Raw genomic sequence first — 144179 nt, forward strand, 5'->3', positions numbered from 1 at the left:
GTGATAGAGAGGAAGAGAAGCAGAGAGACAACTGCAGCCCTGCTTCACTACTCACAAAACCTTTCCCCTGCAGGTGGGGACTGAGGGCTCAAACCAGGGTCCTTACACATTGTAGAGTATTTGCACTCAATAAAATTTATTTTTGCTTAATTTTTTTAGCATAGAGAGAAATTATAAGGGGGGATAAAGAAAGAAAGAGACACTCATAGCACTGCTTTACTGTTTGTGAAGTTTGATCCCTGCAGGTGGGGACTGGGGGCTTGAATATGGGTCTTTGCACATGGTAATGTGTGTGCTCAATTGAATTTGACACCACCCACACCCTTGGGGGAGAATTTTAAAAGAAATATTACTATGAAAGGTTTCTAATATATATATAAAAGAAAGAATAAGAAAGGGGCCAGGCAGTGGCGCATGAGGTTAAATGCACATAGGACAAAGTGCAAGGACCAGCATAAGGATCCCGGTTTGAGCCCCCGGCTCCCCACTTATAGGGGAATTGCTTCACAAGTGGTGAAACAGGTCTGCAGGTGTCTTTCTTGATCCCTTTCTATCTTCTCCTCCTTTCTCAATTTCTCTCTGTGCAATAAAAAAAAAAAATTGAAAAAATGACCTCTAGGAGCAGTGACTTTGTAGTACAGGCACCTAGCCCTGATGATAACCCTGAAGGTAAGAAAAAAATAAAGAAGGTGGCATGAAGCACAACGACTGGCACAAGGATCCCAGTTCAAGCCAAAGGCTCCCCACCTGCAGGGAGTTGCTTCACAAGTGGTGAAGCAAGTCTGCAGGTGTGTATCATTCTCTCCCCTCTCTGATTCCTCTCCTCTCTCCATTTCTCTCTGTCCTATCCAACAACAATGACATCAATAACAACAACAATAATAACTACAAAAATAAAAAAACAAGGGCAACAAAAGAGAATAAATATTTTTTAAAAATCTAAAAAAGAAAAGAAAGAAGGAAGGAAGGAAGGAAAGAAGAGAAATAATAAAGGAACTTCCATGAACCTACCAAGCATGGCCTTATTTTAATAGTTATCAAGCAGATTTTTTCCAAATTTGACATATTACTTTTTACTATTTATTTTCCAAATTTGACATATTACTTTATGTCGGTTTCAGGTGTGTACCATATAGATTCCATAAATGAATATATTGAGAAACATTTGTTACAATAATCCTTGATAGAATACTATTTTTTTTATTATTTAAAATATAAGCAAGAGGGCATACAAGCATAGTGGTTATACAAAAAGACACCAAAACTGCCAGAGTCCACTATAGTCTAGAGCTGAGCAGTACTTTTATAAGAATAAAATTACAAGATTATTTTACACATACATAATTGTCCCAAGAAAGAAGGAGAGAGAAAAAGGAAGAAGGAAGGAAGGAAGGAAATAAGTGAGTTAAGGGGGCTGGGCCCTGGTGCACCCTGTTAAGCACACATAAAATCAAGTGCAAGGATCTGGTTTCAAGCCCTGCCTTCCCACCTGCAGCAAGGACCTTTCACAAGACCTGTGAAATAGGTCTGTAGGTGTCTTTCTTTCTCTCCTCCTCTCTATCTCCCTTTTCCCTCTCAATTTTTCTCATCCTATTCAATGAAATGGGAAGAATGAACCCTGAAGGCAAAAAAAGAGAAAGAAAGAAAGAAAGAAAGAAAGAAAGAAAGAAAGGGGAAAAGAAAGTTAGGATGGGGGCCAGGTGGTAGCACACCTGGTTAAGCACACACACCACAGTGCACAAGGATGAAAGTTCAAGCCCCCGGGCCTCCACCTGCAGGAAGAAAGGTTCCTGAGTGGTGAAGCAGTGCTCTGGTATCTCTCCTCTCTCCTTGTGTCTCTTCCTCTCTGTGTCTGAGTAAAGAAAAGTATTGTTGAAAAATTCTAGTTATAATCCAGTATTAAGATAGAAATTTTGTGCAGCTATTAAAAACAATGAATCCACCTTCTCTGACCCATTTTGGATGGAGGTAGAAGGAATTATGTTAAGTGAGCTAAGTAAGAAAGATAAAGATGAATATGGGATGATCCCACTCACAAACAGAAGTTGAGAAAGAAGATCAGAAAGGGAAACTAAAAGCAGGATTTCACTGAATTTGGAGTAGGGCACTAAAGTAAAATCTCTGGGGTGAGGGTGGATTTTCAGCTTCCTGGGGCAAGGGGGGAGAGGGGTGGTGGATGGGATGGGACACAGTCTATTGGTGGTGGGAATGGTGTTTATATATATTTCTATTAATTTGTAGTCATGTAAGTCACTATTTAATTTATATGAGAGGGGAAAAGTTGATTGTATGTCTCAAACTTTTTAAAGCACAGACTGAGTCTTTTTAAAACATAGGCTGAGTCTTTGATATGTTGACTCTCTCAAAAGCCTTGACCAGGGAGAACAGAAGCAATAGGTGGCACAGCTATATACAAATAATGTCAAAGGACATAAATTATGATGATGTTGTGTATGATAGAGCAAATCCTAACAAAGGGATTTTTCAAAGTTAACCCAATGGCTAAATAATGCGATTATAGCAAAAACTATCTATTGTCTTCTTAACCCTAAGACAGCAGGAACCTCCCACTTCTTTTTTTTTTTTTAAATGAGTGCTTTCTAACTTTTATTTTATTTAATTAATTTTTTAATATTTATTTAATTTATTTATTCCCTTTTGTTGCCCTTGTTGTTTTATTGTTATAGTTATTATTGTTGTTGTTGTTGGATAGGACAGAGAGAAATGGAGAGAGGAGGGGAAGACAGAGAGGAGGAGAGAAAAATAGACACCTGCACACCTGCTTCACCGCCTGTGAAGCGACTCCTCTGCAGGTGGGGAGCTGGGGTTTGAACCAGGATCCTTATGCCGGTCCTTGTGCTTTGCGCCACCTGCGCTTAACCCACTGCACTACAGCCCAACTCCCCCTCCCACTTCTTCTATAGAGCTTATATTTCCCCCAGTCCTGGAACCTCTAGAGTGGGCCTCACTTTCCTGCATGCTTCTCTCAATTCATACCAAATGATACTGCATCCACTGATCCCAACCTAATCAACGCAACAAGTATCACTTCAGCATGCTTCACTTCAGACTGTGTCCAGAGACATCAGGCATGGAATGTCAACCCTTCAGTCTCATTACTCGGGTGAGACCTTTCCTTTCATAGTATTCTCTGACTCCATTCCAGGTGGTTCACTTCCTAACAAAGTCCCAAAACTGAGATATAGACCAGGTCCCATGAGATAAAGCATATGTTCACACGTATCCACAAATTAGGGCAAAATATATACCTGAAAGCAAAATACACAATAGTCTGCAGTGAGTCAGTATAAGGTTCCTAATGAGATAGTATCTAATCACACTTAGATATCCTCCTCACCTACTTCCTATTACAGTTCTCTCACTCAGTCCAAAGCTAACCTTATCAAAGCAAGGACTGCAACAGCTGAATAAGGGCAAGAGACTGGCATACTTTAACGATGACTCTTCAGTCACTATCAGGCCACCCCATCAGCTGGGGCCCTATTCAGAGAATCCTGAGATTCCCAACAGACATGATGGGCCTAGACCTCAAATAAATCCCTCTCGCCTTGTTACCGGTCATCTCTATCAGGAACAACAAAATAGACCCCTTTGTGGGGCCCCCATAGGACCTTGCCCTCAACTTGGATCAACAATGGTAGAGAATGTTCCATCCTCTGAAGGGAGGCTGAACAACATACTCTATGCTACACCTGAGGAAGATGGGTCCTGACATTGGGGCAGCTTGGAATGTTCTTACTCATGACCACAGAATGTGAGCTCAGATCTACAGGGATACAGAGGCTGCATAGGCTCCTAAGCTGAATATGGGCCCCAGATCAGATCAAATCAATGGGGTTTACAGTCAACAATATTTATACACCTTTCCCATATTAGGGAGATACTTTCTTCCCTGATCCAGCTTTCTGTTCCTTTTCCAGCCACGACATCATCTCCCCAGACAATAACTTGGATCCACCTGTATATCAGATTTCAGGCTCAGGGGGAAAAAAAAAAACTGGTATAGCCACAGGCCCTTTGGAATATAACTAAAATATGCCAACTAGCTATCTATAAAATGGAGTACCCTCCAACTCTTCATCTGCACTATTCCAGCTTTTAAGTTCATGATTGATCAACAATTTGCTTGGCTTTGTATGTTAACTCTTTTTTCAGCCACCAGATTCCAGATGCTAGCAGAATGCCGACCAGACTTCCTTGGACAGACAACCCCACCAGTGTGTCTTGGAGCTCCAATTCCCCCAAATTCCACCCTAATAGGGAAAGAGAGAGGCAGGCTGGGAGTATGGATTGACCTGTCAACCCCAATGTTCAGTGGGGAGGCAATTACAGAAATCAGACCTTCCACCTTCTGCATCCCACAATAACCTTGGGTCCATACTCCCAGAGAGTTAAAGAATAGGAAAGTTATCAGGGGAAGGGATGGGATATGGAGTTCTGGTGGTAGGGATTGTGTGGAGTTGTACCTTTCTTATCCTATGGTTTTGTCAATGTTTCCTTTTTATGAATAAAGAAAGAAAGAAACTTTGGTGTGCATCTACTGTTGTCTATTATTGTTAAGAAAGGGTTTTTAGGGAGTTCAGTGATAGTGTAGCAGGTTAAGCACACATGGCACAAAGCACAAGGACCGTGTAAGGATGTATAAGGACCCCAGTTTGAGGCCCTGACTCCCCACCTGTAGGGTTGTTGCTTCACAAGCAGTGAAGCAGGTCTGCAGGTGTCTCTATCTTTCTCTCTCTCTGTCTCCCCTCACCTCTCCATTTCTCTCTATCCTACCCAACAACAACATCAATGGCAACAATAGCAATAATAATGACAAACAACAAGGCAACAAAATGGGAAAAAATGGCCTCCAGGAGCAGTGGATTTGTAGTGTAGACACTGAGCCTCAGCAATAACCCTGGAGACAAACAAAAAGGGGGGGATTTTAATTTGCCCCTTTTAGTATTAAGAGAGAAATAATAGTTTGACCTCTAACCACTTGTCTTTAAAAAAAGAACTTTTGGGGGCCAGATCATGGCACATCTGCTTAAGTGCACACATTACAGTTTGCAAGGACCCAGGTTCAAGCCCCCATCCCCCACCTGTAGAGGGAAAGCTAAATGAGTGGTGAAGCAGGGCTGCAGGTATCTCTCTGTCTCTCTCCCTCTCAATCTCCCCTTCCCTATAAATTTCTCTTTGTCTCTAATAAGTAAATTATATATATATATATACACACACACACACACACACACATATATATAAAGAAAGGGGGGGTGAGTGGTAGTGCAGTGGGTTAAGAACATATGGCATAAAGTGCAAGGATCCTGGTTCCTGCCCCCAGCTCCCCACCTACAGGGAGGTTGCTTCACAAGCAGTGGAACAGGTCTGCAGGTACCCATCTTTCTCTCCCCCTCCTCTCCTCCTCTCTCGATTTCTCTCTGTCCTACCCAACAACAACAACAGCAATGGCAACAGTAACAACAGCAACAGCAACAACAAGGGCAACAAAACGGGAAAAATGGCCTCCAGGAGCAGTGGATTCGTGTTGCATGCACAGAGCCCCAGTGATAACCCTAGAGGAAAAAAAGTGGGGGGGGGGGTAGAAAAAGAAAAGAACTTTAGTTAGCATCTGTTAATATTTTTTAACATTCTGCACTAGAAAGGTCTACCCAACTTTACAAAAAGGGTTTTTCAGCATATGAAGACAAGGTGGCTGGTACTTATGCAAAAGAGACAAGACTATTATTGTTGACTAGAAAGACAGGCCACAAATGGAGGGGAGGAAAGATCTGGAAATGTTTTTATATCTCTTTTCTCCCATTTGCCAATGGTTCTTTTTAAACAGTATTTCACTCTTGTCTCTCCTACAGTGGTTGTGTGCTAATGATACGTGTATATACATATATATTTAAATATTACTCTCATTTTCATTTCCTCTCCCTTTCTTCCCCAGCCCCCAACCCAAAAGAATAGAAATTAGGCTATTGGGCTGGGGAAATAGCATACTGGTTATGCAGGAAACATTTCTCTCTCTCTTTTTAAAAAAAATCATTTTGAGGGCCCAACATTTCATCCACTGTATCACCTCCCGGATTATATGCAGAAAGTCTTTCATGCCTGAGACAACAAAGTTTCCACGTTTGATCCCCAACACCACCATAAGCCAAAGTTGAATAATCCTCTGGTAACAAAGAAGAAACAGGAGGAAGAGGGGAGGGGGGTGGAGGAGGAGAAAAAAAAGGGATAACAATAAAATCAAACAAAACACTGTAGCAATGTTAAGAATTAGGCTGACAGGGGTGGGGGGGGGGTTGGCGGTAGGAACACCAGGTTAAGCGCATGCACATAGTACGCAGCACAATGATCCCAGCTGGAGCCCCTGGCTCCCCACATGCGGGGTGGAGGTGGGGTGGAGGGGGTCGAAAGTGATGAAGCAGGTCTTCAGGTGTCTATCTTTCTCTCCCCCTCTGTCTTCCCCTCCTCTCTCAATCTCTCTTTGTCCTATCCAATAATAGCAACAATGGAAAAATGGACACTAGGAGCAGTGGATTTTTGGTGCTGGCACCAAGCCCCAGCGATAACCCTGGAGGCAAAAAAAAGTGGGGGGGGAAGAAGAATTAGGCTGGGCAAGTTGCTCAGTGGTATTGCATGTGGACAAGACTGGATCTTTTCACCAATGTCACAAGACAGAGGCAAATTCTTCACTACTGGAACATGAAACTTTTTATTATTTTAGAACATGAAACTTTATTCTATAAGCTAAGAGCTTAGAACTCCTGCCAGTGCAACTGCTTTTAATCTTCTTATGAAAAATTCCAAATATTCAGAAAAGTGGAGAGAGGCTCTATTACAATGAATTCTCACAGTCTCAACAAGCAGATTTTAAAAAGATCAAGATTTTTCTGTGCTGACTTTCTCTTTCTTCTCCCTCCTTTTCTTTCTTTTTGTTGCAATCCAAGACTTCAGGGGGACTGCATGCCACCTACTTAAAACTCTACTGATTTCTAATTGAATTATTAAGTAGTTAAAAGAAAACAGGATATTATGGGAAGTATCTAGTGAGGTGCAAAGTGCAGCAATTAATCTTTTCTCATTTAATCAAAGGGAGCAGCAGGGCTCCAGTAATATCAATTATGTGTAGAAATGAATTTTTTTAAAAAAAATCAAAAGCAAGGAAGTCATTTTCTGTTTTCCTTCCTCTTGGCACATTCCCTATTAGTAACTGGTGACTTTTTGACACTCTGGCCCTTCCGGGTTTCCAGGATATGTATAAATCATACTCTGCTGGGGGAAAGCAAGAACCTAAGACAATAGACATTTTCATTTCTCAGCAAAATCCAGCCCCCTGTGTCTGGGAAAACTGTCTAGTCCTTGACATTTTATCACTTCCATTTATATTGCTATCCTTGTAACTGCATATTTAAAATCATGTCTACAAAGAACCAAAGCGGGGGGTGGGGGGGGAGATGGTGGGTCATCATAAAATCTGTAACATTTCTTTTTCTTTCTTTTTTGTGACAGCAGTTATCTCTGGGACTCAGTGCCTACATAATTCCACCATTCTTTTTCTCTTTGTTTTCTTTCTTTCTTTCTTTCTTTCTTTCTTTCTTTCTTTCTTTCTTTCTTTTTTCTTTCAGGGTAATTGGTGCTTGGTGTCAGCACTACAAATCCACTGCTCCTGGAGGCCATTTTTTTCCACTTTATAGGATAGGACAGAGAGAAATTTAGAGAAGAGGAGATAGGGAGAGACAAAGAGAGACACCTGTAGACCTGCTTCACTGCTTGTGAAGTGTCCCTCCTGCAGGTTCGAGCCAGGAGCTCGAACCCAGATCTTTACTGAAGTCCTTTTGCTTCATACTATGTGTGCTTAATCAGTGCACCACCAGCAGCCCCCCCCCCCCAAACTCCACTATTCTCAGTGGTGTGTGTGTGTGTGTGTGTGTGTGTGCCCTATTCTCTCTCCCTGTCCCTCTCCCTGTCCCTGTCCCTCTCCCCCTCCCTCTCCCTCTCTTACTCCCTCTTCTCCATATATAGCCTTTGGATAGAGAGATGCTGCAACACTGTTCTACCACTCCTAAAGTCTTGCCCCTGCATGTTGTCTCATGTGGTGGCCAGGGGCTGAACATGAGTTCTTGAGAACATGGTAGCATGCACACTCTAGGGAGGGAGTTACCTGCATGTCCCCAATATTTTGTGAGAAAAAAGAGGCAAAAAGTAAAATTCTGGTATAGGTATATGCAACAGATTTCTGGTAGAAGAGTGTGTGAGTATACTTAATCAAAAGCAGTTTAATAATTGTTTCTGAGTAACATGTTTCAATATTTGGGACTTGATAACAAGTTTCAATATTTGGAAACTTGATATCAAGTTTCAATATTTGGGATCTTACATTGGGTTAGCCTGTTCTGAATTACACAGGATAAAACCAATTCTTAATGTGGAAATGACTCTTCCCCTGCCAACAGAGAGAATGCTGATTTTGGGTTTTTCCATTCCAGCCTTCCTTCCTTATTTTCCAGATAAAACTCACTCTTCCAGATGGGGTTCATGGATTTTTTATGTAGAACTCAGATTGGGAAAGAGTGGGGAGAAGAAGACTGATAATTGATCCAGGGTAACTAAGGAAATGCTGACAAAGGAGATGGAGAGAAAAGGAAAACCACTGAAAAGGTGGGGAAGTGGAGAGATGTTTAAAGTATTTAATGATGCACTGCTTTGAGAGTGCTTCCATCTGTCTACAAGTATTAATCTATATGGGCACCTATTATTTGAAAGCATATTTTTCGTGACAGTGTAATAAGACTCTTTCCATTGTATGTACTATAGCAAATGCATTTCTATAGTTGAGTTTTAACAGTATTTCTAGTTTTCTCTTTTTAAAAATACTATTATTTACTTATTATTGGATATAGACAGAGAGAAATTGAGGGGGGCTGGGGAAATAGCATAATGGTTATGCAAAAAGCTTTTCATGCCTAAGGCACCAAAGGTCCCAGGTTCAATCCTCAGTACCACCACAAACCAGAGCTGAACAGTGCTCTGGTAAAATATATAATATATATAATATGTATATACATATATACATATGTGGAGGTTAGAGAAAAGCCCCGAATATTGAGAACAGCCATTAACCTGAAACCAACTGTTCCTTGTTCCGTGTAATTATTTCCACCTGTACCCACCCTGTGATAACTATAAAAGGGTGGGATGAAAAATGATTGGGGTCGCAGACTCTCCCCTTGCGTAGAGGGGTGTTGGCGGCCCAAGCTTGCTAATAAAGGCTCTTGCTATTGCATGTGATTCTGGTCTTCTTTGCATAAGATCAGGTCTCGAACTTCTGGGCATAACACATATAAATATATATGTGGGGGAGATAGGGAGGGGAAGGTGCAGAGAGCCACCTGCAAACCTACTTCACCATTTGTGAAGCTTTCCCCCTGCATATGGGGACCAGGAGCTTGAACCCGGGTCCTTATACATTGTAATATGTGTGCTTAACCAGGTGTGCCACTGTGTAGCCTCCCAGATCTATTAAGAACTCACTATGATGAATATATTTATACTGCTTCTTATATAATATGATTTCCCTGAGGTTAATGCATAGAATTGTAATATTATTCAACCCCCCCCCCCCAACTACCATAAGCTGGGCTCTGGTAAAAAAAAAAAAAGTTATATGTGTCATATATTTTACAAATTAGCTATTTTTTTCAAAATGTACTGTGATTTTAAAAAATACGTATGTATATATATATGTACAAAAGTGTGTGTTTTATTTACTTCACAGAAGATAAAGAATCTCACCTAAGAGAGAGAGAATAAAATCCAGAACATTACTCTGCCACATAGAGTACTAGGGGTTAAGCCAGGAGCCCCAGGCTCACAACCCCTGTGTCCTGCCAGCCAGCTGAACTATTTCCTGGTCACTGCTTTTCTAAGTTATGTTACACTGGCCGAATCATAGATATGATAAACCTTTTTCATAAGGAACAAAAGAAATTATCATTTTAAGTTGTGCTCCATTTTCTCTTAATCTTTGCTGCTTTTTTTTTTTATAATAGAGAAAATTTTATTTCATGATGGAAAGAGAGGCCAAGAAAAATGAGGTCATATGTAGTGCAGGGGATGAAAGTCAGGATCTTGTGCCCACGCCTGTGCCCTGCCCCCTGAACCACCTCCCTGCTGTTTATAGGACTCTTGGCTCAACCTGCATGTGGCTCCCCAGCTCTGTCCCATTCCTCATTCCCTTCTTCTCTCTTTGCCTTCCTTTCTCCTTTGCTTACTTCCAGCCCTTTTCTTTCTTTTTATTTTGATTTATTCATTATGGAACAGAGAAAGAGAGAAATTGAGAGGATAGGGAGAAAGAGACAGAGACACTTGCAACCCTGCTTTACCACTTGTGAAGCTTTCCTCCTACAGGTGGGGACCAGGGACTTGAACCTGAGTTCTTGCACACTGTAATGTGTGCCCTTACCCAGGTGCACCACTGTCTGTTTTTTTTTTTTTTTTTTGGTCTGGCCCCTTTCCACCCCCCCTTTTCCCCTTCTGCCTCCTTTCCCTCTTTTCTTTCTTTCCTTTCTTTTTTTTCCCTCCCTCCAGGGATATTGCTGGGGCTTGGTGCCAGCACTATGAATCCACTACTCCTGGTGGCCATTTTTTCCATTTCGTTGGATAGGACAGAGAGAAATTGAGAGAAGAGGGGGAGATAGAGACTGCAGATCTGTTTCACCACTTGTGAAGCATCCCCCTGCACTTGGGGAGTAGGAGCTCGAACCCAGACCCCTACATGAGTCCTTGTACTTTGTACTATGTGTGCTTAACCAAGTGTGCCACCATCAGGCCTTTCCCCCCACTCCTTTTCTATCTTTTTTCCTTCCTTCTCCCCTCCTTCCTTCCTTTCATTATTTTTTTCCCAAATAAAACTGATTTATATTTATTTGGGAATCTCTCAAAGACAAAAAATTAAAACAAAAAACCCTCTCTAATAAGATTGAGTACTGTTCACCATGCACAGAAGGCTCATTCACCAATCTTCTTGGGACATTTAATTTATCTACTTGTCCCTCAAAGCAATACAGAACAGGCTCAATCTGTTCTGGGACAGGGCACCCTTCAACTGCAGACAGCTCAGTACCCCTTCTATCTGCTGCAGAACCACAGTGACTATAGTAACCTCTCTCCGTGGACAGGTTGGAAACATTTACCTAATTTGCTCATCCTTCTCTGGACAAGTTCTTCTTCCTTTTTCCATTGAGCCAAAATCAGAGTTTCAAATGAGACAAAAGATGTCATCCCTAAAATCTACAATAGATGGATGGTAATGGTATGCTGTGGGTAGACTCATTTGCTAAGATGGGTCACTACAGTTTAGTAAAAAGATCTTTTTTTTCTCCTTGAATTGAGCTTACGAACTTCATCACAGTTCTTTTTCATAGAGCATTTATGAAGATGAATGTCAGTCATTAGGAAAACAAAACAGAGTACTTACTGCTCACTAAATGTTAGCTGTATATTTATAAGCAACATGTGACTTTAGTTCCCAGAAGTCATGGGTAAAATCAGCCTAGCTTATCAGGTTATTTTTATCCACATCCTCATTAAAAGAGTATTATTTTCTCTTTATTTTTAATGACATTATGCTTTAGTAACAAGTCTGTAAAGGTCTGATTGAAACTCAGTTCAGAGAAGCTATTAATTTTCCTTGATTGACATCTTCATCTCTGAGGGCAGGGATAGATAGCATAATGGTTATGCAAAGAGACTCTCATGCCTAAAGCTCCGAAGTCCCAGGTTCAACCCCCACCCCCATCCCCACCCCCACCATAAACCAAAGCTGACCAGTGCCCTGATAAGATGAAAAAAAAGGGGGGGTTCATTTCTGTGTGGAAAACATTATTTCCATACAAAAACATAGTTATGTATCAAAAAGAAAGAAGATTCTGGGGATCAGGCACCTGGTTAAGTGCACATATTATAGTGCACAAGGACCCAGGTTCAAGCCCCTCGTCCCCACCTGTAGAGGGAAAGCTTCACAAGTGGTGAAGCAGGGCTGCAGATGTCTCTCTCCTTCTCTGTCTCCCCACTCCTCTCAATTTGTCTCTATCCAATAATAAACAAACAAATAAATAAACATAAGATTCTTTCATTATAGTTCAGCTTATTTCCTCAAGTATCAAATAATTAGCTTAAATTTTTTTTAACCAGGAAACAAAATGTGAACAGTGTCAGAGGTGTCTGCATGATTGCTAGGCTATGTTTACGTGTAGCCTTGCTTTTAAAAACATTCCATTTTATTTTGAGGAAATGTTACGTCTACATTCGACATTTTAGTCATATCAACTGATAGGAAGAGACCAGCTAATGCCAGTGTTACTTGGAATCTAGAGGATAGGCAGTAGGGGAGTCTTAGAATTCACCATCTGAAATATGTCTTTTCTCTTAGGTGGACTTTTTTGAGTTCTGAAGGCAGCCGAAGCCTGACAGATTCAGGATAAGGTTGTTTTAAGAGTTCAGCTTTTTCAATGCAGTTCTGGGGACTGAACTCAGGACCCTCACTGTTACCCCGACCCAGTATTGTCCCTCTATTTATTAGAGAGAGAAAAGAGGAGGGTAGTAGGGAAGAGTAAATAAATGGGTCCAGAGAGAGGAGAGACACCACAGCACTTATAGCACTGCTTAGTCGTTCTTGGTGCGCATGTGACAGAACTTGAACCCAGGGCTAAGTCCAAGATTCTAGCTTTTGATTGAATGTCACAAAGATCAAAGCTCATGACATCACCAGATTCTTCAAAATTATCTTTTTATCTGGCTTTTTTCCCCCTTTCTACCAGAGCACTAAGCATCTCTGGCTTATGGTGATGTGGGGTGTGTGGGGGGGGGATTGAACTTGGGACTTTGCAGCATCAAGCATGAGAGTCTCTTTGTGTAACCATTATGCTACCTACCTCTGTCCTAACTTCTTTTTCTTCTCCTTTCTTTCTTTCTTCCTTTCTTTTTTTCTTCCTCTTTTATTTTTCCTTTCCTTTTCTTCCTTTTCCTTTTTAAAAAGACTTTTTATGAGAGAAATAAAATGAGAAAGGACCAAAACACTATTCAGCTCTGACCTAAGAAGTCAGGGACTGAACTCACGACCTCTGGGGCCTGCCAGTGGTGCAAGTAGCTGCTCCGATAGGCTGGCTTCTTCAGTGACCCTGATGCTTCTTTCTTAGCTTCCATTGCCTTCTCCTTAGCAGGTAGCTGGTGGATAAAGTGGGTCTCCTGCTGATGCAGCCCCTCTGGCTGGCTGGTTGGGAAGATAGGCAGCCCCTTGTCGCAGGTGAGATATAGGACTTTGGCTTAGAAAAGGTCTTGTTGACAATGGCTGCTGTAGTGAGCAAAGACCTTGTCTTCTGTGACCTGCATCTCATCCCTGTGCAGGAGTGGGGTCCAAGAGCTATAGGCCCACCTTCAGACTGAGACTCTGGCATGAGGAGGGGCAGGCAGACTGGGCTCTGCAGGGTGACAAGAGCACCTTCTCCCTAGTGGCTTAACCTTCTCAGAAGGACCTAGCATCCTTAGTGACTCTGAAGAAAAAGAGCCAGAAGAGATAGTTTAAACTCTTGCAGTTGTCTAAAAGAATGTTAAAGAGCAGTTAAGCACACACACACTACAGTGTGCAAGGACCAGGGTTCAAACTGCTGGTCCCCATCTGGAGAAGAAAAGCTTCACAAGTGGGGAACTACAGCTGCAGGCCTCTATCTATCTATCTATCTATCTATCTATCTATCTATCTATCTATACACTTATTATTAGATAGAGAGAAATTGAGACTAGAGGGGGAGATAGAGAGGAGGAGAGACAGAGAGAGACACTTGTAGCCAGCCCTGCTTTACCACTTGAGAAGCCTCCCCCTGTAGGTGGGGACCAGGGGCTTGAACCCAGACCCTTACACACTGTAATGCATACACTTAACTAGGTGTGCCACTGCCTGACTCCTCTATCTTTCCCTCCTCTCTCAATTTCTCTGTCTGTACCCAATAATAAATAAATAAATAAATTTTAATAAAAGAAAGAATGCCTTGTGTTTAGGGCTGGTGGTGGCACACCTGGTTGAATGAACATGTTACAATGCACAAGGGATGCATTGGATCGACCTTCCCGTGGTGCATCTCGTGAGTACCCATTCATTGGGGAAACTGACGATCCTTCCTAGCCGACTGAATCCACATGGATCCCAGTCACTTTCAAAGCCAGCAACAAGCAGCTCCTGACAGCTTTCAAGCTGTTGGTCCTGCTCTTCGAGTACTCCAACTTAATGTTGAGGGGCTGTCCTTTGCCAAACGCGTTCTTATTGGTCAATTGGCGATACAGCATCAGGCAGATGTTATCTGCCTACAAGAAACACATATAGCAGTCGATGAAGCTGCTTGATTCACCATCAGTGGATTCGATTTAATATGATATAATCTCCATCCTAAACATGGCCGAGCCATCTACGCCAAATCGTGTCTTGTGGACGTTTACCATACGGCCTCTTCGAACTTCTACGACTCCATTACTATTGGAACTATTCAGCTGATCAACGTATATAAGCCTCCCAGTGCCTCATGGAATAATGAGGTCCTGCCTATCCCGAATCACCCAGCCGTTTACGTTGGAGACTTTAATAGTCATCACCAAGACTGGGGATATTCCTCCACTCATGCTGACAGCTCTATCTTAGCCGACTGGGCTTCAGCGAATGACCGCTCCCTATTATACGATCCCAAACAGCCAGGCTCTTTTCACAGTGCTAAATGGAATAAAGACTCGTCACCCAACCTGTGCTGGATTAGCACAGTCAACGGCCAAGCCTTTCCCGCTACGAGACAAGTTCTCAAGATCTTCCCGCACAGTCATCACCGCCCAGCTATCATCCACATTGGTCTCCAGCTCCCACTGATTCTGTGCTCAGAGAAACTAAGATGGAACTTTCGGAAAGCAAACTGGCGTCTGTTCAGTGATCTTACCAACCAATCTATTCCTGCAATTCCAATGAACTCTATCCCCTCTGAAGATTCCTACAGGCGCTTCCGCCAAGCCATCTTCAAAGCAGCTTCCCAAGCCATTCCTTGTGGGAGACGTGCCAACTATACGCCTTGTCTTGATGCTGAATGCGAGCAACTACTAAAGCAGTATGATGAGTCGGGCGACCCAGATGTGGCTGACCATCTCATTGACTCCCTGGATGCAGCACGCCAAGCCCGCTGGCAACAACTCACGGAAGTCTGAACTTCACCCACTCAAGTAGGAAGGCCTGGAAGCTTCTTCACAGACTGGGTGCCGGTAGCCAACCCCCTCCCGTCTCCCATCCTCCCGTATCTCCAAACTCAGTGGCCAGTCACCTAACTCAAGTTGGACGTGCTAAGATCGACCCAGTCTGGAAAAGAGAAATTTCCCATGAGTGGTCATCCCACTTCCAGTTATCTTGTCCATCTCCAAAACTCTCTCCCTTTACACTGTCTGAACTGGAAGACGCTTTGAAGAGGGTTAAACAGGGAACAGCTGCTGGCTATGATAACATCACCCCAGAACTCATTCTTAACTTGGGCCCCGCGGCAAAGAAGTGGCTCTCTTCATTCCTGTCCCACATCTTGGAATCTGAGTCTATGCCCAAAGTTTGGCGTTGTGCGAAGATTATAGCGGTTTTGAAACCAAAGAAAGACCCAACACTGGCCACCAGCTATAGACCAATTTCTCTCCTCTCCGTGTGTTACAAACTCCTTGAGAGGCTGCTTCTGTCACGGATTTCTCATCTTACAGAGAAATTCCTATCACCCGCCCAAGCTGGTTTCTGCCCAGGAAGATCTACCTGTGAAGAAGCCCTGGCCCTCTCAACTTACATTGAAAATGGATTCCAGAAGAATTTAAAGACGGGTGCTGTCTTTGTTGATCTCACAGCAGCCTATGACATGGTTTGGCACCGTGGTCTCCTAGTCAAGATCTCAAGATGCCTGCCTCCATGGGTGGCCAACACTATATCATTTCTTCTCCAAAACAGAAGATTCCGGGTGCATCTGGGTGACAAGTCTAGCAGATGGAGACTTGTCTCAAGTGGCCTCCCCCAGGGCTCTGTTCTGGCTCTTACGCTATTTAATATTTACATCAATGACCTCCCAGAAACTTCTTCAAGGAAGTTCATCTATGCCGATGACATCTGCTGTGCAACTCAGGCATCCAAGTTCGACATCCTCGAGGAAACACTCACGAAAGACATGTCTCTGATATCTGATTACTGTAAAAAATGGCGACTAATCCCTAGCACTGCAAAAACGGTATTATCTGTTTTCCATCTACACCATGCCTCGGCCTCGCATGAGCTTAATGTGCAGCTTGGCGATACGAGAATCCGGCATGAAGCCCAGCCAGTCTGTCTTGGCGTTACTCTCGATCGCACTCTTGTCATTTCACGAACATCTCATAAAAACTGCAGCAAATGTGGGCGTGAGGAATAACATCATTGCAAGACTGGCCAGCTCCTCATGGGGCGCGAGCGCTTCCACACTACGATCATCATCTCTGGCATTATGCTATTCCACTGCAGAATACTGTGCCCCAGTATGGTTCCGTAGCCCCCATGTCCACTTGGTCGATTCCAAATTATATTCCTCCATGAGAATAACTTCTGGAACCATCCATTCCACCCCGGTTCCATGGCTGCCAGTTCTTAGCAACATCGCCCCGCCAGATATTCGTCGGGATGTGGCATCATCTAAGTTCATTTCCCACGTCTACACTCGACCGGACCTGCCAATATACGCGGATATCTTCGCCCACTCTGTCCAATTGCTTGACGTCTTGTTACCCAATCTGGTCCCCTATGCCTACACTGAACTTCTCTGTTCCAGTCTCTTGCAAACAGAGTTGGCAGTCAGCTGAGGTAAAGAACAAACACCTCATCACAGACCCCTGCAAGCATCAACCCGGCTTTGACCTAGCACGTTATGATTGGGCCCTCCTCAATCGCTATCGAACAGGCCATGGCCGGTGTGCCGCTATGTTCCATCGCTGGGGAGCCAGAGACGACCCGAACTGCCCCTGTGGCTACAGACAGACTATGACCCACATAGTCAACGACTGCCACCTCTCCAGATTCAAAGGAGGTCTCGAAACTTTACATCAGGCTCAACCTGACGCTGTTGACTGGCTACGGAAGAAGGGCAAACGCTAGAAGAAGAATGCACAATGACCTGGGTTCAAGCCCCGCTTCCCCATCTGCAGGAAGAAAACTTCAGAAGTGGTGAAGAGAGTCTCTTTGCACAACCATTATGCTATCTACCCCCACCCCCTTCCGGTATCTCTCTATCTCTCTCCATCTCTATCTCTCCTTTCCTCTTAATTTCTGGCTGTCTGTATCCAATAAATAAAAAAAGGTAATTAAAATAGTAAAGAAGAAGGAGGAGGAGGATAAGGACATAAGAGACGAGGAGTCTGTGCCAAGAAGAAAGCTACAACTAGAATAACTTGATATGAGAAGAATTTTCCTGCTTGGCAGGAAAAACACCCCCACCCCAAATGTCTCCTCTGCTCTGCTCTGCTTTGCCTGATATTTATTTATCTTCTCACCTTTGGGACTTGGGCCCTTCTCCACTTCTCCTGCGCTCAAGAAGGTAGGTAAGCCTCAATTATCTACCACCAAGGAGACTCTCGTACCTCATGGACCTCCCAAAGGTAGAAAATTTAATTTGCTTTTCTCCAGTTAATCTCTTTGTGTTGATTTAATTATTAGACCAGCCAAAGATCCCAGGGAAAAAAAAAAAGGTTCCACCCATACATTAGCATCACATATGAGAATCCAAATAAAACGATAATTAAGTTCGCTGGTTTCTTTTTCTTTTTCTTTTCCCTTAACAGAATGCTTTTCAAGTCCTCCCAGTATCATTATGTTTACTCCTTTGAAGAATATTTCCGTGCACATACTTGAGCCCATGCCAAGTTGAAAGGTCCATTGTTTACTGGAATCACAAAGCCACGTTCAAGTGCAGGCTCTCTTAACCGCCCTGCTCCACATTCACAAGCAAAGAATCAGCCACATATGAAGGATGTTCTCATTGGAGAGCATGTATCCACAAATGTAAGAAGACCCACACATAGCTCCTTCGACAGCACGAAGGATGGAGGGTTTTCCCACTTCCCAAAGCTTTTATGAGCCTACTTGGTGACTTGGGAACCATCACATGAGCTTTGTGTTTGCCATACAAACAGTTAATGAGTTACCAGAAGAAGTTGAACACAAGTGTAGAATTGCAAGCCTCAGGTCATATTCCACCAGCCAGTTAGCTCACTATCACCTTACCGGGAAATGCAACTCTCTTAGCACTGTCCCTTGATTTCACAGGAACACAGGCCTAGCACTGCCTAGAGTAAACAGAAGGATCTTTTCAGAAGTCAACACACTGCTGAGTTGTTTTTTCATGTTGATTTTTTTAAAATATATTTTTTAATATTCTTAAAGGATTTATTTATTCATGAGAAAGATAGGAGGAGAGAAAGAACCAGTCATCACTCTGGTACATGTGCTGCCAGGGATCAAACTCAGGACCTCATGTTTGAGAGTCTATGCCTTAGCCACTGCACCACCTCCCGGACCACTTTCATGTTGATTTTAACAGCTCTGTTAGTGTCTGTAACAGTCTGGTGAGTGGTTGTCAACTCTGATAGCTAAATCTCCTGCAAACTTAAGAGGAGAAAAGCTCTCTAGAACCTAGTGTGTTCGGTACCTCTGTTTCACAGATGTGTTAGTGGCCCAAATCTGAACTTCTACTTTTTGTGATGACAAATGTGAGCAATATGTTTAAGTCATTAATTAAACCAGTCACCTAGTAAATCTTGCTACATGTCAGCCATTGTGCTGTGCCCTGGATATAAAAGCATTTAAGGTTTGGTTCATATCCTTAAAGGACAAGCATTCAGCTTGGGGAAAAACAAGTAAATCAGGATACTATATATAGCCTGGGTGGTGGTGCACTGAGTTGAGTGCACACAAGGACCTGGGTTCAAGCCCTTGGTCCCCACCTATAGGAGGAGTTATCATAGTGAAGCAGGGCTGCAGGTCTCTCTCTTCTTTAATTTATTATTATTTTTAATTTGTTGTTGTTGCCTCCAGGGTTATTACTGGAGCTTGGTGCTGGCACTACAAATCCACTGCCCCTGGGATCATCTTTCTTTCTTTTCTTTTTTCATTTTTATTGAATAGAGCAGAGAGGATGCTTCAGGCATGAAAGTTCAGAGCTCTACCAGTTAAACTATTTCCAGGCTGCTGCCTTTGTCTCTCTGGCTTGTTTTATTTAGTGTAGTGCCCTGAAGGTTCATTCATGCCATTACAAATGCCAGAATGCTCTTCCTTTTTATTGGCAATATCCCACAATCTCATCATTCATTCACCCTGGTGGACAAGTAGGTTTCCATGCACTGACTGCTGTCAGTACTGATACAATGAACACAAGGTATGGTGATCTCTTTGAGATAGTGGTTCTTTTTTTTAGCTCGATACCTGGAAGTGGGATTGCTGAATCACATGGTAATTCAACTTTTAATTTTTTGAAAAGCCTCCACACTGTCTGCCATAGTAGCTACATTAGTTTATAGTTCCATTAGCTGTATGCAAAGGTTCCTTCCATGTCTTCACCAGCACTTGCTATCTCATGTTTTTGCCAATAATCAACCTACTAGATGTGACATATCATTGTGGTTTTATTTACATTTTTTCTGATGATCAATGGTGTGAAGAGTCTTTTATTAGGGGGTAGGTGTTGGTGCACCTGGATGAGCACATGTTATAATGCACAAGGACCTGTGTTCAAGCCCCTAGTCTCCACCAGCAATGGAAAAACTTTGTGAGTGGTGAAGCAGTGTTGCAGGTATCTCGCAGGTATCTCTCTCTCTCTCTCTCTCTCTCTCCCTCTCTTTTACACCCTTCCCTCTTGATTTCTGGCTGTCTCTATCCAATAAATAAAGATATTACCAAAAAACTTTAACTTTCTATTATTATTATTAATTTATTATTATCTGATTTTTCTTTACCAAAGAATTACTCAACTCTGGTGTATGGTGGTGCTGGGGATTGAACCTAGGACTTTGGAGCCTCAGGCATGAGAGTCTCTTTGCATAACCATTATGCCATCTACCACCCTTGAGAGCCTTTTCAAGTTAACTCTTTTTGTTGACCATTTATATGTCTTCTTTAGGAAAATGTCTATTCAAGTTCTTTGTTCATTTCATTATTTATTGTTGCTACCAGGGTTACTGCTGGAGCTCAGTGCTTGCAACACTATACCATACCTGGCAGTTATCTTTTTCTTTTCTTCTAGACAGAGGGAGGGGGAGACATGAGAGAGAGAGAGAGAGAGAGAGAGAGGGAGAGAGGTGAGCAACACTGCAGCACTGCTCTTCCACTCATGATTCTTCCCCCTACTCCTTGCCATTCCCGTGTTCCATAGTTGGAACCCAGGTCTTCATACATAGGCATGTGTGCGTTCTACTAGGTGAGCCACCTGCTAACCCCCTGCACCCATTTTGAAACCATATTCTTCCTTTTTGTTACTGAACTGTAGGAGTTTCTTACGTTTTGTATGTAAGTGCCTTATAAGACACACAGTTTGCAAATATCTTTTCTGATTCCATTCTAACCTTTCCCAGAATTTGGCTTTTCAGTTTATTAAACTGTACTGCTATTAAAATATGATTAGGTAGAGGTTTACTTATTTTTATATTATTATTATTACCAGAGCACTGATCAGCTTTAGCTGATGGTGGTGCATGGGATTGAAGCTGGGACTTTGCAGCGTCAGGCACGAGTCTCTTTGAATAATCATTTTGCTATCTATCCTCACCCTATTTTATTGTATTTGTCTTTTCTTTATCACAGCACTGCTCAAGTCTGGCCTATGACGGTGTGTGGGGTTGAATTTCTGACTTTAGGGTCTCAGTCATTAAAGTTACTTGCATGTACCTATCCTGCCCATGAGTAGAAGTTTTTTTAGGTATAAACTTTGAAGGAGGGACTGTCTTCAGGTGACTGCCTGTTTTTTTTTTTTCCCTCCAGAGTTATCGCTGGGGCTTGGTGCCTGCACTATGAATCCACTGCTCCTGGAGGCCATTTTTCCCATTTTGTTGCACTTATTGTTATTGTTTTTACTGCTATTATTGTTGTTGGATAGGACCAAGAGAAATGGAAATAGGAGGGGAAGACAGAGGGGGAGAGAAAGATAGACCCCTGCAGACCCTCCTGCTGGTGGGGAGCTGGGGGCTCAAACCGGGATACTTGTGCGGATCCTTGCACTTTGCACTATGTATGCTTAACCCAGTGTGCCACCACCCAACCCCCATGATCTCCTGTTTTTATCATACATCACTAATCACAATTCACAAGTGATGTTTCTCCTATGGTAAAAATCAGTGAAACAAATGGTAGCAGCTCTAACATATTATTTCTCATAAATGTTGATATCAGGTGATTCATATAGTTCATAAACTATTTTCTCCTGATGTATCTTACAGGTTCTTAAAATTCTTTAAGGGTTCCACATAAGCCGAAGTTGAACAATCCTCTGGTAAAAATAAATAAATAAATAAATACCTTTAAAGGCTCTAGAAGGTTATCATGGATCTTTTGTCATAAAAATGCACATGATGACTTTAATAAGCAGACCCCTTTCACATGGAGGAAGCAGACAGCTTGTACCTCCAACTCTTCCATCAAACTCTCCAGCTCGTCTCTTATTGACCTCTCATCTCAGAACCAGTCATATGCAGTTATCTCGTTTTCAGTCTGTCATCCTAGTCTCCCTTTCCCCTTGTTAGTCAATCTGTGACCTGAGGAACTTGACACGGGAAGGACAGCTGTGCCCTTTGACTTTTGTCAGATAAAATATAACAAGGCTTTTTTTCTTCTCTTTTCTGTAGAGGCTAATGCTTCATTGGCCTGGGTCAATGTTTCAGATAGAAAGAGACAGAAAGAGAGAGGGGGCCAGGCAGTGGTGCACCAGGTTAAGCACACACATTCACTACAGTGTGCAAGGACCTGGGTTCAAGTTCCTGATCCTTGCCTGCAGGGAGAAAGCTTCATGAGTGGCAAAGCTGAGCTTCAGGTGTCCCCTCTCAGTTTCTCTCTGTTTGTATCCAACAATAAATAAATAAAAGAAAACATTACAAAAAGAGATAAGGAAAGACAACATAGCACTGAAGGTTCCCCCAATGTGGTGGAGACTGAGTTCAAGCCTGGTCACACTCACAGCTATTTTATCAGTCCCAGAATCTTCTGTAACACAAATCAAATGACATATAGACTGTGGACTCTATTGTTTGCTTACATGGAGTCAAGGAACCTATTAATATTTTTATTATCCATCATTTTCTACCCAGGCTTTCAGTAATAGGCATCACATGTGGACTCAGAACCAACATTTTACAATTTAAAGTATACCCATGGCCTCTTTATGATTTTATGACACTGTTGATTCCAAGAAATATTTATGGATGACCTATTCTGTGATGAGTACTGTGTTGTGTATGTTAAACCACAGCAAACGAGAAAAAAAGGACTCATTTAGATTTATTTTTTAATATTATTATTATTTTGCCTCCAGGGTTATCCTGGGGCTCAGTGCCTACACTATGAATCCATCCACTGCTCCTAGAGGACATTTTTGTTGTTGTTGTTGCCCTTCTTGTTGTTACTGTTGTTGGATAGGACAGAAAGAAATTGAGAGAGGAGGGGAAGACAGGGCATGGGAGAGAAGGACAGACACCTGCATGCCTGCTTCATCATTTGTGAGGTGACTCCCCCCTGCAGGTAGGGAGTTGGGTGCTCAAACTAGGATCCTTATGCCAGTCCTTCCGCTTCACACTCCATGCGTTTAACTTGCTGCGCTATTGCCCGGCCCCCTAGATTTATATTTTTAGACCTGGTCTTAGTCCAGGAAGATTTTGTTTTCTTTTCCTTTTTTTTTTTTTTGGTGGGAGTTTAATTTAAAATTTAATGAGAGAGAGATGGACCATAGCTCTGCTTAGCTCTGGATTATGACGATATTGGGTATTGAACAGGGAACCTCAATGACTCAGGCCTGAAAGTCTCATTCCCACCTCTATGCTATAACCCCAGCCCAAGATCTTGTCTTTATATTATGCAAAATCTAAGTTGTTTCCAAGTATTTTAAATCACTCATTATGATAGACAGTTAAAGAGGACTTAAACTGGCCAACATGACTGACAGTACCACACATACACTGAGCAGTTACTGTGTTAAGTGATTACATGTTGTATTTAATCTAGCTAGACCACAACCACTTATCAGAAGTCCACAGGACTTGATGCGCTTGGGAATTCACAATTTTTCAGATTCTAGAAAGGTGAAACAGAACATACACCATTCTTTATACATTTTCCAGTAGAATTTCTGATACTTCCCTCTAAGCTATGATTATATCTTACTTAAACTCATGAATTTGCACTATAGCTAAGGTAGCCTTGGCAGGCAATGGTCCCTGGGAAATTTTAAAATAAAAAACAGCGTATTTTTCCCTTTATTATCCTTTAGTACAGTACTAAGATATTTATTGGTTTATTTTAATAAGAGAGAGGGAGAGGGAAAGAGAGAGAGGGAGACAGAGAGAGGGAGAGGGGGAGAGGGAGAGTGAGAAAGAGAGGGAGAGAGAGACATCAGAGCCCTGCTCAGCTCTGGCTTATGACAGTGCTGCGGATAGAACCTGGCACCTTGAAGTTCTTTAACAAGTTATTTTCCTAGGCCCCTCCTTTCTTATTTTATGTATTAAAAGTTTTTTAAAAGTGTTTGATTTGAGATAGAGCATTTCATATGAAACCAAGATAAAGAAGCTAGAGAACTATTGTGGTACATTTGGCACCATGGATCAAACCTGGAGCCTCAGGCATGCAAGCTCTATCTTCTACCAGGGGATTAAGCTATATATATTTTTTTTGGGGGGGCACCTATTTTTAATATATCAATATGACTTTATATTCACAAAAGTGAGAGATACACCAGAGCACTCCCCCTCTGTGATTTGCAGTACTGGAGATAGAACCCAAGGCCTCAAGATATAGATGTATATTTTAGGGGGATGGGCAGTGGTGCACCTGATTGAGTGCATGTTACCAAGTGCATGGACCTAAGTTGGAGCACTAGTTCACTGAAGCAGTGAAGCAGTGATGCAAGTCTGCAGGTCTCTCTCTATTTCTCTCTCCCTTTCTCTCTCTCCATCTTCCCTTCTCTCAGTATCTTTCTGTCCTATCTAATAATAAATTCAAGAAAAATCAAAAAAGAGGGGGACAGGTAGTAGCACAGCATGTTAAGCACACATGGCGCAAAGTGCAAGGACCAGTGTAAGGATCCTGGTTTGAACCCCCGGCTCCCCACTTGTAGGGGGGGTGGGGCGGAGGGGGGGGCGCCTCACAAGTGGTGAAACCGGTCTGCAGGTGTCTATCTTTCTCTTCTCCCCCTCTGTCTGTTCTATCCAATAACAACAACCGAATGGAAAAAAATGGCCTGCAGTGGATTCGTAGTGCAGGCACCGAGCCCCAGTGATAACCCTGGAAGCTAAATAAATAGAAAAAAGAAAAAATAAGATGTTTATTTTTTCATTGAGTCACTTCCCTGATCTATGTTGGTGAAAAAAAGAAAGAAAAGAAAAGAAAAAGAAAAAACCAGGGTGTGGGTAGATAGCATAATAGTCATGCAAAGAGATTCTCATGCCTGAGTACCCAAAGCCCTAGGTTCAATCCCCCACACCATCATCAGCTAGAGCTAAACAGTGCTCTTGTAAAAAACAAAACAAAACAAAACAAAACAACCTAAAAGTCATATGCTCACCTGCAAAAGCAAATTCTGATTTAGCAGCAGCTCACTTAGTATGCATTGTTTCCATATAAAATTTTTTTCCAAATATTGCTAAGGCCCTTCAAATTTGTGGTTTGCATTCAGTTTTTATTCAGAAGAAGATTCACTTGCTTCTAAATGTAGGGCCCCTTTTTCTCAACTTTAGGCCAATCACTTGATTATGTATGATTTTGCTGGTGTCCTGTTTTAATGTCTATCATTTTGTAATCAGATCATGGTACAATTAACAGTAGAAGAATGAACCTACAGCTACATAAATGCATGCTTTAGGTGCAGTTTATAGGTACTAGGATGATTTACATAATATGGATATGGATTTTTTAACTACTCTGCCTCTTCATTATCATATAGAAATATAATAAAATTCTCATCTTAAGTAACCCTATTTGCTATATTTTAGCTGCACTGATTCTGTTAACCATTTGGATAAGTTACTTCCCTATAATACTGGATTTTAGACCATCTGGTTCAAAAGTATTAACAAGAAGAAAAAAATCTCATCTTACCAAAGTCCAAATGTTTCCTCATTATTGCTAATAGGCTGGCACCATCATAAAAGTTAATTAATCAGTGCAGTGGGCTTTGCTCTTTTTAAGCCCTCAGGATTTCATTTTACTGTCCTTTAAGCTCTATCGGGTGGTTATTACTGGACAGCTTGATAATCTGTTATCTCGTGGTTACCTAAGCATCCTGGTTTATCCCTACAGCTTACAATAGGGGTTACATCCTGCCCTTCTTCATTAAAAAAAAGAAAAACTAATGTTTTGTTGATGAACTCCTTAACAATCTTCAGAATTTTCATACTCCTAAAAATCCTCCAAAATAAGAGTCTGTCTCCCTGCACCTGCTCTGGTTTTAGGTGACTTGCTGACATGGTCACTGAGCCACTAGACATGATGTCCCTCTTTCCTGGCTATTGTACTCTCTTCCCAGGTCATGTTACTCAGGACAGCTTCAATATATACAATGGGAAGAAAAGGAGAGTAATATGAGCAGAGCTAGTGGATTACAAAGGGCCAGAGAAAGTAGGTCCTGTACTGGCAAGATAACTCACTTGGAAAGGCTGCTGCTTGCCATGTGTTTTCCCTGGTCTTGTGGCACTGGAGAAGCTTTAGTGCTGTGGTCTGTCTCTCTCTGTCTTTATCTCTGTGAAAAAAAATCAGTCTGCTTTGAAGCTCTGGCATCAACAACAGCAGAAAAGGAAAGTCTAGGCCTTAATAGTGTTCTGGCTCTTTCCCTAGAATATTTTCATTCTCCTTTAGCCTCAGATAAATCTGATCCCAAGGAAGGAAGAGAGATGTATCCTTAAGCTAGGCACAACCCAAAGTCATCTCAGTTTTGGATGCTGAAGTCTCTTTTCTTAACTGAATTAAGAAAAACTCTTATGTTTTACTACCTAACAATAAGAGCACCACTCATTTAATCCAGCTAAAAATGTAATGATAAAGACTTAAATATAATAATAAAAAAAACACTTGAAGGGGATGGATGGTGGCTCACCTGGTTGAACACACATATTACATGTTACAATGCACAGGACCTGGGTTTGAGCCCCCAGCCCCCACCTTCAGGGGAAAAAATTTTCGAGTGGTAAAGCAGTACTGCAGGTGTTTCTCTTTCTTTCTCCCCATCCTCCCTCTCCCTCTCTATTTTATTTATTTATTAATTAATGAGAAAGATAGGAGAAGGGAGAGAAAGAACCAGAGTACATATGCTGCTGGGGTTTGAACTCAGGACCTCCTGCTTGAGAGTCTAGCACTTTATCTACTGCACTATCTCCAGACCACTACCCTCACCCTCTTGATTTCTGATTGTCTCTATCCAAGAGAGAACTTTTAAATATTAAAAAAAAAACTTGAACACTTAAGTCAGTTTCTTTCTTGAAATTTGACACACACATATAAAAGTTATTTTAATTTATTTACTTGCTGCCACAGTCTAGCTTGGGCTTTGTGCCTGCATGATTCTACTGCTCCCAGTCAGTGCTTTCTTTCTCTTTGCTTTCTCATTCTTTTTCAGGTAGTGGGCGAGAGACAGAGAAAGAGGAGAGATACCACAACACTGCCCTACTTCACGTGAAGGTGAAGCCTCTTCTTTGCGTGGTGCTCATATGTGGTAACCAGGGGCTTGAACCAGATTCTTGAGTATGATAAAGTGTGTACTCTTTGGGAAAGATATTTCCTGTCTCAATCTGTGTCTTTAGATGTATTCTTGTCTTGTCACTATTTCACTGTTTTGCAGGTGATGGGGACAAAGATTGAAAGCGATTAAATAAATTGCTCACATGCTGGCAGGACTACCCAATGATGAAGCTCAAATTATTATTTTTTTCTTTTTTCTTTTTTGCCTCCAGGGTTATCACTGGGGCTTGGTGCCTGCACCACCAATCCACTGTTCCCTGTAGCCATCTTTTCCACTTGTTGTAGTTGGATAGGACAGAGAGAAATGGAGAGAGGACGGGAAGACAGAGAGGGGGAGAGAAAGATAAGACACCTGCAGACCTGCTTCACCGCTTGCAAAGCGACCCCCTTGCTGGTGGGGAGCCATGTGCTTGCTGGTCCTTATGCTTTGCACTATGTGTGCTTAACCTGGTGCACTACTGCCAGATTCCTCAAATCCTTTTAAACTCCATCACTGTATCTCTAGTCTCTGAAAATTCCCTGTCAAGAGAATGAACAAAACTACCTCCTTTAGAACATGGTATAGTAGAAGCTAGCTGATGCTGGGGAGAAAGGGCCTTGATTGGTGTATGTTCTTCATAAATCTAGAGGAATAAAAGTCGTGGGCACTGACCTAGAACATATGCAATTGCTCCAAAATTCTCCCTTCCAGATACCAAAATAGTGCTCCAAATACTTCCTATGGAGAAGCGAATATGCATAAGAATAGAGATGTAAACCGGTTCACTTAGAAATTGGAGTTAAAGCAATTATCTGCTTTTAAGGACAGTTTGAATTACTACCAAAGCCATATAAAATGATTATTCAATTCAGTGCCTCTGGAGCCTGAGAAAAATCTGTTTTTAACTATAACATACTTGTACTTAGTCTGTCACTACTTTGAACATTAAAACAAAATTATTAAATGCCTGCTGAATGTCAAGCATCAGTTAATCACTGAGAAGAGCAGACTTTTGGGGTGGGTGTAGATAGCATAATGGTTATGCAAAGAGATTGTCATACCTGAGGCTCCAGAGTCCTAAATTCTATCCCCTGCACCACCATAAACCAGAGTTGAGCAGTGCTCTGGAAGGAGAAGGAGGAGGAGAAGGAGGAAGTGGAGGAGGGGGAGTAGGAGGGAAGGAGGAAAAGGAGAAGGGCAGACTTTTTTGAAAGAAGCAACAGAGTTTTTAAATTTGTATTTTATTTTGTTATCTAATCAGCTCTGGTTTAGGCTGGTGCTAGGGATTTGAACTTGGGACCTTAGACATGAAAATCTTCCTGCATCACCATTATACTGCAGCAAAGAATTTAAGTAAAATATTTTCCCACCTGTAGTGTGATGCATTTTGCCACTGGTTTGTGTAGAAGATGCCATACTGAATAGTGCTTGACTGTTAACCAATTTTATGAAAAATATTAACTCAGCACTATTTTAATGTTTTGCTTTCCACCAGATTTAAAACATTATCTTTATTGCCTACTTAATGTTATATATATATATATATATATATATATATATATATATATATATATGTATACACACACACACATATATATGAGGTTCTTTTTGTTAATTGACTGTTTCTTCCTGTGCCAGTCCCACTTTATGGCTTTACGGTATGGTTCAACATTTGGTGATGTGTATTACCTTTCCTTGCTCATATAAGTATCTTTACAAAGTTTTTGTTTGTTTTGATTTCCCCTCCCTTCCACATATTAGATGGTTAAAATTTGGTGTTTTTTTTTTTTTGCCTCCAGGGTTATTGCTGGGGCTTGGTGCCAGTACTATGAATCCACTGTTCCCGAAAGCTATTTTTTTCTTAGAAACACCTGTAACACTGCTTCATCATTCCCTCCTTTATTGGGAGATTAATGTTTTATAATCTGCAATAAATACAATAGTTTGTACATACATTTCTCAGTTTTCCATATAATACAACCTCCACTAGTTCCTTTGCCATCCTTTTCCATGACCTGTACTCTCAACCCCCTTACCCCCACCCCAGAGTCTTTTACTTTGGTGCAATACACCAATTCCAGTCCAGGTTCTGCTTAGTGTTTTCTCTTTCAACAACAGATGAGTAGCTGAGCAAGTTGTGTTGTATATATACACAATGGAATACTACTCAGGTATTAAAAATGGTGATTTCACTGTTTTCAGCAAATCTTGGATGGAGCTTGTTAAGTGAATCATGTTAAGTGAAATAAGTCAGAAACAGAAGGATGAATATGGGATGATCTCACTCACAGGCAGAAGTTGAAAAACAAGATCAGAGGAGAAAACACTATTTTTTCCCTTTTGTTGCCCTTGTTGTTTATCATTGTTGTGATTATTATTGTTGCTATTGCTATCGCTGTTGTTGGATAGGACAGAGAGAAGTTGAGAAAGGGAAGACAGAGAGGGGGAGAGAAAGATAGACACCTGCAGACCTGCTTCACAGCTTGTGAAGCGACCCCCCTGCAGGTGGGGAGCTGAGTCCTTGAACTGGGATCTATGCGCTAGTTCTTGTGCTTTGCGCCATGTGTGCTTAACAAAATTTGGCATCATTTTATGTTATATTCTGTTCAAATAAGTCTATAATTGCAATTTACACTATTCAAGATACTGACTTTAAACCATGGAAAAGATAAAGGAGAAAATGATTAAGCCAAGGAGTTAATCTGTTGTATGAACTATAGTTATGATTATTGTGTGTATTTTTTCCTTATTTGATAGGTTAAAGGAGAGAGGAAGAGAGAGAGAGGTCGAGAGAGAGAGAGAGAGAGGAAGAGAGAGAGGAAGAGAGAAAGAGAGAGAGAGACCTGCAGCATTGTTTCACTACTCTGTTTGCTCCTTGCAGGTGGGGACCAGGGACTTTGAACCCTAGGTGCTGGCCCATGGTAACTTGTGCACTCAACTGGCTTGTGCCATCACCTGCACCGTTTTCTTCTATGGACTCATGTAGGGTAGTTTACCACAAGCACCAAGAGACTAATTTTATAGTTGCTTATTCTTACAGTTAAGGATGCAGACAGCATTGTTGTCTGCTGCTGAATGCTGCCATGTCATTGCAGTAATTTTCATACATGGTCAGATTTCTTAGGCTATTAAAGTGGTGAAGTGTATACGACCATGGCCTTGTTTTTTTGATTTTTTTTTTCTCTTTCTTTTTCTTTATGTAGTATCTTCTGGAAATGGAAGCAGAGCCTCTTCCCCAGCCCTCACTGATTTTTGGAGTAGGAGGCAGGGGAGGAGAGAATCCAGGTCCCTGCATACATCAGGTATCAGAAATGATTAGGAGTTCTAGATTTAGGTTCACCTCACAGTCACCTTAACAAATGGAATCTCTGTTAGGTGCACAGGAGTGATTTCATTTTAAGTGTGTTCAATTTAGTGGATGATCTAGCTATTAGACATGCCCACATAATCTTGTTTCACACAGAATACCATCTCCTGCAAATACCTTATGATGTTATTCTGATAATTAAAGTCAACTCCATTGTAATTAAAACATTTATGACCAGTGCCTCTGGGCTTTTTATTCAGTGATCCTTTCATTCCTTTACAAAACACTCAATATGCAACACGTTATAAACAGGTTTACAAGTCTTTTGTATGTGGCACACTCTATAACTGAAATCCACTATGTGGGTGGTACAAGGCAGGATTTGTTAGGTGTTCTAACAATGTACAAAAGGGAGAAGAAAATCTCCACTAGGAAAATCCAAATGGTTGCTGGAGAGTTCAGCTCTGAAGAAATGGGTGGGGTGGGGCTGGGGAGTGGAGTCGAGCAGCAGCTCACATAGTATTAAGCACAGGACCTGTGCAAGGACCCAGGCTCAAGTCCACCCCCCACACCACCACATTCCCCAACTGCAGGGGGATCACTTCACAAGCAGTGAAGCAGGTCTGCAGGTGTCTATCTTCTCTCTCCCTCTCAGTATCTCTGTTACTATCTAGTAAAATAGGGAAAATGGCTGCCAGGAATAGTGGATTGATAGTGCAGACACCCAATCCTAGCGATAACCCTGGAGGCAAAAAGAAAAAAAAAAGGAATGAATAAGTGGGGATTTTGAGAGCAGAGCTAGGAGACAAAGAATTCTAGGGTTTTTCTAGAGTTACACCAAGTATAGGAAGGGGACTAAAATGTGTTAGACATTTTTAGAATGTCTTCATAGCTGTTTCATGTCCTCAGAATACATGGAGTAAGGTGCTGGGCAGTTTTACTGTTGTCCTGTAAGCAAACTTCTTTCCAAATTCAGAGATTAAATTAGTTCTGGTCTCATTAGTGACCTGGCAAATGGTCAGGGGGGAGAATTCCTGCTAATCAGAGTGCTCTATGATTATCAGTGAATACAACACCCAACGAGGGCTCTTCTTGTATAAGCAATTGGCTCCAGAAGCCTTATAACTTGGTAGACTGTCTTTACTCCCCAGCAATTTCAATTACAGGTTGACACAGAAATCCCAGTAGATAAGACCAGAATATGTGCATAAGAATGTATACCGCTGTGTTGTTCACAATAGCTACAACCTCAGCCCCTATCTTATCTATTGTCACATTTCCACTGCCTCCAATAGTGCCTAGAAAATAAAAGGTACCCAGTAAATAGTTATGCCCACCTACTAGTCAGTCAATCATTTTCCCACTAAGGGACGACTAGATTGTTGCTAGCTTTAACCTATTTTCAACATCAATGCATTGTGCATTCATATATATATATATATCTTATTTATATATATATTTATATTATATATATATATATATATATATATACTTTTTTTTTTTTTTGCTTGCAGGGTTTTCGCTGGGGCTCGGTGCCTGCACTATGAATCCACTGGTTCTGTAGGCCATTTTTATTTCCATTTTGTTCTCCTTGTTATTGCTGTTATTGTTCTTGTTGGGTAGGACAGTGAGAAATCGAAAGAGGAGGGGAAGACAGAGAAGGGGAGGGAGAGATAGATACCTGCAGATTAGCTTCAGCACATGTGAAGCAACCTCCTGCAGGTGTGGAGCTGGGGGCTTGAACCTAGATCCTTGAGCTTTTAACCCGCTGCCCTACTGCCTGCCTATATATATATTTCTTTTTGCCTCCAGGGATATTGCTGGGACTCAGTGCCTGCACTATCCTCTGCTCCTAGAGGTCATTTCCCCCCCCCATTTTTGTTGCCCTTGTTGTTATGCTATTGTTATTGGATAGGACAGAGAGAAATCAAGGGAGGAGGGGAAAACAGAGAGGGAAAGAGAAAGATAAATACCTCCAGACCTGCTTCACCATATGTGAAGCAACCCCCTGCAGGTGGGGAGCCCAGGACTTGAACCGGAATCCTTACGCTGGTCCTTGTGCTTCGTGCATGTGAGCTTAGCCCACTGCCTACTCGACTACTTTTAATTTACTCATCTATGGAAGGACATACTGGTTGCCTCTAAGAATTGGCAGTTATGAATAAAGATTAGCTGCATGCTAATATTACTTTGTGCATACTTTTATTTGGATGTAAGTTTTCAGCTCATTTGGGTAAATATCAAGGAGCATAAATATTATGCCATATTATAAAATTGTTTAACTCTGTAAAAACCTGCCAGACTGTCTTCCAAAGTGACTATTCCATTTTACATGCTATTGGGAGGATTTCTTCAAATGCTCATCTGCATTTGATGTTGTCAGTACTTTAGATTTTTAGTCTTTTTGAATAGATGGGTAGTTAGGGCTTAGTTTATGATGTTAAACATTATTTTTTTCAGATGTACTTTTTAAAAAAAAATTTATTTCCCCTTTTGTTGCCCTTGTTTTTTATTGTTGTTGTAGTTATAATTGTTGTTATTGATGCCATTGTTAGGACAGAAAGAAAAGGAGAGAGGAGGGGAAGACAGATAGGGGAAGAGAAAGTTAGACACCTGCAGATCTGCTTCACTGCCTGTGAAGTGACTACCCTGCAGGTGGGGAGCTGGGGGCTCAAACTGGGATCCTTACGCTGGTCCTTGCACTTTGCGCCATGTTTGCTTAACCCTCTGCACTACCGCCGGACTCCCTAAACATTATTTTCATATGATTATTACATTTTTGTCCTCTTGAAGTATCTGTCTTGATCCTTTTTTTCATTTTTATATTAGGTTGTATATTTTCTGATTCTTTTTTTTTTCCTAGTACATTTTACTTTATTTTTTATTTTATTTTTTAAAATTTCTTTATTGGGGAACTAATGTTTTACATTCAACAGTAAATACAATAGTTTGTACATGCATAACATTTCCCAGTTTTCCATATAACAATACAACCCCCACTACGTCCTCTGTCATCCTTCTTGGATCTGTTTCTCCCCACCCACCCACCCCAGATTCTTTTACTTCGGTGCAATACGCCAATTCCAGTTCAGGTTCTACTTGTGTTTTCTTTTCTGATCTTGTTTTTCAACTTCTGCCTGAGAGTGAGATCATCTCATATTCATCCTTCTGTTTCTGACTTATTTCAACTAACATGAATTTTCAAGGTCCATCCAAATTGGGAAAACGGTGAAGTCACCATTTTTTACAGCTGAGTAGTATTCCATTGTGTAGATATACCAAAACTTGCTCAGCCACTCATCTGTTGTTGGGACACCTGGGTTGCTTCCAGGTTTTGGCTATTACAAACTGTGCTGCCAAGAACATATGTGTACACAGATCTTTTTGGATGTGTGTGTTGGGTTCCTTAGGATATATCCCAAGGAGAGGAATTGCAGGATCATAGGGTAGGTCCATTTCTAGCCTTGTGAGAGTTCTCCAGACTGTTCTCCACAGAGGTTGGACTAATTTACATTCCCACCAGCAATGTAGGAGGGTTCCTTTGACCCCACAACCTCTCTAGCATTTGCTGCTGTTATCTTTTCTGATGTATGACATTCTCACAGGAGTGAAGTGGTATCTCACTGTTGTCTTTATTTGCATTTCTGACAACCAGAGACTTGGAGCATTTTCTCATGTGTTTCTTGGCCTTTTGGATCTCTTCTGTGGTGAATATTCTGTCCATGACTTCCCCCCATTTTTGTATGGGGTTATTTGTTGTCTTGTTGTTGAGATTTGCACGTTCTTTATATATTCTGGTTATTAGCCTCTTGTCTGATGTATGGCATGTAAAGATCTCCCATTCTGTGAGGGGTCTCTTGGTTTTGGTAGTAGTTTCTTTAGCTGTGCAGAAGCTTTTTAATTTGATGTAGTCCCACAGGTTTATGCTTGCCTTTGTAATTGGATTCGTTTCATTGATGTTTTCTGATTCTTGAGTTGTTTACACATTTTGGATACAAATCTATCAGGTTAGTGTTTTGTAAATATCTTTTTCCACTCAATGACTTGGTTTTTCAATTTTTAAAAAATTTTTATTTATAAAATGGAAATACTGACAAGACTATATGATAAGAGGGGTACATTTTCACACAATCCCCACCCCCTTGAACTCAGTATCCAATCCCCTCGATAGCTTCCCTATTCTTTATTCCTCTGGGAGTATGGACCCAGGATCATTGTGGGGTGCAGAAGGTGGAATGTCTGGCTTCTGTAATTGCTTTCTCACTGAACATGGGAGTTGGCAGGTCAATCCATACTCCCAGCCTGTCTACCACCCCCAGTAAGTTTCTATAAGACACCGAGAGTGAACGTTTCTTTTCATTTTTTTTAATATTTATTCATTCCCTTTTGTTGCCTTTGTTGTCTTATTATTTTTTAAAATATTTTATTTATTTTATTTTTGAGAGAGATGTAGATAGAGACACAGAGATAAACACCAGAGCACTGGTCAGCTCTGGCTTATGGTGGTGTGGGGGATTGAACCTGGGACTTTGGAGCCTCAGGCATGAGAGTCCCCCTATTTTATTGTTGCAGTTAGTTTTGTTGATGTCATCGTTGTTGGATAGGACAGAGAGAAATGGAGAGAGGAGGGGAAGACAGAGAGGGGGAGAGAAAGATAGACACCTGCAGACCTGCTTCACCACCTGTGAAGCGATTCCCCTCTCCCCTGCTGCAGGTGGGGAGCCGGGGTCTCGAACCAGATCCTTATGCTTGTCCTTGAGCATTGCATCACGTGCGTTTAACCCGCTGTGCTACTGACCGACTCCGTTTTTACTTTTATGTGGTGCTGGGAATGACCTAAGGGGCTTGCGCATGAATAATAACATAGACTGGACTTCCCTGGGCCAGTTTTTAAAATTTAAATACAGAGAGGGAGAGACCCAAAGTGAGAAAGACAGACATTCAACCAATGTGCCATCATGGGATGCCCTTGGTGCTGTCCATGGTGCTTCCATTTGGTGCTGGGCATTGGATACTGGGCCTTATGCATCATCAGGTCAGGTGTAAGTCCTACCTGCTGAACCACCCACCAAGAGTTAAAAAATTTTTTTTTTAATTCTATATCTTTATTTATGGTTAGAGAAAGCCAGAAATCAAGAGGGAAGATGGAGAAAGACAGAGACACCTGCAGCACTGCTTCACCACTCACAAAGCTTTTCCCCTGTAGGTGGGGAACGGGGCTCGAACCTGGGTCATTGTGCACTGTAACATGTGTGCTCAACCAGATGCACCACCACCTGACCCGAGTTTAAAACATTTTTTTAAAAAATTTTTATTTGTTTATTTTTCCCTTTTGTTGCCCTTGTTGTTTTTCATTGTTGTTGTAGTTATTATTATTGTTGTTGTTGTTAGATAGGACACAGAGAAATGGAGAGAGGAGGGGAAGACAGAGGGGGAGAGAAAGACAGACACCTACAGACCTGCTTCACAGCCTGTGAAGCGACTCCACTGCAGGTGGGGAGCCGAGGGATCCAAACAGGATCCTTATGCACTTTGCGCCACGTGCTGCGCTTAACCCGCTGTGCTACAAAACTTTTTTTTTTAAGATTTTAAAAAATTATTTATTTTTCCTTTTGTTGCCCTTGTTATTTTATTGTTGTGGTTACTATTGTTGTTGATGTTGTCGTTGGATAGGAGAGAGAGAAATGGAGAGAGGAGGGGAAGACAGAGAGTGGGAGAGAAAGATAGACACCTGCAGACCTGCTCCACCGCCTGTAAAGCGACTCCCCTGCAGGTGGGGAGCCAGGGGCTCGAACCAGGATCCTTATGCTGGTCCTTGCGCTTTGAGTCAAGCGCTTAACCCGGGCACTACAGCTGGACTCCTGAGTTTAAAACTCCCCCCCCCACCCCCCCACCCCCAGTTTAAAACTTTTAAGGCCTACTCAGGAATATCCTGAAAACAAACAGCTATGCCAGAGCTGGCCTTTCCAGAGAACAAACTGTCCCTCTCCCCTCTTGTGATTCTCAAGTTGGGTCAGACATCTGACCTTGAAAAGAACTCTTGAATCGCCGGATGTTATCTTAGTCAGATAACTTCATTGACTTTGTCCCAAATACCAAGATCTCAGTATATTGCATATGGGAATTTAGTTGCCAATCCATCTCCTTGGTCCCAGCTCAGAATGCTCTCCGTGGATTCACTGATCCCAGGCTGCTTGCCCCAGATTCTGGCCAAGTTCAGAGGGCGGATCCAGGGGTCATTCCAGGGCGGACCCCTCCTTCCCTGGAAAAATCCTGACTTAACTTCCATTCCAGACCACCTTCCCCCAAAGACTTTCGGGTCAGGTGAGTTCAAGATGCGGTGCCTTTGTGGCGCTGACAGAGTTCAGACTCACCCTGGAGCCGCTGTCCTGCAGATCCCATGATCCCGGGACCCGGGGTCCCAGAGAGCCGTTTCAGGACAGCGGCAAAAGGGGAAGCGCATCGCTCCAAATCCCCTGCCGGCTCCATTGTGGCCGAGGCCAACAGGGCGGCCGTCCGTGACGTCACGGAGGCACCGCCCCGCGCGTGACGCCAGCGTCAGGCCAGTCCCGGCATGCTGCGCGGCGGCCGGCGGCGGAGCACAGTCGAGCGGCATTCTCGTCGCGAGCAGCCCGCCGCGCTCCGTCCCGCCGCTGTCTAGTCTCCTCGCTCGGCCGCTCCCCCGCCGTCCGCCCTCACCGGCCCGATCGCTCTCCCGTCCGCCTCCAAGCGCCCCCCCAGCCCTCCCGCGAGGGCGCACCGGGACGGAAGGAGCCAGCAGCCTGTCGGCGCCCGCCGTTCTCGTGGTCGCCGTCGCCGTCGTGGTCGTGGTGGTGTCCGCCGTCGCCTGGGCCATGGCCAACTACATCCACGTCCCGCCCGGCTCCCCCGAGGTGCCTAAGCTGGACGTCACGGTGCCGGACCAGGAGGAGCAGCGCTGCCGGGAGGGGGCCCTGAGCCTTCTGCAGCACCTGCGGCCGCACTGGGACCCCCAGGAGGTGACCCTGCAGGTAACGCCCCCCCCCAACTACCGCCTTCCTTCTCCTTTCCGGGGTTCCCGGCCCCCCCCCCCGCCTTCGTGTGTGTGTGTGTGTATGGGGGGGTCGACCCTGTGTCTCCTCCGAAGGTCACTCCCCTTCCCTGCACCCCTCCTCCTCTCTCTTCCTCCCAGGTGTCCCGAGCACTTGGTCCCTGGAAACCCTCCACGGGGGGGGGGGGGGTTGAGAGAAGCGGGGAACCCGATTCTTTTCTTCTTCTCTCTCTCTCTCTTTTCTATAAGCGGTTGCGGGAGTGACGCACCCATTTCCACCCGGGAAGATTCCTGTTGCAAGTGGCCCCTCCTCCCTCCCCACACACTCCCCCCTCACTCTCAGCTCGGCGGAAGGAACCCCTGTCCGCCCCCCTCCTTCCCACCCTCCACCTATGGCTGGCGGGAGTGGCGATGGGGATAGGGATGAGGATGCGGATGCTGGGGGCTTTCCCACCCCTGGTGACCGCCCCTCCCCACCCCAGGCCGCCGTTTCTCCTGCCCGGAAGAATGCAGTCATTAATAATCTTCCCCGATCCTTTTTTTTTCCTCTCTCTATTCCCTTCCTCCACCGCACAACCGGTTACTTTCATTTGCCTTCCCCCTCCCCTGCTGTTTGTTTGTTTATTTATTTATTCATTCCAAGCCACAGGGCTCGATTGCCAAAGGATCGTGGTGTTGTGCATGATTACACTGGGTGTTTTTTGTTTTTTTTTTTAAAGGCAGCAGTTGGACACGCAGGATTTGACTTAATAACCGTCATTCAGGATGAAAATCAAAAAGTCTTAAGGGGGCCGGGTGGTGGCATACCAAGCAGAGAGAGCACACAGTTACCTACCATGTGCAAAGAACCCGGGTTCAAGCCCCCCCCCCCCCTTTTCCCCACCTGCAGGGGGAAAAGCTTCACCAGTGGTCAAGTGGTGAAAGCAGGGATGCAGGTGTCTCTCTTGTCTCTCCCTTGTCTATTCCCCGTTCCTCTCTGTCTATCAAAATAATAATAGTAATAAAAGCATTAGTAAAATGAGCACGGTCTGATGCTGACGTTGAGCTGTGGCTTCTGAATCTTTTTTTTTTTTTTTTTCCTTTCAGCCATGTCTGTGCATAGACAGACATTGGAAGTGATCCTTAAGACTTCAGTAGTTTTCTAACAAACATTCGTGTGAGTTGTGATTTGGCATGTGTGGCATTGATCTGAAATGAATACTCATTTTTGATTTTTTTAGGAACTATGTGCAAAACATGAATCTCCTTTCTCCTGTGCAGGTACAAAACAAAAGTCAGTAATTTTTAAGCCTAGAATATTTGGGATTTGCTTCATATCTGAGCAGTGGATTTGAAGTAAACCAAATTATTTTGCCTTGTTGACTAATTTATCCATCAGTATTTTTAAAACAGAATTCAGCTTTTTTTTTTCCAAGGCAAAATAGTCACTTATAAAAGATGAGTATGACCTGAATTGTCCCTTGGACTCTGAATTGTTTCTGAAACAGATCTTTCTTGAATGTTAGTTTCAGTTCTTGTTGCTTACAAGATATTTAAATATGTTAAAATGCCCCTTGTGTTTTGGAAAAAAAATAGTTTAATTATCCAATACTTTTCAAAACTTAAGGGTATGTTTCTTGACTATATAGTACAAATTCAAAATAGTTTTTATGTATAATTAAAAAAATTGCGTTACATAAAGTATACTAACTGAAACTTATTTTTCATTAGTTTATAGTTTACTATAGAGTATTTTTATATTAAGACAATGCATATTCTGGCAGTTAGTTGAAAATCAGATACTAATTAAAAGGCAGTGCTACTTCCTGGTAAACTGGGTTTCTGGCAAACTATGTTACTTTTTAAGCTGAGACTTGAGACTTTGAAATTAAAGTTTCCGTTGGTGTGTTTGTATGTAGAACAACAATAACACCTACTGTGCCAGGTTGTGGGTTAGGTGATTTCTTTAAAATAATTTAATCCTTCAATCAAAGTACACAGGTAAAAAAGGGACAGAGAGGCCAAGTGGCTGTGCACCTGGTAAAGTGCACACATTATTCTGCACAAGGACCCAGGTTCAAGCCCCCGTCCCCACCTACAGGGGAGAAGCTTCATGAGCTGTAAAACAGTGCTGCATATGGAGTCTCTCTCTCTCCTCCTTCCCTTTTCATTTATGTTTCTATCCTAAGTAAATAAATAATGTATTAGAAAAAGTAAATAGCAACACAAAGGGAAAAAAAGGGACATGTTCTGATAACAGTATGTTTTTGTTTGAGAGCAGAATATGGTAACATCAGTCTGTTTGCTTGAGAGTTCTTAAATACAGAATGCTATCTTCTATCTATGTAGCAACTTGGACTTTTAAAACCTTTGGAGTCATATAGTGATAAATACTTCATATTTGCCATAAAGATTCTTACTAGTCAGCAGTAAGGACCAGCAGATTAGCTCACCTGGTTGCAGCCAGGGATGTGGTGCATTGGACTTTCAAGCATGAGGTCCTGAGTTTGATTCCTCGTATCACATGAGCCAGAGTGATAACTCTGGTTCTCTTTTTCTCTCTCATTAATAAAGCTTGAGAGAGAACGAGAACAACTAAGTTCCTCTTTCTAACCTTTCCCTCTAAGCTCTCTTGGCTAGTGTATTTGTTTTGCCATGCATGTGACCGAGGTTCAAGCCTGGCCCCACTGCACTGGAGGAAGTTTAGGTGCTGTGGCTATCCCTCTCTGTCTGTCTCTGAAAGAAAGTCAACCTGGAGTTAAGCCTGGTGGTGACTGTACAAATTAAAAGTTAAAAATAAATGAATATATAAGTAAAGCTCTTGCTTGATCTAGAAGCTGGACAATTCAATTCAGTTCACCTGAATTGGTGATTATTCAGCTGTCAGTATCTCTGGCTCTCACATATTAAGGTATGACAGTTTTTCTTGTGAGATGTATCAAGACTTCTTCAGTAAATCTGAATTATTTTTTTGAGATTTTCTTTGTCTTTGAAGTATAAAGATAAAAATCTTGCTTCGTATTTCAGAAGTATCAAATAATAGCTCAAAACAAAGAGCTTTTCTAAATTTTTATGTGATTTAAAAGATAGTGGGGTTGGGAGGTAGGTGCACCCAGTTGAATGCATACATTACCAAGCACAAAGACTGGGGTTCAAGCCCCTGTTCCCAATCTGTAGGGAAGATACTTTATGAATGGGGAAATAGGTTTACAGGTGTCTCTCTCTCTCCTCCCCCCTCTCTATCTCCCTCCCCTTTTAATTTCTCTCTGTCCTATCAAAAATAGTAAAAAATAAAAATAAAAAAGGAAAAAATTATTGCTGGGAGTAGTGGAGGCACCAAGTCCCAATGATAACCCTGTTGGCAGTTAAAAAACAAACAAACAAACCAAAGCAGCAACAAAAAATAGAATATATATGTGTAAACACACATGTACACACACACTCTCTTTAACCTGATAATTAATACTGACCCTGAACTATTTAAAAGCAAGCAAAAAAGACTAGGACACAGTAAAAAACAAAAAAAAGCAAGCAAGCAAACAAAAAATGACAGAGTGCCCTGTTTTTGCACAGAATTTAGGGGACACAGGATAATATTTTACTTAGGACATGATTCTAGTAAGTTTAATTATTTGGTGTTTCTATGTGTACAAGATTTAAAAAAAGTATAAAAATGGAAGATAAACTTTTAACTTAATATTTTACTGTTTGTAAACTATTTATTTTTTAAAGTACTGTTTTGATTTTCTTTTTTATTTAATCTTTATTTATTGGATAGAGATAGTCAGAAGTCAAGAGGGAAGGGGGAGATAGAGGAAGAGAGACAGACACCTGCAGCACTGCTTTACCACTCACAAAGCTTTCCCCCTGCAGGTGGGGAACAGGGCCTGCAACCTGGGTCCTCTCTCATTATAACATGTACGCTCAACCAGGTGCACCACCACCTGGCCCCTGCTGACTTTTTTTTAGATAGACAGTGGCAGGAGGTGAGAGGGAAAGACACCACAGCACTGAAGCCACCCCTAGTGTGTCGGGGGCCAACACAGCAGGTTTCCTCTCTTATTTTCTTTTTTATAATAGTGGTATTTATTTATTTATTCCCTTTTGTTGCCCTTGTTTTATTGTTGTAGTTATTATTGTTGTCATCGTTGTTGGATAAACAGAGAGAAATGGAGAGAGGAGAGGAAGACAGGGGGAGAGAAAGATAGACACCTGCAGACCTGCTTCACTGCTTGTGAAGCGACCCAGCCCTGCAGGTGGGGAACTGGGGATCAAACCAGGATCCTTCCGCCAGGTCCTTGTGCTTTGTGCCACATGCACTTAACCTGCTGCGCTATTGCCAGACTCCTCTATTATTTTTTAAATGGTGCCTAGGAATGAAACTAGGGGCCTTGTGCACAAGTACCACCTCCCTGGTCCAATTTTAACCTGTTATTTTTATAGAGGGGTCCTGTATCTTTAGAGAGGGATGGAGAAACAGAAAGGGGGAGACAGACGCCTAAGTACCACTCCACCATCTATAGATGCCCTCTAGTGTTGTCTGTGGTACATCTTCCATGTGTTGCTAGGGATTTTTGAATGGAGGTTGCACATGGTCAGGTATGTGCTTTCACACGTGAGGCCCCTCTCAGGACCATACAATTTATGGAATTGGACTTGCAGTTTCGAAATGGCAGATCTGAGATGAGAATCCATCACTTGTTTGTGTATTCTGCTGAGACAGGGAGCCGCCCTAATTGTGTACAAATTATAGAAGTTTTCCCCTGAAATGGTTTGCTTTTAGTTCCTGTGAACTTAAATTCACATTACATTTTCCACACATGGCCTTTTGGGGAAGAGTCTCTTCATTTCTCTTTAAAGGTTATGTAACAACAACTCCTTCCCTATTTTATTTGATGATATAAATTTTTGACTATTTTTTGTTGGGTAGTTGTCTTAAAAGGAATAAAGAGTGAAATATAATTTAAAAACTCCAAAAGGACACTCAAAAATGTGGTTTTCCTTCTAAAAGAGTTGCTGAAACTAGTGTTTATAGAAGTACAGTATGTTGGGATGGGGTAGATAGCATAATTGTTATGCAAAGAGACTCATGCCTGGGGCTCCAAAGTTCCAGGTTTAGTCCCCTGCACCATAAGCTAGAGCTGAGCAGTGCTCTGTTAAAAAAAAAAAAAAAAAAGCACAGTGTATTGTTTCTAGGTCTGTCTGCAATATCTAACAGTGCATCTCATTAATTTGTCACTAGCTGTGTTTTTCTGCAACTTGGAACCTATGTAGATGATTGCAAATTTTTGATAGGATGGGAAGATCATAACCATTAGTGACATTTTAAAGCTAATATCTATTGTTATAGGTTCTCATGAGATTACTTTTTCTTTCTTTTAAAAATTTTTTAAAATTATTTTTATTTATTGGAGACAGCCAGGAATTGAGAGGGGTGGGGGAGATAGAGAGACACCTGCAATACTGCTTCACCACTCTCAAAGGTTTCCCCCTGCAGGTAGGGACTGGGGGCTTGAACCTGAGTCTTTGTGCATTGTAACATACATGTTCAACCAGGTGCGCCACCACCTGCCCCCTATGAGGCACTAAGGGACTTTATATTAACTAAATTTTTCAGTAGAGAGTATATTACAGGGCGGGGACTAATAGCATAGTTGTTATGCAGAGACTCTCGTGCTTGAGGCTCCAAAGTCCCAGGTTCATTCCTCTGTACCACCATAAGCCACAGCTGAGTGGTGCTCTGGTAAAAAAAAGGGTGGTGTATTGCATCAAAGTAAGTCTCTGGGGTGGGTTGGGGGGAAGTGTACAATCCTGGAAAAGTATGACAGAAGACCTAGTGGGGGTTGTATTGTTATGTGGAAAACTGCAAAATGTTATGCGTGTACAAACTATTGTATTCACTATCAATTGTAAAACATTAATCCCCCAATAAAGGAAAATAACAAAAATAAAAAAAGTATAAATGCCATCTATCATGGTAATTATTACTGCTACCAAGCACCACTCTTGTCCTCAAATAAACAATGCATCTGTCCTTTGAATTCCCTTTTCTGTAGTCCTCAAAATCAATCTTTGTATTAGTTTGTATTGTTACATAGTAGCCTTCATAGACTAACCATCTCATCTTTATCTGATCATGATGTTTTAATATCTATTACAATCTATTACCTGCATTCAGAGGAATAGGTCATCTGGTGGGCTGCTGGAATTACCTGCCTGAGGCTCCTGGTTTAAGCTGAGGCACTGCATGCACAGGAGTAGTGCTCAGGCTCTTTCTCTTAAAGAAAATTTCTCTATTTCATATGAAATAGATCTTTAAAATCTGTAACCCTTTAAATATTGCTATTGGACATTGTTTAAATCAGGTAAATACAGTTCTATTGTACCTTTTGTATTAAACTTTTTTTTTACCCTTTTGCCCTTGTTTATCGTCGTTATTGTTATTGCTGTCACTGTTGTTGGATAGGACAGAGAGAAATCAAAAGAGGAGGGGAAGACACAGAGGGGGAGAGAAAGAGAGACACCTGCAGACCTGCTTCACCTCCTGTGAAGCGAACCCCCTGCGGGTGGGGAGCCAGGGCCTTGAACCGGGATCCTGATGCTGGACTGTTCACTTTCGCCATGAACGCTTAACCCACTGTGCCACTGCCCAGCTCCCTGTACATTTTCTTTTAATCATTTTAAAATTTTAAATATGATTTTGTTTCTTTAAGTGATAGAATTGTGAAGTCCTGGGAGTCCGGTGGTAGCGCAGCAGGTTAAGCGCACTGACGGGCATAAGGATCCCAGTTCCAGCCCTGGGCTCCCTACCTGCAGGGAGAGTCGCTTCAGGCAGTGAAGCAAGTCTGCAGGTGTCTTATCTTTCTCTCCCCATTTCTCTTACCCTCCTCTCTCCATTTCTCTCTGTTCTATCTAACAACAAGGACATCAGTAACAACAACAATAATAATAACCACAACAACAATGAAGAAGGGCAACAAAAGGGAAAAAATATAAAAAAAGTTAAAAGAATTGTGAAGTCTTAGAGGTAAATTTAAGCAAAATATTAAGCATTCCAGAAGGATATGATGTTTATAAGAATCTTGACTCTTATAAAGATTAACATATGAAGGATACTACCATATATATATTAAGAGCACCGGTCAGCTCTGGCTTATGGTGGTTCAAGAGATTGAACCTGGGACTTTGGAGCCTCAGGTAGGAGAGCCTCTTTGCATAACCATCATGCTATGTACCCCTGCCCTGATTTTTTTATATTTTTAAATTAAGACATTCACACAAGAGAGGGAGAGGGAGGAATAGGAATAGAGAGAACCAGAGCATCACTCTGGCATACAAGATATCGGTGACTGAATTTAGAACCTTTATCCACTGCCATACATCCTTACCTCCTGGTCCTTTTATTTGTTATTTATTTATTTATTTATTTATTTATTTATTTATTTTTGTTATTGATGTTGCTGAATAGGACAGAGATAAATGCAAAGAGGAGGGGAAGACAGAGGGGGAGAGAATGATAGACACCTACAGATCTTCACTGCTTGTGAAGTGACTCTCCTGCAGGTGGGGAGCTGGGGGCTTGAACTAGGATCCTTATGCCAGTCCTTGCGCTTTGCGCCACGTGTGGTGTGCTTAACCCACTGTGCTACCGCCTGACTCCCTTAATTTTTTTTTGAACTATTTTAAGGGAGTCATAATTTTTTTTTTTTTAACAACATGACATTCATTATCAGTGGTTAAATCCAGTTTTCTCTCTTTTGCTTCAGTGATTTTGGATAGAGGTGGTAGGACACAATAGTATATTGACTATGACTAAGACATATGTTTGTTTTGTGTCAAAGATGTGTAATGTTTGATAAGTTTCCATGCATTTCATTAAGATGTGACTAGAAAGGAGCCTAATATGATAGTTCACTTTCAGATACTGATAGCTTTGTGCTTTGGATAGCAAACCACTTTACCTCTTGTGGAGCCTCAGCAATAGAGAAAGAAGATGATTTTTGAATCCTGAGTAGTCATTTGTAACCTTCGACAAGTTTTAAAAATCCCTAAAACAGAATTGCTATCTATGTTGGAAATTAATTTTGCATAGCATATTTTAGTGTTACATGCCTCTATTTCCAGTTCCTCTCCTCCAGTGTACCTATTTGAAAACTGAAAAATTGAGCTGGAAAGCATTGTAAACTCTGACACTTGAATAATTCTGACCGGTATTTTTGCACTAGGCACACTGCTGTAGCAGAATGTAGGCATAGGAGGATGTATCTCAGAATGTAGGAGGGTATATCTCAGCTGAGCTTTAAAGGAGGAATGGAGAAGCATTATTTATTAAGGGGCACTTTTTTTTTTCCTTGTCACTGTGGCTTCACTATTCTTAGATGACTCTTTCAGATAGAAGGAGATACGAGACAGACAGACGGACACAGAGAGAGAATGAGCACCAAAGTTTCCTCCAGTGTGTTGGGGGGGGGGTCAGGCGGGATCCTGGGGCTTGCTCATGGCCAAGTAGGCACACTTATCCAGGTGAGCTATTTTGCCAGCTCAGAGGGTCATAGTTTTTACTCAATTTAACTTCGAGAAAAGTAGACTAAATATTTTGGGTAGGGAGTCGGGCAGTAGCGGAGCGGGTTAAGCACACTATGGGTTAAGGTGTCTTATCTTTCTCTCCCCCCCATTCTGTCTTCCCCTCCTCTCTCCATTTCTCTCTGTCCTATTCAACAACTAATGACATCAACAACAAGGGCAACAAAAGAGGAAAAAAAATGGCCTCCAGGAACAGTGGATTCATGGTACAGGCACTGAACCCCAGCTGAAGGCAAAAAAAAAAAAAAAAAAGACTACTCTCCTTCTTTCAACTGCAAGAAGTCATCAAGTACTCCACACACAAGTCTCTATTTCCACCCTCATTTGGCTGCTAGCACATCTAGACTAAGTCCTTCTCACACATTTTTAACTCATCACTCACAAGGTTATCTTACCACATCTTATTTTAATTCATATTTTTTAAGATAGTGGTCATCTTTTAAAAATTATTTATTTATTTATTGGATAGAGACAGCCAGAAATTGAGAGGGAAGGGAGAGAGACAGACCCCTGCAGCACTGCTTCACCACTCGTGAAGCTTTCCTTTGCAGGTGGGAACCGGGGGCTTGAACCCAGGTCTTGCGCAGTGTAACAAGTGCGCTCAACTGTCTTGTTTCTGTAGTGTGGTGGTCATCACGTTTGCTTCACATGTGCGCTCAACCAAGTGCGCCACCATCTGGCCCCTAGTTCATGTTTTGCCACCAGGGTAATAACTGGGGGCTCACTGTTGGCACTAAGAACCCACTGCTCGCAGCAGCTATTTTCTTTTTATCCTTCCTTCCTTCCTTTTTTCCTTCCTTCTATCCATCCTTCCTTCCTTCCTTCCTCCCTCCCTCCCTCCCTCCCTCCCTCCCTCCCTCCCTTCCTTCCTTCCTTCCTTCCTTCCTTCCTTCCTTCCTTCCTTCCTTCCTTCCTTCCTTCCTATTTTATTAGATAGGACATAGAAAAAAATAAGAGGGAAAAAAAAAAAAAAGAGGGAGATAGAGGAGAGAGAAAGAGACCTGCAGGTGAGGATCCTCTCTCCCTCTCTCTCTTCCCATTCCCCTCTCAATTTCTCTTTGTTCTATCAAAAATAAATACTAAAAAAAAGTTTAAAGATAAATATATATATATTTTCCTTTAAGCTAACAAAATAGTATTTTTAGTCTTTTTTTGCAAAGCAAAACAAACCTGAGAAAATATGTTTATGGCATGAGGTACAGCAGACATAAAAAATGCATAAGGCAGAAATTGTTTTAGGTTGAATGTCATAAGCCAGGGGAGAAGAAAATATCTGGGATCCAGAATATTTTCATTTCCTATCTTGGTTCTTACCTCTCTCTCCCTCTAGTGGTAATCACATTAATAGTTTTTCCTTTCCTTTAAACTAAGCTTACAAAATAGAATATTTTGAATTACTCCTTTACTTATTTATTTTTGCAAAGCAGTACAAATCTGAGAAAAAAATAACACCTAGGTTATTTGCCTAAAAATGTAAATAGGGTTGAGGGAGATGAGAAATTGTGCCTTTATGGCAACTGCTGAGCTGTAAACCATTAACCCCCAAGGAAGTAATTAAAAAAAATAGTAAATAATATGCTCTTAATAAAACCATGTGAAAAGGGGCTTCATGAAATTTGTTAGTATCTTCTGCCTTGAGGTAGAATTATGTATTTCTAGTGTGTATATTTAATACAGTAGCACACTATATACATAGCTAGTCTATGTCTAGCATATTTAAGTTGTATATTAGGTTGTTAAGTATGTTGATTATTTGTAGATTTACATATAAGATGGGAACCATCCAAGGGAAAAATTATTTCTACATTTATAATTAATTTTAACTTTGACATGTTTTTGTGTTTGTGAGAAAAGACAGACCAGAGCACTGCTAACTCCTGGCATTTGAAATTCCCAGGGATTGAATGGTAACCTCAGATGCAAATCCTGTACTCTGAAGATGAGCTCTTTCCCCAAACTAGCACACCATTAAAGCCAGTGTACTTGGAGGTTGTAAGATAGCTGACTTGGTATATACCATGTGTAAAGACACAGGGTCCAGCCCCCAGCCACGGCATGGGAGTGCCTGCAGGGGGAAAATTTGATGGGTGGTGGGACAGTGCTGTGGTAGCTCTCTAGGACATGCTGCTTCCCTCGTATCCCCTCTTTCTGCTTCTACTGTTCCTTGCTGTCTAGAAAGAAAGTAAACAGTGGCTACCAGTAGCTGTGAAACTGTGCAGGCACTGAGTCCCTATGATAATTCTGGTGACAAAATAATTAAAATCAATGTTCTCCCTTAAGAGATAGTTAGGAACGGGCCTATAGCTTAACAACTTGAATTTTATTATTCATTGAAGTAAGGGAGAACTTATACCATGGGAAATGGCAGGAGTCTCAGTCAGTTGATGTTAAAAGAATGTAATACTATAGGATTTCATTTAATTGTTGGGGCAGGGTTCAAGGAAGTAAGACTCTCCTGGTGTAGGAGCTATCTTACCTAGAAGATTAGAAGGTGGAGAGAAGCAAGGCTAAAGCTATGACTTGGAAAAGCAGCAACTCACACATTTTAGCCAGGTTGGGGGGTGGGTATTTCATTATTTTTTGTGGTTTGGAAAAATGTTAGAATTCTATGTTCAGACAGTGATTAAAGAGGGTTTTTTTTTTTTCCTCCGGGGTTATTGCTGGGCTCGGTGCCTGCACCATGAATCCACCGCTCCTGGAGGCCATTCCCCCCCTTTTTGCTGCCCTTGTTGTAGCCTCGTTGTGGTTATTATTGCCATTGTTGATGCTGTTCATTGTTGGATAGGACAGAGAGAAATGGAGAGAGGAGGGGAAGAGAGAGAGGGGGAGAGAAAGATAGACACCTGCAGACCTGCTTCACCGCCTGTGAAGCGACTCCCCTGCAGGTGGGGAGCCGGGGCTCGAACAGGGATCCTTACGCCGGTCCCTGCACTTTGCGCCACATGCGCTTAACCCACTGCGCCACCGCCCAACCCCCAAAAGAGGGTTTTTTTAAAAAAAAATTTTTAAAGGGGGTTTTGATTTTACCTCTGCACATTATGGCCACTGAGAGGCCCATCTGGTGGTCTCTGTAATTGTTTGTGGTCAAGAGAACCTCAAGGCTTTGCTGTGTCTGCCAGCATGTTAGTTCCTAGCTACAGGGCTCGTTTTCTCCTTCTCACTAATGTAACTTATATCACCAGTAAACTAGACTCATTGCAGAAAAAGCATACAGAAGCCCAAGCTACTTAGAAGCAGTGAAACAAGAAGTCAGATCTACATCTAAGGTCTTAAGATTGCCCATTTTTTTCTGGCCCCAGGGTTATTGTTGGGGCTCTGTGAATGCACTACGAATCAACTGCTTCTGAAAACGATTTTTCCCATTTTGTTGCCCTTATTGTTCTTACTGTTATTATTGCCATTGCTGCTGCTGCTGTTGGATAGGACAGAGAGAAATCGGGAGAGGAGGGGAAGACAGAGGGGGAAAGAAAGACAGACACTGGCAGACCTGCTTCACTACCTGTGAAACGACTCCCCTACATGTGGGGATCCGGGTGCTCGAACCGGGGTCCTTATGCCGGTCTTTGCACTTGCGCCAACAGCGCTTAACCTGCTGCTCCATCGCCCCGCCCCCTAGAGTGCCCAATTTTTGTTGACTAACTTTACAGACTTTTTAGGGGTAGTGGGTAGCAGTACTAGAGACCAAACCCAAGACTTCTTAAATGCCAAACATGTACTGTGTTGTTGAGCTCCATCCCTGACTTCAGAGACATTTTTATCCTTATTTATGTGTAAAATATTTTTATAAGTATGAGGTTACATTATTCACACATTTACTGTTTTACTGTAGGGACTGTTGTGGCTATCCTTTCATTGCAAAGACATATCTGTTTTACATTAAAGTTAGGGTTAGTTTCATTGAAGCTGTATCCCTTGTCATCTTTATATTGTCTCCTGTAGTATTCAGTAATCTGTATTCAGTAATCTTGAATTATAATCTCTAGCCCTTCCATGTGTGTACATCTTTTTTGTGTTTACTCATACTTGTACAATATAGCATGCACAGTAGAGGAAATGTATTTTAGTAGGAATGAGAGAAAGCATATACTAGATTAAGAAGAAATTAATGTTGGTAACTATATGGATTCTAGTGTCTTGTATTAAGCACTTATTATTTGCTATGATAATATAGAAACAGATTAAGAACCCTGACATTTGAGCAGTGTAGAGTTGTTACTATGGTAAGCATTTTAAGGTTTTTCACAATCTATTACAATAATGGAAAGGATCTATCTCTGCATGACTTAATGTATAAGTTACAGATTAATGTATAAATAAGCACATGCTTTTACAAACTTAGCTATTTACTTATTGGATAGAAACAAAAATTGAGAGGTAAGGGGGAGATAGAGGGAGCAAGAAAGAGAGACATCTGCAGCACTTTCTCTGTTCATAAAGCTTTTCCCAGGAGGAAAGCAATAGTTGTGTCTTTGCATACTTAAAAATAAGTCTCAATTTGTATTTCCCTAGTAATAAGTGATGATATCACTTCATATTTTTTTGAATACAAAATGATAAGAAATAATTGTTGACTAGAATATGTAGGAAAGGGCCCCTCACTATTAGTGGGAATGTACATTGGTACAGCTAGTATGGAAACCAGTGGAGATATTTCTCAAAGTAAACAAATAAATAAAATAAGAATAGAATTACCATATAAGTCACTTCTGTTCCTGGGTATTTATCTGTTTTGATAAATCAAAGGTACTGATTTGAAAAGCTACATGGTGGCCTGGGAGGTGAGGCAACCTGGATAGCTTCAGATTTGGAGCAAGTTTGATCCCTGGCATCACATGTAACAGAGTGATGCTGTTTTGGAAAAACACTCCCCCCACCCCAATTTGTAAAGATATTTGCTGTGTTCACTGCAGTATTGATTACAATAGCCAAGATATGGAAATATCTTGTGCCCTGATAGATGAATGATACACATGAGACATTATACTCATCTATGTTTTTTTTTTAAAAAAGAAATCTCGGGAGTCGGGCTGTAGCGCAGCGGGTTAAGCGCAGGTGGCGCAAAGCACAAGGACGGGCATAAGGATCCCGGTTCGAACCCCGGCTCCCCACCTGCAGGGGAGTCGCTTCACAGGCGGTGAAGCAGGTCTGCAGGTGTCTATCTTTCTCTGCTCCTCTCTGTCTTCCCCTCCTCTCTCCATTTCTCTCTGTCCTATCCAACAACGACAACAACAATGATAACTACAACAATAAAACAACAAGGGCAACAAAAGGGAATAAATAAATATTAAAAAAAAAAAGAAATCTCGCCGCTGGTATGTGGATGATAAGTAAAACCAATGAAAAACCAAGAGCAAACTCTTAGATTATGACAGGAAAATGGTTGTTACCAGAGGGGGAGAGTGAAGAGTGGGTCTGTTAAAGTGGTCAGTTGGAAACTACATGGTGGTGATCATGATGTTGTAATACAGTTGTCAAAAGGAGGGGCTGGGTGTGTTGCACCTGGTTGAGTGCACAAGGATCCAGGTTTGAGCCCCTATAAGGGGAAAGCTTTGCCAGTGGTGAAGCAGTGCTACAGGTGTCTCTGTCTCTCTATTTCCCCCTTCCCTCTCAATTTCTGACTGTCTTTATCCAGTAAATAAATAAAAAAGATAATAATACTAAAAGAACAATTGATGCTACCATGATGCTAACGTGACTTCCCTGAGCAGATGACCTCACCAATGTGTCCTGGACCCCACTGCTCCAGAGCCCTGCCCCACTAGGGAAAGATATGAACAGGCTGGGAGTATGGATCCATCTGCCAACACTCATGTCCAGTGGAGAAGAAATTACAGAAGCCAGACCTCCCACCTTCTGCACCCCATAAAGATCCTGGGTCCATACTCGCAGAGGGATAAAGAATAGGAAAGCTTTCATGGGGGAGGGGATTGGATACAGAGTTCTAGTGGTGGGAATTGTGTGATATTGTACACCTCCTATCCAACAGACTTGTTCAGAATTAAATCAATACAAAATCCCCATAACAAAGCAAATGTCAAAAGTATACTGCTGCACACCTAAAACTTACACAATGTTATAAACTTTAATAACAAAATAAGACAAAGACAAGTCTCTTTACATTAGCTCACAGAATGTGTGTGTAGTAGGTGAATGAGGGTAATAGGCAACCCTTGTATATAATAGAAATAAAATTACATAAAACTTAATTAGGTGCATATCCATCTTCATAAGCACTTAGACTTTTCACCTGCAGATCTAAGGCCTTTGCGTGTGTCCTTTGTCATGCAACTTTCTTATTGAAATAGTAATAGTCACTTTGTGCAGGCATTAGTTAAGTATATATGCATTTAAAACACACCCTGTTTCCTGTTGTCAGTTGTCTTTGAACAAAAAAAAACCAACAAATCTTTAATCCTTGCTGTCACTCTCATCTTCTGTCCTTTTATTTCACCTAACAACTTCTGAAGCTCTGGATTATAATTGGGTAAATTGAAGAGTTAGTTTTAGTGTCAGGTTAGTATAGAGGAAAAGGGAAGTTACCAAATGGAAATGACTTAGGAAATACTACTAGTATCTTTTCCTTTTTAAGAATATCGCTTGAAGTATCTTGGGACCTTGAAAAGTCACAAAAATTCCATTCACAAACATGCTACAGGGTCTCTACTTGTCTCTCATTTATAATTAAAGATTTACTATTTTGTAGCTGTAGCAGTCACCTTTAAATGATTATAACTAGGTTGACAAGATAGCTCACTTTAATAGTGCACTTGTTTTGCCATGTGTATGACCCAGATTCTGGCCTGAAGCTTCATGCTGTGGTGTCGTAGTCTCTGTATCTCTCATTGCTCTCTGCCTTTCTATCTGAAAAAGTTGTCTTATTGTGGTGAAGCCTTGGTGATGGCCATATATATACTTTGAATATGCAAAACACTTTCTATTTCATAATATATTAAGTGACCCTTAGAGCTTATAATTTCAGTGTTTTTAGTTTCAGTCCCACACCTATAGATACCTAATTTTTAAAAAGGGGTCCAAATATTAAATAGAAAAAGAATCTCTTCAAACACTGCTGGAAAATTTGGGTTGAAACATGCAGAAGAATGAAATAGAGCCACCTCATCTCACCACAAAGAAAAGTGAACTCCAAATGGATCAAGGATTTGGATGTTAAACCAGAAACCATCAAATATTTGGAGGAAAGCATTGCAAATATTTGGGGGAAAACATTGGAGAAAACTCTATTCAATCTAAGTTACATAGGCATCTTCAATGACTCCAATTCATTCAGGAAAAACTAAACAAACAAACAAACCAATGGGATTACATCAAATTGAAAAGCTTCTGTACAACGAAAGAACCACCACCCAAATAGACTCCTTATGGAATAGGAGATCTTTTTTTGACACAGATCAGACAAAAGGTTGATAATCAAAATATACAAAGAGCTCACTAAACTCATCAGCAAAACTAACAAACCAGGCAATCCCATCCAAAAGTGGGGAGTAGATATGGACAGAGATTCAAAAGGTAAACAGACATGAAAAAATTGAGCATCAGTGAGATACCACTTCACTCCTGGGAAAAATGCTATACGTCTAAAGGACTAACAAATGTTGGAAAGGTTGCCAGGGGAACCCTCCTGCACTGCTGGTGGGAATGTTGGTCCAACCCCCATGGAGAGCAGTCTGGAGAACTCTTAGAAGACTAGAAATGGACCTACCCTATGACCCTACAATTCTCTTAGGATATATCCTAAGGAACCAAACACACCCATTCAGAAAGATCTGTGTACACTTATGTTCATAGCAGCACAATTTGTAATAGCAAAAATCTGGAAGCAACCCAGGAGTTGCTGAGAAAGTTGTAGTATATACACACAATAGAATATTACTCAGCTATCAAGAATAATGAATTCACCTTTTTCATCTCATCTTGCATGAAGCTTGAAGGAATCATGTGAAGTGAGGTCAGCCAGAAAGAGAAGGGTCAGTTTGGGATGACTGCACTCATGGACAGGACTTAAGAAACAAGAACAGCAAGGGGAAACACAAAGTAAAACTTGGACTGGTGGTGTATTGCATCAAAGCAAAGGACTTTGGGGAAGGAGGGCAGAAAGGGAGCTTGGGGGACAGGAGGCTTTCAGGTCCTGGTAGTCAGTGTTTTGCAGAGACACCTGTCTTGGTGAGATGAGAAATTGTAGCCATTTGCCAACAACTAAATTGAAACCATTAACCTCCCAATAAGAAAACACATTAAAAAAAAAGTTCCAAATATACTATAATATAAATTATGACATTATATTTGTATATTTAACTTATAATTAATATTTTATGTATTTATTAATGGGAAAGATAAGAGGAGAGAAAGAACCAGACATTACTCTGTTACATGTGCTGCCAGGGATTGAACTCAGGACCTCATGCTTGAGAGTACAATGCTTTATCCACTCAGCCACCTCCCAGACCACAGCTTAAGACTTTTTAAGATTTCATATGCTATACTAAGCAGGCAGTGTTCTGGTTTCAGAGATTTCCTATTTAGACATTGGGAAGATTGTGTGTAAGTATGTGTGTAAGTGTGTGTGTGTGTGTGTGTGTGTGTGTGCGCACGCACACACACATGTGTACATTTACAGTGATTGTAGTAAAAGAGACCGAAATGCAATAGATGTCAAGCTAGTATGTAGAAATAATAGAGACTTAGTATGTAGCACTTTTGTACCAGGAATACATAATGGTATAGGAATTCAGGGCAGTAGGTTAAATAATAGCACACATTTTTTTGTTTGTTTAAATCTAGAACTAAAATTAGTTAAAATTTGTATTAAGAAGTCTCAAGTTTGGTCACCAGGACCATATATGCCAGTGTGATGCTCTGGTTCTCGCACATTCATAAATAAGTCTTTTAGGAAAAACCGACTAATTTGCAAAGATATTGTACCCTATGTTCAAAAGTATATATATATATATATATATATTTAAATTAAATGGCATTTGATTATTTCCAAATTACTATCTCACTGCATTCTATAGTAGCAAAAATGTGCAAGTTTTCCTCATGCTTTACTTTCATTCTTTTTTGACAGCTTTTCACAGATGGAATCACGAATAAACTTATTGGATGTTATGTGGGTAACACAATGGATGATGTAGTCCTGGTGAGAATTTATGGCAATAAAACTGAACTGCTCGTCGATCGAGATGAGGAAGTGAAGAGTTTCCGAGTGTTGCAGGCTCATGGTTGTGCACCACAACTTTACTGTACCTTCAACAATGGACTGTGCTATGAATTTATACAGGGAGAAGCTTTGGATCCACAGCATGTGTGCAACCCAGCTATTTTCAGGTACATTTCTTGTCCTGAATATATATATGAATGTGTGTGCATGTATTTTTGAACATTAGATGCACCAAGGAAATATTTATTTTAAAAAAACTGCCCTTTCTGGAGTCGGGCAGTAGCATAGTGGGTTAAGCGCAGGTGGCCCAAAATGCAATGACCCCTGTAAAGATCCTGGTTTGAGCCCTTGGCTCCCCACTTGCAGGGGAATTGATTCACAAGCTGTGAAGCAGGTCTGCAGGTGTCAATCATTCTCTCCCCATCTCTGTCTTCCCCTCCTCTCTCCATTTCTCTCTGTCCTATTCAACAACTGACAGCATCAGTAATAACTACAACAATAAAACAACAAGGGCAACAAAAGGGAATAAATATTTTTTAAAAAACCCTGCCCTTTCTTTCTTTGAGGATCTGTCTGGTTAGCTTAGAAACCTAACATTATTTGTTTTAGTTTTTTATTTTATTTTAATGAGAGAGATACAGAAAGACCAGAGCCCTGTTCAGCCCTGGTTTGTGGTGGTACCAGAGATTGAATCTGGAACTTCAGAACCTCAGGCATGGAAGGAAGTCTTTTGCATAGCCATTATGTTGTTGTTTCCCCAGCTCCAGAAACTTAACCTTAGTTTGACTTTTGCTTTGTTCTTGCCTAAGAACAAAAATTCCTTTTTCTATGCATTTGTCATAGCTGACTCAGCAAAATGAAGAACTATAAGAATTTTGGATTATACTTCTGTAGCAGAACATGACTTCCCCTTTATTTGGTAAAACAGTGCTTGAATCAAAACATTACTAGGCATTTTTTATTTTGAAATTTTGTCAATTGCTCATATTTTCAGAGTTCTTACTAGTATTTTGTAATGTCTCTGTTGTTCAAACTTTTTTTTATCATTTTAAGTCAGTGTAATATATTTTACAAGAATATGTATATGCTTGATCATTTTCCTAAAATTGCTAGTTTTTTAAAAAAAGCTGTTTTCTCAAAGGCATCACAAAATGGGTTTGAAGGGGGGGGATAGGTAGCATAATGATTATGTAAAGAGATTGTCATGCCTGAGGCTCCAAAGTCTCAGGTGCAATAATCCCCTTCACTGCCATAAACCAGAGCTGAGTAGTGCTCTGGTAAAATAAAAAAATAAAAAAAAAAAAGAAATTAAAAAAAGGGAGGGGGCTTGATTTGAAAACAAGTTCACTCCTAGCTTAAACCTTAAGTTCTGAAACATTTTGGCCTCAAGCTTTTATTGTTCTTAAAGTTTTTTGAGGACCCAAAGAACTTTTGTTTATATGCGATATATTTATTAATATTTATCATACCCACATTAAAACAGTTATTCTAGAATACAATATCAAGCACATATTCTTTTTTTCTTCTTCTTCAATATTTGATCTTTACTTATTTATTGGGTAGAGACAACCAGAAATCAAAAGAGAAAGGGGAGATAGGGAGGGAGAGGGACAGAGAGACACCTACAGCACTGCTTCACCACTCAAAGCTTTCCCCCTGAACTTGAACCCAGTTCCTTGTGCATTGTAACATGTGCACAGTTAACCAGGTGTGCCACCACCTAGTCCCACACATCATTTTTTTAATATTCTCAAAAACTACACTATATACTATATAATATATACATAGACTATTTAGAATATTTCAAAGGATCTTGATTAAGCATTTTTTTTCTTTTGTGCCAGTCTTTTGTGTGTGTGTGGTCTTCAGTTGTGTGTATGTTTTATCAGTCTTGAATCTGCTAACAGTGTTTGACAAAGAATTATAACAGGATTTAAAATAGGTGCATAAACTAGCCTGTATTTAAGTTAGATTTGAAGGATAACTTCAAGGTTATGTAATAGGCCAGTATTTTGTTTTCCTTATAAGGACACAGACTCAGGTTACATGATTTATTTAAATTCATATTGACAATACAATGTGGAAGTCTACAGAAAGACAGCTAATTCTCTGTGCTTAGCAATGGTAGGGGTGTTCTGTCATGGAACCTGGCTTTTGCTTCATACAATCTGTTCAAATTCTGACTCAGCCTTTAATTAACCAACTTTCTGCCAGTCAGGGCCCTCGTAACTAGGTGCTTTCTCTCCCAGCAGCTATTCCTATTCAGCAGACTCCATTAACCTCAGGTCTCGGGTTGTGGCCATAACATATCCTCTATTTTGAAGTATTTACCATAAAATTGTCTCCCAGTAGTATGGATTGACCTGTCAACACCCATGTTTAGCGGAGAAGCAATTACAGAAGCCAGACCTTCCACCTTCTGCTTCCCACAATGACCTTGGGTCCATACTCCCAGAGGGTCAAAGAATAGGAAAGCTATCAAGGGAGGGGATGAGATATGGAGTTCTGGTGGTGGGAACTGTGTGGAGTTGTACTCCTCTTATCCTATGGTTTTGTCAGTGTGTCATTTTTATAAAAATTTTTTTAACAAAAGGAAAAAAAAGCCAGACCTTCTGCCTTCTGCACCCCATAATGATCCTGGGTCCATATTCCCAGAGGGCTAAAGAACAGGAAAACTATCAGGGGAGGGGGTGGAATATGAAGTTCTGGTGGTGGGAACTGTGTGGAATTGTACCCCTCTTATCCTATGGTTTTGTCAGTGCTTCCATTTTATAAATAAAAATTAAAATGAATAAAAAAGAAAAAAAATTATCTCCCAGTGACTTCAAGCCATTTAAAACCAAGAGTTTCAGAGACCACATTTTTCATTTGATAAAGACATTATTATTCATTTATGAAAAAAATTACAGTGAATAGAACTTGTTGGTGTTAAATACCTGTCTCAATGTGAACTTTCCCCAAATGACTGGCTTCTTTTATTTAACAAACATTTTTAGAACATAATGTTCCGTTGACATCTTGATTTTTTAAGTAGCATGTATTGTACCATCATTTCTTTACTCTTTATTTAAAAAAAAAGATTTATTTGAGATGGAGAGAGAGAGAACCAGAACACAGGCACATGTGATGCTGGGAATTGAACTTAGATCTTAAACTTGTTTCCAATGAGAGATCCACTGTGCCAACTCCCAGATCACATACTGTATCTTTTTTTTTTTTTAAATTTATTTGTGTATCTAACCAAATAACTCAAGGGTTAATACTTTGTTTTCTTTTTTTTTTAAGTTTTTTTTTATACTTATTTATTCATTTTCCCTTTGTTTTTGCCCTTGTTGTTTTATTGTTGTAGTTATTATTGTTGTTGTTATTGATGTCTTCGTTGTAGGATAGGACAGAGAGAAATGGAGAGAGGAGGGGGAGATAGAGAGGGAAGAGAAAGACACCTGCAGACCTGCTTCACCGCTTGTGAAACGACTCCCCTGCAGGTGGGGAGCTGGGGGCTTGAACCGGGATCCTCTCGCCGGTCATTGTGCTTTGCGCCACCTGCGCTTAACCGCTGTGCTACCGCCCGACTCCCCATACTGTATCTTTCTTAAGGCCTACTGCCTTCCACTTCCTCCCCTTAAAGTTTTAAAATAAGATTTTATAGGCTTCAAACAAAGACGCATCACATAATATGCATGTGCAGTATACACCCATGTGTGTCCACGTGTGTGCTGTGTTTGTGTTTGTTTTCTGTATGGATTTTCATTCTTGGATTTTGTTATCTGACGTTTTAATGGAATCTTCTGGTGCTTACAGTAACATGTTCATTTGGGCATACTTAACCTTGTTTGCATATGTAAGAAGTTGGTGTAAAAATAGATTTCCTTTTTCTATATTGCTGTCAACATGAGTGTGTGTTCTTGGGGAAGGTCAGTCAAGCAGTAATTGTCTAATTTATATAAAGACATGTTAAAAAAATAAACGCTTGTTTGATAATTTGAGAGGTGTAACCCAATGAATAAATAAAAATATTGCAGGCTTTTTGGCAACATGTTAGGGCTCTTGATTGAGGATAGTAATTTGAAACTGACATAAAAAGGAGTTTATTGGTGTGTACATAGCTGAGTATAATGAGCTTAAACATTACTGTATCTGAGGGCTCTAACAATCATTGTTCATATCACCAGTTTGTCCTGAGTAGATTTCCTTCCAAAGTGGCAATTATGGGATTAGAGGAAAACTCACTAGGTAGAGTGCCTGCCTTTGCCATGTGTGATGCCTGCCACCACACTGACACTGGGGACAGTCTGGTGCCACGGTTTCTCTTCCTCACTTTTTTCTGGCTGTTTGTCTCTGTATATGAATGAAAAAGCCAACCCATCAGTGTCCTCGATTCATTTTTAAAAATAGACAAATCAGCAGTTTTCAGCAGACATTTTAGTTGTTGTAAGGAAAGAGAAAAACTTCCTCTTTCTAGTAGCTTCTACGAAAATCATTATTATTTTTTTTTACCTAAATAATCTTTGTGGATCATTCTTTATAGACTGAAGGGGAGGGATTAGAAGTTTCTTCAAGGGAAAATGAGAAGCCGTTTCCTAGTAGACACTAGTTAGAAAAGAATACCTGCAGGCTGGCGAAATAGCTCGCCTGGACAAGTGTGCTGTTTTGCCTCATGCAGCAGCAGGTTTGAGCCCAGACCTCACCAAACTGGAGGGAGCTTCAGCGCCGTGGTCCTTTCACTTTCTCTCTGCCTCAGTGCCTTTCTCTATCTTAAAAAAGAAAAGGAAAAAGAAAGAATATTCACTAGTTATAAAAAGCATGATAGAATTGCTAACCACAGGTTGTTGAAGAATTACTACAATGTTAGATTTTTTTTTTTTTTAACCAGAGCACTATTCAGCTCTGGCTTATGGTGGGGCAGGAGATTGAACCTATGACTTTGGAGCCTCAGGCATGAGAGTTTATTTGCATAACCATTATGCTGTCTACCCCTGCCCTAGATTTTTTTTTTTACAGTGTTAGATTTTGATGTGCCGTAATTGAGTGGTTTTCAGGCTTTTTGATTTTGCATATTAAGGTCCCTTGGGAATTTTTTTTTTTTTTTTGGCCCCAGGGTTATTCCTGGTGCTCAGTGCCAGCAGTACAAATCCAGCACTCCCATTATTTCCCCTCTCTATTTTATTAATAGAACAGAGAGAAATTGAGAGGGGTGGGGGAGATGTAGGGAGGTAGTAAAAGTTTCTTTTTCTCTTCAGACCTGCTTGACTGCTCATGAAGCTTCCCCCTGCAGGGGCTCGAACCTGGGTCTTCCTACATAGTAATGTGTGTGCTCAACTGGATAAGCCATGGCCTGGCCCCCTTAGGGAACTTTTAAATATACCTTGATGATCTAGTTGCACCCAAGGCTGATTAAATAGTAAATAGGTAGTACTCAAGCTGCCAGATTTTCTTTTACCTGAGGTCTCCAAAATTTGATTTCAGTGCATAACTAAACTGCAGAACTGGAACAATTTATTATACTTTTTTTTTTTTCTTTCTTGGAGCACTAATCAGCTCTGGTTTATGGTGATGCTGGGGATAGTACCTGGGACTTTAGAAAGAGTCTCTTTGCATAGTCATTATGCTGTCTACCCACACCCTATTTATACTTTTAAAAATTTGCACTGGATTAAGAAATATTTGGAGCAATTATTTAAAATGCAGGGCACTAGATTGTGATTCAGTAGACGAGATTGGAGCTCACAGATTCCTGGCTTGTGTTATGTTGCAGGTTCTAGGGCTCCACATTGAAGACCATTAATTGTTGGTATCATAAAAATCTGTTTTAGGTTCTTAAGTCTTGCAAGTTATTTTTTGTTTAGGCATTATTATTACAATATTATTATTATTTTTTGTTGCCCTTGTTTTATTGTTGTAGTTATTGATGTCGTTGTTGGATAGGACAGAGAAATGGAGAGAGGAGGGGAAGACAGGAGGAGAGAAAGATAGATACCTGCAGACCTGCTTCACTGCCTATGAAGTGACTCCCCTGCAGGGGGCTCGAACCGGGATCCTTCTGCTGGTACTTGTGCTTTGCACCACATGCGCTTAACCTGCTGTGCTACTGCCCGACTCCCTACAGTATTATTATTATTTTTTTTTTAATTTTTTTTTTTATGTTATTTATTCCCTTTTGTTGCCCTTGTTTTATTGTTGTAGTTATTATTGTTGTTGTCGTCGTTGTTGGATAGGACAGAGAGAAATGGAGAGAGGAGGGGAAGACAGAGAGGAGGAGAGAAAGATAGACACCTGCAGACCTGCTTCACCGCCTGTGAAGTGACTCCCCTGCAGGTGGGGAGCCGGGGCTCGAACCGGGATCCTTATGCCGGTCCTTGTGCTTTGCGCCACCTGCACTTAACCCGCTGCGCTACAGCCCGACTCCCTACAGTATTATTTTTATTAAATATTCTGAGACATAGAGAGAATGACTAGAGCACTGCTCAGTTCTGGTTTATGGTGGGGCTGGGGATTGAACCTGGTTGCTCAGAGCTTTAGGCCTGGAAGTTATTTGCATAACCAGTATGCTGTCTCTCTAGCATTATTTTAAGGTTATTTAAAAAATATTTATCATAAAAATATTATAAAATATTTGTTATTACTATTAAAATACTTTAAAATATTTATGTTTATGAGAGCTACCTGAGCACTGCTGCTCTTTGGCCTTAGGCAATGCACAGCAGTGGTGTTGAACCTGGGGGTTTTGAGGGCCTCCGGAATGCAAGACCTGTATTCTACCATTGTGCTCTCTCCAGTAAGTCATTGTTCCAGCTGTTAGTCTGTTAACTGCTTGGTAAATTGGTTAAGAATATTGTCCCTGTTCAAGTTTGCTATCTGGGATCTACAGACACAGAGGTAGTACAGGCTCAGGTATACAGAGTTTCAGACTATTTTGTTGTTACATCAAGATTTGTTCTTAGATCATAAAATCCTAATATTTGTTCAGGGAATTTGTTTTTTACACAGAAAAATTAACTCATAGAACACATTTATTTGCTCAGTTGCATACTCACTTTATTCCTCTTTTGCTCTTAAACCTTGATGGCTTCAATGACACAAAATTAAGTTGACTTGGTCCGATTTAAAAGTATCTCTGACAAATATGCAGTATGTGTCTTGGAATAATTTATGTGTTGTGTTGCTCAGCTCATATTGTGTGTAATCAAAATAGGCTTCTAGGCACTCTACTTCTGGGCACACTATTTAATTGCCACATTAATTTGTGTGTTTCTGCTGATGTTTCTTTCACACATCTTTGCACTTGCCCAGTTTTGAACCATATATATATGTGTGTGTATATATATATGTATATATGTATATGTATATATATGTATATATACGGCAAAAATGAAATCACATTATAAAACAGTTGTTTTACCTATGGTTTCTATGAACTTTATGATGCTTAATATTTCCTTTTCATTCTGATGCATTTTTAAACAGGCTGATAGCACGTCATCTTGCTAAAATCCACGCTATCCATGCACATAATGGCTGGATTCCTAAATCAAATCTGTGGCTGAAGATGGGAAAATATTTCTCTCTCATTCCCACAGGATTTGCAGATGAAGCCATTAATAAAAGGTAAATATTATTTTTGTATTTGAAATTGCCTTACCTTGCTTTGCTCTATAATAGGGTTTCAAATATAATTATAAGGTTTCTGTGCTTTAGATCTGATTTGATTTATCTCTGCATTTAAGTAAAGTAAGCATGCTCTTTTTTTTTCTCTCTTTCTTTCTTTCACTGGAGCATTGCTTAGCCCTAACTACTGGAGTTGCTGGGGATTGTACCTGGGACTTCATTTGGAGCCTCAGGCATAACCACTATCCTATCCAGTATTGCTTCATTTGAGTCTTTTTTTAAAGAATATTTTTATTTTATTTTTGAGAGAGATGCAGAGAGAGACAGAGAGAAACACCAGAGCACTGCTCAGCTCTGGTTTATGGTGGTGTGGGGGATTGAACCTGGGACTTAGGAGCCTCAGGCATGAGAGTCTGTTTGCTAACCATTATGCTGTCCTCCCATTATATGTCCCCCCATTTGAGTCTTATGTGGCACTACAGAAATCATTGCTTCTCTCTCACTAACCAACTACATAAAAATAAAATAAAAAAAGGAACATCAGCCAAAACAAAAACCCTACAGTGGTTGGGCATGTGGTTAGAGGTAAGAGACCAAGAAACAAATATAGAACGTTTAATTTGGATATAGTCGAAGGATTGCTATGAATGGGTACATTTTTGCATAGTATGAGGTGGTTATAGAGGCTTTAAAAACCATCTTTTTGAAGTTGCTTTGACTAGAGCTACAGGTCTACATTGGGGCAATGCAGTTATACTAGAATGTGAAAATAAGTTTTGGATTATTTTGGTTTACTGTGATATGTCCCAGATAACGAGGTAGAAAATTCATTCTTTTTTGTTTGTTTGTTTGTTTGTTTGTTTTCTTTATTGGGGAATTAATGTTTTACATTCGACAGTAAATACAATAGTTTGTACATGCGTAACATTTCTTAGTTTTCCATATAACAATACAACCCCTGCTAGATCCTCCTGTCATCCTTCTTGGACCTATTTCCCCCCCTCCCCCCCCAGTCTTTTACTTTTGTGCAATATGCCAATTCCAGTTCAGGTTCTACTTGTGTTTTCTCTTCTGATCTTGTTTTTCAACTTCTGCCTGAGAGTGGATCATCCCATATTTATCCTTCTGTTTCTAACTTATTTCACTTAACATGAATTTTCAGGGTCCATCCAAATAGGCTGAAAACGGTGAAGTTACCATTTTTAATAGCTGAGTAGAGAATTGCTTTTTTAAAAAAATTTATTTATTGGGGAATTAATGTTTTACATTCAACAGTAAATATAATAGTTTGTACATGCATAATATTTTCCAGTTTTCCATATAATAATACAACCCCCACTAGGTTCTCTGTCATCCTTCTTGGATCTGTATTCTCCCCACCCACCCACCCCAGAGTCTTTTACTTTGGTGCAATAGAAAATTCATTCTTGTAAGCTTTTGTAAGACTAAGATATTTAATTAGTTTCTATTTAAGAAAATTGTAACATGTTTGGACTCTAAATCATATGTATTTATGTATGTAGTTGGAAATTGATCCTGCCTTTATGTGAGGTAGATGTAGACATTAACTTGTGTTTTTTTGAAGTTCATTGTACTCACAAGTTTATTAAGAAAACCTTACACAGAAAGATATTAAATATTTTAGTTTAGTTTGGAAGTTTCCATCTTTTTAGCCCTTTCCTAAAAATGGACACATTAGACATGGGAGATCCTAGATGAACAATTTAGGATCCTACTCAGGATAGAACACATAGATTTTGAGAAAATCTAGGTAAAGATTTATTGAATGCTTGTTATATTCATACGTGAGTCCCTGGATAGTTATTATTTTACAAATAAAACATAAAAACCATTTTCCTTTGCCTACTACATGTTTTTGAGTGAAAATGAATAGGTACGAGGCTCAAACTTTTGTATTTAAGAAGTTTTAAGAATAACATAAGGAAGCAGAATCTATAGATTTTTTTCTTGTTTGTAATTCTTTTTTTAAATAATTAGGGGCAAATAGCTGTGTTCTGTTAAGTATATTTTAACGATTGATTTGATTAGACCTATATGTATTTGATTTAGAGGTAGTTTGTCAAACTTGGAATTTGTGACTATTTAACTGAGACTGAAGGAAGCATGTTCAATGTACTAAATATTTTGGAAGTGATAATATAAAAACAAAATCTTCTTTTTTCTTGCCACCAAGATTAGTGTTGGGGCTCCTGCTTGCTTGCATGACTCCACTGCTCTGGGCAGCCCCCCCCTTTATTAGATAGACATTGAGAGACAGTTATACATATATATGAGAAAGAGGGGAGACACAGTGCAACACTGCTTCACTTGTGAAGCTTGTCCCAGCATGTGTTTGGTAACATGTGCATTTGACCAGGTAAGGGACTTCCTAGCCCCCCAAATCCTCTCCTAAAATAAAAAAGTTTATTGAAAGATTATTTGGGAAAACCTATGTAAAATAGTGAAGTAACTGGCTGAGTGAATGTAAGAATTTCTTAACTTTTTAAAGATTTCTTTATTAGGGGATTAATGGTTTACAGTTGACAGTAAGATAAAATTTGTACACGCATAACATTTCCACATAACAATATAACCCCTACTAGGTCCTCCTCTGCCATCATGTTCCAGGACCTGACAACCCCCCCCCCCCCACCCATTCCCTCAGAGTCTTTTCCTTTGGTGCAGTACACCAACTCCAGTCCAAGTTCTGCTTGTTGTTTTCCCATCTGTTCCTATTTTTCAACTTTTGCCTATGAATGAGATCATCCCATATTTGTCCTTTTGCTTCTGACTTAACTCATGTAACATGAATTTCTTCAAGCTCCATGAACATAGGTATACACAGATCTTTTTGGATGGGTGTGTTTGGTTCCTTAGGATATATACCCAGGAAAGGATTTGCGGGATCATAGATAGGGTAGGTCCACTTGATTTTTTGACTTTTTAAGAGAATGTAGAGAGACAGTGAATAGTATTGTGTGATTTAGAGTAGTTTGAAAACAGATTGCCTATATATGAGCAGTTCTACTCAACTTTGAGCAAGTTTCCTGCTTGTTTTTGCATCTGGATAGTGGAGATAGCAAGAGTCATATACTCATCTACTTCATTTTTTGGGTGAGGATTTAGTTAGTATTGTGTAATTTCAATAATTTTATTATTGGATAAGGCAGAGAAAAATTGAGAGGGGGACGGGAGACAGAGAGTGAGAGAGATAATTGCAGCATTGCTTCATTGCTGGTGAAGTTTCTCCCCTGCAAGTGGAGATGGAGGTTTGAGCCAGGGTCCTCATGCATTTGTAATATGTTTATTCAGCTAGGTGTGCCTCTGCCTGGTCCCCCTAGTTAGTATTATTAGGTTGTTAAAGTAGTGCTAGATTTTAGAGTAACTGATGAGTAAATCTTAGGTGCTATTATAAAAGTCTTTATTACTCAGGGAAAATTCCTTAGGTCTGGAGTTATCTCATTCCTACTGTATATACAAGTATACTTTAAACCTCTCAGATAGCAATGGAAAAGTTGGGGACATTCTTGATAAAAAGCATTCTACCTCAGTAGAAATATATTTAGAACATTCAAAATAGTTAAAATATTAGAATGCTTTTTATCACTAGAAGTCCAATGTGCTATCCATTGTGTTACAGAGCCACCTAAAAGCATTTTAATATTTTCTAACATTGAATTTTGTTTTTGCCTCATTGTAATTATGATCACAAGCCTTTGAATTCCACTATTGCAAAGCAAATGTGTTTTTAAAATAGATTCTTGTTCAGTTGTACCATTTTGCTAAGAGCTTATAAGGATAATTTTTGGAAGATGTGTGTAGAGAAGAATACACAGTAATGGGGAGAATACAGGAAGTAATCGTTGAATAGACAAAGTAAGTTTAGTAACACAGAATCTTTACTATATTATAGTAAAGTAGAAAAGGGTTAATGAGAGTATAGAGGAAGAATGAAGAGAACTTGGCTAGTTTAGAGTATTTGGGGAATCAAAGAAAGAAAATACAGCAGTTGTGAGCCTTTCTGGTGATATAAAATATTTAGAAATAACATCCTACATTGTGGTAGCATTCTGTGTTTATTTTACATTTTCAAATTAATATATATACATATTAATTTATATATGAGTGTAGGGTAAAAAGTCTTGATTGCTAGTCCTTATCATTATACCCCACCTTCCTAATTTCACTACTCTTAGACAATTTCCATTAATAAACAGTATTAGTGTTTTATGATGTGATTACATGCATAGCATTACTATTACCAGATAATCATCATAATGATTAGATATGAATAAAAGAGAAAAAAATGAATGGATATGTAATAGTTGTGTAATTAATTATGAGTTGTATTTGTTAATCATAGACGATAATTTTTTAAAAATTTTATTTTCCCTATTGTTGCCCTTGTTTTTACTGTTGTAGTAGTTATTATTGTTGTAGTTGTTGTTAGATAGGACAGAGAGAAATGGAGAGAGGAGGGGAAGACAGGGGGAGAGAAAGGCATCTGCAGACTTACTTCACCGCCTGTGAAGCGACTCCCCTGCAGGTGGGGAGCTGGGGGCTTGAACCCGGATCCTTACTCCAGTCCTTGCGCTTCCCGCCAGGTGTGCTTAACCTGCTGAGCTAACTCCCAACTCCCAATCATAGACAATAATTACTGACTTGATTTATGCTACATTGACACTTTCAAACAGTAAATAAATTTTTTATGGGCCCCCCCCTTTTTTTCTCCAAAGATTCACTTCTATGAGAGAGAGAGAGAGAGAGAGAGAAGATGACACAAGTGAGTGAGGTTTAGCTCGGGCATTGGTGGTGCTAGAGAATGAACCTAAGACTTAAGGCATGTAAGTGCACTGCTCCATTGCTTCTGTTTCCTTAACTGGACTGTCTTTGTAACTTTTCATAAAATTAAGCTCTTCCTCTCTCTTTTTTTTTTTTTTTGATTTTTTTATTGGGGAATTAATGTTTTACATTCAACAGTAAGTACAATAGTTTGTAAATGCATAACATTCCCCAGTTTCCCATATAACAATACAACCCCCACTAGGTCCTCTGAATCCTTCTTGTACCTGTATTCTCCGAACCCACCCACCCCAGAGTCTTTTACTTTGGTGCGATATGCCAGTTCCATTTCAGGTTCTACTTCTGTTTTCTTTTCTGATCTTGTTTTTCAGTTTCTCCCTGAGAGTGAGATCATCCCATATTCATCCTCCTGTTTCTGACTTATTTTACTTAACATGAATTTTTCAAGGTCCATCCAAGATCGGCTGAAAATGGTGAAGTCACCATTTTTTACAGCTGAGTAGTATTCCATTGTGTAGATATACCAAAACTTGCTCAGCCACTCATCTGTTGTTGGACACCTGGGTTGCTTCCAGGTTTTGGCTATTACAAATTGTGCTGCCAAGAACATATGTGTACACAGATCTTTTTGGATGTGTGTGTTGGGTTCATTAAGATATATCCCAAGGAGAGGAATTGCAGGATCATAGGGTAGGTCTATTTCTATCCTTGTGAGAGTTCTCCAGACTGTTCTCCACAGAGGTTGGACCAATTGACATTCCCACCAGCAGTGTAGGAGGGTTCCTTTGACCCCACACCCTCTCCAGCATTTGCTGCTGTTACCTTTTCTGATGTATGACATTCTCACAGGAGTGAAGTGGTATCTCTTTGTTGTCTTTATTTGCCTTTCTGTGACAATCAGAGACTTGGAGCATTTTTTCATGTGTTTCTTGGCCTTTTGGATCTCTCCTGTGGTGAATATTCTGTCCATGTCCTCTCCCCATTTTTGGATGGGGTTATTTGTTGTACTGTTGTTGAGTTTGGCAAGCTCTTTATATATGTTGGTTATTAAACTCTTGTCTGATGTATGGCATGTAAAGATCTTCTCCCATTCTGTGAGGGGTCTCTTGGTTTGGGTAGTGGTTTCTTTTGCTGTGAAGAAGCTTTTTAATTTGATGTAGTCCTATAGGTTTATACTTGGCCTTAGTCTTCTTTATAATTGGATTTGTTTCATTGAAGATGTCTTTGAAATTTATGTGGAAGAGAGTTCTGCTAATATTTTCCTCTACGTATCTGATAGTTTGTGGTCTAACATCCAAGTTCTTGATCCACTTGGAATTTACTTTTGTATTTGGTGAAATACAGTGGTTTAGTTTCATTCTTCTGCATGATTCAACCCATTGTTTCCAACACCATTTGTTGAAGAGACTGCATTCCCCATTTAATAGTCTAGGCCCCTTTGTCGAAGATTAGATGTCCATAGGTGTGGGGGCTCACTTCTGGGCTCTCAATTCTATTCCAATGGTCAGTGTGTCTATTCATGTTCCAGTACCAAGCAGTTTTGATGACAATGGCCCTATAAGACAATTTGAGATCTGGGAGTGTGATGCCTCCAGTTCTGTTCTTTCTTCTCAAGATTGTTTTGGCAATTCTAGGTCTTTTCTGGTTCCAGATAAACATTTTTAGCATTTGTTCTATTCTCCTAAAAAGTGTGCTTGGGATCTTGATGGGGATAGCATAAAATTTGTATGTGGCTCTGGGTAGTATATTCATTTTGATGATGTTAATTCTACCATACCATGAACATGGAATATCTTTCCACTTCTTTGTGTCTTTTTCAATTTCCTTGAGTAGTGACTCATTTTCAGTACACAAGTCTTTCACTTCTTTGGTTAGGTTTACTCCTAGATATTTTATTGTTTTTGTTGCTATAGTAAAAGGAATTGATTTCTGGATTTCAGTTTCTTCTAGCTTAGTGTTTGCATAGAGGAATGCCACTGACTTTTGAATGTTAATTTTGTAGCCTGACACCTTACTATATTGCCTGATGATTTCCAAAAGCTTCTTGCTGGATTCCTTAGGTTTTTCTGTGTATACTATCATGTCATCTGCAGATAGGGAGAGTTTGACTTCTTCTCTTCCAATCTGTATCCTTTTAATACCTTGTTCCTGCCTGATTTAGCAATAGTGAACTTGGCAAGAACTTCCAACACTATGTTGAATAGTAATGGTGATAGTGGGCAGCCCTGTCTAGTGATCTGAATGGAAATGCTTCCAGTTTTTCACCATTGAGTATGATGTTGGCTGTAGGTTTGCCATATATAGACTCCACTATCTTCAGGAATTTTCCATCTATTCCCATTTTTTGTAGTGTTTTGATCATAAAGGGATGTTGTATTTTGTCAAAGGTTTTCTCTGCATCTATTCATATGACCATGTGGTTTTTGGTCTTGCTTTTGTTGATGTGGTGGATCATGTTGATTGATTTATGTATATTAAACCAACCTTGCATGCCTGGGATAAACCCCATTTGGTCATGATGAACAATCTTTTTGATATACTGCTGTATCCGGTTGGCTAGAATTTTGTTCAATATTTTTGCATCTATGTTCATCAGAGATATTGGTCTGTAGTTTTCTTTTTTGGTTGTGTCCCTTTCTGCTTTTGGTATCAGAGTGATGTTGGCTTCATAGAAGCTGGCAGGGAGTATTCCAGAGTCTTCAATCTTCTGGAAGACTTTTAAAAGTAGAGGTATTAGTTCTTCTTTGAAGGTTTTGTAGAATTCATTTGTAAAACCATCTGTTCCAGGACTTTTATTTTTGGGGAGATTTTTGATAACCGTTTCAATTTCATTAGCTGTGAGAGCCTGTTCATGTTATCTACTTTCTCTTTACTTAGTTTCTTTTTACTGTTCATGTTATCTACTTTCTCTTTACTTTACTTTCTCTTTACTCAAACTTAGTTTTGAAAGTTGGTAGGTATCTAGGAAATCATCCATTTCTTCCAGGTTCTCTAGCTTGGTTGCATATAGTTGTTCATAGAAGCCTCGCATGATATGTTGAATTTCTGTGGTGTCTGTTGTGATATCTCCTCTTTCATTTAGTATACGATTTATTTGGGTCTTCTCCCTTTTTTGTTTAGTGAGTCTGGTAAAGGTTTGTCAATTTTGTTCACTCTTTTGAAGAACCAACATTTACTTTCATTATCTTTTGTATGGTTTTCTTATTTTCAATGTTATTGATTTCTGCCCTAACTTTAGTGCTTTCTGGCCTTCTGGTTGCTTTAGGGTTCCTTTGTTCTTCTTCTTCTAGATCTCTAGATGTGCAATCAGGCTGTTTGTGCTTTTTCTTGTTTCCTAATGTGTGCTTGTATAGCTATGAACTTCCCTCTCAGTACTGCCTTAGCTGTGTCCCAAATATTTTGATAGCTTGTGTCTTCATTTTCATTGAAGTCTCGAAACATTTTGATTTCTTCCTTAATTTCCTCTTTGACCCAGAGGTTATTAAGAAGTGTTCTGATGGATGGGCTTCCACATTTTGGGACTATTACTAATCTTTTGTTGATTGTTAAGTGTTAGTTTAATTCCACTGTGGTCTGAGAAGATGCTTGGGATGATTTCAATGCTCTTGAATTGGCTGATGTTGTCTTTGTGGCCTAACATATGATCTATCCTTGAGAATGACCCATGTGGATTTGAGTAAAATGTGTATTCCAGTTTCTTGGGATGAATTACTCTGAAAATGTCCAGTAGTTATAGTTTATCTATCTCTTCATTTAGCTCCCTTATGTCTTTATTGATTTTCTGCCTGGATGATCTGTCAAGTTGAGAGAGTGTGGTGTTGAAGTCCCCTACTATGACTGTGTTTCTGTTAATATATTGCTGTAGCTCTTTCAGTAGACGTTTGATGTATTTAGATGGCTTCTATTCGGTGCATAGGTGTTAATAATTGAAGTCCTCTTGATTGACTGATCCGCTGAGCATTAAGTAGTATCCATTCCTATCTTTTTTAATCTTATCTATTTTAAAGTCTGTTGTGTCAGATATGAGAATAGCTGTTCCTGCCCTTTTTTGTGGGCCATTGGCTTGTATGATAGTTTTCCATCCTTTCACTTTAAGTCTGTGTTTGTCTTGTTGAGTTAGGTGGGTTTCCTGTAGACAGCATATTGTTGTCTTGTATTTTCTGATCCATCTTTCTGCTCTGTCTTTTAATAGGTGAATTCATGCCATTGACATTTATTGATATCAAAGATTGAAGATATTTTAATGCCATTGTAGAGTTTTAGAGTATTCTGATATATGTCCTATTTATGATTGTCTGACTGTTTATAGAAGAACTTTCAGAACTTCTTTCAGGGCAGGCTCGGTGATAGTTATTCCTTCAACTGTTGCTTGTCTGAGAAAGTTTTGATGCCTCCATCTAGTCTGAATGACAGTCTAGCAGGATATAGTATTCTTGGTTGAAAGCCTTTCTCATTGAGCACTCGATAGATATCTTGTCATCGCCTCTGACCTGTAGTGTTTGTGTGGAGAAGTCTGCTGTGAATCTTACACTTTTTCTCTGTAGGTGACTCTTTGTTTTTCTCTTGCCGCCTTCAGGATCCTTTCTTTATCCTTATTCCTTTCCATTCTAAATATGATGTGTCTTGGTGTCTTTAAGTCTGGGTTAATTCTGTTTGGGACCCTCTGGGCTTCTTGAATCTTTATGTCTTTGATGTTTTCTAGAGTAGAGAAGTTTTCAGCTATTATGGCCTGAAAAATGCTTTCTTTCTCTCCTTCTCTTTCTTCCTCTGATAAGCCAATAATGCGTATATTGTTTCTTTTGAAGTCATCCCATAGGTCTCTGTTGTTGTTTTCAGCATCTCTTAATCTCTTTTTGAGATCTCTTACTTCTTTTTTAGTTGTCTCTAATTCGTCCTCGATCTTGCTAATTCTGTTTTCAGCCTCATTGATTCTACTTTCTCTACCCTCTTCTGTTTTCTGGAGTTCATCTATTTTGTTTCTCTGTCCTGATACTGTTTTATCTTGTTCATCTAGTTGTGTTCTTAGCTCAGCTATTTCAGCTTTCAGCTCTCTAATAACCTTGGGATAGTTAGTGTTTTCTTCCAGAGTCTCATTTGTTGTTCCTGTATTTCTGATTACAATTCTTTCAAACTCTTTACTTACTCCTGTGATTATTTCCTTAGCTTATGTTTGGATGTTGAACTCATTATTTTGTGCTTCACCCTTTGGGGGGCTTTTAGCTGTACTGTTGTCCTGGTTCATTTCTCCAATATTTCTTCTTATTGGTTTACCCTTTTTATATATTATGTTATGAGTTCCCTCTCTTAGTACTTTTCCAATTACTGATTACTATTTCCTGGATTGACTTGTGTCCAAGTAAGGTGATTAAAGGGTTCACAGTGGTGGAAGGTAACAGTTGTTTCAATAGTTGGGGCTCTGACTTAAGCCTCTTTTTTTTTTTTCTTCTCTATGGGAGCCTGAGCCCTCCCTCTCTTTAAGAATGTATTTATTTTATTTTATTGGAGGGTTAATGGTCTACAGTGTAGTCTTGAACACATAAGTAGACACAACCTCTCATCTTCCCCTTGACTAATGACTAGGAGACACAATAGGACCCCAGTATCTCTTCATCCTGACCATTTCTCTCTTTTTTATTAATATGTGTGAGTGAAAGAGAACCAGACTATCACTCTGGCATATTTGATGCTGGGGCTTGAACTCAAGACCTCTTACATGTGAATCTGGTTCTTTACTCACTGTGCTACCTCCTGTGCTGCTACTAAATTTTTTATTTTTTTCTGTGGTCAGACTCAATGTATCTTGGTTTCACATTTATAAGATGGAAATTTTTACTGTTATCAGTATACATACATATATATGTATAACACTCTGCTTTGATTTTGTAGTTATAGATTTACTTGCCTCACATGTGAACTGCTGCCCAAGTTCTCCCTCCCTCAATGTTTACACTTATTATAGAGGAATTTGTTACAGTGTTTGCAATAATTGGCTTATTCTAATTCTAATGAAAAAGAGTGTATTAAGAAAAGATTTTAATCCTTGAACTTGATAAAATGCCATTAATGTAAACAAGATATAACTTTTTTCTTGAAACTGAAAGGTTCCTAAGTGATATTCCAAGCTCTCAGATTCTTCAGGAAGAGATGACTTGGATGAAAGACAAACTGTCCAACCTGGGCTCACCTGTTGTACTTTGTCATAATGATCTATTGTGTAAGAACATAATCTACAATGAGAAACAAGGTAGGAGTTTGACCTTACCAGTAAGTAAAATTGATTTATGTTTATAATTGTCCTTTGATCTTCATGCCATTAAATAAAATTAATTAAATGCAGGGATTAAAATCATGCATGAAATCTCTAAAGATTTTTTTTTTTAGGTTGTAAAGTCTTGGTAACTACGAAATTAGGAATATAAACTCTTTGTATAAAATACATTTTTTAGAATTGACTTGTTAGAACAGTTGTGGTTTCTGTTAGATTTTTAAATGATACAGTGACTGTAAACTTAACTAAAAACTATTTAGCAATTCATGCTTTGATAATGTACCTGCTTGTAATGGGGGTTATTCAAGAACCCAGTGGACAGTGCATTGCTTTTTACAGAAAATTTCTCAGTAGTGGGAAGGACAACAGTATTAGAAGCAAATGTGTCTTCAGGTCTTCTATTACCTGTTTATTTGTTAGACATTTTAAGATAAAGGAGAGAGCTACAGCTGGAGGAAATTTTATATTAGTTGATGAAATATATACTTGCTAAAGTCATATTGAAGACTTTCTGATAATTTAATAGTTTTTGAGGTAGACAGTGATACATTTTCATAATTTTTTTTTTGTGTGTGATTGTTTATATCTTGCTGCATTCAAATTCTGTGTTTTCATATTTAAGAAAGACTTGGTTGCATTGTTGGATAAAGTGGTTTGAGGTTTGGTTGCTAAATTATAGATGCCCTTCAACACTAAATTAGAATTCAAAAATTAATTTTTGTTGAAGGATTAGTATTAATTCAAAAAGTGCTTGAAACGATGAAGCTATTGCATTTTATAGGAAGCCAGTTTTGAAGAGAGTCATTGTTGGAAGATTAATTTGAATCAAAGGTGTGCTGTTGTGCAGGTACTAAAGCCAAAGAATTCTGACTGATTGGTTATAATTGCATTAAACTATTTATGACCCCTCTTAGATGGTAAGTTGAGACTATCCTGGTCCAAAGGTTGCTAGACTTTGTAATTGACTTTAATTTGAAGAAAGCAAAGAACACTGTCAGTACTCTAATGTCTTTTTAAGTCTCTTCTAGAGAAGATGTTGAGGTAGTATCTTTATTTTCAGTGTCCTGGGTATTTGTCTTTTTAACTTCAAGGTACACTAAAATGTGTACTTGACAGTGTCCTTTAATTTGTTATTGCCTATTTATCATAAATACTTGTCACATTCTATCTATGCATTTTGTTATATACCTAGTAACCAAATCTCAATTCCATTTGTGAGAGAGTATTGGTTTTTCAGTAAAGCAATGCATTAGCTTTTAAGTTCAGTGCAAGGCCTATACCACATTATTTAAATAATGGAATTTTAAGTGAGGGACTTCATCTTATGTTTGAAGTGGACACTCAGCTTTATTTTTAACTGCAAGCTAATCAAAGAGAATCTGTTATTTCTTTTCAAATTTAATTTTAACTTTTCATTTTATTTCATAAGTTTCTTTTTGCATATTCATTTCACAGAACAAACATTTATAAAACTAAAATATAAGGGACCAAAAAAATCAGATTACTTTGTCTTAGTTATTAAAGATACTTTTTATTTATTTTTATTTCATCAGTTGCCTACCTAGATAGTTCTCACAGCTCAGATTTTTCTCAGATAAAATCTTTGTTTCTCAGATAAAATCTTTGTTTCAGTTTGGCTTTGACAGTTAAAGGTGGTCATATGTGTATTTTACAGGTTACTTAATTCTTACTTTTATATCTAATTTTTTCCTACATAAAAATAATTTTCACAGTTCAATTTGATGGATATATATATATATATATATATATACACATATATTTTTTTTTAGTTTGCTATTTTTCACAGAAGTCTACTATGAATTTATTTTATTTTTTTTCCTTGTCTTTGTGGTTATGTCTGTGTGTTAGGTAAAGATGTTCTTTTCTCTATAGCAGTGGTTTTATAGTGTCTGTTAGGGAGGCTACTTTGGATCCCATAGCATACATTAGAGGAATTCTGATGTGATTAGTTGATACAGAAGCATTAGTAAGAAAGTGGTTGGAATGCTGTTCAGGTAAAATCTAAAACTCATGAAAAGTGGCAAGACTACTCTTCATTATTCTGCTGTGAATTAACAGCTAGTGGTTTTGAAGTAATATAATTGTAAGGTAATGTTTGTCTTTAGTTAAAAGGATAAGATACCATGCTTCCTACTTAAAAATTATTATTCTACAAAAAATAATGACTACATAAATTTAATAAGCAAAAAAGTAATGTATTTTAGACTAATACAGCATTAGTATTTTCACTTAGGACAACAGTCTAGGAAAGTTTAGTAGAAATGTGAACTAAAAAATTCTTTATCTTTTTAACTAATTAACTTGATTTAGCATCTAAAAATTAAGTCTTTAGAAAGGAAAATAATTCTACATACTGGAGATAGCATAGCATAGTGGTTATGCAGAAAGACCTTTATGTCTGAGGTACCAAAAATTCCATATTCAAACTCCCAGTAACAGCAGAAACCAGAGTTTAGCAGTGCTTTAGTTAAAAATAAACAAAAACTTACATAAATTACTAAGTTACATTTTATATTCAGAAGCCTATTTGAATTGTTAATTACTTTTAAAGTCAATTATATATTTTAATCTCTTGCTTTCATCTTTTTAACCCATCTCTGAGATATAAACATACAAAAATAGATAAAGGCCAAGGCAGCAGCCTTGTCATCTCAAACTCAGTATCTCTGTAGTATGATTCAGACCATTTATTTCCCAGAAGTGCACATCTTAGTAACATTTTATGAATTTATAGTGGATCTCCTTGAAATCTCTGAATGTAATTTTCAACTATAGTAAATATGACAATACCAAAGATCTTGTATATTGTCACTAGATTACAATTCTCTACACATCTCTTCCAAATATATGTTTTAAAGTTTATTTACGGGAGCCAGGTAGTGGCACACCTGGCTAAGCACACATTACATTACGGTGCACAAGGACCCAAGTTCAAGCCTCTGCTCCCCACCTGCAGGAGGAAAGCCTCATGAATGGTGAAGTAGGGCTGCAGGTGTCTCTCTGTCTCTTTCCCTCTCTTCCTCTCTACCTCCACTTTTCCCTCTCAATATGTTTCTGTCTTTATACAATAATAAATAAAAATATTTTAAATTAAAGTTTATTTACAACCAAAAGTAATCACAAAGAGTTCAAGTCCCTGCTTAATCACATACAGGTATTAGTGAAATCAGACAGCTCATTTTTGCTCTTTATAAGAACTATTCATACAGCTGAATCACCTAAAGCACTTAGAAAAACAAAATACAAGTTTCTGAGATTCACCCATAACCAGACTTGTTGTAGATGGGCTTAGAATAGATGGACATGTCTAGCAGGTCTCCAGGCATTACTATTCTACAGGTAGTCTGGAACTTTATGTGTGACCTAGAGGCAACATCTACTGCAGATGGCTCTTTATAAGAACTAGATGTTGCATATAAAGTATACTGAACTAGATATTCTAGGAACTTAACAGCATACCTCTGAGACCAGGATATAGGCCGGTGGCAAACTTTTTCTGTAAGGAGAGTAAAATTTATTCCTTGTGTATACCTTACTATAGTCTCTGCTGATAAATCTATTAATTCAATTTTAGCTGTTCAACTCTGTGTTTTAGCATGCCATAGATACACATCTGACTGTGTCTTAATAAAGCTTTACTTAACAAAAATAGACAGCTGGATTTGACCTGAGTCCCCATAATTTGCCTACCGCTGTACTATGTTTATACTTTGCACTTTACAAAATGTATCTGATTTTGAAAAAATGGAAAATGGTTGCTGTATGACAGATGATTAACTGTCATAACTAGGGGAATTATAGCTCATAGGTATGAGATGACAGTTTAGCTTGTCTTTGGGTGCAGGCTGTGTCTTAACTGTAACTTGAGTGGTTAATTTAAAGTTTAAAAATGTATATATCTTTGTGTGTGTATGTATTCAGACATAGTCATACATATACACACACAAAGACCATGAGCACTCTGCAGTTTATAGGTGTTTTCACCTGCGAATGTTACAGGAACTGGTAGGCATCACAGGAAGAAATACTACCTCTACCTGTTCTCGCCATGTCAGTTGACAGAACTCAGGAATTTGGGAGAAGAGTGAGCTTCCTTTCTGAAGTTGATGGTAGCTGTCAAGATTTTTGAAAAGTTAGTCAGTGCCAGGAATTAGGTGATTGGTAAACAGCTGCCCAACCCTTGCCTTCAGTGAATTGACATCTTAATAAGGTAAGAATACTTAATGGTATGATAGAATTGTTACATAATAAAAACAAAGCAGTGGTTTTTATTTATTTTAATTTTTTTGCTTGAGTACTGTAAAACTTAAGTCATCTTTTAAGTTTTATTGAATTTAAAAAGGAATATTCTAGGTAGATTAAATTATAATATTGTCTACTGGAATCTGATAGTTAAATTTCACTTGACCTTTAAACTTGCTGACAGGTTAGAAGTAATGCTAAAACTTTTGAGTGTTGTCTCATGTCTTGATACTCTGTTTATGTTTATTAGTGGCTGTCTCATTTTTCTTTCTGTCCCCCATTTCTTCAGAATTACATATAAAGGTCTAGGACATTTCAGATTTCAAGCTGGCCATCATTCATTATGTTTTTTTTTATCAGAAAACTATAAGAAGTAGATCTATGGGATCTATAACTAGTTCTTAAGGAAACACAAATGAAGTTTTTTGGGGGTGGGTTGAGGGGAACACCTTTCCCTGGAAATTCTAGAGAAAACCAAGTTTTCCTTCAGAGTTATGCATAATATCTTTTTTTTTTTTTGTCTCCAGGGTTATTGCTGAGGCTCAGTACATGCACCATGAATCCACTGCTCCTGGAGGCTATTTTTTTCCCTTTTGTTGCCCCCCCCTTTTTTATTGTTGCTGTGGTCATTATTATTATTGATGATGTTGTTGGATAGGACAGAGAGAAATTGAGAGAGATGGGGAGAAAGAAGGGGAGAGAAAGACATCTGCTGACTTGCTTCACCACTTGTTAAGTGACCCCCCCCCCCCCCACAGGTTGTGAGCCAGGGGCTCAGATTGGGATCCTTACACAGGTCCTTGCGCTTGGTGCCATATGCACTTAAACCAGTGTGCTACTGTCTGGCCCCACACATACCTTCTTTTGGGTAGTGCCAGGGCTTGAACGCAGGGCCTCAAACATATCTTACCACTGAGCAACATCCATGGTTAGGGCTATACACAACATAAATTGAAAAGGGACCAGTCACTTTTTTTAGTCACTTGATGGACTTTAAAACTTATGCACTTTATTATTATTCACGCAAAGGTGCTGTTGTGGTTGTAATGTTTGATTTTTGTTTTATTGATTTAATGACTTAGGACAGGGTTTTTTTGTTTGTTTCTTAAAACAATGTAGGTTTGTTTTTGTATTTGGCAATATATTTTCCAGAGTGGAGTTTTTTAGAATAATGAATAATCTTAACTTTGTTTTAACTTGAATTGTGAATCACTATTTAGCATAAAAATTACTAAATCGGGCACTAAAAACTTGAATGTGTGTACAACTGATTAGGGATAAACTACTTAAAATAGTAGTTTAGTGTTTTTTTCTTTACTTGTACATTCATTCATATTGTATACTCATATAAACTTGAATAAAAATATCGTAAATATCACAAATTGGTTACTAGCATTCTCCTCCTCTCCTTCATTTACATGTGTATTTTCATTGTATCTCACCATTCTCTGCAGAACCTCTATTTTTCCTAGTAGTATCTGAATACTTTCTGTGTAGTAAGGATTACTCTGTGGATTGCATGATGAAAAGACCTTACTGCCTTTCCAGGAAACCACCTGCCATCTAGTGCAGGAGTCACACTAGTCAGTCACCAGTGCCAGGTGAAGGTGTACATACCTGGTAAAGGGAAAGGGAAAGTTTCCCAGAGCAGCATGCTCCCACCTTGCCTTTTTTTTTTTTTTTCTTTTTGATTTAAGAGAGAAAGCATTTTGGTAACACTGTTGTAATCATGGCTACTTCTCTGTGTGTTTACTTTTTGTCCTAATGCTACAGAGTAAGTAGAGTGAGATGAAAAGATTTCCAGATTCTTAGACTGGCTGTTTTCCTTTTAATTTTTATTCCTTTTGCCTTAACAACAATAAAGGAGTCCAATAAAAAAATATTATGTGGATTACATAGTTACCTGTACTTTTTGGCTTTAAAGTACTTTAAAACTTGGTAGACTTTTCAGCTATGCCAACATTTTGAACATTTTAAATCAGTACTGTGTGCATTTTATTACTGTGAAGATGTGGAAGAAGTATGCTAGAAGAGAAATGCAACATTTTTAATATACAGGTTAGAGTTTTTTAAATCATTGCTTTATCCATTGTGTGCCAGTCAGCTAATTGCATAAAGATAAATAACATGTAGGCTTAGCCCATGGTTCTCAGTCCCTTGAGAATCTGGAAATTGAGAGGCCCCTTCTTGGAAAAAGTACACACATAAAATTTTGTATGCAATTTTAGGGAGTATTTCATTTTTGCCACACCCTGGACACCCAGTTAAATACTCATGTCTTAAAACTAACAAGGTAGTAATGCCATAGGAGCTTTAATTACTAATAGTGATATGAATAATCCTCCTGGTAGTTAGAAATTTTAGAAATCAGAAGCTGAATTTGTAGAAGGAGAAAAGAAGTCAGTATACTTCCTGTTCGGATGACATTCTCAGTAATTTGATTTTTCTGGCACCTGAAATAAGAAGTAGGCCTCTTTGATGTTACTTTTGTTGCAGAAGATTAAATTTAAGGTTGAGTTCCACTTTGTTTGCAATAGTTTTGAAAAAGAATAGATAATGCAGATTTTTAAAACATTTTTTTTCCTTTTAAGCTTTGTGTCTTGTAAAATGTGAGTTTGCCAAATTTTCTTCATCTGCTACAGATTAGGTATGCCATTGTTGCTGCCATGTGGCGGCGCACCCCGTGCTTCTTAAACGCACTGACTGGAGGTTTATCGCATCACTTGTTCACATGCACGGAGCCTGGTAACAGCCTCATCTGTATCTTGTTAGCTTCATTTTCTTATTTAAAAAAAATTTTCATTATCTGTAAACTCAACATAGCGTTTAAAAATAAAGGCTAGTTTTTAATGAATTAATGCTACTACAAAAAGTCATTGCTAAATTTTTCATACTGAAACAGATTTTAACTTGTTAAAATGATCTATGCTTTATTTAAATTGTATTTGACTGTACAAGCAGGCATCTATTACCTGCCATTTTAAACTATATTTGCCAAATTCTAAATATAATTTGAAAATGGAAGCTTTTGTTTATGTGGCAAAAGTAAGCTTCAGGACTGGGCTGTGTATTTTTATTGGCATAGTAACAGTTTATAATGAGCTCTACAAGAATTTGTGTCTAAAGACCTATAGCAATCAACAGCTGCAATTTGAAAATAATACATAGTAAAACCCTGTGGTTGGTTCTGTTGTGCTACTTGGTAAATCTTAAATATTGATTCTAGAAGGTTGGGTTGAGTGGTATCTCCCAAGCCATTGTGTGTAGCCATATTTAGAAAATTCATCTTTCTCTTTTCAGACTATCATTTTCTCTTTCACTAGAAATAGTATTTACTGTGAATAATTTTAAAGATGGCAGACCAAAAAGAGCAAGAGGTCACTTGTCTATCAGCCAACAGTGAAGCCAGTTGAAATATTTTGTTTTATTTCCATTTGTAGTTTTATCTTAGATTGTCCCTCAGGCCATAATACTTTGATAATTCTAATCACTGTACTTGTATCTTTTTTTCCCCATATAATGTTTGTCATTCTTTTGGTCGTTAAATGCTTTTTGAAAATGATTTTTTTCAGTGACTGCAAAATATTTTATCATAATTATAGTCTTTACCCTCTTATTTTCAGTGGCACCTAGGAAAGAAATAAAACATATACTACTATCCATTCTGCAATTTAGTACAGTGATTTGGTTAAAGCATGTTTTCATTTTTCTATTTGGCAGTTTTGTAAAGAGATTTTGTTAACTTTAGACTTTCTGAAAAATAGTTTTTTTTCGTTTGTATATGTGAATTCAAGAATATTATTCTATTTGTTCATTTATTACTGAATACACATAGAAGTTGAAAAGGGAGGGGGAGATAGAAAGGGAGCAAGACAGAGACACTTGTAGCCCTGTTTTACCACTCGTGAAGGTTTCCCCCTGTAAGTGGGGAAGAATATTATTCTTGTGCTGGTTGATGCAGTGATTTATTGTTGTCAACCAACATTGTAAAGCCTTATGTTTTGTCAATATGCAGATAGATTTTGATAACTGGGTTTTGATACTTTGATACATTTCAATTTTTCTTTTTTTAAATATTTTATTTATTTATTCCCTTTTGTTGCCCTTGTTGTTTTATTGTTGTAGTTATTATTGTTGTTGTCGTCGTTGTTGGATAGGACAGAGAAAAATGGAGAGAGGAGGGGAAGACAGAGGGGGAGAGAAAGATAGACACCTGCAGACCTGCTTCACCACCTGTGAAGCGACTCCCCTGCAGGTGGGGAACCGGGATCCTTATGCCGGTCCTTGTGCTTTGCGCCACCTGCGCTTAACCCGCTGCGCTACAGCCCGACTCCCACATTTCAATTTTTCTAGACTTGACTTACTCAAGTTTAAAATTATATATTGAGTGTAATTGCATTTTTTTCTTTTATGCAAAACATTTCATTTGCCCTTTTTTGTCATATAATTCTCTTTTTCTGAGTTTGAGTATGGTCAATATATGTCTCACCAAATTGAACATGGAACTCTATCAAGATATTACAGTTCACAAGTTCTTTGATCTGGGAATTGCTAGTGAGTTTAGGCTGGTAGCTTCTTTTGTTACTTTAGTTTAACAGTGTAATTAGGAAAAAGATAGGTATGTTCTCCATATAAGTAGCTTAAAAGGCATTCTTTCAAGTCATTTCTGTTCAGAATTTAATTTCTTGGCCCTGAAGGCCTTTAAGTTTTTGATTTCTGATGTAGAAAATTAGACAGTCACTGTTTTCCTTTTTTTTTTTTTTAAAAAAAAAATTCTATTATTATCCATAAGCTTTTTCTCCTCTCTTAAAACATAGGACTTTAATCCTTGTTAGGGCCAACCCTTTAATACTTAGTACTTGAAAATGAAGTTTCTAAGCAGGTATATGACCCCTTCAGCCAGAAAGAATAGGCGTGTCTTTGGAAAGTTATAAATAAATGCATATCTATATTTACATCATATGTATATATACATATATATGCACATTGTAATGAATTGTGCATATGTATGATATTTAAGAACGTGTTTAGGTAAAAATGTATCCAATGAAAAATGCTTTAAAGGCCATCATGTCTCTGCTCTTTTTGAAAAGAGAAACCAGTTAAACTTAATGTTGCTCAGGTATGCTACTGGAAAATTTTAGTTATGATTTTCTTAGAAAATATTAAGAGTTTGATAGCAAATAATACTTTAAATTAAGGATACTGTTAAGTTCAGTTAGTGTTACAGCATAACTTCAGGGTTCACAGAAGTTAGGTCTTTAAAAGTTGATGTTTGATTTCCATCACTTCACCAGTTAACTGTTAACTTTCATAGATTATTTTTTTTGTTAGAATTTTTATGTTGACAAAAATTCAGAGGTAGTTTTCCGATGCTAATAAACTTGAATTTTTAAGTAACTGATGCCCCCCTGTGGTGAAAATATATTTTGCTTTTGTTTGAATTTAGAAAGTAGCTATATTTTGGTTCTTATTTAGTATTGTGGACACTAGTGTCTGCAAAAAAAAAAAAAAAGCTGTTGATTAAGATACTTAATTTGGACTTTGTAAAGCTCATTGCCATAAAATTCACAGCCTTACCCTGTATTGTCTCAGAAGTGCATGTAACCAAGCACGTACAATGAGACCAAATATTGGAAGCTATTTAATTACATGTAACATAGGGATTTTCTGATCTTGCTTATGATTTCTTATGTCTTTGTTTTTGTGTCTCACACAGGTGATGTACAGTTCATAGATTATGAATATTCTGGATACAACTATGTGGCATATGATATTGGAAATCATTTCAATGAATTTGCAGGTAAAGCCCATGGTTTAATGGAGTAATGTGAATTAAAATCAAGCTTTCCGAATTGTTTTTTTCCTTTGTCAGTGGAAAGCAAGAGGATTATTTTTCAACTTTTGATCTTTTTTCTTTTCTTTTACCATGAGGCTTAATGCTGGGGCTTAGTGCCTGCACAACAAACCCTCACTCCTTATAGTCATTTACCCTCCCTCGAGCCACCCTCCTTTTGTCTTTTATTTGATAGAGACAGAGGAATGGGAGGTGGGGGAGATAAAGAGAGACCCTTGTAGCGCTGCTACATTACTTTTGAAGTTTCCTTCCTTTCAAGTGGAAGGTGAAGGACTTGAACCTGGGTTCTGAGGTTTGGTATTATGTGCACTCTACTGTGTACACCATTGTCTGCGCCCTTCTGTTTTTTCTGAACATAAAGGACATGATCTCTGTTTCAATTTCTTTAAGAAAATAAAATGGTTTTGTCTTCTGTTAAGACCCGACACAGTGCAGATTGCTTTATAAAGTGTCTTCTTACCTCATCTTCCCCCCCACCCCCCCAGTCAGCCTCAGTTTATTTCAGTAGATGAGAAAATTGACTCATTATGGTCACAGTGCAAGTGAATAAGATTTGAAATCAGTTTGCTGTTACTAAAAAGTATTTGTTGGGGGCCAGGTGGTAGCGCAGCAAGTTAAGCATACATGGCACAGAGCGCAAGGACCAGTGTAAGAATCTTGGTTCAACCCTGGCCCCCACCTGCAGGGGAGTCGCTTCACAAGCAGTGAAGCAGATTTGCAGGTGTCCATCTTTCTCTCCCCTCTCTGTCTTTCCCTCCTCTCTCATTTTCTGTCTGTCCTATCCAAAAACAGTGACAGCAATAACAACAATAATAACAGCAACAACAACCGTAAACAACAAGGGCAACAAAAAGAAAAAAAAAAAGCCTTCAGGAGCAGTGGATTCATAGTGCAGGCACCAAGCCCCAGCAATAACCATGGAGGCAAAAAAAAAAAAAAAAGGATTTGCTTCAGGTTCAATCCCTACTATAACCATAAACCAGAGCTAAGAGTGCTCTGGTCTTTTGTATCTCTCTCTTGTTAAAGTAAAATAAATTATATATATGTTGTTTCCATGTTACACTTAAATATTAGAATGCTGTCTACACAACTCAATAAATATTTTTACTTCTGCTATGGATACTTGAAAATCTAGTCATTTATATGCCTAGAAGTGAATCTATGGTTGCTGTCAAGTATAAAAGCATTTTTAAAAGAATAAAAGCACTTTAAATGTATTTTATTGATTACACATGAGAGAGAGTGTCACATGAATCAGAGAGAAGAATAAGAATCCACAGCACATTCTGGGACATGTGCTGGGGAACCAGGAACCTCAGGCAAACAAGCCCAATGCTCTACTTGTTGAGCCATTTCTTTAATATTAAAAACTTATTTTTTTAAGGTAAGCCCAGTGAATCTAAACTGTATTCAGAAACCTGAAATAGTCTCAGATGAAAGGTTAGGAAGTTCTCTGGATAGCTTACACCTATTAGGAGAAGGAAAAGCAACTGTCCATATGAGATGTCACTGGGAAATAATGATAGTCACTGCTGTGGATCTGAAACAGGCAGCTTTAGTATTATTCTGGTTGTATGGGGAAAATTGAACTAAAACCTGAAAACTAGGTAGAGTTTAGATGTGCAGAGAGAAGAGAAAGAAGGCTTCAAGGGGGCCAAGTGGTGGCACACATGGTTAAGTGCACACATTATAGTGCACAAGGACCTGGGTTCGAGCCTCTTATCCCCACCTATGGTTGTGTGTATGTAAGCTTGATGAGTGGTGCCGCAGTGGTGAGGTGCCTCTCTGTCTCTCTCTCTCTCTCCCTCTCCCTCCCCTCCATTTTCTCTGTCTATATCCAGTAATATATAATTAAAAAAGGGAAACTTCAGTAAATATTCCTGTTTTGGGGATGTAACCCTTATGAGATACAGAGGGCTTGGAGGCTTGACAGTGGCACACCCGGTTAAGTGCACATGTGAAAGGACCTGGATTTCAGCCCCCGCTTCCAACCTGCAGGGGGGAAACTTCATGAATAGTGAAGCATGTCTGCAGGTGTCTCTATTTCCTCCCTCTCTGTCTCTACCTCCTTTCACAATTTCTCTATCCCATCAAATAAAATAGAAAAAAAGAACAGAGGGCTATAATATCAGAAACAGTGGGCTTGGACTAACACACAAAGAACCTTGACTGCCAGGCAAAAGAGTGTGAACATTATCTTCTAGGTTAATATTTTCAGATTGCAGATTAGGACATCAGATATGTTGGGTGGATTACTTTAAATACAACAAATGACAAAGAAGAAAATAATGAACTGAAATGTATGACTTGATTACTATCATTTTGTGGAACTTAATATCCTGTGTACACATAAAATTTCAATATGAATGTTTTTTTTTTTCTTATGAAATGTATGTTGCATATGATGTAAATGCTGTTTATCTAGCATCTCCTATTGCAGGTCAAATGAGAACTATACTTATGCACCTTAGTTTCAAGAATAAGAATTCTTAAAGTATGCAGAAGAAAATAAGATTTTCAAATCTTCACTGCATCCCCCCATTTTAGGTGTCAGTGATGTAGACTATAGTCTCTATCCAGATAGAGAACTGCAGAGTCAATGGCTTCGTTCTTATCTTGAAGCTTACAAAGAATATAAGGGCTTTGCCAACTTAGAAGTTACTGACACAGAGGTGGAAGTACTCTTCATGCAAGTCAATCAGTTTGCATTGGTAAGTTACAGTGCACAATTAATGATAGCTTCAATATAGTTTTTAAAACTCCTATATTTTCATCATAAAACCATGTTCTGTTTTGAGTTTTGTGAATTTATGTTAAAAAAAAAGGAGGGGGAAAATTGTCTACCATTCTCCCACTGTAATGTTTCTGAGGAAAAAGTGTTTCTTCCATTCACTGCTATCTTCCCAATTCCTAGAACAACAGTAATAGCCACATCGTGGCTACTTAGTGATTATCTGCTTACTGGACTTAGTGAATTCCAGTTAAAGCTAGGATTGTTGCAGGTGTCTATCTTTCTCTCCCCCTCAAACTCACCTCCTCTCTCGATTTCTCTCTGTCCTATCCAATAACAACATCAATGGCAACAGTAACAATAATGGCAACAACAAGGGCAACAAAATGGTAAAAATTGGCCTCCAGGAGCAGTAGTGCAGGCACTGAGCTCTAGTGATAACCCTGTAGACAAAAAAAAAAAAAAAAAAAAGAAGCTAGGATTCTGTGGGTTGTTTCCCCCCCCCCCCTCTACTATGAGCAACATATGAAGAGGTTTATGGGATACACTGCTTTCCATAGTATGTTTAATTGCCACATTGCAAATGTTATCTGCTAAAAGCAGATTGGATGAACAAATACACTTAGTTTTTTATAGCCCGATAAATTGTTTGTCTTTTTAATCTTTTGATAAATTTATTTCTTCTTCTTTTCATATCTCAGTATTTTGTTAGTGTTAAAGATCCACTTCTCTTTACTCTAGATTATTATTATTTTAAATCAGTTCATTTAAATTATCTTTTGAGAGTGATATATTAGGATGAACTCAACTAAGGTGCTAGATGATTTAATTGACTACTAGGTCAAAGTTTTTATAGTTAACTGTGTTTTAATTTGTAAGTTAAGTTCTGTAGATTGTATTAAATTCTGTCATCTTTGCAGATGTGTGGTTTCCATAGTCGTAAGAATAGCATTTCCCTAGAGCCATTCAGAGTGCATCTCAAGTAAAAAGAAATGTGACTTTACCTGCTGCTCTGATGTCTATATTTAGAAGAACTGTTGGCTATGTTAATGACATGTTATCCAGCAAGTTATTTCTATATATTCTTAGGCTGGTCCTTGTGCTTTGCATCATGTGCACTTAACCCGCTGCGCTACCGCCTGGGTTACTGCCTGGGAGCTGTTTCTGTATATTCTATCTTAGCATGCTCTTTAGAGAAAGGATGGCTTTCTTTCTAACAAAGTCATTAATAAACTTCAAAAGCAACCTAACATTTCTACTTAGCCAACTTTTATATTAGCATGGGTGTTGTTATTCCAACAGTAAATGCTTGTCCCATTTAGGTAAATTAAAGCTTGCTTATGACATTGAATTTATTTAGTTTCATATTAATGTGACATACCTTATAGATGCCTAATTAGTCAGTAGTCCTATGGGATATACTGTTTGTTTAGTCGTTTAGTCAGATTTTTATTAGTGATTTACAAGGTGTTTTTTTCCTTTCATGTGTTTAATTATATCCCACATATGAGTGAAATCATCCCATAGTTGTCCATCACTTACTTACTTCACTAAGCATATCACCCATTGGTTACTATCTAGAGAACTAATTTGGATTTCCTTGTAAAATTTAGTTAAGTTTAATGCTTTTAATTTGGGTACTGTGGTCATATATATATATATATATATATATATATATATATATATATACACACTCTCTTAGGAGCTCTTAATTTCATTCCACAGAACATTACATTTGTACCACGATCTCAAGGGTTTCCATGGATAAATAATTGGGAAGGCTGACTACAATGAAAACAAACTGTCTTTCTCTTACTGCTGTTCATACTTTCAAACCAATGCAAATTGTTGTTTCCTCACAATGGGGGGAAAATCAGGCCTTAGTTAATGATGTAATTGTTAAGTTCAATGTATACTTTCTTGATTTGTGCATAATATCTGACAGTGTTTACCACTGATGCTCAGACTTTTCTCTCTTTTCTTTCTTTATCCTTTTCACACCTGGTTCTCTCTCATACGTTTTCTTGTTCAATGTCCTTCTTGGTTCCTTTTACTCCACCTCAACTCCAACCTTCATACATTGTGTGTTTCGTGGTGTAACTTTGGTCTCTTCCTTCTCTCACTTTATGTACTTTTATTGGGTAACCTGAGCCCATTATCTTTTAATGACTTTTCTGTTAATGATCTCAACTTGAGATTCTTTCCTACAAATTCTTTCTCTTGTGCTTTTTTTTTAAAAGGAGTTTATTTATAGTCAGTTATTTTCATTGAAAGGACAAGTCAGTGCTCTTTTTTCTTTTTTTTTAATTTAAGAAAGGATAAATTAACAAAACCATAGGGTAGGAGGGGTACAACTCCACACAATTCCCACCACCCAATCTCCATATCCCACCCCCTCCCCTGATAGCTTTCCCACTCTCTATCCCTCTGGGAGCATGGACCCAGGGTCATTGTGGGTTGTAGAAGGTGGAAGGTCTGGCTTCTGTAATTGCTTCCCCGCTGAACATGGGCGTTGACTGGTTGGTCCATACTCTTAGTCTGCCTCTCTCTTTCCCTATTAGGGTGGGTCTCTGGGGAAGCGGACAGTGCTCTTTTTTTATAATTGAGAATTGCTTGCCAAATATCCAAGTCTAAAAACTTCAAGTAAAATTTCAACAGTACATTTGCTCCACATTAAGTTGATGAAAAAAAACACAATTATCTGTCTGTATGTATTTCTTTTTCTTGTTTTAATGTGTGTAAATATATTTTACACAAATACTGTATCATAATTTTTTATTTTTCTACCCTTTTTAGGCTTCTCATTTCTTTTGGGGACTATGGGCTTTAATTCAAGCCAAATACTCTACTATTGAGTTTGATTTTCTTGGGTAAGTTTAATCTTACTGTATGAATTATTTTGCAGTGGGATTAGCTTTTAGGATCGATAGAGGATTTACAGCTGCTATATTCAGTCAGGTATGAGGCTGCATACATGATAGTTATTCAGTGAGGTGATTTGTTAAATGCTCAAATTAGAAAAATGTCCAGCAGGTGGTGCAATAAACAAAAATATGTCCTTCAAAAATCTTACAATGAAAAATCAGCTTAGAGGGGTGGATGGAAATAAAGGAAAGCTTTTAAGATTTTAAGCTTAACTAATTCTGTTATTACTGTCTTTTCTCAATAGGTATGCAATTGTTCGTTTCAACCAGTACTTTAAAATGAAGCCTGAAGTTACTGCATTAAAAGTGTCCCAGTAGAGAAGAGATTTCATTATTCTCCAATCTGTGAACAACGCTTGTGAATCTCTTCTTAAGAAATCCAAAAGCCAATATTTGTTAAAATTCTGTTACTTAATTTGGTTATCTTGCTTTATGAATTATGCTTCTAAACAACCAATTTGTTTTCTACATAGACTGAATGATGTCAAGAAATATACCTATTGCTATCAATATATGATGTACAAGAAATTTGTTAAATCTGCAGAAGGTATAAAGATGTCAGTTTAATCCTTTTGTTGATAATTTAATCTATGTTATGTGAATAATTTATTATAAACAACAAGATTCTGTGACTGTTTTCATCTGTTTGTAGAGTATAAATAATGAGAAGGTTCCAGAAAAAAATGTTTTTTTCTTTTTTTAAGTTTCACCTTAATAAGATTAATTTCAGTAAAAGGTTATAGGTATGTAGTGTACCTCTTAACATACTGCAAGTAAACTGAATCATTTACTCTTGAAATGCCAGGCACTGGTATAGATAACTTAGGATGTTCATAGAAAAATAGCTGCTTAGGAAGATGTAGTACGTTCACCATTTATGCTAGTGGTACCTTTATGAATTGAATATTGGAAAGTGTTTTTTATTTTGTAGGGACTATATCTTAGATTTAAATTTCCCTTTTATAGTCTGGCAGTATGAATATTAATATTTACTACCCAAACCTGGGATGGAAATGATTTCATGTTACCAAAAACCTGCATTAGATAATATTAATAGTTTTACTAAATACAGTCATTTAAGCTACCAGCTTATATCTAAACTTTTACTATAGCAAATTGTTCCTAACCAAAAGTTTTGTTTAAATTACTGAGATCTCCTGTTTTGTTACTAAATAGCAGCTAGTAGAGAAATTACTAATACTTGTTGGAAAAATAAGATATTATACTTGGGAACAAGAAAATATCACAGTTTTATTATTTTAAATCTTGAGTCATTCCTTACATTTGATTTCATGTTTTACTTTCAGTGTCTTCAGAATATCATATGATTAGTTGATATGTGTAGGTTCAGAGAAATATGTTGAAAGTGTTAAAAAATTACACAAAGAAAACGTAGGACATTAGTCTTGTACACTTAAAAGCTGATAGAGCAAAATGTGAATTAAGTAGAGACACTTATGGTAGGAGGACCTCTGTTTTGATTTGTCTTGATTTTGCTTGCATGTATTTTAATTTTGCTTGGATATGAAAAGGTGACAGTTATATGGAAGGAAGTTTAGACCTTTGAGGTAGATATGTAGGCTTCACATTTTGGAGACTGGTATGGAATTGAACAGTCATGGTTAACTTAGAAATTTAGTCTGACAAGCTTTGCACTTTGGCCACATAAGTGCCCATGTACAAAGTTGGCTTCATGAATCTGCATATCCAGAATATGCAATCATAAACTTACCCTCTGGAGTTTTCTGGAGAGTCAGATGTAATTCCAAATGACTTATATTCATAGATAAGCGCTTTAAAATACTTGGATTATCTCAAGATGTTTAAGGCTAATAGAGTGGAAACAGTAAAAGACCATTTTTAAATGGTAAACCCAAGTTACCTGAACAGGATCTTCAAGTCTTTTTGTCTCTGTAACAGTGTTAGATCAAGATATGTTTTCTACCTCCCCAGTGTTAGAAATGTTCACTTCTATTTCTATAAACCATAGTACTGTGTACCAATAGAATTTGACATTATTGACTAAATGAATGGAAGCAAACAATAACTAGCTTTTTACATAATGCTAGAGAGAATGTTTTGGTAGAACTTTCATTTTTTGTTTTGAACATTTTCTCAAAACAGATGAAGAAATATACACTCTTGATTTTTGTTTTATTTTGCTTTACTACTTCCTTTAAGTGCAACAGTATGTATCTTGGAGGGCTGTCAGAGGATAGATAATTTTTCTACCTTGCTCCCTATTCTTTAAACTATTTTGAATAGCAATTCACTGAGCCATTCATTGCTGGTTGACTGTGCATAGTTGCTAGCTGACACTATTGTAAGCATTTCAGAGAGCCTTGTGGAAATGAATGTAAAGGGGAAGGAAGACTTTCTTTTACTTGAGCCCTAGGAGTACATATTGATTCTTGGAAACAAAGGAGGACAGTGAAAGTATCCCCCCTATTCTTTGGCTAGTTTGGGGTGTTGTGTTACTGAACTTCTTGTATAGGTTTGGGGGTCTTGCTGCAGGCTAATAATTGGGTTTAAGTGTTTTTTTGTTTTTGTTTGTTTTTAATAAACCATTTAAGGGATCCTAAAGGAAAAACATCTCTAAAAATGTATCCTCTGGCTTGCTGTAATGTCTGTTGCCTTTTTATGTTAAGCTAAGGAACTTGAATGCCTTACCTAGTAACTCAACTAGTAGTAAGCTCATTGTGTAAATACGAAAAGAGTTGTCAGAGGAGTGGCATTCATATATACGCATTGTTACACTGTTAGCCAATAGACCATAGTGGCCTGGATGCTTTAACGAGCAGAATTCCACGTTTCCCTCTTGTTCCTTACATACTTATATGCCCTTACCTGACCAATTATATTTGATCTCCCACCTTCTCCCTCCTAATCCCCCTCTCACCCCCCACTATCACCATTGTCTGGAAATCAAGAGACGTGGTAGTGATCTATATTGTTCTCATGATCATCTGGGATCAACAGGAGCACAAAACCCATCAACTAGGTCTGCCTGGAATGTATATAAAACTGTAAATAAAAAAATTGTAAATTAGTGTGAATTACACCTTGCATATGAGATTGTGTATTGTTCTGCATTCTCATCCCTTTTGTAGAGCTTTTTCTGTAAGGAAATGACACAGTTCTTTGGTTTTAGACTGGAGTAGTCTAAACAGTTCTTGGCTGCACAGTAGAATAATAAGAAGAACTGGAAATAGGGTTTATCAGATTTTGTTAATGTCACTACTTATTTATTTAACCTCTCAGTGCCTAATATGACTTTTCTTCATTCTCTTAATTGGCTGTTAGTTTTTGTGGGGTTAGACTCTTACAAGCAGTAAATTAATGCATTGCTAGTTCTCTGAACTAAAAATACGATTTCATGATTACAAAATGAAGTATTAGTCTTTCTTGTTATTAAGGCAGTTAACAAGTACACACACAGACACATACATTCATTCCCTGGATGTTTTCTAGATTTCGCTGTGAATCCAAATTCCATGTTATACAAAAGATAAATAATATCATTTCTTAGTTGAGCTTAGCACATCTCAGTTGGTCTCTCTAAATATAAAGTTATTTGCTGTAGGACTGTAAAAGGAGAAAAAGCGTTAAGTGATCTTTTAGTCACTGCTATTTCCATTTTTTGTTAGCTAAAAATACTTAATTTTACTTCATAAATGTGTTATTAAAGCTTCCAGATTTAAAGAAAAAAAGTTCCTTCACTCAAAAGTTCAGAACCTCCACTTTTACAATTATTTAGATATATTTTATATTTTTACACAAAGCTTTCTGTAACATTTTAATTCCTTTCATACTATAAATTAGAATATTATCGGTTTGACTTTCTGCTTCAAATTGTTCCTAAGTCCTTTTTGCTGCATTCCAAAGTGATATAAACTTAAGCTTTTAATATTAATTAGTCATTAAGTTGATAGACAAAAGTTAACAGTGCTTTTATGCTAGGGAATTTTTGTTATTGACATCAACTTGCACTGCTTTACACAAAAGGCAAATGGTAGTCATTATTATGCACAGAGGAAAATAAATTTTAAGTTGTGGTAAAGCAACTTTATCTTGATACCAAAATTGATCTGCTCTGTTTTTTCTTCTTTTGCTCATTAAGTTTTAGGATGTCCTTTGACTGGAGCTTCAGTTACATGTTACAGAAATCGGCTTTGTTTTTAAAGGAAGACAGTAACTACATGGAACCATCTTTTTTTTTTTTTCTTTAAGATTTTATTTATTTATTGATGAGAAAGGAGGAGAGAGAAAGAACCAGACATCACTCTGGCACATGTGCTGCCGGGGATGGAACTCAGGACCCCATGCCTGAGAGTCCAAAGCCTTATCACTGCACCACCTCCCGGACCACTGAACCATATGTGTATATACTTTTTATTGTGTGATTACAGTATTATGGACAGGAAAGTAGCAATTATTTAAAACAAAATTTCCCCATTTTTGAAGCTTATTTTGTAAATGTGTATTAAAAAATGCTTGGATTTGCTTTACTTGGATACTTGAGAACTGAAATTAAACAATGAATTAGACATTTTTAAATGAATTTTTATCTAAAAGTTTCATTTCTGGTGCATAGTTGAAGTGGATAGAAGATCTTAACTACTTGAATGGAAAAAAATTGATAGTGCTTATGTAGAAAATACTCTTTATATTTGAGGAATCCTTCACTCAAGTTTTAAAAGTAGGGTTCTATCCTGAAATCTGCTTTCTCTTCAATTTCTATACCAAATACACTTATTATGCTACTGATGTTATCAAATAGCAGGCTAGGATAATCTCTGTATGCATTATGAATCCTGTAGCATATCTAGGTATGAAAAAATGGTTATGTAAAATATTCACAATTCCTTAGCACAGGCATATTTTTGTTTACATCATATCCATTAATAGCATAAATATCATTATCTAAAATAAGAGCACTTAAAAGATGCTTATAAATATTGAAAACATTATCCATCACATTGGGACTAGTTAGTAAAGGATAAGAAAAAACTGGCTGAATTGAATGGCTCTACTAGTTAAATTTCAAGACTATTGCCATAAGAAGAACTTGCAGAGAAAGCTTCTAGTCCGTGTAAACTATGAATAGCTCCTCTGACCCAGGAAAGATGCCCCCCTTCCCCCTCAAAGTAGTGGAGGAAATGAGAGTATTCACTTGCCATCAATGTGGTGTTCTGCTACTCAAATGTATATAGTAAGATACTGAAATGAAATTCAAAATTCCTGTTACATGTGCTGAAGTAATGGTAAATGGGTGAAATCTGCAGAGAGGAAGCTTCAAATGTACTGTATTTAGGAGTCTTGTACAACTGGGCAAAGTTCCATGATATATGAAGTATTTGCATTTTAAGGTAGCCTATTTCAAAGACTAAGACATGGAATTATTCCGTGCACTTAAATAATGATAATATCATTCAGTTTCAGAGGAATAAAACCAAACAAATAAACTTGTCAGTGTGTTAGCTGTATGTTGAATTGGGAAACTGTGGCATAAAGTTTAAATTTGTGTTTATCAAATGTGAAACATTGTAGTTTAATGCTGCTTTGTAAATACTGTAAGTGCTCCAAATAGTCTCAGCACTGAACAATGTATTGATACCTCTCAGATGAATGCAACTTTTCATGTAGGTGTTTTGATACGCCTCAGAAAGTATCTGAGTGTCTGAGAACCTGTTAATCTGTTTGGTAATGAAGATACTTCCTGTTTTCTGTTGCATATTTTCATGTTTAAATTTTTACATTTTTTCTACTGTTAAGTAAAATTTGTTTTGTGGATAAGATGGGGTTGAGAGTGAAGAAAATTAAAAAGCCTCATTCATGTAACAGATTAAGTCAAAATACAGTTTTGCTCTATGTTCATGAACTTTGAAGAAACCCTTTCTGTTGAAGTAAATGACATTTGGGCTTTATTTCTGTTTAGTAAGGCCATTTACCATTGATTAAATGAAGGAATGTATCTTTTTGCAGAGATTTATATTCTGTAAATAAAGATTGGTTGTAACAATAAAGCTGAGCTCTAACTGCAGGGTAGCTGGGTATCTTGTTACTTCAACATAGTGACTCCGCCCCACCCCTTTGTAGAAATACAGCACTTTTAAGTTGGTGTATATCTAACATTTATAATTCTAATTCTTAAGAGAGTTATAGATTGTTTAAAAAGTTTCCTTTCAAAGAACTGTGGAGAGACTGTGCTGGGGCTCACTCGGGGTGACTCTCAGCCATGAAGGTAAGCTACAGGTTCTCCCTCGCTAGCTCAAGGACTCAGCGATATAGGCAAGAGACACTGGGGAGAATTGGAACACTTCTTTTATTGGAAGGTGGGCTTGGGTTTAAATAGGGATGCAGACAACATTTTTCAAATACGTCAGCTTGAAAGGTCAGCTTGCCCCTATGGTAGGGGGCTGGTATGGCAAGAATTGATGCGATACATAAAGGTCAAGACAATTATTCTCCATGATGCAAACAGGTTAATTATCTAAAGGCATTTGAGAGAAGCATAGGGGTTAAACCAGCAGGGTGAGGTAGAAGATAAACAATGCATGATGTAAATCATCATATCAAAGGCTATAAGGAAATAGTGTTCTTGGGGCTTCACTGACTGATGTCAGGGAGGTGTTTGATGGAGTATTTTCTCTTTAGTGATCAAAAGTGAGGTGGTTGTGTTAACTCTGGGTGACTGTGAACTTTGAGTGAACCTTAAAGCAGGCAGCCATGTGTCCTGCAGTTAGGGAGAAACTGAGATCTGTGTGGGCTTGATAGTCTGATAAGGGGAAACTGAGTCTGAGAGACATTTTTCCCCTTTGCTCATCTCTGTGAGAGAGGCTAACAAGGGGGTGTCTTTCCAGATCTCCATCCAAGGATGGGGGGAGTTTTCCCTAAGCTCTATCAAGCTTACACAAGACTGCAATACTACTAAAGTATGAACAGATGCTATTTGCCTCCTTTAAAATTTCTTCCTCCTGTATATTTCATTGTCCTTGAGACCGGAAACAAATCACAGTCTCAATTTAGCACCTTAGCAGGAAGAACCCTTTCAGCTGGCCTTTGTTTAGCTCTTTCTCTCAGCTCCTGTGAGAGATGGCGGTGGAGATGATGGTCCATCCTTTCAGATTATGTTTATCATGAAGATTAGTGCTCCATAACAAAAAGTTTACCTGTGTGTGTGTTTTACATGTTTCCCCAATTTATATTTAACTGATGTTTTTGTTAAAAATAATCACCTGGGGGGAGTCTGGCAGTAGCACAGCATGTTAAGCGCACATGGCTCAAAGTGCAAGGAACAGTGTGAGGATCCTGGTTCAAGCCCCCGGCTCCCCACCTACAGGGAAGTCGCTTCACAGGTGGTGAAGCAAGTCTGCAGGTGTCTGTCTTTCTCTCCCCCTCTTACCCTCCTCCATTTCTCTGTCCTATCCAACAATGACAACATCAATTACAACAGTAATAACTACAACAACAATAAAAACAAAGGCAACAAAAAGGAAATATTTAAAAACTTAAAAAAAAACCCACCTGGGGGCTGGGAGACGGCTGACATGGTAGAGCAGACACTACCATGTGCAAGGATCTACCCTTTGGTTTGAGCCACTGGCTACCATGTGAAAGTGCCATGCAAGGGGAAAGCTTCAAGAGAAGTTGAACAGTGAGTGCAGTGCATTGCTTATGTCTCTCACCCTCTATTTAATAAAAAGTTCATTTGGGCATTGAGCATGATTGAATCCTGCAAGTGCGGAGCCTTAGCACTCCCCCCCCCCCTCGTCATTACTGCTCCAGGCTGCCTCTTTCAGATAGAGAATGAAGAGGAGGAAAGGACCCTAACAACACTGAAACGCCCTCCAGTGGAGTCGGGGGCTGGGCTTAAACCTGTGTGGTGAACAAAGCAGCCTCATCAAGTGAGTCCCCTTGCAAGCCCTTCTATCAGTTCTTTAGGTGATGCTGCTGGATGACTTAGGGAATCATCCTCTGTGTGTACTGGCTACCATCCTTGTATCTTAAGTATGTGCAGAGATTTGTGTTATTTGCTGGATTTTTAATTCTGCTACTGTACTTACAACACTTAAAAATTGAGATCTGTCTCAGGAGACCTCCCTCAACTCTGTTTCATTTGATATGCCTGCCCCCCCCCAACATTTACTTCCTTTCTAGTCAAATAACACATTCCAAATTAATTTGGTATTTCCCTTTACAGAGCCCTGGAATTAAGACATTTCTTTATGAGCTCTGATTCCCTATAGGGGGAATGATGTTTAAAAACTTGGATCTGAGATGTAGGATACTCTAGATCCTTTCAGGTCACCAAACAAGAAACATACATATTTAAGATGTTGTAGGGCTGGGTGGTGGCACACCTAGTTAAGTGCAGACAGTGAACAGAGACCCCAATTCAAGCCCCCAGTTCCCACCAACAATGGGTGCATCACGAGAGGTGTAGCAGTGCTGCAAGTGTCTCTCGTCTCTTCTACCTCACACTTCGCTCTCAGTTTCTCTGTTTCTATCAAAAATAACACTTCCAATTTCTTTTTTTTTATTTTAACAGCACTGCTCAGATCTGGTTTATGATGGTGCAGGGGATTGAACCTGGGGCTTTGAAGCCTCAGGCATGAGACTCTGCATAACCATTACGCTATCTACTTCTGCCCAACACCTCCAATTTCTAATTTGCTCTCACAGAGTTCTTTCTTGCAGCCCCCACTTCACACTTGGTTCTTTTGTCCTTATTCTGATAAAACAGGTGTGTGTTACTGTTCAGAACACCATAGATCTAATGTGTCCATCATATGAGGGGTGTAAGATGGTACTGTGTATAAATATCTTGTGGGAGGGAATACTTAGAAACTGTTGCAGTTTTGTTCCCCTCCCTTATTTATGCCTCCCTTTTTTCCTCCTTCCTTCCTTCCCTCCCTCCCTCCCTCCTTCCCTTCCTTCCTCCTTCCTTTCTTTTGTTAGTTTTGCATGCCTTGGCAGTTTTTTCCTGCAAGAATTATCGCAATGTTTACCTACTTATCTCCCATCTACATTTAGAAACTAATTTTACCATAAGCAATTAACTGTATCTTCCTAATGTTTATACTTAGTCAACTAGATCTGCAAGAACACAGACAATTTAATTCTATAGGTTCTATGCCTTTACAGTCATTTTCTAGTTTGGTGACTGAGAGTCTCCAAGTTGTCTTTTTTTTTTTTTTTACCAGAGCACTGCTCAGCTCTGGCTTATGATGGTGCAGAGGATTGAATCTGGGACTCTGGAGCCTCAGGAATGAGAATCTCTTTGCATAGCCATTATGCTATTTACCCCTGCCCTCTATCTTTTTTTTCAATAATTATTATTTTTAATTTGATAGGACAGATAATTTGCAAGGGAGGAGGAGGAGAGGGAGCAGGAAAGGGAGAGGGAAAGAGAGAGAGACCTATAGTATTGCTTCACCACTCATGAAGCTCCCTTTTCAGGTGGGGACCAAACCTGGTTCCTAACTCATGGGAACATGTGTACTCAACTAGGTACACTACCACCTGGCCCCTGCTCTATCTTTTCAGCATGGCCACAGCATGTTTTGAGCACTTTGCTGGCAGCACCAACTACAGGCTGTTCCAGCTCTCAATTCAGCTATTTGTTCATAGAGACATTTTCCCCACTGAGAATGGTATTTAGAAACTAAGATCTGGGTACCAGGTGTGTCCATTGTTACTGAGATGTTAATGCTTCTAAATTCAGTTGGCAGAATTAGTGTGATAATTATATGTATGTGTGTTAACATGCATCTGTTTCTTTATCCATATGTTTTTGTAACTTTATTTTGAAATCATTTCAGACTTAATAGGAAAAAAATCATGAGAATAATTTACTGTACTCCCACTTACTATTTTCCAGAGTTTCCCATTAAAAGCTCTGCCCCTTCCTCATTTTCTCCATTTATTTCTGTTAGTGAATGATTATGAGCAATTTGGGCACATTTTGTTTTACCCTCAACACTTTTATTTCTCAGCAAGACTTTTCACCTCCATTTAAAAAAACTATTTATTTATTATTGGCTAGAGACAGAAATTGAGAGGGTAGGGGGAGATGTTGTTGTTGTTATTGCTGTCGTCGTTGTTGGATAGGACAGAGAGAAATGGAGAGAAGAGGGGAAGCAGAGAGGGGGAGAGAAAGACAGATACCTGCAGACCTGCTTCACCACCTGTGAAGCGACTCCCCTGCAGGTGGGGAGACTGCCCGAACCGGGATCCTCACACTAGTCCTTGCACTTTGTGCCGCGTGCGCTTAACCCTCTGCATTACTGCCTGACTCCTAAATAAAGACTTTTAAAATTTTGTTGAGAGAAACCAGAACACTGCTGAGCTTGGCTGATGCTAGTGGTAGGAATTGAACAGGGCTTCCAGCAGGAGACTCTTTGCAGAACCACTGTGCTGTCTCCCCTGCTCTCACCCCCCCCCCTTTATTGAATGCAGACAGAAAGAAATTTAGAGAGAAGAAGGGGGGAGATAGAGAGAGCCAGGCCCCTGCAGCCCTGCTTCACTTTTGAAGCTTCCCCCTGTAAGTGGGAGCCAGGACTTTAACCCCGGTCCTCATTGAGCTTGGTGGCATGTGCCCTTAACCAGGACCGCCAACGCCCTGCTCCTCACAGCCCACTTCTCCAGCCTCCCACCCACAGTGCCGGGCTTGCTCAGGCCTGAGCTTCTGAGTTCAGTCCCTGGCCTCACATGGTCCTGCTCTGCTTCTCTCTCCCACGCTGGAGTAAGTCAGAAAATACGTATTTAAACCAGGACTCCGCTCAAGCAGAAAAGCTGGCCACTGCACCCATGGGACACCGGCCCTGAGAGCAGAGGGAGCAGGTGTCCGTGGGGCCCTGCCAGCCCAGCCCTGAGGACCCACCTGAGGGTGTCCCCACCCCTGGACCTGCGGCACCCAGCAGCAGGGCCTTGGCTGCTCAGACACTGGCCCTGGGGTGCCGAGGGCGCGCAGGGGGTCCCTGGAGAGCTGGGGGCTCCTGCTCTGGACTGCAGGGGGCATGTGAACAGCTGGTTTGCTGCAGCCCCCGGGGGACATGGCCCAGATGGTGGACGCTCGGCAGAGACGCCTGATGTGTCCCTGACCCTGCCTCTCTCTCTTCCTCCCTGGTTAGTAAGGAATAAATCCTTGCCATTTTATTTATTTACCAGAGCCCTGCTCAGCTCTGGCTGATGGTGGTGTGGGGGATTGAACCCGGGACTTTGGAGCCCCAGGCATGAGAGTCTGCTTGCATAACCATTATGCTATCTACCCCTGCCTTTAAAAAAATATATCATTATTTACTGGATAGAGAAAGCCAGAAATCAAGAGGGAATAGGGAGATAGGGAGAGAGACAGAGAGACACCTGCAGCCCTGCTCCACCACTCATGAAGCTTTCCCCCTGCAGGTGGGGACCAGGGGCTTGAACCTGAATCTTTGCACACTGTAATATGCTTAACCAGGTGTGCCACCCCCGGCCCTCTCACTTCCATTGTTTCTGGTGAGTTAGTGATCTTTCAGTGATATGTTCTTTCCTTTTTTGTTTTTCTGAGATGTTTTCACTAATTTCTTTGTAATTCTCTTTAATTTAATTCTGAGCTACATTCTTTTCTCTTTATGGGTCTCTACCTGCTGTCTGTCTGATGCTGTTCATCAGGTCACTTATCCTTTGTTATTTTCCCAGTATTTATCTTTTCTCTTGTTCTGTCTTTGTCATGGATTCCACCCTTCCGCTACAGTTGCTCTCACGCAGCGACTGTTTCTCATTTCAGACTTCATTTTTCAGTTGTAGAATTTTCATCTGATTAAATATTTTTATAGTTTCTATTTCATTTTTTTGAAATTGCCTATTTATTCATTATGAGAACAGTCCTTATATGCCTTGTACTTAGTATTTTTAAAAAAATATATTTGTTTATGTATTACTGGATTGAGGCAAAGAGAAATTGAGAAGGGGGGGGGATATAGGGAGGGAGACAGACACCTGCAGCTCTACTTCACCACTCATGATGCTTTCCTCTTGCAGGTGAGGACCACGGGCTAGAACCCAGGTCCTTGCACATTGGAATGTGTGTGATTAACCAGGCCAGCCACCTCCTGGCCTCTCCTTGTACTTAGTTCTTCTTCTAGCGTTTGCCCTTCTTCCGTAGCCAGTCAACAGCGTCAGGTTGAGCCTGATGTAAAGTTTCGAGACCTCCTATGAATCTGGAGAATAATCATTAAAAAAAAATCCTTGTCCAAGTGGTCTGGGAGGTGGTGCAGAGGGTAAAACATTGGATTCTCAACCATGAGGTCCTGATTTGGTCCCCAGCAACACATGTACCAGAGTGATGTCTAGTTCTTTCTCTCTGTCCACCTTTCTCATGAATAAATAAATAAATTAAAAAAATCCTTGCCCACTAATTTCAGCAACTGGCATTTCTGGCACTCAGTTTCTTTCAAATACATCTTGTATTTTCCTGCTTCCCTTTATGCCTAGTAATTTTGATTTCTACCCTGAACACTGTGGTTGATTATGCAGAGACCCTTGATTCTGTTAGGATTCCCTGAAAACTACTGCTGATTTTGTTTGTTTTAGAAAGCCCATATTGGGCTGTCAAAAAAGTTATGTTTTTTCTACGCACATATGTATGCATCATGACTTTGACAACAACCCTATAGTTTAGTTGTATTTAAACTTCAAGCTTTGACTCTTTTTTGGTTAACTACAGCTATCTTTTTTTTTCTATATTAATTGATAATGACAGAGAAATTGAGTGGGGGGTGAGGCAGAGAAAGAAGCCTGCTGGTGGGGAGCTCAAGCCTGGGTCTTTGTGCATAGTAATAAGTGCCGGCCCCTAAAATTATTGATCAGTGTTTTTAGCTTCACCTGAGCTGCTTGGATTAGGTCCTATACTCCATTTTCAGAGATCAGCCAGGGAGTTGGGCAGAGATTTTGGTGCTCTCTCTGCCTCCAGATCTTTTTAGGATACTCCACACTGTCCAGCTATTGAGTTTTCTTTGAGCTCTGTTCCGTGGCTCATCAAATTAGTCAAACAGGGTTTTCTGATTTAGTTACTCCACAAAACTCTGATGTGTGGCTCTCCCTTGTTAACAAAATGGAAATTAACTCTGTACTATCTTTTTTCTAGATGATAAGTCTGCTTTAGTTTCTTTCTGCTATTGGTCGCTCCCTAGTGCTTTCAAATATCTTTGTATATTCTATCCCAGATTATAACTTCTCAGTGGGAAGGCTGGTTCAGTAGCTGGTTCTTCAGCAATAAATACAGAAACTTTTTATTATAGCTTTTTAAGTTAGGAGCTTAGTTAATACTGTCAGTCCGTATAGATATTAAATATTTTGAAATTTAGTTACTGTCTTCAGTCAATACCATGTAGTCTCTTAAAAACTCACTGGGAAGTTCTTCCTCTCTCTTTTTTCATAAGTAACACAGAGAAGGAGAGAGAGAGAAAAGAGAGAAAGAGAGAGGGAGAGGGAGAGAGAGATAAAGAGAGAGAGAGAGATCGATCAGTTTTGTTATATGTTAGTGGTGGGATTTAAAACCTGGCTTGCAAGATCTGTGCTCAAACAAGTTATCTCCCTAGCCCAATATCATATATCCTAACTTTCAGCATTGTCATTATTTTTCAGGAACTATGCAATTTGTATTTCCTACTTAAAAATTAATAGAAAATTTACTTTCTGAGTGGAAAACCTTTATGATTTTTGTTTTCTTGATATATATATTTAAATATTTTGCCTCCAGTGTTATTGCTGGGGTTCAGTGTTTGCACTACGAATCCACTGCTCCTGGTGGCCATTAAAAAATTTTTTTTTTGAATAGGACAGAGAGAAATTGAGAGGGGAGGGGGAAGATAGAGAGAGGGGAAGAGAAAGAGAGACACCTGCAGACCTGCTTCACCACTTGTGGAGCCAGGAGCTAGAACTGGGATCCTTGTTCAGGTCCTTCTGCTTTGTACTATGTGTGCTTAATCTGTTGTGCCACTGCCCAGCCCCCTCCTTACTTTTAATTTTTTAAAACTGCTTTTCATTTAATTTTATTTGCTAAGACAGAGAGAGAAAGAGAAGAAGGAGGAGGAAGAGGTGGAGGAGAAAAAGGAGGAGATAGGTAAAGAGAAAGAGACACCTGCAGCATTGCCTCACCATGTGTTAAGTTTATCCCCATGCAAGTGGGAACTGGGGGAGCTTAAACCCACATCCTTGCTCATGGTAACGTGTGTGCTGAGCCTCATGCGCCAACACCTAACCCCATTTAAAAAAATATCTTGATTGATTCCTGTGATTGAATTGTTACTGTAGTACTGTACTATTATTATTGCTATAATATTACTACAATATTTGTTTTTATGGAAATTGATATTTTGACCTAGTATATCATACACTTTTGGGGCTGGATCATATGTGCTTGAGAAGGTCTATTTTCAGGGGGCCAGGCAGTGCCACACCTGGTTAAGTGCACACAAGTACTTAAACAAGAGTTCAAGTCCCTGGTTCCCACCTGCAGGTGGAAAGCTTCATGAGTGCTGAGGCATTCACTATATGAGGTGGAAATTACCTCTCTCTAGAGATTTGGTATACTGGATTCTCTCCTCTGCCTCCTTAACACAACCAGAATACCACAAAAGAGGAATCCATCTGAAATAGCCTGATCACATATTTTTACTGCACTATTATTTTTAACTTCTCTTTAATTTTTTAAAAGATTTTAAAAAAGATTTATTTATTTATTAGATAGAGACAGAGAGAAATTGAGATGTCAGGGGGTAGAGAAGGGGAGAGAGAGAGAGAGAGAGAGACCTGCAGTCCTGCCTCACCTTTCATGAAGCTTTTCCCCTGCAGGTGGGGACCAGGCGCTTGAACCCAGGTCCTTGCACACTGTAATGTATATGCTTAACCAGGTTCGCCAACACCAGGCCCCTTTTTTAAAAAATTTTTTTGCCTCCAGGGTTATCACCAGGGCTCAGTGCCTGCAGTACAAATCCACTGCTCCTGGAGGACATTTTTCCCCCATTTTTTTTTATTGGATACGACAGAAACTGAAGGAGGAAGGGAAGATAGGAGGAGAGAAAGACAGACACCTGCAGACCTACTTCACTGCTTATGAAGTGGAAGTAACCCCCCTGCAGGTGGGGAGCCAGGGACTCAAACTGGGATCCTTGTGCACTTCCTTGCACTTCTGTACCATGTGCGCTTAACCCAATGCACTATCTACCACCCGTCCCCGTAATATTTTATTATATGTATTTATTTATTGTATAGAGACAGCCAGAAATCAAGTGGAAAGGTGGTGATAGGGAAAGTCAGAGTCACCTGCAACACTGCTTCACCACTCATGAAGCTTTCCCCCTGCAGGTGGGGATCAGGGCCTCAAACCTGGGTCCTTGAGCACCGTAACATGTGTGCTCAATCAGATGCACCACACCCAGCCCCCCTGAATAATTTTAATTCAACACAATATCATTAATCAAATATTCTCCCTTCAACTGTAATTTCTCTAGTTGATTTTCTCAACTATTTATATTTGAATCTTAGTAGTTGAAATTTTAGTTTTTACAAAGTTATCTTTAGTAATTGGTTGATAAAGTATTGCTGTTTTCATCTCACCACATTTTAAGAATCTAACACAAACTGTTCTTTTTTTTCACTTTATAACACTTCAGAAAAAAAAATTATTGTGTTTCTTGTAGTTCCCCCACCCCCCCTTTTCTTCATATGAAAGTAGAAGGCTGTGTAGGTGCCTTATAAAAGACTGTCTTGGTGACATCTCTAACAAGAATCTACAGCAGTCCTGCTATAAAAGATTTCTAAGTTCCAGCTTTGAAATATTCTAAAAAAAAAAAAAAAAATCAACGAGAGAAACATGTAACCAGTTGACAACATTTGCCCCTGTTGTCTAGAGGTGCAGAGATTTTTTTCTTAGGTTACCTGGGGGCATGCTGACATCGGCTCATTTGTCTTTTGACATGTAGCAGTGAAAGCAAAAGAGGGATACTGATCATACCAGTCAACTTTCTGTTCTTTTTCCTCGTCAACTTGGGATATCTCTCTGGACACAGTCAGAAATTATAGGTCAAATGTGGGAAGATGGCAAGAATACCCATCAGTGAGTATGGATGTATGGCTTTCCTTTTCTTATGTGTTGCAAATTGGACAGATTAAACAAGGTCCCCTCCAGAGTCTATTCTAGTTCTAAAATGCCAGACTAAATAACCAACACGCTTCCTCCTTCCTCTCTCTCTCCCTCATCCTCACCGTCTTTTTTAATGATTTTTAAAAATTATCTTTATTTATTGAATAGAGACACCAGAAATCTAGAGGGAAGGGGGTGATAAAGAAAGAGACAGATATCTGCAACACTGCTTCACCACTTACGAAGCTTTCCACCTGCAGGTGGAGAGGGGGGCTCAAACCCAGGTCCTTGCACATTGTAACATGGGCACTCAATCAGGTGTGCCAACCACCCGCCACCACCCCCTCCTCCCTCCCTCCCTCTTTTGTAGAACTAGGGCTTTGTGCATGGGCTATTTCAGTACACCAGGCCTCTTTCTTTCAGAAACACTACAGTATCTGAGCTTCAGCTTCAATCCAAGCCATAGCATTCCCATATGTTGTCAGGATTCAAATCTGAGCAGCACATAGCAAAACATATGCCCTACTTATTGAGTTATCTGGCCCCCCAAACACTTCTGAAAATATTTCAGGGGCCTGTGAGGTGGGCCAGCACTAGAGCAATGAGGTCTTGAATTCCATTTGGGACCACATGACCACATGATAGCAGTATGGACAGCAACACTAAGGCCAAAAAAATGGGTGGAACTCCATAGATGGCAGAGCTGTGTGTGTATGTGTGTACCCATGTCCCTCCTCTCCCTCTCCCTCCCTCCCTCTTTTTTTTTTTTTTTGCCTCCAGGGTTATCCCTAGGGCTCTGTGCCTGCACTATGAATCCACTGCTCCTGGAGGCCATTTTTTTTCATTTTTGTTGTTGCTGTTGTTATTGTTGTTGCTATGTTATTGTTGGATAGGACAGAAAAAAGAGAGAGGAGGTGAAGACAAAGTGGGGGAGAGAAAGATAGACACCTACAGACCTGCTTCATCTCTTGTGAAGTAACCCCCCTGCAAGTGGGGATCTTGGGGCTTGAACCAGGATCCTTACACTTCTCACTATGTGCGCTTAACCTGGTGTGTTACTGCCCAACCTCCAGAGATAACATTCTTGTACAAGTTCCTGAGTTTATTCTCCAGAACCACATTTAAAAAAGATTCAAGATGAAAAGACGGGACTCTGACACTACTCTCACTATGACAGATATCTTTTCTTTATTGTGCTCCTACTTAAAATTCCATTGTGCTTAGAAGTGCCTTATCTGACTGTCTCTGTAACGCTCGCTGCCTTATTTGAGCCCAGGTTCCCACCCTAAGGATTTTGTCTTTGGAGGGCTCAGACTCTGACTTTGACTTCTCCTGTTTTATCTCTGAAACATGTGGGTTCTTCCAGTAGAGGGCACTTTTGCCTTGCTTTTGAAGGGTGCTGTGGGTGGAATGTGTGCTCCCCAAACTGATTTCTTTTTTCTTTATCAAAGCATAGTTCAGCTCTGGCTTATAATGATCTGATCATGGGAATTGAACTTGGGGCCTCAGAGGCTCAGGTACAAACGTCGTTTTGCATAGCCATTAGGTTATCTCTCTAGCCCTCAAGTTACTGATTTGAAGGTATACCTCCCTAGGTGGCTATATTTGATGATAGGGCCTCTCAAGAAGATTTAAGGTAAAATGGGGGCTGGGTGGTGGTGCACCTGGTGGAGCGCACATGTTACAGTGCATAGGACCAGGTTCAAGCCCTCGGTCCCCAGCTGCACGAGTGGTGAAGCAGGACTGCAGGTGTCTCTCTGTCTCTATCTCCCCTTTCCCTCTCGATTTCTGGCTGTCTCTATCCAATAAATAAAGATAATAAAAAAGGAATTTAAGGTAAAGTGGATTTATAAGGTAGGGCTTTGACCTCATAGGATGACTGTCTTTATAAGAAGAGGCATTGGAACTGGGGAGATAAAGTGGTTATGCAAAATGTCCATCATGCCTGAGGCAGTAAAAGCCCCAGTTTCAATCTCCAGCATCACCATAAACCAGAACTCAGCAGTGGTCTGAGGGAAACAAAAGACACTTATGTGTTGGCTCACTCACTGGGGACAGGCAAAATGAATTTGCAGCATTAACAACCCAAGAAGAGTGCTCTCATCAGAAACCCCATGGTCGTGTAGTGGTGTACTGGGTTAAGCGCACATATCACCATGCGCAAGAATGAAGGTTCAAGCTCCTGGTCCTCATCTGCAGCAGAGAAATTTCATGAGTGGTAAAGCATGGCTGCAGGTGTTTCTCTGCCTCTTTCCCTCTCTTTGTCTGTCTCCCCTTCCCTCTCAATTTCTCTATCCTGTCAAGAATAATAGAAAGAAAACAACAACAACCAAAACCAAGGACAGAACATGGGTTTTACACCCACTAGAAGAGAAGTTTCTGTGGTTTTAGCCTCCTGGCCAATGTATTCTACGATGGCAACAAAAGACAAGATGACTGAAGAGAAATGACCTCTGGCACATGTGATGTGTGAATCAAACATGGGACCTCACGCTTGCAACACTGTTCACTGAACCATATCTCAGGCTACTCTCATAACTGTTGCTTTTTAAAAAAAAATATTTATTTGTTTGTTTATTATTGGATAGACATAGAGAGAAATTGAGAATGGAGGGGAGGCAGAGCAGGAGAGAGACAGAGAGATAGATACCTACAGCCCTGCTTTACCTCTTTTGAAGCTTTCCCCCTGCAGGTGGGGACCAGGGGTTTGAACATGGGTCCTTGCACACTGTAATGTGTGCACTTAACCAGGCAAGCTACCTCCTGGCCCATTTATTTATTTTTTAAATTAGTCATTTAAAGACTGTAAGATTATAGGGGCATAGTTCCATACTATTCCCATCACCAAAGTTCTGTAACACTCTCATCTCCCTCAATGATAACCACCATAGTTCTCGAAAAATCTTCAAATAAATATTTTAGAGACAGAGGCACAGGTATATATGTAATATATTATATATATATATATAGAGAGAAAGACAGAGAGAGAGAGAGACAGAGTCAGAGAGAGAGAAAAAGAGAGAGAGCTATCACAACACCACAGTTACCTTCAATTCAATGGAGACTGGGATTGAACCTAGGGCATATACATAGCAAAACAGTTCACTGTTTAGGTAAACCATTTTAGTTGCCCATCTCATAATTCTTACTTATTTATTTACTTTTGAAGCTTTTATTCAGAAAAGTGAGAGCCTGTGCACAGGCTGACACATGGGTGAAAAGGCCTCATAATTATTTTTTATTTATTTATTTTTTTCCTCCAGGGTTATCACTAGAGCTCAGGGCCAGCACTACAAATCCACTGCTCCTGGTGGCTATTTCCTTTTTTCTTTTTTTTTCCCGTAATTTTATTCAGTAGGACAGAAAGAAATTGAAAGGGGAGGGGGAGATAGAGAGAAAAAAAAGAGATACTTATAGACCTGCTTCACTGTGAAGCATATGCCTTGTAGGTGGGGAGTGGGAGCTCAAACCCAGATCCTTGTCCAGGTCCTTGCTCATAGTACTATGTGCACTTAACTGGGTGCACTACCACCTAGTCCCCAAGGCCTCATAACTTTTTTTTTTTAACCACAGCACAGCTCAGCTCTGGTTTACAGTGGTGTGGGGGGGATTGAACCTGGGACTTTGGAGCATCAGGCATGAGAGTCTCTTTGCAAAACCATTATGCTATCAACTCCTGCCTCCCAAGGCCTCATAACTCTTAATCTGTCAGTTTGCTCCTCCATAAAGTGAATGACTTTTAAGTCTATGACTATTTTAACATTTATTTATTTATTTATTTCTGTGTCATTATGCTTGCATGATTCCACTGTTTCAATTTCAATTCGAGACAGAGAAACAGAGACAGACACACACACAGACAGGTAGACAAAAAGAAGACATCCTACAGCACCTCTCCACCACTCCTGAGGATTCTCTTGTGCATGATACTCCCATGTGTTTCCAGGGACTTGAACTTGCATCCTCACACATAGCAAAGCATGTTTGCTCTCAGATGAGCTATCTCTCAGCCTGCCTCCTTAGTCTTCACTTAACACTGTGGACTAACACAGACTCACTAAGGAGTGGCCCTGACCATAGCTGGCACGCTGATGGGGCATTTTCATGGAGGCAGATGCATGTGTCTTAGAAACACCGTATGCAGCCAGTGGTTAGACTAGCATACACTTTTCTCTCTCAGTCACAATACAGGACCAGAGACAATTGTTCTGATGGCTAGAGCGGCAACACACATTTGCAACTTCATTCCAGAGTGTTATTAACTTTTCTCTGCCTTAACATAGACCTAGACCAGTTTAAGATCCCACAGAAAACCATACTGTGATGCATGATGTCCTGCTGATGAGACAATGTGGGCCAGAGGAGAGACAGACCCTGGTAAGACACCAGCATAAGAAAATGCATGGACCTACCACTTGAGTAAAATTTCTAGAGGTCTGGTGAACACCACCTTCAAAGTCAAAGATATAGTTTTTTTTTTAATGCTTGATATTTTCTTTATTCAGTGAGTTATTTACTGTAACCAGCCATAAACAGAGAAAGAATAAAACCTTCATACTTAATACATTCTCAGGGACTAGAAAATGGGTCCAGTGGGTAAGATATTTGCCTAACCAAATGAGTTTGATCCTCTACACCATACAGAAGCACCATGAACAGCACCAAAGGAACTCCACAAATGATGGAGCAATACTTTCATGCCTTTCCTCCCTCTCCCCCACTTCTCAAAAAATACAGAATAAAAATTTATCTGGGGAAATTGCAAAATGTCTTGGATTCATTACTTCACACTGCATTTTTAAAAAATGAGGATATATATATACACACACACACACACACACATATATATATATTCAGATACAGGAATGATGAATAAATCCCTGCCCAGAATTACAATAAAGCTTAAGGAATTAGATTTTAAAAAAATCTAGATAAATCTAGATAAAAGATATACAGTCTGACTTAAGAAGTTTATTGGAATTTATTTCATATGGAAAACATCTTCATCTGAAACAAATTTATAATTTTTAAATTTTTTTCACTGAAAACATCTAGTTTTATATTTTCTCTAATTCTCTACATGAGGCATAATAACTGATTTACAAACAGAAACACCCAGAACACACCCAGTCTTGTTTGCTCTCAGAAGCTAAGCAAGGTCAGGCCTGGTTAGTACTTGGATGGGGATAGGAGACTGCCAAGACATAGTATCTTATTATACATCTTTGACTATAAAGAAGGCATCGTGGGGGTCGGGCGGTAGTGTGGTGGGTTAAGTACAGGTGGTGCAGAGCGCAAGGACCAGCATAAGGATCCCAGTTCGGGTCTCTGGTTCCCCACCTGCAGGGGACTCGCTTCACGAGCAATGAAGCAGGTCTGCAGGTGTCTATCTTTCTCTCCTCCTCTCTGTCTTCCCCTCCTCTCTCCATTTCTCTCTGTCCTGTCCAATAACAGTGGCATTAATAGCAACAATAACAGTAATAACAACAAGAGCAACAAGGGCAACAAAAAATGGGGGAAAAAATAGCCTCTAGTAGCAGTGGATTTACAGTGCCAGCACCAAGTCCTAGCGATAATCTTGGAGGCAAAAAAAAAAGGCATCACAATGTCTCCACAGACCTCTGAGTTCTGAGGCACTGTGTCCCACACCTAAGAATCCAGTTCATGGTCTCAACATATGCAATGGAGAGAAGGAAGGCTGCCAGTTTTGATGAAGTTTGAAACTGGTAAGGCCTCTGCAACAAATGGAACCTTTTATTTATTTAATTTTGTTTTTATTTATTACATATGAGAGAAGAACATCACATGAAACAGAAAGAAAAGGAGGAATCAGAGCATCACTATGGTATGTATGGCATGGGGCATCAAACTGGGGATCTCAGGCATGTGAGTATAATCTAATACCTGAGCTATCCACTCAATCACTGAACAGAACATTTATTTCTTATTTTTTATTTCTTATTTATTTATTATTGGATAGAGACAGAAATTGAGAGGGGAAGGGGAGATAGGGAAAGTGGCAGAGAGACACCTGCAGCCTTGCTCCACCACTTGCGAAGCTTTCCCTCTGCAGGTGGGGGCCAGGGGCTTGAACCTGGGTTTTTGCTCATTGTAATGTGTGCATTTAACCAGGTGTGCCACTGCCTGGCCTTTGAACATAACTTTTATAACAGGCCATATACTTTTCTTTTTTTAATAATGTGGAGTGAACTCAGCATTTAGGGAAGGAGGAAGAAAAACAGAGGATCCCCTTGGTTCTCCCATGTGGTTCTAGGACTCAAATCCAGGGCCTTACTTATGGAGAGGTACACTTTCTTTTTCTTTTCTTTTTTTTTTTTAATTTAAGAAAGGAGACATTACCAAAAACAAAACTGTAGGATAGGAGGGGTACAACTCCATACAATTCTTACCATCCGATTTCTAGATGAGTAATCTCCTGGCCTCCAAAAAAAGCCTTTGGTGCAAGCAGATCTGCTGCTTGGACTTTATGGTTTGGTTAGCAGAGGAATAAAAAAGTAAGTCATTCGAGGATCAGGAGTCAAATCTAGCTATCTATAGCAGAGTATTCATTGTCTTATGGAAAATAGCTAGTGGTGTGTTACCAGTTCCAATAGATATGGAGTTTTGTTTTGTTTTGTTTTATGAGAGCACTGTTCAGCTCTACCTTATGGTGGTTCAGGGGATTGAATCTGGGACTTTGGAGCCTCAGGCATGAGAGTCTCTTTGCATAACCATTATGCTATCTACCCCTGCACAGAGATGGAATTTTGACTAGGGAAGCCCAAGTAACCGTGAACCTTAAACTGGCCATCTTGATTTCAGTCCTATTAGTCATGCCGGGTTACAAAGTTAGGGGGACCCAATGGCAATCTATCATAAAGTTGAAATAGCATATCTGGGACCAAACAGGATCATCTCTAAAATATACAGACCGAGTGCAAGCAACCCACATTCTATATCATCCATTATGTGTGCACCATTGTCTTGTCTCTAACACACATCTATGGCTCTGTGGGGCATCCTGTGTGACCAGGAAGGAAAGAGAAGGATCTCCAGTGTGGCTTTTGGACAGCTCAGTATGTGGATGTGAACTGGCTTACTGGTTAATTGCATGAATTCCTGTGCACCAAGGCTGATCTCCTGCCTCTGAAGATCCAAACAACCAACCGTGGAGAATACCACTGAGCCCCTGGTAAGGCATAAGCTCTTCCTCCAACCATTTGCTGTACACCAACTCTTTTCAAGCCCCCACTTCCCAAAGAACACAAAGACAATATAGCTTTCCCAAGAAGACATAATCTGTGGTAGCTTTTCCAAAAATGAAAAAAAAAAAAGATCATGCCCTTAAAATAAGCATTTCACTCCTCTACCCTCCCTCTCTATAGCAGTTGATTTCACTTTGAATTTTGCTAAGAGTCACAAAGTTCCACCATATCACCTCTTCAAAACTATAAACATCATTCAAGCTCATCCACCACTCTTCTCCAGCATCAGAAGCGGAGATCTCTGTCTCAGTCAAGCCCTCTTTGTCCTCCCTTTATCAATACTTGCTCTTGAGTAGCTTTTCTTATAGTCACAACAGTATTGAAGTCTCTTCATACCTTCAACAATGAAACAGTAACAAGTACAATCTTCCTTTATCTATCCAATTTCATAGACAAGGTTCTTGGAAAATAGGTGCAAGCTTGATTGATCTACATCTACTCATTAGACTTCTCCAGAGAAGTAGAACAATGGGATATTAAAAAAACACACTCATATATAATAAGACATTGACTCACATGATCATGGAGATTGGGAAGTCCTGTGACCTGTTGTTGATAAGCTTTGATCCTTGGAAAGTCAATGGTGAAGATCTGGAGAGCTCTGGTTCCAGTCCACATCTGAAGGTCTGAGGACCAGGAACACTAAGGGGAGAAAAAGGTTCCAGAGAGTGAGTTTTCCCTTCACTTGACACTTTGTTCTATTCAAGTTCTCAGCAGATTCATTAATGCCCACTCACACTGGGCAGGACCATCTGCTTTCTTCTATCAACCAATTCAAAGATTCAAATGCTCATCTCGGCCGGAAACAGCTTCACAGATGCACCCAGAATAGTGTTTACCTGCCTGTCTGGGCATCCCTGATATAGTCATTTTGACACATAAAATGAAATAGCACAACCTCTAACTTATTCCTTCATTAGTTGGAATTTAGTGGACTTTTTTTCTTTCCTGGAACAAGAGAGTTTTCAAAAAGGAATGCTTGAGATTTATCCTAATGAGACCAGAGGTGATCTTCTTCTTTCCTTCTTCTTCTTCTTCTTCTTCTTCTTCTTCTTCTTCTTCTTCTTCTTCTTCTTCTTCTTCTTCTTCTTCTTCTTCTTCTTCTTCTTCTTCTTCTTCTTCTTCTTCTTCTTCTTCTTCTTCTTCCTCTTCTCCTCCTCCTCCTCCTCCTCCTCCTCCTCCTCCTCCTCCTCCTCCTCCTCCTCCTCCTCCTCCTCCTCCTCCTCCTTCTTCTTCATTTATTTATTTGCCTCCAAGGTTATTGCTGGGGCTCAGTGCCTGCAGTACAAATCCAGTGTTCCTGGAAGCTATTTACCCCCATTTTTACTGGATAGGACAGAGAGAAATTGAAAAAGGAGGGGAAGATAGTGAGGGAGAGAGAAAAATAAATAACTGCAGACCTACTGTGGATCATTCCATACTCATCTTTATCTTTCTGACTTAGCTCACTTAACATAATTCCTTCTAGCTCCATCCAAGATGGGTCAGAGAAGGTGGGTTTATTGTTCTTAATAGCTGCATAGTATTCCATTTAATTCATTTTATTGGGCAGTTTACAGTACAGTTGTTGACACTTGGGTACAATTTCTCATCTCTCTCTGTGATGACTACAAAACACTCCCCCCCCAAATTAGGTCCTTTTCTTCCATCATAAACCAGGACCCCAATGTCCTTCCATTTCTTCTCTCCTCTTTCCTCAAAATATTTTACAATACACCATACCCAGTCCAAGTTTTGTGTTTTCTCTTTCGTCCTTGCTTCTACTCATGAGTGAGAACATCCAGTATTTGTCCTTAGCCATTTAAAAGTATATCTTCTTGATCACCACAGATAAAGGAAGTTTCTAACTCCAAGCTCATGTAGTAAGGAGAGAGGCCCAGTGGTAGGTTGAGCTGGCCAAGGACAGAGAGGTCATGTGAATCTTCTGGCTCATGGTATTGACAGATGTTCACCTTCTCCTCCCAACTCCCTCCTTTCCAAATCATTTCTACTCGATAACACTGACCTCATGTGCCTATTGATCCAAGTACTTGACACCAAGGCACATATCACCGATTGGCTTAACCTTCCACAGGTCTTTCAATTATTAAGATTCAGATGCTCTTTTAAATTCAGTTTAGCTTCCTACATTCTCCTTCCGTTGGACTCAGGGATCCCACCTCCTATCCTATCCTCTACTTCTTTCCTTAAAAAAGAGTAATTTTTATCTTCCTCTTATTCTTATAAAGAAAATATTTGTTTGCTGGAGAAAAATCAGAAAATAATATAGATTTGCCAACATTGATGCATAGATCTACTTGCTTTTTTAGCATATAGTTCCCCTCCACATATATATACATAGATATGATGTGTCTGTATATGAGTATATATAAGTCCATTATATTAGTCTTTGGAAGAACACACACACAGCTGGCTTATAGTCAGATTAACTTTTTTGCTTTCAAAGAGTAAGTAATTAAAAAAAAATGTTTATATGAGAAAGAAAGAGCTAGAGACTAGAGCACTGTTCAGTCTGGCATTGCTAGTGGTCAAACTTGGGACCTTAGCAAGTCATCTCACTGACCCAAATTTTATTAATTTTTATTATTTATTTTTTACATACACACATATCTGTTTATCCACACATATCTATATCTACCTATTTATGGAAAGAGAGAAAGAAAACACCAGAACATCACTCAGGGATATGTGGTGTCAGAGATCAAATTTGGAACCTCCTGTAAGTGTGACATAGGAGAGTACTTTTCAATTTCTTATATTATTTTTAACTACTGCCTAGGGTTCCATTATATGGTTGTACCACCATTCATTTTGTTAGATAGTTAGGCATTCTGGAGCCCTAGACTTATTTAAAGATTAATTTTTGGGGGCTGGGCGGTGGTATACCAGGTTAAGCGCACATAGTATGAAGCTTAAGGACCCACTTGAGGATCCTGGTTCGAGCCTCCAGCTCCCCACCTGCAGAGGGGACAGCTTCACAAAAGGTGAAGCAGTTCTGAGGTGTCTATTTTTCTCTCTCCCCCTCTCCTTCTTTTCCTCCTCTCTCAATTTCTCTGTCCTAAAAAAATGGTCACAGGAGCAGTGAATTCATAGTGCCAGCACCAAGCCCCAGCAATAACCCTGGAGGCAAAATTTTTTTCTTATTATTTATTTATTATTGGAAGAAATAGAGAGAAATTGAAATATGAGGAGGAGATAGAGAGGGAGAGAGACAGAGAGGCACCTACAGCCCTGCTTCACCACTCAATGAAGCTTTCTCCCTGCAGGTGGAGACCAATGGCTTAAACCCAGGTCCTTGTGCATTGTAATGTGTGCGCTTAACCAGGTGTACCTGGCCCAAAAGGTTCTTTTTCTTTCTTTATTCTTTTTTTTTTTTTTTTTTTTTTTTTTTTTGCCTCCAGGGTTATTGCTGGAGCTTGGTGCCTGCACTATCAATCCACTGCTCCTGGAGGCCATTTTTCCCCTCTTTTGTTGCTCTTGTTGTTGTAGCCTTGCTGTGGTTATTATTGTTGTTGTTGATGTCGTTCATTGTTGGATAGAACAGAGAGAAATGGAGAGAGGAGGGGAAGACAGAGAGAGGGAAAGAAAGATAGACATCTGTAGACCTACTTCACCGCCTGTGAAGCGACCCCCCCCCCCCGGGGTGGGGGGCTCAAACCGGGATCCTTTCGCTGGTCCTTGTGCTTTGTGCCACATGCACTTAACCCGCTGCGCTACCACCTGACCCCCAAAAGATTACTTTTCATGCTCAGCTCTGGCATATGACAAGGCTAAGGATTAAACCTGGGAATTACAGAGCTTGTACACTATCAAGTGTTGTCTACACTTAGGGCCCTAGATTTTTTTTTTTGTGTGTGTGTGTTTAATATTTATTTATTCCCTTTTGTTGCCCTTGTTTTATTGTTGTAATTATTATTGTTGTTGTTATTTATGTTGTCGCTGTTAGATAGGACAGAGAGAAATGGAGAGAGGAAGGGAAGACAGAGAGGGGGAGAGAAAGGCAGACACCTGCAGACCTGCTTCACCACCAGTGAAACAACTCCCTTGTAGGGTGGGGAGCCGGGGCTAGAAATGGGATCCTTACGCTGGTTCTCGCGCTTTATGCCACCTGCGCTTAACCTGCTGTGCTACTGCCTGACTCCCGATTTTTAAAGAAACTATATTAAAGGGCTGGGTGGTGGTGCACCCAGTAAAGTACATTTCTTTCTTTCTTTCTTTTTCTTTCTTTCTTTCTTTCTTTCTTTCTTTCTTTCTTTCTTTCTTTCTTTCTCTCTCTCTCTCTCTCTCTTTTTTTTTTTTTTTTTTACCTCCAGGGGTATCACAGGGGCTCAGTGCTAGCACTATAAATCCACTGCACCTGGATGACATTTTTTCACTTTAGTGGATAGGACAGAGAGCAATTGAGAGAGGAGGGGAGAAAGAGAGGGAAGGAGAAAAGTAGACACTTGAAAACCTGCTTCACTACTTGTGAAGCTTCCCTTTGCAGGTGGGGACCAGGAGCTCAATCCTGGGTCCTTGAGCAGGTCCTTGTGCTTAGTGCTATGTGTGCTTAACTGGGTACAACACCATCTGGCCTCAATGTGCAGATATTTCTATACGTGAGGAGCCAGGTTCAAGCCTCTGCTCCCCATCTGCAAGGGGGAGGCTTTATGAGCTGTGGAGCAGTACTGCAGATATCTCACTCTCTGCCTCTCATCTCCCCTCTCTGTTCCTCTCTATCTCTGTCTTTCACTTCCTACCAAAAACTAAGGAAAAAAGGAGGGGAGAGGAGAGAGACAGGAAAACAGTGGCAGAGTTGTGCAGGTGCCTAACCCTAGTGACAACCATGGTGACAAGAAATAAGCAAATAAAGTGGTTACTGTATTAATGCCAACAGAATAAACATTCTTGTATTCAAATATTTGTTCACACTGTCCATCTCAATTATTAAAAAATAATATTTATTACAGACAGAGACACAGTGGGGAGAGAAGAGAGAGAGAGACAAAGCAGAACACCACTCTGGTATACATGGTGCCAGGGATAGAACTAGGAACCTCAAGCATAGAAGTCCAATGTTCTACCAGCTACTAGTTTTAATTCTTACAAGTGGAATTCTGACCTTAATAATATGTGTACTTTTGATAAACTTGTGTCTACTTCTAGAGACCAGTCCACATTTTCACTTCTTCTGGAAGTGTAAGAAAGAATCCTTAGGAACACTGGCTAATGATTATTCTTTTTTTAAAATCTACAAATCCAGTGGCTGGGTAGTGGCACACTCGGTTAAGCACACATGTCGTCATGCACAAGGACCTGGGTTTGAGCTCCCACTTCCCACCTGCAGTGGGGCCACTTCATGAGTGGCAAAGCAGGTTTTCAGGTGTCTCTCTTTCTCTCTACCTCTTTATATACCTTTCTTTCTCAATTTCTGTCTGTCTTGTCAATAATAATTATAATTATAATAAAATAGAAGAAAAAATGGCCACAAGGAGCAGTGAATTCATAGTGCTTGCTAACCCTGGTGGTAATGAAAAAATAAATCTCTGATTCAGTAACGCCCAGATGTATTACCTTTTCATTGTTCCAGCTTTGGCCACCTTTCTCTCCTGTGGAGATCAGATTCCCACAAATAGTTGAAGAGGAGAAGGCAGTCAGCCGAGTGCACGTCTAGGTCTTGCCGGGCACTGTGCTAAGTTATGGGAGTGCTGATGTAAATGCAGCACAGCTCCAATTATTGCCCACTTAAGCCTAAGGGAGGCAGAGGTTAAACCCCTTAGCAGATCAAGACAACCCAGTGAGTGAAGTGTCAAGAGTGTGAATGTGTGATGGGCACACTTGGTGGGGGCATCCAGCCAGGGTGAGTGCTAGGGTCTGTCCAAGGCATGGAGTGAACCAGGCATAAAAATCTGTCTGCAGAGAAGGGAAAGCAACCAATGCCAAGTCCTGCAGGTGTGAAACATGAAGCATACCTTTTTTGGGGGGACTGGTGGGTGGGTTGATGTGGCTGCAGCAGAGTCTGAGCTGGGAGAAGTGCAGTTAGGGAGACCAGAAACAGCAAGAATTGTGTTGTGAAGAGGTTAAAAAGAAGCTCTAAGCTTTTAAGGATTCTTTTCTTGCTGGTATTAACAGGTAATGAAAGGATGTAAACTGGAAGTGAGCTGGTTAACCTTGAATTTGGGAGAAGTAACCAAAAGCAGTAGGAAGGGCTATACACTGACCAGAAGCTGACCAGAAGCTGTAAGCCTGCTTATCTGTTTAGTGCATGCATTTGCTTTCACTAGAGATAGGAGAGCAAGAACTCACACAAGGGCAATGTGGATGCAGAAAAAGGGAAATTGAAAAGGTGGGACTGGTAGACAGAATTTGGGCTATTGGATCTTATGAGTATGAGACAAATGAACATTCTGCTTTGAGTCATGGGGCTTGGAAATAGATCCACTGTAGCTATGCAATCCCTTGGTCCTATACTCTTTTCTTTGTCTCTGTTTCCTCTCCCTGTCCCTCTCCCTCTCCCTGTCCCTCTCCCTCTGCCTCTCCCTCTTTCTCTCTCTCTCTCTGGCCAAGTCCCACCAGAACGTACTACAGAAAGTTCTAGGGGGCCAGGCAGTGGTGTACATGGTTAAGCACACATAATACTATGTGCAAGGACCTGGGTTCAAGCTCTCACTCTTCACCTGCAGCAGGAATGCTTCATGAGAAGTAAAACAGGTCTGTAGGTGTCTTATCTTTCTCCCTCTCCTCTCAATTTCCAATTTCTCTTTGTCCTATCTGCTGGGATAGCCTGAGGGTGCTTCTTCCTGAGCAAGTGCTCTCTGGGTTGGAGAGAACTCAACTGGAGCCAACCTAGGTTGCTGCGTGGGTTGGAGAGAACTCAACTGGAGCCAACCTAGGTTGCTGTGTGGGTTGGAGAGAACTCAACTGGAGCCAATCTAGGTTGCTGCGTGGGTTGGAGAGAACTCAACTGGAGCCAACCTAGGTTGCTGCATGGGAGAGGGATCAGGCTGCCTGGGAGAGGGATCAGGAACTCATGCTGAGCTAGTGTCATAGGAGATAGACTCTGAAACTCTCGGAGCCAGCCGGAAGGCAATCCCCAGTGTGTTAAAACAGAAGAGCAGCTGTATACACTTGACAAGTAGGGTGGAAACAGGATGTGATGTAGAGAGGGTGGAGCGAAAAGAGACTGGTGGAAATCAGGGTGACTATGATAGGGGGCGGTGCAAAAAGACATCGTGAACCAGTGGGGATTAAACCAATGCCCTGCAGGCAGGGCGGTTCCTAGGTAACTGGTTATGTAAATAGACCTCACGGATAAGCAGGGGGAAGCTGGCTACTGCCCATCACCTATCAAATAAAATAGAAGGGAGAAAAAAAGAAATTGGCCAGAAGGAGAAGTGGATTTGTAGTGCCAGCACCAAGCCCCAGTAATAACCCTAGAGGCCAAAAATAAATAAATAAATAAATAAATAAATAAATAAATAAATAAATATAAAGGTCTAACACATAGTTGGTACTCAGTAAGTGTTAAGGACACAAATACTAGGAAGGGGGAAATACTGTGCTGTATTTATAGTTTTGTTTGTTTGCCTCCAGGGTTATCACTGGGGTTCAGCGACACCACTGTGTCTCCACCACTCCCTTCCCCCCACCGTTTTATTGAGTAGGACAGAGAGAAATTGAGAAGGGAGAGGGAAAAAGAGGAGAGAGAAAAATAGACACATGCAGACCTGTTTCACTGCTCATGAAGTGTTCCCACTGCAGGTGGGGAGCAGGGGCTCGAACCTGGATCCTTGTGTTTAGTACTATGCGTGCTTAACCGGGTGCACCACCACCTGGCCCCACCCTGCTCTATATATACTTTATGCTGCTTTGTCACTTACTATAAGGAGAACAACTTCTGTCTAGTTAGAAGAGGTAAGAGGAAGGAATGTAGAATGCTTGAGGAGATGTAGGAACTAAAAATAAAGGTTTTTGGCCCTGGAGATAAAACAGTGGAAAGACTGTGATAAGTAGAGCTGATCAAATCCAGGCAATCTGGGAGGTGTCCCAGTGGGTAGAGACCTCAGCTTAAGTGTTGAGGACCTGAGTTTGATCTCTGGCACTGCATGTGCTGGAGTGATGCTCTGGTTCTGTCTCTGTTGTCTATCAGTAAATACACCATGAAAAAAAAATATGAGAGCTGAGCTTGACTACACCAAATGGGACATTTTTGACAACATGGTTAAGGAAATGTAGGAGACAATGTAAGTAGGAGGAAAGCCAGGAAAGTGAGTTACAAGGAAGAAGCCTCTAGCTGAAGCTCAGGTAGAGCTTTTAGTTTGGTTACACCTGGCTCAGGTGCACAATCCTATCCCCACAAGTGCCTACATGTGTGAAAAACATCATGGTTGAAGGATTTAGGGGCAATATCCAACAAGACCACAAGGTGGTAATGTCATTTCACAAGTTTGCCTTTCCTCTGGTTTCTCTCTCTCTCTCTCTCTCTCTCTCTCTCTCTCTCTCTCTCTGTTGCATTTTTGCCTTTTATTTTTCTGTGTTCTTTTAATGTTCTGCCTCCCCCCCTCGGTATTTATCCTCTTAATTTTTATACCCTCTTTCATTTCTCATCATCTTAACTACCTTTTGTTAGAATTAATGTCAATTTCCATTGTTCATTGAAGAGGAGTCTGTTTGTCATTATACAAAAAGTATTACAGAAAAACTGAAATCCACAGGAAAGCTCACAGAATACTATGATGTATCTGTAAGTCCCTGCAGAATTGACAGTCTATGACCAACCTGATTCCACTTATATACCTACCAGCTTCTGCTTTTCCCTATTATTATTATTATTATTATTATTATTATTATTATTTTTATTTCCAATCAGAACTTTGTGTCTCCATGATCCTTCTACTCTCAGAAGACTTCTTTTTCCCTTTCAATTTACATTTGAGAATAGAGCTGGAGAGAGACAGAGACAACATGAAATGCTCCTACAGTCCTACAGAGTTTCCCCTTGGTGGTATGCATGATGACATGAGATTAGGCATGTTCAGGGTGGTATGGCTATAGATGGTGCCATGCATGATGCATGTTGCTCCCACAAGGTGCCGGGGCTTGAACCCAGATCCTCATGCATGGAAAGGTGTGCTCTCTACCAGGTGGGTATCTCCCACCCATTAGTCCCTTATCTTTTGAAGTAACTTCTATTTTTGTAGCAAATTCATATGTTAACATACATATATCTTTTTTTTCAGGAATTTAAAATTGTATTCAGGAAAACTGAGGACACCCACATGTTGGAGTACACGTGTGCCAAGAAAGAGGAGAGAGAGAGAGAGAGAGAGAGAGAGAGATCCTGAGAGCCCTTACTTCCATGATGGCAGGCTCACTTAGGCAGAGAGAGGGCCATTATATGTCTTTATATATGGAGGCTTTTTTTCCCTCCAGGATTATCACTGGGCTCTGTGCTGGTACTATGAATCCACTAATCCACTGCTCCTGGTAGCCATCTTTTTTTTTGTTGTTGCTGTTATTGTTGCACTGACAGAAAGAAATTGAGAGAGGAGGAGAAGACAGAGAGAGGGGGAGTGAAAGATAATACACCTGCAGACCTGCTTCACCACTTGAGAAGAGACCCCTCTCTGCAGGTGGGAAGCTGGGGGCTCGAACCAGGATCCTTGCCCTGGTCCTTGTGTGCACTTAACCTGGTGTGCTACAGCCTGGTCCCAATAAGGAGGCTTTTAAGCATGATAACAATGTTAATATCCCTCCTAAAAATGCTAACAATTCTGTAATATCACACAATTCATTTAGTATTCAGGTTTACTAGTATTCAGGTTTACAATGGCATTCTCTGCATCCAAAGTTAAGGAAAACCTTATCATTTATCTGTTAGATACGTATCCAAATAAAATTCACAAAGTGTGATTGGCTGATGTTTTTCTTCCTATTGTTTACTGTTCAGCTCCCCAGAACTATTTTTCATCCTGCAAGTTATTTGTTGAGGGAACTTTCAGCTTTTCCTATAGGTTCCTACAGTCTGGACTTATGTGACTGCCAACAATATTAGAAATATTAAAAATGGGGAGCAAGACCTTTTTTATTAGTGTGATCCAACCTCTCTTGATGTAGCTGTTCTTCTGGCCTCCAGGCTGGTGCATTTGCTTCTGGCTTTCTCTCTTAAATTTTATTGGTGATTTAATAATGATTCACAAGATTGTAAGATCATAGGGGTACAATTCCATACAGATCCCACCACCAGAGTTCCATATCTCATCGCTTCCTTTGGAAGCATCTCTGATCTTTTTTTGCTGTTGTTGTTGCCTCCAGGGTTATCACTGGGGCTCGATGCTTACACTATGAATCCACTGCTCCTGGAGACCATCTTTTCCCATTTTTGTTGCCCTTGTTGTTATATGTTGTTATTGTTGTTGGATTGGAGAAATTGAGAGAGGAGGTGAAGATAGAGAGGTGGAGAGAAAGATAGACACCTGCAGACCTGCTTCACCGCTTGTGAAGTGAACCCCTTGCGGGTGGGGAGCCAGGGGCTTGAACCAGGATCCTTGCTTCAGTCCTTGCACTTTGCGCTGTGTGTACTTTCCCCGCTATGGTACCGCCCTGCTCCGGGATTATTTATTCTCATGAGAGAGAAATAGAGCAGAGCACCACTCAACTCTGGCATATGTCAGTTCCAAGGGTGGAGCTTGGGATCTCAGGCATGAGAGTTCTGTGTGTTCTATGACACTGAGGTACTGCCCAACCCAGAGATGTTGTACCCATTGTTCACAATAGCACACATAAGCCACTCCATGGTAGCCACATATACTCAGCAATGCTAGCTTTTCTGGGTGTGTATAACATAAATGGAATGACCTCTCTTAGGTGTCTATGCAAATACCTAAAGATATCTTGACATTTTCTCTCCCCTCAGAGAGGCACCTGCTGTGAGCTGGCTAAACCTAACGATACCTAAAGGGATCTCACCAGTAGATAAAGAAGATATAGTGTGGGGCCGGGCAGTGGTGCACCCAGTTGAGTATACACATTACCATGTACAAGAACCCAGTTTGAGCCGCAGCTTCCCACCAGCAGTGGAGACAATACAGAAGAGGTGAGGTAGGTATTCAGGTGTCTCTCTCTTTTCCTTTCTATTTCCCCTGCCCCTCTCAATTCCTCTCTGTCCTATCCAATTAAAAAAAATAGAAAAAAAAGGCTGCTGGGAGTGGCGTATTCATAGTGCAGGCACTGAACCCAGCCTTAGCCCTGGTAGCAAAAAAAAAAAAGAAAGATACAATAATAAAATACATGTATATATAGTGTATAGAATATAGATAATAGATCGTAGAATATAGAAGAATGTATAGTATATATATATATATAATGTGTAGAATATACACACACAAACACACACACATACACACACACACACACACACACACACAGAGTGTATACAGTACTACTCAGGTGTAAGAAAAGAGATTTGAGGGGCCAGGTGGTGGCACACATGTTACAATGCACAAGGACCCAGGTTCCATCCCCCAGTCCCCACCTACAGGGGGAAAACTTTGCAAGTGGTGAAACAGTGCTGCAGGTGTCTCTCTGTTGCTCTCCCTATTTCCCCCTTACCTCTTAATTTCTGGCTGTCTCTATCCAATAAATAAATAAAGACAATAAAAAATTAAAACAAATAAAGAAAAGAGATCTGGTCTTTTGTTTCAGCATAGAGTCATCTCAAGGGGGTGCTGCTAAGTGAAAGAAGCCCAGAAAGGGGGAAGATAAGTACTTGATACTCTCATTTATATGTGAGATTTAAGAAACAAAGCAAAGGAAAAGACACAACAAACCATTAATAAGCCTGTGGTTGATTTCAGCAGGTCAAAGAATATTATTGTTGGTGTGGGTAGAAGTAAAAAAAAAAAAAGGACCCCATGCTTATGGTGGGGGTTGAGGTGTCAGGGAAGATGTAAGCTGGAGATAACAAAAGTCTTGCAAAACATTTTCAGGGAAATGATTAGATTATAAGCCGATAGCCCTGGACAACTACAAAGCTCATCACCAGTCATGAGTATTCCAAGGAAATATGTTTGTAAAGCATCAGGAAGGGGATCTGGGAGAAATTGGAGAAGGCACACACTATTTTCTGTCCTCCCATCAGGGGCTAATATATCCCCTCCAGAGGGGAGCAAATCCTTGGAGGCCCTTCATCTGTGGCACCATTGGAGCTATTAAAATCTGAAGCAAAAACTTATTTCTTTGAGGGACAGAGGAGGCAGAGGACTTAAGGGGACCATTAGGGAGCCCAGCTGCCATCTCCCATGCAAGAAGGAGCACGCTCACAGCAGGTGCCTCTCAGAGGGTAGAAAAAATGTCAAGGATTGTACTGGGGAAGGTGCTGGAACAATTGCACAAATGTGGGTATTTGAAATGACTCTGGGTCCCAAGATAGTTACACAGGCTGTGAACAGATGAGGGAGCAAGAAGACAAAGGAGCACAAGGAGAACTTGTCTTACACAGGAGGTGGGCAGGGGGTCCAACAGGTTCATATTTCTCTCTGTCTCTCCAAGACAATATCACAGAAAAGGTACAACTAATTCACTTCTAGATTTGATATTGCACTTTGAACCTGAGATCAGAGTTTCTGGAATGATGTAAAAACCTGCATGTTAGCTATTAGGCTCAGGCAAAATTAGTAAAGTCAAGAGCCCCTTGGAATATACCTAAAATAGACTTCCTAGATCCTTCTAGCATGAAAACCTTAAATCTCATTTGCTCTATCCTTACCTTTAGGTTTCTGATTATTACACAATTTGTTCTGCTTTCTACCTTAATACTTTTTGGCCACCAAGTTGCATGTACTACCGTGATGCCAACCTGACTTCCCTGGACAGATGACCTCACTAATGTTTCCTGGAACCACACATACCCAGAGCCCTACCCCTCTAGAGAAAGACAGAAACAGGCTGGAGGAGGGGTGGTCAGACAGTAGTGCAGCGGGTTAAGTACACATGGTGCAAAGCATAAGGACCAGCGCAAGGATCCTGGTTCAAGCCTCCAGCTACCACCCTACAGGGGGTGGCTTTGCAGGAGGCGAAGCAGGTCTGCAGGTATCTTTCTCTCCTCCTTTCTATCTTCCCCTCTTCTCTGGATTCTCTCTGTTTTATCCACAACAACAGCAATGACAACAGTGGCAATAGCAGCAACGAGGGCAACAAAAATGGGAAAAAATGGCCTCCAGGAGCAGTGGATTTGTAGTACAGGTATCGAGCCCCAGCAATAACCCTGGAGACAAAAAAAAAAAAAAAAAAAAAAGAAAGAAAGAAAGAAAGAAAGAAAGAAAGAAAGAAAGAAAGAAAGAAAAACAGACTGGGGAGGGGGATTGGGCAGCTGCACAACCATTTAAGCCTACATAGTATGACTTGCAAGGACTTACACAAGGATCCTGGTTTGAACCCCCGACTCCCCCTTTGCGGGGGGGGGGTCACTTCATAAGCGGTGAAGCAGGTCTGCAGGTATCTATCTTTCTCTCCCTCTCTCTATATCATCCCCTCCCCCTCTTAATTTCTCTCTGCTCTATCCAATAAAATGGAAAAAAAAAAAAAAAGGCCACCAGGAGCACTGGATTCGGTACTGCCGGCACCTAGCCCCAGTGATAACCCTGGGGGCAAAAAAAAAAAAGAAGAAAAAAAAAGGAAAGAAACAATCTGGTGGTATGAATTGATCTGCCAATGCCCATGTCCAGTGGAGAAGCAATTACAGAAGCCAGACATTCTACCTTTTGCAACCCATAATGATCCTGGGTCCATACTCCCAGGGGGATAAAGAATAAGGAAGTTTCTAATGGAGGGGATGGGACACAGAACTCTGATGGTGGGAATTGTACTTCTCTTATCCCACAATCTTGTTGATCATTATTAAACCACTAAAAAAAAAGGTTGAGCTGCCACCAATATCAGGATAGTCTTTTGACTGATATCTGGTTTTCTTTCTCCCCCTTTTTCTTCCTTCACTCTTTTTCTTCCCCTCCCCTTCCTCTTTCCCTCCCTCCCAACTAATCATATAAAACATATGAAATAAATGAAAGTAAAGCTTAAAACCAAAAAAAAAAAAAAACACTGGGTTATGTGTTCTATTTTATAGCACTTGTAGAAGCCTCTGCTCCTATGAATATTCTCCTTGTTAATAGGAACAGTCCCATTAACATGGAGAGTAGGGGGTCTGTGCTTTCTTAGGCTGATGTCAGACAATGACTCCTGCCATTTCTTGGAGGGGGTGTGTGTCTGTCAGCATCTCCCAAGACTTTAGATAGCTCCTATTAATCACCAGCATTGATGTTATCCACTGGTGTTCAATCTGGAAGGATCTGCCAAAAGGTTAATCTCTCATCATTCCTGGGGATTTAGAGGACAGCTTTCTGAAGATCTAGTTTTAATTTTGATAAATGAATTTAGTAATGACTTAATCCCTCCCCAAAAGGACCATGATTTCCAAGTCAGTCCAGAGATGACGTTAGCAATTCATTAAACACACAGGACACACCAATGACAAACTAAGCCTAGTGCATGTGGAAAGAAGTTTACTACTAGGATTTGCCCATCCTATTGGCATGGTCACATTCACTCCTCTTCACTGTGAAACCCAGCTGTGCACTGGCCAACTCTCCTATCTGACCTCTGTCGACACTTAGTGAATAACTTAAAATAACATGGAGGCTCCACGGGGAAGGTTGTGCTCAGTCTCACAGTGAAAAGTGATGGTTCTTCTCCGGACCAGTCTAGCTTGTGATTACAGTATCTTCAATTTATTTTTAAAAATTTGCTGATCAAGCTGTCTAGTTCTTTTTCCAACAATGACATCATCTCCCCAGACAATTACCTGGGTCCACCTGAATATTAGCTATCAGGTTCAGGCAAAAAATAGTAAATTCACGGGCCCTTTGGAATATACCTAAAATAGATCTAGTAGCTTTTTCCAAAATGAAGACCCCCAAATCTTTATTTGAAATAACAGGTTCATGATTAGTTAACAGTTTGTTCTGCTTTATATGTTTTCTAAAAGTCTTTTTAAAAATATTTATTTATTCCCTTTTGTTGCCCTTGTTGTTTTATTGTTGTAGTTATTTTTGATGTCATTGTTGTTGGATAGGACAGAGAGAAATGGAGAGAGGAGGGAAGACAGAGAGGGGAAGAGAAAGACACCTGCAGACCTGCTTCACAGCTTGTGAAGTGACCCCCCCTTGCAGGTGGGGAGCCGGAGGCTCGAACCTGGATCCTTATGCCGGTCCTTGTGCTCTGTGCCACGTTTGCTTATCCCAATGTGCTACCTCCCGACTCTCCCTGCTTTATATCTTAACTCTTTTTCAATCACCAGGTTCCAGATGCTATCATGATGTTAACCTGACTTCCCTGAGCAGATGACCCCACCAATGTGTCTTGGAGTTCCACTTCCCCAGATCCCTGCCCCACTAGGGAAAGAGAGAGACAGGCTGGGAGTATAGACCTACCTGCCAATGCCCATGCTCAGCAGAGAAGCAATTACAGAGCCAGACCTTCCACCTTCTGCACCCTACAATGATCCTGGGTTCATACTCCCAAAAGGATAAAGAATAGGGAAGCTATCAAGGGAGGGGATTGGATATGGAGTTCTGGGGGTGGGAACTATGTGGAAATGTACCCCTGTTATCCTACAGTCTTGCCAATATTTCCATTTTATTAATAAAAATTAAAAATATAGAAATTAAAAAATTACTTTGTGTGTGTGTGTGTGTGAGAGAGAGAGAGAGAGAGAGGAAGAGGACAGGGGAGAGAGAGACAAGAGCACCACTTAGCTCTGGTATGTGTGGGTCTCATACACATAAGCTCTACTCTCTCCACTGATGCCACTTCCTTGGCTACAAGAATAGAGTTTAATTCTAACTGTTATGAATTTTTGTGTTTTTTTGGGGGGGAAATATTTTTCCAATGTTTAGTTTAGGCTTGAAATCATGTTTTAGAGGAATATATGGGCATACTTCCCACATTTCCAGTTATGTAGTATTTAGTTGTATAAACATGCCACTATTTCACCTATTACATTGTAATAGATGCTTGGGCTGTTTTAAGTTTTCTTTTCTTTTTTGCCTCCAGGGTTATCACTGGTGCGCCTGCACCACTCCTGGTGGCCATTTTTTCCTCTTTATTATTTTTTTAAATTTTTTTATTTGACAAGACAGAGAGAAATTGAGAGGGGAGATGATTGAGAGAGGGAGAAAGAAAGACAGACATCACAGATCTATGCCACCACTTGTGAAGTGTCCACACTACAGGTGGGGGTAAAGTTTTTACCTTTCCTTTCTTCTCTTTTTCCTTCCTTCCTTCCTTCCTTCCTTCCTTCCTTCCTTCCTTCCTTCCTTCCTTCAGTTATTTTATCTTATTTATTTATTTATTTTTGCTCCATAGTTATCTCTGGGGCTCGGTGCAAGCACTATGAATCCATTGCTCCTGGATGCCATTTTCCCTCATTTTATTGGCTAGGACAGAGTAAAATTGAGAGGGGAGGGGAGACAGAGGGGGTGAGAGACATAGACACCTGCAGACCTACTTCACTGCTTGTGAAAACCTCCCTGCAGGTGGGAAGTCTGGGACTCAAACTGGGATCCTTGCATGGGTCTTTGTGCTTTATCCTATGTGTGCTTAACCCATTGCACTACCACTCAGCCCCCCTTTCTTCCTTTCTTACATCCATTTTTAATTATTATTATTTTTTTTCTGCCAGGGCTTTACTGGAGCTTCATACCTGAATGATTCCACTGTTCCTGGTATCCTCTCTCTCTCTCCCTCCCTCTCTCTCTCTCTCTTTCATTTTATTTGTGGGTTATTAGTTTACAGTAAACTTGTTGACACATGCATGTAATTCTCATTTCCCCATGATAGGTGTTTGTAAAACCCTCTCCCCACCTCCCCAGCTTAGGTTGTTTTACAACACCATACATCTTTGCATTCTTTTTTCCAGATCGAGAGTGAGAAGCAGAAAAGGAGAGAGAGAAGGAGGAGAGACTCCACAGCACTGCTCCACCATTTGTGAAGCTCCCCTTATGCAGGATACTCCCATGCATTTCTGGAGGCTCGAACCAAGGCCCTTGTGCATAGTAATGTATATGCTCTACCAGGTGAGCTACCCCCAGCTCAGTTTTACCTGTTTCAAATAATGCTGCTATGGAATCCATGCCCAGGTATGATGAACATGAGTTTTCTAGTACTTACCGGGGGCTGGCAGTAAACTCCCCTACACAGTGCTCCTGCCTGGCCAGGTGTGTAATCCAGGTTTCAGCCAGGTATGAAGCATTGGGAAAGCAGTGGCTCTGCTGTGTCCTTCCTTGTCTTCCTCCATCTCTATCACTTTTATTTTTATTTTTTAATGATCTTTAATTATTGGATAGAGACATCCAGATATCTAGAGGGAAGGGAGAGATAGAGAGGCAGAGAGTATCTGCAACACTGCTTAACCACTTGCATAGTTTTCCCTCTGGGGACCAGGGATTGGAATTCTGGCCCTTGTGCATTGTTCTTCTTCTAGCATTTGCCCTTCTTCTGTAGCCAGTCAACAGCGTCAGGTTGAGCCTGATGTAAAGTTTCGAGACCTCCTTTGATTCTGGAGAGGTGGCAGTCATTGACTATGTGGGTCATAGTCTGTCTGTAGCCGCAGGGGCAATTCGGGTCGTCTCTGGCTCCCCAGCGATGGAACATAGCGGCGCACTGGCCATGGCCTGTTCGATAGCGATTGAGGAGGGCCCAATCATAACGTGCTAGGTCAAAGCTGGGTTGACGCTTGCAGGGGTCTGTGATGAGGTGTTTGTTCTTTACCTCAGCTGACTGCCAACTCTGTTTCCAGGAGACTGGAACAGAGAAGTTCAGTGTAGGCATAGGGGACCAGATTGGGTGATGAGACGTCAAGCATTGGACAGGGTGGGCGAAGATATCCGCGTATATTGGCAGGTCCGGTTGAGCGTAGACGTGGGAAATGAACTTAGATGATGCTGCATCCTGACGAATATCTGGCAGGGCGATGTTGCTAAGAACTGGCAGCCATGGAACCGGGGTGGAACGGATGGTTCCAGAAATTATCCTCATGGAGGAATATAATTTGGAATCGACCAAGTGGACATGGGGGCTGCGGAACCATACTGGGGCACAGTATTCTGCAGTGGAATAGCATAATGCCAGAGATGATGATCGTAGTGTGGAAGCGCTCGCACCCCATGAGGAGCTGGCCAGTCTTACAATGATGTTATTCCTCGCGCCCACCTTTGCTGCAGTTTTTATGAGATGTTTGTGAAATGACAGAGTGCGATCGAGAGTAACGCCAAGATAGACTGGCTGGGCTTCATGCCGGATTCTTGTACCACCCAGCTGCACATTAAGCTCACGCGAGGCCGAGGCATGGTGTAGATGGAAAACAGATGATACCATTTTTGCAGTGCTAAGGATTAGTCGCCATTTTTTACAGTAATCAGATATCAGAGACATGTCTTTCGTGAGTGTTTCCTCGAGGATGTCGAACTTGGATGCCTAAGTTGCACAGCAGATGTCATCGGTGTAGATGAACTTCCTTGAAGAAGTTTCTGGAAGGTCATTGATGTAAATATTAAATAGTGTAGGAGCCAGAACAGAGCCCTGGGGGAGGCCACTTGAGACAGGTCTCCATCTGCTAGACTTGTCACCCAGATGCACCCGGAATCTTCTGTTTTGGAGGAGAAACGATATAGTGTTGGCCACCCATGGAGGCAGGCATCTTGAGATCTTGACTAGGAGACCATGGTGCCAGACCGTGTCATAGGCTGCTGTGAGATCAACAAAGACAGCACCCATCTTTAAATTCTTCTGGAATCCATTTTCAATATAAGTTGAGAGGGCCAGGGCTTGTTCGCAGGTAGATCTTCCTGGGCGGAAACCAGCTTGGGCGGGTGATAGGAATTTCTCTGTAAGATGAGAAATCCGTGACAGAAGCAGCCTCTCAAGGAGTTTGTAACACACGGAGAGGAGAGAAATTGGTCTATAGCTGGCGGCCAGTGTTGGGTCTTTCTTTGGTTTCAAAACCGCTATAATCTTCGCACGACGCCAAACTTTGGGCATAGACTCAGATTCCAAGATGTGGGACAGGAATGAAGCGAGTCACTTCTTTGCCACGGGACCCAGGTTAAGAATGAGTTCTGGGGTGATGTTATCATAGCCAGCAGCTGTTCCCTGTTTAACCCTCTTCAAAGCGTCTTCCAGTTCAGACAGTGTAAAGGGAGAGAGTTTTGGAGATGGACAAGATAACCGCAAGTGGGATGACCACTCATGGGAAATTTCTCTTTTCCAGACTGGGTTGATCTTAGCACGTCCAACTTGAGTTAGGTGACTGGCCACTGAGTTTGGAGATACGGGAGGACGGGAGACGGGAGGGGGTTGGCTACCGGCACCCAGTCTGTGAAGAAGCTTCCAGGCCTTCCTACTTGAGTGGGTGAAGTTCAGACTTTCTGTGAGTTGTTGCCAGCGGACTTGGCGTGCTGCATCCAGGGAGGCAGTGAGATGGTCAGCCACATCTGGATCGCCCGACTCATCATTACTGCTTTAGTAGTTGCTCGCATTCAGCATCAAGACAAGGCATATAGTTAGCACGTCTCCCACGAGGAATGGCTTGGGAAGCTGCTTTGAAAATGCCTTGGCGGAAGTGCCTGTAGGAATCTTCAGAGGGGATAGAGTTCATTGGAATTGCAGGAATAGACTGGTTGTTAAGATCACTGAACAGACGCCAGTTTGCTTTCCGAAAGTTCCATCTTAGTTTCTCTGAGCACAGAATCAGTGGGAGCTGGAGACCAATGTGGATGATAGCTGGGCGGTGATGACTGTGCGGGAAGATCTTGAGAACTTGTCTCGTAGCGGGAAAGGCTTGGCCTTTGACTGTGCTAATCCAGCACAGGTTGGGTGACGCGTCTTTATTCCATTTAGCACTGTGAAAAGAGCCTGGCTGTTTGGGATCGTATAATAGGGAGAGGTCATTCGCTGAAGCCCAGTCGGCTAAGATAGAGCCATCAGCACGAGTGGAGGAATAACCCCAGTCTTGGTGATGACTATTAAAGTCTCCAACGTAAACGGCTGGGTGATTCGGGCTTGGCAGGACCTCATTATCCCATGAGGCACTGGGAGGCTTATATACGTTGACGAGCTGAATAGTTCCAATAGTAATGGAGTCTTAGAATGTCGAAGAGGCCATGTGGTAAACGTCCGCAAGACACGATTTGGCGTAGATGGCTCGGCCGTGTTTAGGATGGAGATTATAGCATATTAAATCAAATCCACTGATGGTGAATCGAGCAGCTTCATCGACTGCTATATGTGTTTCTTGTAGGCAGATAACATCTGCCTGATGCTGTATCGCCAATTGACCAATAAGAACGCGTTTGGCAAAGGACAGCCCCTCAACATTGAGTTGGAGGACTCAAAGAGCAGGACCAACAGCTTGAAAGCTGTCAGGAGCTGCTTGTTGCTGGCTTTGAAAGTGACTGGGATCCATGTGGATTCAGTCGGCTAGGGAGGATCGTCAGTTTCCCCAATAAATGGGTACTCATGGGAGTATTGTGCATTGTAATATGTGCACTCAACCAGGTGCACCACCACCCACACTCCTCCATCTCTATCTCTATCCAAATGAAGTTATCCTAGACCCAAAAAGGACAGAGAGACAACAAAACAGAACCTCCTCTGCCAAAAAACAAACAAACAAACAAAACCCAGATTTTTATGATGAATAAAGCATAAATAGGACTCTTTTTCGGGGGCAAAATGACATACTCCTTTCCATACTTCTTATCTTTTAGAGTTTTTTTTTTTTTGCCTATTTTGTTCTACAAAGGTGCCCATCCTTTTATCAAAGACTTACAAAGGTTCTTTATAAAACATAATATTAATCTTCCTTCAGTCATACAAGTTGTAAATAACTGCTTAGGCAGGTCAGTCAGTGGCACACTGGGCTAAGCACACAGTGAGAAATGCATGGAGCAGCACAAGGATCCTGGTTCGAGCCCCTAGCTCCCCACCTGCAGGGGGGTTGCTTAACAAGCAATGAAGCAGGTCTGCAGGTGTCTATCTCTCTCTCCCTCTCTGTCTTCCCCTCCTCTCTCAATTTCCCTCTGTCCTATCCAACAATAACAGCAGCAGGGGAAAATGATGGCTTCCAGGTGCAGTGGATTCATAGTGTAGGCACCGAGCCCCAGCAATAACCCTGGAGTCAAAATACAAACAAACAAACAAACAAAAAACTACTTAGTGTGGAATAAATTTTTATTGTGGTTAGACATCATTTGTTTTACAGTTTTTAAAAATTATTTATTTTGCATAGAGACAGAGAAATTGAGAAGGAAGGGGAAGCTAGAGACGTGAGAGAGGCACTTATAGTGCTGTCAAACAGCTCATGAAACTTACTTCCTGCAGATGGGGACCAGAGTCTTGAACCTGGGTCCTTGCATACTGTAATGCATGCATGCAACCAGGTGCACCACCACCCGGCCCCAAACAGCAGTTTTAACGCCACAAAGTTATTAGTCTCATTATTTTTAGTTATGTTTCTTTACCATTAAAATATTTTATTTTGTAAAGACCTTTAAAAGCCACTATCTTGTTTTATCTTAAAGTTTTGTTCTTAATATATATTTTCAGCAAGATTTAATCATTTATTCATGAGAATGAGAGAGGGAGGGAGGGAGAAAGAGAACCAGAGAATCACTCTGACCTATCCAATGCTTGAGATTGAACTTGGGACTCATGCTTAGTAGTCTGATGCTTTAGCCACTGTGACACATCCCTGGCTGCTCTTAATAGTTTTATTACTTTTCATTTGCACAGCTAACGTTCTTGGCATCATCTGTGAAGTCTTGTCCTCTGTCTCATCATCTATAGTGTCCAATGATAACAAATCAGATCTTCATAAATGCCTGCTTTCTGTTACAATCCATTGATTTGTTTTTCCATTCCTATACCTATACTATGCTCTCTTAATTACCTTAGCTTTTATTCAAAGCTTGCCTCTGTGGTACAGCACCTGCTTTTCTTTTTCAGAAGTAACTGGGTTATTCTTAGTCCTTCATCTTTTCATATGATGCCATAACCCCACTCCAAACATTGTATTATGAAAATTTCCAAAAATTAGAAGAAGTTGAGGAAGTTTATAGCAAACATCTATGAAGCACAACTTTAATATATGGTTAGGGATAACTGACATAGTTGCAATGCATAGATATTTATATAATCCAAAATATGATATACTTCAGATTTATTTAATTTTTCCTTCATGCCTTACAATGAAATATCATATTGGTAATTTACTTTCTAGATATCTTTCAAAGTTTTTGTCATATCTAGTTATGGAACTCTTTTTTATCATGGATGTTTTAATGTTATTAAAGAAAACATTCCAAATGTCTCTCTATACCAAAGTGCAATTGACATTTAATACTGATTTTAAAACAAAAAATCTCATATACCCGTTTAATAGCTATCTTGTTAAAACCTTTTAATAGTTCCACTATTTAATATACAGAATAGCTTGAGTATTTTACATATAGTTGCATATTCTATTAAGTAATAATAGTTGTTGATCTTTACTTTCTAGTTCTTATGCTTTCCACTCCCCCCCCCATCTTACTTTACTGGTTCATAGACCTGAAGTGGTGATGTCAATTGTTTTAGTCTTGTTTCTAATTTAAAAGTCAATGTTTCAAAGTTTTCACCATTGTTTTCATATAAGTTTTATTTGGTGGTGGTGGGAAGCAGATGCTTTATTTATTTACTTATTTATTTATTTAATCACAATTGACTTTATCTTTTTTTAAAACTAAAGACATTTATTTTTTATTATCTTGATGCATGTGATAAAGACAGCCAGAAATCAACAGGAAGGGGGAGATAGAGAGGGACAGAGACAGAGAGATAGATACTGCAGCAGTTCTTCACCATGCTTGAACCTTTCCGTCTGCAGGGGACTGGGGGCTTGAACCTTGTGCGTTGTAACATGTTCACTCCAGCAGGTGCTCTACCAACTGGCCCCTTGAATTTATTATTTTTTTATTTTATTTTTTTTCACTTTCTTTTTTTTAAATTTATTTCTTTATTGGGGAATTAATGTTTTACATTCAACAGTAAATACAATAGTTTGTACATGCATAACATTTCCCAGTTTCCCATTTAACAATACAACCCCCACTATGTCATTTATCATCCTTCATGGACCTGTATTCTCCCCACCCACCCACCCCAGAGTCTTTTACTTGGGTGCAATATTTATTTTTTAAAGTACATTAAGACATTCCATGCAGTTATTAATGTTTTGGGGTTTTAAACAATGAATGTTAACCTCTGAGGGTTGTATTTAGAAACATTATTATTAGCGGGCCAGATGGTAGTGCAGCAGGTTAAGCATACATGGCATAAAAGCACAGGATAGGTGTAAGGATCCCAGTTTGAGCCTTCGACTTCCCACCTGCAGGGAGGTCACTTCACAAGCAGTGAAGCAGCAGATCTGCAGGTGTCTATCTTTATCTCCCCCTCTCTGTCTTCCCCTCCTCTCTCAATTTCTCTCTGTCCTATCCAACAACAACAGCAATGGAAACAATAAAAACAGCAAGGGCAACAAAATAGGAAAACTGGTCTCCTGAATAATGCTTTGGTTAAAGAACATAATAATAATAATAATTTTTCCTTCTAATAATAATAATTAAAAGAATTTTTTTTTGCCTCTAGGGTTATCACTGGGGTTAGGTGTCTGCACTACGAATCCACTGCTCCTTTTTGGTTCCTGTTCATTAACCATTTTGTCTCAATTTAGGTCATGTCACCTTTCAGACACCAAGTTACAGATGCTACCATGACTCCACCCTGATTTCTCTGGACAGATGACCTCACCAATTTGTCCTGGACCCTTGCATCTCCAGAGCTCTGGTCCACTAGGGAAAGATAGAAACAGGCTGGGAGTATAGAGGGACCTATCAATGCCCATGTTCAGCAGAAAAGCAATTATAGAAGCCAGAACTCCTACCTTCTGCTCCCCCAAAATAATCCTGATCCATACTCCCAGTGGGGGAGAAGTGATAGGATGAAGGTAAGAGGACTCTGAACTCCAGCTCCATCAGCACCCAGAGAGAGAGAGAAGGAAAAGGAAAGGAAGATATGGAAGTAGTTATGTTGTCAAGAGTGGTTTGGAGGGGGAAGAGAGGATTGAATCAGTTAAAAAAAAAAAGGGACAACTATGTATAAATCTGGACAGATAGTTGTAGAGATGATGATTGACCCATGTCTACAACCTTAGGGGAACTGTGGTGTATTGCAGTGGGGAAGAGTAAAGATTCAGAACACTGGTGGTGGGATGGTGTGAATTCAAACCCCTGTAGACATAGAATTCTGTAATATAAAAATGAATAAACGAATAAATAAATAAATAAATAAATGGGAAAAAGAGAAGGAGAGAGAGAGAGAGAGAGACACCTGCAGCCCTGCTTCACCACTTGTGAAACTTACCTCCTTCAGGTGGGGACCAGGGGATTGAACCCAGGTCCTTGTACACTGTAGAGTGTGTGTTTAACCAGGTGTGCCACTGCCTGGCCCCAGCCACATTTGAGTTTTTTATATAGAGCTCTTCCCAATAAAATCCTTATCTTTCTAGCTGTTACCACAGGGAGAGTCAAGCTATTTAAAGAAAGCAACTAGTAGGTAGTGTGTGGACAACTGGGAGTGTGACTTTTGTGCTTTCTTCAAAGGAGCAAGTGTTTGTCTAGACCACTACATTAGCCATCCATCGCCAAAATAAGACCATCCACCAAGCTGCCCAAAGCTCTGTGGCTATCAGCAGCATGCATTGTCCCTAGATCACGGTTTTTTTTTTGTCTGATAGAGGACACCTGCCTCAGGATGGTTATTGGTTGGCTTTGGTTATAGACTTCGGATTGAGTGTAAATCCGCTTCCCGTGTTTTCTTTGTTCTCCTTGGACCAGCCACAGCCTTAGGAATCAAGATGATGAGTCATATGCACAAATCCATTTAACTCCTCTACTTGTTACAGGTGTTCAGAAGAACCCATCCATAAGTCAAAGCTGGTCAAATAACCAAACTCAGCATCAGTGGGGTACAGAAATATACCCCTCTCACTGCAGTGCACTCAGGCCTGTAAATCAGAGGGAGAGGGGGCCTGGTGGTGGCGCATCCAGTTAAGCACGCACATTACAGTACACAAGGACCTGAGTTCAAGCCCCTGATCCCCAGCTGTAGGAGGAAAGCTTCATGAATGGTGAGGCAGGCCTGCAGGTATTTCTCTGTCTCTCTCCCTTTCTATTTCCCCTTCACCTCCCAATTTCTGCCTCTACTCAATAATAAAAAAATAAAAAGCTTTAAGAAAAAATTTTTAAAAAAGGAGGGAGAGATGGGAGTAAAGACACAAGAACAATAATGTAAGGACAAGGAGATAGCTCATCAGTTAGAGCATATACTTTCATGCACCAGGGCCAGATTCAAGCCCCCAGCCATATGTGGGAGTACCAGGCATAGCACCATGGGGAAGCTTCACAGGCAGTAGAGCAGTGCTGTGGAGTCTGTCCTCTTTGTTTCTATTTATTTCTTTTTACTGTCTTTATTTATTGGATAGGGATAGCCAGAAACTGAGAGGGGAGGGGAAGACAGAGAGGGAGAGAGACAGAGAGATGTCTGCAGCACTGCTTCACCACTTCTTTTCCTCTTTTCTCTCCTCTATCTCTTTTTTTTACTTAAAATTATACATGAATAAGTAAAGGAAATACATAAATCATCCCTCTGGGAGCAGTGGAATTACGTAGACACAAAGTCCTGGTAGCAATAAAAAATAAAATGAATGATTTACGTTACCAAGGTCTTTCAGATGTGATCGCATGAAGTAATACAGGTAAAGGGTTTCAAAAACAAAGCACATGCTCAATAGGATTGTCTATTACTGTTAATACTTTAAGTAAAACAAGGGATTAATCTAGTTGATCTTTAGGATTCTTGGTACAGTTATATCTAAATTATCATGATCTTGTTTTTCCATGTATAACTGAAGATTTCTTCCTCCCCACCTTTGTGTTTCTGAATCTTCTCTATTATAACAACTTCAGTTTCTGTTTATAGATCTTGACTTTAACAAGTACAGTTTTCTGGTAGACTTATGATGATGATCTTATTATCTCTAATATTCTCGGGATCTTTGCAGTGAAATGCAGCGCTGTCTATGGTTGAAGAAACATTGGTTGTTTATTTACTCTTCTATGTCTGTGCTGGCTGAATGTTATCTTGTGCAGATAACTGCTTTTGATTTAAAGAGGCAATATGATTTCAGAGCTAATTATGACAGCAGTAGTTGCTCCCTGGCAAATGGGACATGCCAATCTGCCCAGACTTCACATGTCAAAAAACCAGCTGAAAAAGCAGGACATGTTCAGATCCTCTAATGGGAATCCATTGCCCCTGTCAACTTGGCAGCCCGAAGGACTAGGTCTTCAGCCACCAAATTGTTAAGGGGACTCTTTAAAACAGGACAATAGAAGTACCACAGGCCAAGGAGAAGGGTAGGGTTACAAGATCCCTTAAATACAATTTGAGAAGATAGGGAGTAGGATGGTGGCGGCAGTGCACTCAGCTAAGTGCACAAAGTACTAAGCACAAGGACCCGTGCAAGGATCTGGGCTCGAGCTCTGGCTCCCCACCTGCATAGGGGAAGCTTCATGAGCGGTGAAGCAGATCTGCAGGTGTCTTTCTATTTCTCTCCCTCTCTTTCTCCCCTCCCCTCTCACTTTCTCTCTGCTATCCAATTAAAAAAAAAAAAGGTCACTGGGAGCAGTGGATTCATAGTGCCACCACTGAGCCCAGTGATAATCTTGGAGGTTAAAAAAGAATAGAAACTATGAACTGAACCTGATAGACCATGCACCTCCAACCTGTGAAAGAGAGAGGAACTGGTTAGAGATGTAAGAGAATGTTTTAGGGTCTTCAGGATGCTGTTTATCCTCTTCCCTCACAGGAATGGAACAGAAGAGAGGCTTGTTCTTTATAGCAAACTAAACAGAATGCATTTCAAAGACATCAGTGGAAGATTACAAAATAGGTGTCTACTGTTTAGGGGGATATCTATATCTGACATCACCTGGAAGGCCCTGGATACAAAAAACTTTAGTTAGAGTGTCCTGTTTTGATGATGGGGCAGAAAAGGAGACAGAAGTTTCCATATCTAAAGTGGTGGGATGCATGTAAAAAAGAAAGATGACCCTGAATGACCCGAGATCTCATGTACTGAGGGTAGGGAAAGCAAAGAGAGCTCCTGATAGGAATTGATGAAACTGTGAACCATAAGCCAGAGCAAAGGAATCCTGCCTACTTCAACAGGTGAGAGTTCCCAGCCAGAAGGGGCTCTTCAAAGGATCTCAGGATACCTCACAGCACCTCCAGGTGAGAGGGAGCCAGCCAGAGGGAAGCAGATAGCTCGGTAGCACTTCTGATAGAGCAAGATCACCCACTCTGTAACTTCACCTCTTTCTTCTCCTTCCACTCCTAGCCCACTCCTAGACCACCTGCTCTGGGAGAAACAGCCTGAGTGAAATGAAGGAGATAGAGAAGTGAGAGAGGAAAAAGAGAAGCCCGTGGATGTGCCTTTTGGTGCAGATGATGGAAGAAGGACATGTTTATGCTAAACTGTCTTTTGGATTTGACTTTTAATTATAGAACATGACTCCTTGATGAAGAGCTTTCCAGGGAAACAATCACTAAATGGCGTTCAGCGCCCTTACACCAGCCCTACAAGAAAGACTAAAGAGAGTCATATGAAAGGGAAACACTGAATGCTCTCCATCATATGCATAATTATATTTAAAAAATAAAACAAGGGAACATGCAAAGTCAAATGAAGTCAAGAAGGCTTTTTTTTTTCCTGGTCGGGGAGTATGTTGCCAGGATGGAGTGGTGGTGGTGGTGGAGCAGTCCAGTGGACTTAGTGGAGGGCTGGTGAAACTTTGGTTGGGGGTAAGGTTTGGCAATATATTTTGAAGAGATGAGAACTTATAATTCTAGAAGATTCATAGTCTTGCAACTCAAGTTTACATCAAAAATAAACTATTTAAAAATGAGAGTCCTTTAAATTTTTAAAGAATTATTTATTTATTGGATAGAGACAGCTAAATCATGAGGGAAAGGGGTATGATAGAGAGGGAGAGAGACAGAGAGACACCTACAGCCCTGCTTCATCACTTGCAAAGCTTTCCCCCTGCAGGTGGAGACTGGGAGCTTGAACCTGGGTCCTTGAGCTTTGTAACATATATGCTCATTCAGGTGTGCCGTGACCTGGCCCTTTCTTTTTAAAAATTTGTTTTAGGGGTAGTCAGGTGGTAGCACAGCGGGATAAGCGTATGTGGTGCAAAGCGCAAGGACCGGAATAAGGATCCTGGTTCAAGCCCCTGGCTCCCCACCTGCAGGGGAGTCGCTTCACAAGCGGTGAAGCAGGTCTGCAGGTGTCTATCTTTATCTCCTCCCCTCTGTCTTCCCCTCCTCTCTCCATTTCTCTCTGTCCTGTCCAATAATGACGACATCAATAACTACAACAATAAAATAGCAAGGGCAACAAAAGGGAATAAATATTAAAAATTGTTTTAGTGATTTCATATTGATTTACAAAATTGTAAGGTAACAGGGGTCTAATTCCATACAGTTCCCACCACTTGAGTTCTGTGTCCCATCCTCTCCATTAGAAACTTCAGTAGTTCTCCTAAGGTCACCGATATGAGCTGATTCTATAACTATTTATATATAACTATAACTATCTATCTATATCTATCTATCCTTATCTATCTATCTGTCTGTCTATCTGTCTATCTATCTATCTATCTATCTATCTATCTATCTATCTATCTATCTACCTATATATAATGAGACCCCTTTTCAGGCATAATGACTTTATCATGTGAAAAGCCTCATCTTCCCACAATTTCCTCCATGAACAGAGGAGGAACTAGTCTCATATTGACCCATAATTGAGTGGGGAATGTGAAGATGTCACTTATACTTGTACACCAATAGGAGAGAGAGAGAGAGAGAGAGAGAGAGAGAGTTTTTTTTCCCTTCTCTTTTTTTCCCTCTAGTTTGATCCTCATTTTTCATGCCTTCAAGTGTTGGTTCTCAAGTTGGGAATCACCCTCACTTGGGAGGGATAATCTGTTCTTTATCCACTCAAGGGCAGGGAAGGAATCTGGGTTTTGAGCAAAAGATTGTATGTGTGTGTGTGTGTGTGTGTGTGTGTGTGTGTGTAATCTCTTGCTATATTTTCTTTCTCTCTCTCTATTTTTTCTTTATTTATTGGAGGATTAATGGTTTACAGTTTCATAAAGTAATTTTTTAACAATTTCTTTATTGGGGGATTAATGGTTTATAGCCATCAGTAAAATACAAAAGATGTACATGCATAACATTTCCACATAACAATACAACTCCCACTAGGTCCTCCTCTGCTATCATGTTCCAAGACCTGAACCCTCACCCCACCTCAGAATCTTTTACTTTGGTGTAATACACTAGCTCCATTCCAAGTTCTGCTTAGCATTTTCCCTTCTGATCTTGTTTTTCAACTTCTGCTTATGAGTGAGATCATCCCCTATTCATCCTTTTGCTTCTGGCTTATTTCACTTAACATGATTTCTTCAAACTCCATCCAAGATGGGGTGAATAATGTGAGTTCACCATTTTAAATAGCTGAGTAGTATTCTACTGTGTTATAAATCACAACTTACTCAGTCACTCCTCTGTTGTGGAACACCTGGGTTGCTTCCAGGTTTTGGCTACTACAAAGTGTGCTGCTATGAACATGGGTATATACAGATCTTTTTGGAACATATATATTTGCAATATATACATACACACATATATTCTGTCTTGTCTAGCATACTCATTTGATAATTTTCTTCTGCAGGTAAGACTCAGATTTCTCACTCAACGTGACTATCAGAATAATTTGTATACATATATATACAAATTATTAAATATATGTATATATATTTAAATTACAGAAACATATGTTTAATCTTGAATTCACTGACTTGGAATCTATATGGGGTAGGGAGTAGGAGGAGGTTTACCAATCTCTCAAGTGCCTGTGGCCCACCAGGATATGAGGTTTGGCATTTGGAAGGATGGGTGAGGCATTCTAAGGTAATGGAATCTGAATTTATTGGTCTAAAAAGACCAGGAATGCTGGGGGAAAGGATGAGTGAGTTCTCAAGCATTTCTGCAATATGTTATTTCATTTTAAGGCACTGACTAGAAGAGATGGTGTTCACTGGATTGGTCTTCCTTCATCTAGTGGAACATAACTTCTGTTCTAGTGGCCTTTAGGCCATCTGGTAACTGTGTTGATAGGAGCAAAAATGGAAAACAGAGGGCACTATTAGCCCACAACTCCAAGACATAACAGTTGTCTGGTTTTCCACCAATCCTGCCAAAACTAGGCCAATGACAATATTGTTTCTAACCCACATGCCTCCCTCAGGCCAATTTGAAAACCCATCTCTTGTGGCAGAGCAAGTCTGTTACTGATGGAAAAGTATCAATATGTTAAAAGAAAAAAAAAAGATTACGTCCAGGAGTTTTGCCAACACCAAAAAATAAGCTTTGTCAATAGGATTTGCTATAACCTAAATGCTAATTCTAATTTTCTTTGTTGTTTTGCCTTGGAACTCTTTGTAGTTGTTGAATAAGGACCAAATGAAATGAAATGCACTGCTTCATTAGTGTTCTCTTAGCCAGTTTACTAATTATTTTCCCTGACAAATGTCTGAGAGGGGGAGTGTTATAGTAGCCTGATTTATGGCTATTTCTTTTTGCAAGTCATATGCTCATGTTAGGATAGCACAAATAGAAGAATATTTTCAGTGCCAAAAATATGAAATGCTAAACTTTATTTTTGAGTGATTTTATTTTTGTTCTTGATTTAGAAGCATTAGTATATTTTCTTGACAACTGAGCAGTGAGAGATGTTCTGGCTGGTGCCAATACCTATAGGCTGAAGATGTCAATTTCCTATTGAGTTATCAGTATATTGTTGAGTTGAGAAATTCTAGAGAAGGTACCTACTTTAAAAAAAAGGTTAATTTTTTTAGTATTTATTCCATGAGATAGAGATAGGAAGAGAGAGAGGAGAGAGGCAAGAGTAACACTCTGGCATATGCTGTGTTGGAGACAATTCTGGAAGCTTGAAGATCTACTACTATGCTACCTCCAGGGCCACAAGAAAGTACCCTCTCTA

The 144179-nt window shown here is 40.1% G+C and overlaps 1 protein-coding gene across 1 annotated transcript; it reads left to right on the plus strand.

Moving 5' to 3' along the window:
• Nucleotides 1-36860: 36860 nt before the first annotated feature.
• On the plus strand, nucleotides 36861-95567 carry ETNK1 (ethanolamine kinase 1). Its single transcript, XM_016185930.2, has 8 exons — nucleotides 36861-37313; nucleotides 54981-55240; nucleotides 62538-62678; nucleotides 73583-73725; nucleotides 83732-83815; nucleotides 86417-86580; nucleotides 89397-89470; nucleotides 89770-95567. The coding sequence occupies exons 1-8, from the start codon at nucleotides 37158-37160 to the stop codon at nucleotides 89840-89842; spliced, it is 1095 nt and encodes a 364-aa protein (XP_016041416.1). The 5' UTR covers nucleotides 36861-37157; the 3' UTR covers nucleotides 89843-95567.
• Nucleotides 95568-144179: the final 48612 nt, after the last annotated feature.

This window comes from Erinaceus europaeus, chromosome 7, assembly GCF_950295315.1.
Source record: "Erinaceus europaeus chromosome 7, mEriEur2.1, whole genome shotgun sequence".
NCBI lineage: Eukaryota > Metazoa > Chordata > Mammalia > Eulipotyphla > Erinaceidae > Erinaceus > Erinaceus europaeus.

Coding starts and splice junctions, on each gene's coding strand:
- ETNK1 (XM_016185930.2), top strand. CDS start 37,158: ATGGCCAACTACATCCACGTCCCGCCCGGCTCCCCCGAGGTGCCTAAG. Junction 55,241..62,537: donor TGCAACCCAGCTATTTTCAG/GTACATTTCTTG, acceptor ATTTTTAAACAG/GCTGATAGCACGTCATCTTG. Junction 83,816..86,416: donor TCATTTCAATGAATTTGCAG/GTAAAGCCCATG, acceptor CCCCCATTTTAG/GTGTCAGTGATGTAGACTAT.